This window comes from Zootoca vivipara, chromosome 8 (genome assembly GCF_965207765.1).
Source record: "Zootoca vivipara chromosome 8, rZooViv2.hap1.1, whole genome shotgun sequence".
Taxonomy (NCBI): Eukaryota; Metazoa; Chordata; class Lepidosauria; order Squamata; family Lacertidae; genus Zootoca; species Zootoca vivipara.
In genome coordinates, this window is record NC_142591.1 from 80,730,515 (window position 1) to 80,874,693 (window position 144,179).

At 44.3% G+C, this 144,179-nt stretch overlaps 1 protein-coding gene across 2 annotated transcripts; it reads right to left on the reverse strand.

Moving 5' to 3' along the window:
* Positions 1 to 1,032: 1,032 nt before the first annotated feature.
* Positions 1,033 to 115,463, reverse strand: FAM135B (family with sequence similarity 135 member B). Of its 2 annotated transcripts, none has more exons than XM_035125308.3 (20): positions 115,358 to 115,463; positions 103,859 to 103,954; positions 85,468 to 85,547; positions 70,758 to 70,897; positions 69,787 to 69,857; positions 65,890 to 66,063; positions 61,972 to 62,098; positions 36,903 to 37,056; positions 33,654 to 33,703; positions 26,532 to 26,687; positions 25,401 to 25,474; positions 22,664 to 22,818; positions 18,390 to 20,433; positions 17,624 to 17,790; positions 16,203 to 16,294; positions 14,103 to 14,200; positions 13,775 to 13,926; positions 12,806 to 12,916; positions 11,179 to 11,292; positions 1,033 to 4,658 (listed from the first exon to the last, which is right to left on the reverse strand). In XM_035125308.3, exons 2-20 carry the CDS (start codon positions 103,933 to 103,935, stop codon positions 4,453 to 4,455), a joined length of 4,242 nt encoding a protein of 1,413 aa, XP_034981199.3. In that variant the 5' UTR covers positions 103,936 to 103,954; positions 115,358 to 115,463; the 3' UTR covers positions 1,033 to 4,452. The 2 variants fall into 2 exon arrangements, with proteins under 2 accessions (XP_034981199.3, XP_088532124.1); XM_088675998.1 differs by lacking the exon at positions 115,358 to 115,463 and adding an exon at positions 107,324 to 107,518.
* Between the last annotated feature and the right edge of the window lie 28,716 nt (positions 115,464 to 144,179).

The window sequence follows — 144,179 nt, forward strand, 5'->3', positions numbered from 1 at the left end:
ACAAACAAAAAAGATATATCTGATAGCTGCAGATCTTCAGCAGATCAGATTATTATTGCCCATGATTTTGATACAATTGTGGCAGCATTTATGAAGATGGAACCTACACCAGTTTGTATAAAAAACAACAACCCTATTACGAGTTCAGCAATTGATCTACAGGAGCCTGTGTGTCATGGAATTTTCTTGGTTGGAGAAAAGGAGGAGCCACATTTGATCAAGAGAAATATTTTCACAAGTACTAGATCAGGATGATGGTACTAGACCCACATCTCAGACGGTTCATCTATGATCCACAGGATTCTGGGTGGAAGGAGGAGGATTCCAAAATTTGCATGGGCTTGAGATGGCCACCTGAAATCTCCAGTAAGACACATCAAAAAGTCAATGTAGAGCTTAGCAGTGCCTGTTAGCATCTGCAGAAATTGGGCGCAGCTCACACAAGTTGGTCTCAAGCCCATTTTGTGTCTCTAGAAGTCCCTTCATGGTTTTGTTTTGTTTTGTTTTTTAGATTTCAGGTTGGGCCATTACCAAATATGAATGCTCACACACACAAAACACGCATTCTGCCATTCCACATTGGAGGGAAAAAGATTAATATTGGGATTCGGTAAACAGCACTAGCAAGGAATAGGATCAAGTTACAATGACTAAGATGCTAAATTTATGGGGCTCTGATTCACCCTTGGAGTCCTGGGTGAGCAAGGAAGGTCTCTCCCATTCTCTTCAATGTTTGAGAAAATTCTGGGTGTGTTACATGTGCAGAATTAATTGCTGGGACATGCGCTGCCTATTAATGTCAGGCGAAAGTGCCTTCATTGTACTGTTTTTTTTAATGCCAGTTAAAACTTTTTTTCTTTCTTTCTTTTTGTTTAGGCTAGCCTACCCACTCATGTAATTTGATTATGCATGCTTGTTATTAAACTTGCTGATTTTATCTACATGTTGATACCTTCGATATTTCAACTTGTTTTTAAGATCTGTTTATTCCGTCAGTATTCTAGTCTATTTTACATAAACCGCTTGCAGAGGTTTTTAAAGAAAACATTCTACAATTTTTGTCCAATTAAGAATATATCTTCATAATTAAAAATGTAAATCAATGTTTCTCCAGCAGTTAAAGGGGGCAATCCTATGGCAAAATCCATTGAAACGAGGAGTTCAGGAAGATCAGGATCTCTAGTTGAGATGGCTGATTCCGGGCTCAGCTGGTATTAAGTCCCCAACCCCCATCTTAGCCAAAGTTATCCTGGTGTAACTTGCTGACCCTGGGGCATGGTGTGGTGGGACTTGAAGATGGAGATCTAAGACAATTCAGCACAGTTGTGGAACCTGAAAACCTGACACAGAACTCTATTTAAAAGGTTTGTTTCCCCTCTGCCAGGCTTAGGCAGAGCAGCATCAGCATCAGCAACACTACTGCTGAATAGGTTTTGGATTCAGTCAAGCTTTATGCCATTTTAGTTTACGCTGGTGTGTTTTACATCAGCTTCTAGATTGCTCCCTAAGTCACGGAGATCTTTGTTTCACTGCTTCTGATTTTGCCACATGCTTAAGATGCATTACCTGAAGCTCAGAGTACTCCAAAGATACTATAAGATATTAAGGAAGTGATTTAGGGAGTAATCCTGCAACCAGGCAAGCTGGCATAAAGTCACACCAGATCTAAACCCCTGGCCTGGGGAAAGTCTACTGCTAGCTGGCGAAACTGGCCTGGGGAAAGTCTACTGCTAGCTGGGGAAACAAGCATTTAAAACACAACCTTTTTTTGCCTGGCCACATGACTGAGCTGAACAGAGTTCGGATCCGGATCAAGTCTGCACTACTCAGTCCCACCCTCAGAGGTGCTGAGTTCTGCCTGACATTGGAAGGGCTCATTGCATGTGTGTGATGTTGGGAGGAAGTCACTAGGCCTGCAGGGGGGAGGCAAGGTGAGGCCCACTGCTGCTGTGGCCCAGCCCCCCAAGACTGGGGTGGGGTGGGAGCTCAGCCCTGTCTACACACACATAGAGCTGGCACCTATGCTTAGCCCCATGACCCCAGAACACCACTTTTTGTGGATTTACCCTGGCCTTGACTCCAGACAACTTCAGTTCAGCTGGTTGAGTCCTGACTGAGCCAGGATGAGCAAGCTTTGTTTTTTCTTCATGAACTAACCTAAATCTTCTCTCAAAAGGATAATATATCAAAATCTGTATTCTGATGAACTACAGATTATTTATGTGCACATTGCAAAAACTGACAAGCACAGCTTTTGTAAGTTCACATGCCAGAAATTTAAAAAAGAATTCCAATTTCAACGTGAATCTAAAACAGGCTTCCTCAACCTCGGCCCTTCAGATGTTTTGAGACGGCAATTCCCATCATCCCTGACCACTGGTCCTGCTAGCTAGGGATCATGGGAGTTGTAGGCCAAAACCATCTGGAGGGCCAAGGTTAAGGAAGCCTGATCTAAAATAACATGCAGTCATACCATTCCAAGCTACTCCATCCAGTTCAACGTGCCCCAAAATCTCAGAGAAATATTTGCAAAAGCTCTTACGCCAGGTGCTGCCATACCAGATCAGGTTACTTATCCATCTAATTCAGGTATTGTATACTTTGAATCACTACAGCTCTGAAGACTCTCGGGCATGAGGTGGAGCCCATCACCTGATGATGGTGCCAGAGACTGGACGTGGGATCTCCTGCCTGTAAATCAAGTTCTCTACCACAGAGCTACCATTGCTTATGATGTCAAATAGGCCCGTGGATTGGCCCACAGGAGGCTCATTTCCAGCTGAGAGGTAACATGCCTGGGAGACCAATTCTGACTGACTGACTGACTGGGCTAGAGATGTCTTGAGAGGATTGAAGAAGTGGCCCACATAGCACTTCAACTGGGGGTGGCGACTGCCATAGGCACACCTCTCTTGCCTCGAGGTCAAACCAATAAATGTGCACATTTCCTTTAACCTTTTCTCCCAAACTCAGGGTCTCCTGTCAGTCACCTAATCCCTGGAGTAATTTCGTTGTTCCCGCAAGGGGACAATGACAATAAAGATATCTTATCTTATCTTCTCCTCTACCAATGGCTACTAGCCAGCCATGATGTCCACTGTTGGAGGCAGCATGTCTTTGAAAGCCAGTTTCTGGAAATCGCAAGTGGAGATGAAGCTATTGCACTCATCCTCTCATTGCATATTTCCCTTAGGCATCTGATTGGCCAGGATAGTTTGCTAGCCTCACCCAACAAAGCTCTTCTGTTGTTTTCAATCCTGCTACTATAGGAGGCACAGGAGAAAATTCTAGCTAACTTATCTCCCCACCAAAAAAGAAGAAGAAGCCTGGAACCCAAGGTCACCCTGTTAAGTAGGCACATTCACCATATTTTCTCATGCCAAGTTATAGGCGGGTGTTTTTTCCCCAACCACTGTCCCTGCATCTTTTACCACTGTTAGCATCTTTTAGCAACTCAGGGCAACCTGCGATGAACAAGAGAATAACTCTGTTGCTATTCACGTTGGAGAAAGTTCCTCCTCAAATACTGGAAGGAGTTCAAGGGTCCCTTGCCTGGGTCTTGAAGTGAGTGGATGATCCGTAGACTCTGCATGCTGGAAGAGTGGCCTGGGTCTTGATCAGCAGCGGAAGGAGTCATTTTGGGGTGACATCCTTCAGTCCTTGCTCACTTGACAATACGTCCGCCATTGCCAGCCTGTGTTCTAGTGCCTCCAAAGCTTCTCCAGAGTCCCTTAAATCAGATTGCTTGCTGAAGCAGAGCCCCTGCCCACCAAAATTTGGGACACCACAACAGAATAGCTCCAAGTCAGCGACTAGACATTGCAGAGATAATGTTATTACACTTTGTGGCCTTCAGAACTGGAGTTTTCCACACATTTACGAGTTTTCTTCTTAACTTCCCCTGCCAAACAAATAAAGTGCTGCAATCCACAGATTCCCGTTCCTATTTTCTGATTCACCACAAAGGAGAATTTAACCTGAGTTTACTTCTTTCTTCTTTTGTTGACCACATGAAACATGGAAAATGACAAAAACCAGACAAGTTTCTTCTTAAATAATAATTATTGACTCAGCTAAGGCAGTTTATGCCTAAGTGGATTTCTTAATGGTGGAAGGGAGAGAAAGAGGTCAGTCCGGTGACCATTATAAAGGGGGCAAATCTATAATCACATCCTCAGGATTTTAAAAGCTTTTTCTTAGGAGGTTGGTGGTTAGATGAACAAAAAGAAAAAAAGACGAAATAACATATATATGTTTACATCTTCCAAAAAGCACCAATTTTTGGCCCTTTGAATACATTATAACCAAAGCACTTTGATTCCTCTCTCCAAGCCACTAGGGTGTGCCGTAAGCGTATTCTGTTTGTTCCCAGAAATGAAGCACTCTCTTGGCCCAGAAAGTCTTTGCAATTCAGTATGCAAGGCTCCCTTTGCTCCCCTGAGGCTCACAGTCTTATTTGAAGTAGTTGAGTCCCGCAACCAGGAAAAATTTCTCCAAGAACAGTTCAGAATCCAGCACCGCAATGTGAGCTGCCCGCCCGATCAGGGTGTTGGCTGTGTTTGGCAAGGCGTGGAACACATCGTGGCGGATTAAAGTGCAATCCTTTGTCCCCACCACCGGCTGGAGGAGGTTGTTGATCATCTCGGCATAAACAGGACCTTGGAAAGTTGAAAAACATAATAATTATTATTATTTCTTCATTGTCTACAATATTCATGGTGTATGAAGAACACAAGATGAGCCTGCTGGACCAGGCCAGTGGCCCATCTCATCCAGCATCCTGTTCTCTTTTTATAATATTTTTTTATCAATTTTCCATTTTCTAATGTTTAAACACATCTTCATTACCCACCTTACTTCTTTTGCTCATATGAGCCTGTCGACTTCCCTCCCTCCCACCCCATGGTTTTCAAAATTCATATGTATATCATAGCATTTTTACATTTTACGTTTTACGTTTCACTCATTCAGAATATCACAATTTTTAAATAAATATAAAAGGGTAGTGACAATTATCCTTACAAGTCTTCTTACAACCCTGCTAGTGTTGTTAGTTGCTTACAATGGTCCTTTAAGTAGTGTATAAATTTACTCCAGTCTTTTTGGAAAACTTGATCAAGTTGGGTTTCAGATTTTTCCGGTCAGCTTCACCAATTCCACAAAGTCCATAATCTTCATCTACAATTCATCTTTCATTGGTATTTCTTGTTGTTTTCATTTTGGGGCTAAAATGATTCTTGCTGAAGTTGTTGCATACATAAACAGTTTTTGATCACCCTTTGGTATCTCTTCATCCACTATACCCAATAAAATGCTTCTGGCTTTTTAACAAAGGTGAACTTAATTTTTAAAAGTCATCCTATATAATAATGTCCAAGTTGTCCCTGCGTCCAAGCTGTCCCGTGTGTCCCTGGGTCACTGTGCATGTGCCCCAGGGATAAAGGGATTGGACAGCAGAGACTGCGCGCGCGCACTCTCCCCCCCTGCCTCCTCCAACCGCCGCTCCCGCCGGACACCGCCTCACTGCAGGGCACGTCAGGGAAGCGAGGGTGGAGGCCGGCGAAGGCCTCCTCACAACCCTCCCTGGCCATGAGGAGCGGCGGTTGGAGGAGGCAGGGGGGGGGAGAGTGCGCACGACTTTCCTGTCGGTGGCTGGGGGAGAGGAACGGAGGAGGAGAACGCAGCGCTTTCTCCTCCTCTGTTCCTGTTCCCCTGCCGCCGACAGCAAGGACAGGTCCCAGGGTTCGGAGAAGCGCTGCGCAAGCGCTTCTCCGAACCCTGGGATGTCTTCTTCCTGTCGGCGGCTGCGGGAGAGGAACGGAGGAGGAGAACGCAGCGCTTTCTCCTCCTCTGTTCCTGTCCCCCTGACGCCGACAGCAAGGACAGGTCCCAGGGTTCGGAGAAGCGCTGCACAAGCGCTTCTCCGAACCCCAGGATGTTCTAGCGCCCGTTATTAAACGGGCTGAAATACACTAGTTATATATAATTTCCCAATATGCTTTTACCTCATTACAAGTCCACCACATATGATATAACTTCCCTTCCTTTCCTTTACATTTCCAGCACTCCTTATTTCTTGTCCTATACATTTTAGCAAGTTTAGCTGGTGTTAGATACCACCTCTACATCACTTTCATAACATTTTCCTTTAATGCACTACGCAGCATCCTGTTCTCAAAGTGACTAAACAGATGCCTGGGGGTAAACAACAAGCAGAACACGAACACAAGACCCCTCTCCCCTCCTGTGGTTTCCAGCAAGCTGGCTGCACAATTAAAGCTGATTTGGTGCTCTTGCACAGCAATCCTGCTTATTGGGAAATGATATATAATGAATTGAAAAGGATGTTCAAAATAACTTTTATATTAAAAAAAAACAACCCAGAAGTTTTTCTTTTGGGAATTATAGGGACAGAACGACCTAAATTGTATAGAAATTTATTTATGTATGCTGCTCCAGAAGCAAGAACGTTACTTGCCCCAAAGTGGAAAGAAGCAGAAGTCCCAGAAAAAGAGGAGTGCATACGAAAACTTATGGGATATGCAGAAATGGCAAAACTTACCGGAAGAATAAGAAGTCAAGATAACAAACTTTTTTTAATAAAAGAATGGAAATGGTTTAATGAATATTTACAGGTAAATTGTAAACAGATAAAAAAAACATTAGCAGGATTAATGTAATAACGTGCAGTTTTATAGGAGTATATATTTACAGTAGATAAATAAATGAGCAAGTTAAATGACATTGGATATGCAGAAGATATTTTAAATAATTGTTTAAGGAAATGCAGAAAGGAGAAGGAAGCTTGGTAGAGTCTTGGTAGACCACAAACTTGACATGAGTCAGCAGTGTGATGCAGCAGCTAAAAAAGCCAATGCAATTCTGGGCTGCATCAATAGGAGTATAGCATCTAGATCTAGGGAAGTAATAGTACCACTGTATTCTGCTCTGGTCAGACCTCACCTGGAGTACTGTGTCCAGTTCTGGGCACCACAGTTCAAGAAGGATACTGACAAGCTGGAACGTGTCCAGAAGAGGGCAACCAAAATGGTCAAAGGCCTGGAAACGATGCCTTATGAGGAACGGCTTAGGGAGCTGGGTATGTTTAGCCTGGAGAAGAGAAGGTTAAGGGGTGATATGATAGCCATGTTCAAATATATGAAAGGATGTCATATGGAGGAGGGAGATTGTTTTCTGCTGCTCCAGAGAAGCGGACACGGAGCAATGGATTCAAACTACAAGAAAGAAGATTCCACCAAAACATTAGGAAGAACTTCCTGACAGTAAGAGCTGTTCAGCAGTGGAATTTGCTGCCAAGGAGTGTGGTGGAGTCTCCTTCTTTGATGGTGTTTCCTGCTTGGCAGGGGGTTGGACTGGATGGCCCTTGTGGTCTCTTCCAACTCTATGATTCTATGAAGCTGAAATTTGGAAGTGTTAAATTGATTGTAAAACTAATGAAATGTATAAATTTGAAAAATATAAATAAAAACACATATCTCTCTTTAAAAAAAAACTGACTGCTTCCCCTTCAAAACTAGACTTTTAAGTTAAGTGAAATGATAGGGAAATTAATTGAAAAAAATGTGGGGTTACAATTGCTTGATGCAACATTATTTATCCTCCCCTCAAACAAATAATAAGGACTCCTGAAGGGCTTAACAGCTCAAGGGATTAAATGGGACTGTATTTGATTATGTATGTTTATTAAGGAAATATCTTTCTCCCTATCATTACATTTAAGATAAAATTGTTGAAAAATATCCTATCAATGGTAACTTTCACCACAGAAAATGAATAGAATTGGATAGGCAGGCGGAAGGGAAATGTTGGTATTGTGCAACAGATATAGGAAATTGTGAAAGAAAAAGAAAGTACCAGAATAAAGCTTTAAAGAGTAAAAATGAAATGCACAAATTTAAATTAGCATTAGATCCGAAATGAGGTTTGTTGAAGTATGAAAAATAGGCTAATCCTCCTAAGCTTCAAAGGCCATTTATGTATTTAATAGCTGCAGGCAAGGAAAATTTAATGGGAGACCTGAAAAAGCATATTGAGTTGGGATATAGCATGATTAGCTAACTGTTTATCAAAAGGAAAACTGTAATAATGGACAATTTTGCAAATCATCACAACTGGTAATAAGAGTAGCTATCTCAATATTTCACTAATAAAGATTGTGCCATATTCTAAGTCATTATAGTTAAGAAGGAAGACTAATGAATACATAAATTAAAAGAAGTGGGGGTGATACTTGAACGTGGTTCCACCATCTCATCCTAAGTCCAGCTGAGCTTTTGCTGGCATTGCAGAGGTGAAGGGCAGGTGATCCCCATTGATATCTGTTCCTCGGCTCTGATATAAGGTTACCAGATTTCCACCCCCCAATGAATCCGGGGACACAACTTCCTACTAAATAGATGGATTTTGTCAGGGGACTGATTTGTAATTCCGGGTAAATCCAGGAAACGGGGATGTCTGGTAAACTTACTCTGAGAGGTATTTCCCATCAATATAGGTTTTTCTGTGTAGTTGACTGCATTTGTGTAACTCAAAGATGGAGAGCCTGTGGCCCTTCAGATGCTGTTGGTGTTACTATCTATATATCAATCATCTATCTACCTATCTACCTATCTATCTACCTATCTATCTATCTTCTATCAATCATCTCTCTCTCTCTCTCTCAAGTGGTACCTCGACTTCCAAATGCCTCGACTTCGAAGTCATCAAACCCGGAAGTATTTTCGCCCCTCGCACGTTCTGCGCAGAAGCGGTGCACACGGTCTGCACATGCGCAAAGCGCAAAATTGTTCTCCACACATGCGCAAAATGGACGCTTCGACATACAAAGGTTTCAACTTACGAAGAGCACCGCATAACGGATCGCCTTCGTAAGTCGAGGAACCACTCTATCTATCTATCTATCTATCTATCTATCTATCTATCTATCTATCATCTATCTATCTATCTATCCACCCCCCCCCCCATCGTTCAGCCCGGACATTAAGGTCCAGCTCTGAGGGCCTTCTGGTGGTTCCCTCACAGCAAGAAGCAAGGTTGCAGGAAACCAGGCAGAGGGCCTTCTCGGTGGTGGCGCCCGCCCTGTGGAACGCCCTCCTATCAGATGTCAAAGAGAAAAACAGCTACCAGATTTTTAGAAGACACCTGAAGGCAGCCCTGTTTAGGGAGGTTTTTAATGTTTGATCTTTTATCGTGTTTTTTATATTCTATTGGGAGCTGCCCTGACTGGCTGGGGAAACTCAGCCAGATGGGCAGGGTATATTTATTTATTCATCACCACCATCATCATCTACAGTTGCAATCAAAATTATTCAAAGAAACCCCTACATTGCAAATAAGGTTTATTATCAAAATATACAGACTTTCAGCTATTTGAAATGAACAAATCAAACAAAAGCAATTGAAATAGTTCAACACAGCGGATGCTTCAAGTGGTTTCCCAAAATTCAGCTGACCAAGGTGAAATGAAGCACCTTTCTATTGTGCATTCATTATGTTTTGCACTCATTGTGGCATCTGAGCGGTTATACGTGATCCAAACGGAGGCGCTGCCCCCTCCAACATAAATCCTGCCTACACACATGCTCCTGGAAAGGTCTCAAGGCAGACACACCACTTGATCCAAACGGAGGCGCTGCCCCCTCCAACATAAATCCTGCCTACACACATGCTCCTGGAAAGGTCTCAAGGAAGACACACCACTTGGTTTCCAACCAGTGCATGTCCTGTAGCTCCCTGCTGAAATCCTGTAACTTTTCACATCACAAATATTCCAATGGCGTTTTGTTGTTGTTGTTGTTGTTGTTGTTGTTTTTGTCTGCTTTTGTTGTGCTGCAGTGCAGGAGCACCAGATGGAAATAATGTAATATCATTCAGGAAGTACAGTATAGCAGAGCAACTAATAAAGTGAACTTATGTGCAGGTGTTCCATCATAAATCCACCACTAATAAACTAGTGTATCAATGGCATGTTGCAGAATATATCTGCAAAAAACAACAAAAACAAAAGCAAAAAACACACAAAATGGAAAATCTAGCAGTCGAGAGGAGCCACAGTCATTTCCCTTTAGATAAATGTCTCCTGTTTCCCAACATAATCCATAGGTTCCTGTGCCCCTCCTGTGCTTGTTAAATTGGGAGATTAACAGGCTCTTCTTTTCCCATTCCAATCTGCTCCCTTTTTACCCCTAACACCACTCCTCAGGGGTATTATTTGCCTACATGAATCCATAAGTGCCTGTTTCTGAACATGGTGTGGCTTCAATGCTAAAAAGGAGCTCTAAACGCAGAAGCCAGGATACATGCAAGAATAGCAGACTTGCATACAAACGGGGCACTTCTGAGCATTGAACTCAAAATCCCATCAGCACCGGGGAATAGTCAGGTATGATAGGATTTGCAGTTCCACCACACCGTGAGGGCCTCTAGACCTGGTCTAAGTCACATAGTCTTGCAATACACAATTGTTTGACTCAATTGGGATGAATAGCAATCACCTTCAAGTGATCACCTGTGTAGCAGATGGCCCTGGTTCCTCCTGAGGAACATAGGAAGTTGCCATGTACCATGTATGACCCAGATTTCAGAAGAAGAAGAAGAAGAAGAAGAAGAAGAAGAAGAAGAAGAAGAAGAAGAAGAAGAAGAAGAAGAAGAAGAAGAAGAAGAAGAGAAGGAGGAGGAGGAGGAGTTGTTGTTTGGATTTGATATCCCGCTTTATCACTACCCGAAGGAGTCTCTCAAAGCGGCTAACCATCTCCTTTTCCCTTCCTCCCCCACAACAGACACCCTGTGAGGTGGGTGGGGCTGAGAGACTTCAAAGAAGTGTGACTAGCCCAAGGTCACCCAGCAGCTGCATGTGGAAGAGCGGAGACACAAACCCGGTTCCCCAGATTACAAGTCTACCGCTCTTAACCACTACACCACACTGGCTCCCATAGATAGGAGTCTTAGATCTAACTGCAGATTCCTTCTTTTCTTTTGTCTCCTGATGTCTATTGATTAATGGAGATTATGGGCACCTGAAACAGGGAAGCATCTGTTTTCACACTGTATAAATCTGCTAGGTGTCCTATTAGGATATGCCAATCTAGAAATAAATCTATGCATAGTTTGTTGTTGTTTCAAATACAGCCATTCTCTTAAATCCACAAAGAAGCTCACCTGTCTGCCTGTCTTTCAGGGCAGATTTGCACATTTCTATTCTTGCAGAATGAAATGGGACGTAGCGGTCTTGGGGAGAGGCCACCAGGACAACATTTTTGAAATACTGGAGGCCTGTAAGAAAAGAAAGGGGGGGGACAAACAAGTGTGTGCATTAGAACAGCCTTCCTTGGATTAAGTGCATGCTGGGTGGTGGAGCAAATTCTATCCACTATGAAGAAAGCATCATACCATACAAAGAAATACCATACATCATCATACCATACATTCGTGGTAACCTCTGGCACACACATAAACCCCTTCTCTCTTTTTTAAAGAAAAATAGCACTGAGTAGAGGTGATATTGTTGAGGAGATTGTGTGGAATCTGAAGGGTCAGACAAAGAGGTCTGAAGGGTCTGCATTTGGCCCCTGGACCTGAAGTGCCCCCAAGCCCTTGTGTTGGTGTCAAGGAAGGGCTACAGCATACGGTGGCGCTGTGGTCTAAACCACTGAGCCTCTTGGGCTTGCCGATTAGAAAGTCGGCAGTTTGAATCCCCGCGATGGCTTGAGCTCCCATTGCTCTGTCCCAGCTCCTGCCTACCTAGCAGTTTGAAAGCACACCAGTGCAAGTAGATAAATAGGTACTGCTGTGGCGGGAAGGTAAACGGTGTTTACGTGCACTCTGGTCTCCGTCACAGTGTTCTGTTACGCCAGAAGCGGCTTAGTCCTGCTGGCCACATGACCTGGAAAGCTGTCTGTGGACCAATGCCGGTTCCCTCGGCCTGAAAGTGAAATGAGTGCCGCAACCCCATAGTCGCCTTTGACTGGACTTAACTATCCAGGGGTCCTTTACCTCCTTTTTTACAGCATAGTAGCAGCAAGGGATGCCAACTTGAATAAAACACGGAGCTCCAGCGCATTGTTGTTGTTGTTTAGTCGTTTAGTCGTGTCCGACTCTTCGTGACCCCATGGACCATAGCACGCCAGGCACTCCTGTCTTCCACTGCCTCCCGCAGTTTGGTCAAACTCATGTTCGTAGCTTTGAGAACACTGTCCAACCATCTCGTCCTCTGTCGTCCCCTTCTCCTAGTGCCCTCCATCTTTCCCAACATCAAGGTCTTTTCCAAGGATTCTTCTCTTCTCATGAGGTGGCCAAAGTATTGGAGCCTCAGCTTCACGATCTGTCCTTCCAGTGAGCACTGAGGGCTGATTTCCTTAATAATGGATAGGTTTGATCTTCTTGCAGTCCATGGGACTCTCAAGAGTCTCCTCCAGCACCATTTCCATTCTCATCCTGGGGCAAAGTTCTCAACTCGAGGTAACTCTTCCAGGTGAGCGGAGTTTGTCACCTGAAGCGTTTGTAACCTGAGACATTTGTAATTCATCAAATGCCACAGTGCACACATACCATTTGAATGGCAATGCCCAGCAACTTTGGGGGTCCCAAGCTTCCTCATATATTTTATTTGGGAGGAGGAGCAAAGGGACCTCAACCCCTACGAGTTGGCTCCTGTGGTAGCAGCCAAGCAGGAAACCACTCTCTGTGAGATGACTGTTTCCCCAAGTCAACTGGATTTCAAACAAGCAAATGAAGACACAGCCACTTGCTAGAACAGAGGCTTAGATTTTAACTCAGCACCACCCACCTGTTTTTTGGCTGAGCTGGTAGAGGAAACATTTTCGCAGATCTGCATTGTCCCTGAAGGTTAGCTGCAAAAGTGACCCGGATTTTTTCAGCTTCTGCATGAGCCACAAGCCTAGAAAAAGCAATGGTGATTTGTGGGTTTCCAAGAGCACTTAAGTAGGGTAAAGCCCAGCAAACCAATTGGGGGAGATCAATCCTTCATTAAAACCCCAAAGCAGATATTCCCAAGGGAGTCTGAGAACTACTGGGGGAAGCAGAGTGGTCTGGGTCATTCAAAACTGAAGTAGTGTGCATGCACAAGAAAGCTTATACCCAGAACAAACTTAGTTGGTCTCTAAGGTGCTACTGGACAATTTTTAATTTATTTACTCAAAACCAAAATGTTCATCTGAAAGTAATGTGATGGTAAGGGGCCTGGATAGTTGCTGGTTGGTTGGCTGGCAGGCAAAGGGGTTTTTCAGGGCTAGTGTACTGGGAATTGTAACATGATGGGAGACAAGATCTCTAAAAGTAGGTTAGGCCTATCTCCAGATGTCTTGGACTACAGCTTCCATCATCCTCAACCCAACTGGCCATGCTGCCGGGGATTAATGGGACTTGACCTAATGGGAATTCAACAACATCTGGAGGGCCACAGCTTCCAAGCCTTGGTTAATTGCAATGGACAAGCAAAGTCCGCTTGTTTATAAAACATGTTCTCAATTCATTTTGTGCATTTGGTGAGGTTGTGTGTGTGTGTGTGATCTCCAATAAAAACCCTACTCTGAGTATACCCATTGAAACCATTGAAACCATAGCATGCCCACAGAAACCAATGGTCTTCAGTGAATTGGTTTCCATGGTTTTATTCCATTCCTGGTTGGAGACACTCCTATGGCATTTCATAGCATGGGGCAAGAAACATTAGACAGGATGTTAGAACCCCTCTCATACTTTCAGTGTTTCCCTTCAAACAGCCGGTAGCTCTTACCTGTACTAACCAAAGTACTGTTGTTGTAAAGCGTTCCCAGGTGAGGCCCGGAGAGGGACAGGAAAGTATGCAGCTTATTGAGGTAATAGCGAAATCTGGGCCGGGTTAACACGGATCGGATGATGACATTGCCGAGGGAATGGCCGATGAAACTGTGGGGACACAATTTGTATCCATTTATTTAGAGAACGCCTTCATTGCTCTGCATTCAAAGGAACCTCAAAGTGATGCACAAAAGCAGAAAGGGCCACCATTCAATATATTAACAATCAAACAGCAGCCTATGAAAATGACGCCACACTGCTCCACAGTTGCCACTGCTATTTACCTTATTCGTGATATCGACAAGTTGTACAGCTGAATGTGCTGAATTATTTCATCCAGCAAACGGTCGGTCATTGTATCGAAATCTGCAAATGTGTCCATCTGTTAAATCAAGAGAAGAACAGTTGGTAGTATACCTTCCGAGTTTTCATAGGCAAAGAAGAAGACAGAGACTGTCTGTCTGTCTGTCTAGTTACGAACTTAATTCGTTCCGGAGGTCCGCTCTTAACCTGAAACTCTTCTTAACTAGAGGCGTGCTTTTGCTAATAGGGAATCTTGCTGCTGCTGTGCCGCCGGCACACGATTTCCATTCTCATCCTGGTGCAAAGTTCTCAACTCGAGGTAACTCTTCCAGGTGAGCGGAGTTTGTCACCTGAAGCATTTGTAACCTGAGACATTTGTAACTCGAGGTACCACTGTGTGTGCTGTGTGTGTGTGTATGTAAACCATATATTTGAAATGATTAACAAAATAAGTTTCAGGATATTTAAAAGAAGATTGCACCTGCCCAAGGCATACCATGCACTTCAGAGGTTCACTTCTATTAGCTCTACAACTGGTGTTCGGTGTGTGGTAGGGATGATAAAGAAATTCAATCTGGCTTTCATATGAATGAGAAACTACCTAATTTGCAGTTCCCAAACCAGTATGCAAATCTAAACACAACCTCTCTGAATGTTGCAGTGCAGCTCTCCAACCAAACCATGCATACAGAATTGTAGGGTACACAACTGTTAGCCTGCATTGGCATAATCTTACACATGTCTATTCAAATGTAAGCACCCCTGTGTTGCATGGGAGTTATTCACATGTGACTGTAATAGCAGGGATGGTGAACCTCAAGTATGCAGGTCAAATGTGACTCTCTAGGCGTCTCTGTCTGTGCCTTGGGAATTCCCCCAAACAAACTCACTTTCTCAAGGCTACGTCTCCCATTGGCTTGGCTTCGCAACTTCCATGAAACATTTTGCCCAGCGGGGAATTGTACTTGCATTGTGACAATTCCTCTTACAAGTCTGGATGGAGGATAAAGAAAAGCTGTGCAAAAATTGGCCTACTGCACAAAATAAAAATTTGCATTAATATCTCTGTCCACTTTTGCCTCTCACCTAACCCACCACTAGCATGCGACCTCTGGAAGGGAATGTGGAACTCCAGGTGAAAAAGGGTTAGAGGATCACAGCCTCAGTCAACATTCCAGTCCCATCCTTAATTTCTGGCCTTCACTGCCATGGCTCAGAGCTGAAGGGTTAGTGATGAAGCCCTTACAAAGCTCTGCAAGCTTTACTACCATGTAAAGTCCAGCTGCATTTGGCACCAGCTCTATGAAACCATCAGATGGTTAATGTTGACTGCAAAGCTACCACAAAGTTGCATTGTTGCAACAGAGTTCGGATATTTTGTGGTTGAACAGTTATAATTAGTACCCACTGAGGGCCAGCAATGTGTAGTTGTGCAAATGTTAAGCCAAGCATTCTGTTGTTGCTTGTAATAAACAGAAAGGGAATGATGGAGGAATGAAATTCAGAGGGATGAGGATGGCAAATGGTTCCTTTTCTCTGGAGCTGTGCTGTTTTGTAATCCCATCAGCTCTGCATCAGATTCAAAACTAATGAGATGCCAGGGAAATAATCATCAAATGCTGGGACAAAGATTCAAGGGAAACATTTCCAGTAATTAATGCTTCTTTTTGTGTGAGAGAGAAAATCCATCTTGCTAATTGCCACTCGTTCCAAAGAAAAACACGAGCACATCCAATTTGCAATATTGCCTTCCACTAAACATGCTCGTAAACTTAAATATAGACTCTGGCCTGTTTGTTTTGCCTGCACTGATAATTAATGGTTTTCTCTGAAACTTACTTATCTTCCATTTTATTTAGACATGGGAGGATGTGCTTAATCACAGAGGACATATGAAAAAACACATGGATCTTTCTTGATAAGAAGGAGTCTCCCATTGAGCTCCAATGCATTTGTAATTATTTTCTGCAGCTTTGTGTTCCATTTTTAAAATTGTGGTATCATTAACTGTGTCGAATGCATCATTATGAGATGGAAACGTGAAGTACAAACCTCAAAGAAGTAAGAAATGAGCAAAATACCTGGTTCCTTTCTGACATCAAGAAGTCAAGCTTTCCACCGGGGAGACCCAGTTCGATGAAAGTTTTTACCAGCCGTAGATCTGCACTGTTACCTTGAGGAGGAAAGAAATTGCTTTTCTAAGACATGGGTCCCATGCTGAAGGACATCATCCACCCATCTCTCAACCTGCTTACTGGGGAAGGGGGTTGACAATGACGGCCTGGTACGTCTCTTTCCACAGCAAACATGAGTGGATTCTTCTGATGATGAGCCACTTTGCATGACTTTGCATTCCCGCTCACACTGCGGGCATATCCTGAGGAGGTGGGAAGTGACTTGTGTTCCAGTGATATGGCTGTGATGCTCCCAGTGCGAACACAGTGCCTCGTCTAAAATGGTGATTCATTTTCAGGACAATTTTCATCCTATCAAACTTTGCCCCATTGTGTTGAACCCAAGGTGAAATGTTCTGGAAGGCATTCAAGCGCCATATTGGTGGCCAAGGTAACGCCAAACTAAGTGGAAGTTGTTGCAAGAATGAGCTCATATGTGTATATTTATTTGCTTTGATATATGCTACTTGGTTTACTTTGATGCTGTGCTAATCTGTGGACCTTGGGATACGGAGTCCAAGGCCCAGAGAGGGGAGAAGCTTCGAGTAGCTGCCACCTATTGCCTCACCAGCCAGGTGTGATAGGAGGTTCTGGGTGAAGTGATGCATGCATCTTTGTGCATAAAGGTTGTACGAATGTTTGTTTGTGTGCGGACATCTCATGATGCAGAGAGGGCTCTGTTTTTTTTTATATATAAAAAATTGCTGTTATTTTTTACCTATGTCATTTTAAACTGTGATATTAATGCCGTATTCTTAGTTTTAGATTTTGATATATGTGGAAATTGTTTTCCATTTGGTTGTGTATTTTTTTATTTGGTTTATTGATTGTTTATGACTTTTGTAATTATGTAAATCTTGTCATGTTGTACGCCACCTTGAGCATCGTTTTTAACTGTGGAAAGGCGGCATACAAATAAAATGATGATGATGACGACCTCTCACTGTTGTGGTGTCCATCCTATGTTTTTAAAAGCAGTGAGGCTCTGCACACTGTGCTGTAAGCTTATAAATCACAAGAGCTGGATGTCTGGCCTTTCTGACATCCTTCTTTGGTATCCCTCCATAAAAACCACTCATACATGCCCTCCTTGGGGCCTGTGGTTTAGAACACCCATGACTTTGTGCAAGTTTTGAAGCACTGACTCACTTCCCAGAGGAGGCTGGGATTTATGGTCCAACCCAAGTTTGAAGACCCTCTAACCATGGTCTCTATGACTAGCGTAACTGCAGCTGTCTGCTTTCACATCACACACAATTATGTATCGTGTGAACACTGTGTATATTCAGAATGCCCAGTTATCCCCCACATCGCCTCTTTGGCCTTACCATCCAGCCCATGGACACAGACCACTAGGTGAATCCCATCTTCAAAATTTTCTTCCTCTTCCTCTGGTGGGAAATATGGGATATCAGAAGCGAGTGCAGTTAGGTCACTGTACAGAAATCCTTCAATCTTCAGCTCTTTTTTAAACTTTTCTTTGGCCTGATGAAAACTGGAGAATACACTAATTAATCACTGATTGAGATGGGCATCCAACAACATGTGACTTTTCAACCATTGTCTTCAAAGGGCTGGGGTGAGAGTTGGGTTTTGGCACTGCAGCTGGTAGACCCGTTGTGGAAGGGTAACCAAAATCAGATTTTCAGATCTCAACCCAAATGCCAGCCATACAGTCTCCAATGATGTAGGCCTGGGGTGGGGGACCTTTTTAGCTCACTGGGACAGACCTGTATCTCCCACACCCCAGTAGGACAATTTTGACAGGTGATTGGAACCACCCACCTCTCAGTCATATGACATCATGTTGACATCCAGTGTGCTTCCACCACTGGTTTGGCAAGCAGTGTAAATATGGCATTAGCTACAATCCATAGCTATCCTATATGTCTCTCGTGAAATGTTGCATTTTTATGTGCTTCCCCCAAAACCACCTTCAATCCAAATTGTAAAAATAATGACCTAGCTGAGCTTCTGGGCTTCCTGATCCCCAGCTGCTTGTGTAATCAGAAGTACCAAATCAACCCACCAAGTCCATGAAATTGCAGCCAATAGAAGATTGTGGGGAATTAAAAAGCCCTTGGACCTCCTTACCTCAGCATCCTTTCATTGGCCTCCCCATCCACATCACTGGACTCACAGGAGATGACCCCAAAGGAACCCACTGGTTGGTGAGTAATTGGAGAAGTGACCTGCTTGGAGGAGAAGCCGGCCACTGGCGGGTTCTCTTTGTGGACCGAAGAAAAAGGAAGGCAGGTGGCTGTGCAAGAAACAGATAAGTTGACCACCTCAATAGCCTTTTTGCTCTCAAGAGCCAGTACCCCTGGAACCACTGAATGGAAGCCTGTGCTGTTTGCCACCAGTTTGAACTCTCGGTTTTCTGGTTCTGCACAGGAGGATCCACAGCCGGGTCTGTTATCCAGATCAATTTCTTGTAAGTTGGGTATTTCTCCACCACATATCACTACTTTGCCATTGGCAAGAGAACTGCCATGGGGACCCTTTGCAGAGACAGGTTCAGGTACCACCTCTGGCAAGACTGTGCTAGTATAGCAAACGTCTGGCGTGTGGCCCTCATGGTGTGAAAAAACCTCAACGTTTGTGGAATACGAACCGTGGACTGTGTGCAAATTTACCTCCTTCTCATACACATCAAGAGCAGTGGTGTTGGTGTCCAAATAGTCACCAGCTCTTCCCAAGCAGATCTCCCCTGTTCTCTTTGGCAGCTGGCTTTCAACTGTGTCATCTAGATTTTCATTTTGCATTAGAAACACAGCTTCTCCTGCAGCTTCCAAACCACAGTCCACCTCTGAAAAGCCCTCGGCAGCTTCTGGTAAGCGAGGACTGTCAACATTTTCTTCAAAGGCAGATTTGGGGTGTTCCATGGTAGCAAATGGAAGCGGCAACCCACCATTTTCTCTGGTTTTCCGGCACATGGAAACGTTTTCTGCTAGGGCCATGCTGGTGAACCCAATTTCCACGTATTGTCCCTCTGTAATGTCCAATATAGTTTTGGCATGTTTTGATATATCCATGTCGTCAACAGGCTCCTCAGGGCTACTGATCTGAGGAGCTGAGATAGATTTTGTCAGTTTATTGGGCTCCACCTCCCGCTCTTCCTCCTCATAGGGCAAGGAGCTGATTGAGGTGAGGGAGGCTTGGATGCCACTGGGCAAGCTGGTATTGCTTTCTGTGTGCCCGCCCTCCAGCGAGTTACGGTGAATCGCGTGCCTTCTGACGAGCTGGTGAAGAATCTCCCGGTCACTGGGTAACTCCAAAGCCTTACTCCGTGCATCAGACCAAGCTACTGAACTGGGCTCGCTTTCGATCCCTGAGTCTGAGATCAGTGACGAAGATCTCTTAATGACCCCTGATGTCAAGCTGAACTCCTCACACTCCTGCACTCTTTGCTCCTTAATCTCCTCAGCGTCTCTTATCTGGTTCAGTGAACCCAAATCATCACTTACATCAAATGTCCTCAAGGATGGCAGTGTTGACTCACAACTCTGATCAGCTGGTTTCTCTGGGACATTTCCTTTATCAGACAGGAGTTTGTCTGAAGTGAGAGTAGACTCAGAACCATCCCCTGAAGCTGCTTGGCTCAATTCAATCTCGTTCAAAAGTTTGTGTTGTCCACATGCGCCACCATCATACTGGGCAGTCATGACTAGCATTGGTTCTCCTTGGTGGTCATTATTACACACTGGGCTTATGTCCAAATAGGCAGCCTCCAGTGAAAGTCTATCACTATTATTTTCTGAAAGCTCCATTGGCGTCTTAAGGCTTTCTGTATGATCATTCAGGAGTTCTGATTGCAAACCAGATATCAAATTGCTAGCCAGATCTGACTCATCCCCATGGGATTGCGCATCTCCGTTCATTGTGTGTACCTGAGTTGTCGAGTGATCCTTGAAACTCTCAACCATACATGAATCTTCTTTTGGATAGCTGTGACCATACACCGATTTTCCATTTATCCTATCTGTATGGATGATGAAAGGGACATTGTTCCTGAAATCACCCTTTGCTAAAGCAGAGTCATCATTTGAAGAAGGATCCTCGTTTTTTCCTATTAAGTCCACTTGTGCTTTGCCAGCAGCAGAAACAACATAGTCCGGCAAACTGTCCAAGCTCTGAACTGAAAGAGAGAGAGAGAGAGAGAGAGAGAGAGAGAGAGAGAGAGAGAGAGAGAGAGAGAGAGAGAGATAATACCCCCTGATTATTATAGCAACACTAGAAAATAATTGTTTCAGTAAAAATTACCAGCTTGATTTAAAAAAAAACACACACCTGTTTTATTGAGTTACAATATATAACAATTGGGACGCAGGTGGCGCTGTGGTCTAAACCACTGAGCCTCTTGGGCAGGCATCCCCAAACTGCGGCCCTCCAGATGTTCTGGCCTACAACTCCCATGATCCCTAGCTAACAGGACCAGTGGTCAGGGAAGATGGGAATTATAGTCCAAAACATCTGGAGGGCCAAGTTTGGGGATGCCTGCTCTTGGGCTTGCCTCTTGGGTCGGTGTGGTTCAAATCCCCACAACGGAGTGAGCTCTTGTTGCTCTGTCCCAGCTCCTGCTAACCTAGCAGTTCGAAAGCACACCAGTGCAAGTAGATAAATAGGTACTTCTGTGGCGGGGAGGTAAACGGTGTTTACGTGCGCTCTGGTCTCCATCACGATGTTCTGTTATGCCAGAAGCGGCTTAGTCCTGCTGGCTACATGACCCGGAAAGCTGTCTGTGGACCAACGCCGGATCCCTCGGCCTGAAAGCGAAATGAGCGCCACAACTCCATAGTCGCCTTTGACTGAACTTAACTGTCCAGGGGTCCTTTACCTCCTTATATATAACAATTATAAAAAAGAATAATACAAAAAGGGGGAGAGTTGGAATTCTACAGCGTTCTTGTGGCATCCCCTGCAGTGCATTGCATGGCAAATCAAACGGTTGTGCTACCCTAAAACCGCCTCTGACTGCACATCTTGCACCACATGAAGAAACACAGGTAGAACTATCAAGGCACTTCAAGGATTTCCACTGTAGTACATCACATACCCAATGGGTTTAGTGTCCCATCCTGCACAGCTTGGAAAGCTCCCGAAGAGCTTTCAAATAAACTTTTTGTAAAAAGAAAAACAAACCAGAGGCTTTTTAATTAGGAATTGTGGGTGCTGATATTCCAAGGGAGCAGAAAAGACTTTTTATCTATGTGATGAGAGCCGCTCGGATGCTATTAGCTCAGAGGCGGAAAGACTTTGCCGAAATGGCAAAACTGACCGGGATGCTCAGGAACCAAGAAGACCAAAACTTTAACAAAGAATGGGAAAACTTTATAATTTATCTTGGAGACCACTGTAAGCAAATGAAAACATTAGCAGGATTGCAATAACACTTGTAATGTAGCAAGTACTATGGAGACAATGGAGTCATATAAAATATAGATTATTGGGAAAGATGCAGTAGAAAAGGTTTAATAATCAGACCCATGGAGGGAAGGTGGGAAGTCCAGAGATTCAGAGGAATCTGTAAATGTGTATGTGCATGGTTGTATTGTTATAATTTTATACAGTGGTACCTTGGTTCTCAAACTTAATCCATTCCAGAAGTCCGTTCCAAAGCCAAAGCGTTCCAAAACCAAGGGGCGCTTTCCCATCGAAAGTAATGCAAAAATGGATTAATCCATTCCAGACTTTTAAAAACAACCCACAAACAGATCACTTGCCAGATCACTTACACGGACCCCACTTTCATGCTTGGAAAGAATTTGCTTCTTTACCTCTGCAGTTGTGCTGTTAATGGTTATCTTGCCTTTTCAGCTTATATCAATTTTTTTGCAGTCACACAAACAATCAATAAGTAGCTGAACTGGGTTCCACACAGTCACAGAAACAAGTCACCAAAACGAAGTCACAAGCCACAGTCCCGTAAAATGAAGTCACAAGCCACAGCCACGAAAACAAAAACCGCACAAACAAAAATTATCAAAAATAAAATAAAAACAAAAGCACGAAATATAACCTCCAAATATCACCTCCGTGTTGCGTGGGTGCTCGGGACAACCTCAGAATGGAAGAGGAAGTTTCTCATTAGCAGCAGGGGACTCAATTTACAAATGGAACACACACAGAAAGGAAGAGGAACAGGGTAGGATTCAAAACGGAACATGTTCAGCTTCCGAAAAAAAGTTCAGAAACCGGAACACCCACTTCTGGTTTTGCAGCGTTAGGGTTCTAAGTTGTTCATGAACTAAGCTGTTCGAAAACCGAGGTACCACTGTACTTGTAAAATCAAATAAAAATTATTTCAAGAAGAAAAAAAGAAAGAAAAGCTGTCAAAGAGGAACTCCAAAGCTCTGTTTATTACCCACCTTTGTAGGGGAAATCGACATATCTGTCTTCAAAAATAATCGGCAGCGTGCCCCAGTCTCCATCAATGTCGAGGCACTCTACTGGCAGGGGCGGCATGCTGGTGAGGTACTCGGAGTTCCGGAGTTCTGATGAGATTTGGTTGTGATGCTGGATGCTGTTTAGGAGAAACGGAAGGGTAACTTTTCCAAACTGTAGAGTCTCCCCACTTCCAGTTCCATTGGACTGAGTTCCCGCCCCCTAGAGAGTGTGCCACAATCGCTAGCAATAACCCAATTGAACCAAACGTGAAATGCAGTCTAAATGAGGGGTGGGGGACATTTTTCAGCCCGGGGGCTGCATTCCTTTTCAGGCAACCTCCTGAGGGCCACGTGGATAGGACCAGATCCAAAAGAGGCTGGGGCAATGAATGGAAACATTACATCTGTATGGTAGGCTAGTTTCCATAGAGAGTGATACCCCTGTGCTCCACCCAAGCAAAAAGAAGAAGAAAGGACATATTTCAGCAGGGTAAAACATTCTGGGTGTGAAGCAGAGTCAATGAGGGGTGTGGCCTAAGGAGAGTTCCAAGGGCCAGACTAGAGGGGACCGGAGGTTCTCTTGGCCCCTAGGCTTAGGTTCCCTACCCCTTCTGGCTTTACTTCTGTGTCAGATCCTCTCCTTAGACCAAACACTCATTCTATGCCAGGGGTAGGCAACCGAAGGCCCGTGGGCCGGATGCGGCCCAATCGCCTTCTCAATCTGGCCCGCAGACGGTCCGGGAATCAGTGTGTTTTTACATGAGTAGAATGTGTCCTTTTATTTAAAATGCATCTCTGGGTTATTTGTGGGGCCTGCCTGGTGCTTTTACATGAGTAGAATCTGTGCTTTTATTTAAAATGCATCTCTGGGTTATTTGTGGGGCCTGCCTGGTGTTTTTACATGAGTAGAATGCATGCTTTTATTTAAAATGCATATCTGGGTTATTTGTGGGGCCTGCCTGGTGTTTTTACATGAGTAGAATGTGTGCTTTTATTTAAAATGCATCTCTGGGTTATTTGTGGGGCATAGGAATTCATTTTTTTTCCTTCAAAATATAGTCCAGCCCACCACATGGCTGAAAAAGGTTGCTGACCCCTGTTCTATGCCCTACTTGAGACACAGAGGCGTGCCAGCCCATGTCTTTAGAACTGGGGATAGGGAAGGAGAATATTTCGCCTCTCGGGGTGGGACAGGTTATATGGTGACTTGAGATAGAGCCTTCTTCATGGTGGCCCCCCAATTATACTGGAAGGTACTCACTACACTGGAGGTGCCCACTACACCTCCAACATTTCTCCAATCAAAATAGGGATGTCCTATTCCATAATAACAACAATTTTACTATTTATATCTTGCCCATCTGACTGGGTTGCCACAGCCACTCTGGGACGCTTCAGACATATATAAAAACACAATAAAGCATTCACTATACAGGGCTGCCTTCAGATAACTCCATACCCCTAACTTTTCTCCAGTGTTAATAGGGACGTCCTACCATATACTCCAACATTTCTCTGATGGAAATAGGAACGTCCTAAGGAAAAGTGGGACATTCTGGGATCAAATCAGAAACTGGGATGGCTTCTGTAAATCCAGGACTGTCTGTGGAAAATTAGGACACTTGGAAGGTCTGCAACTTCCATTATCCTTGCTCTCAGCTTTCTGGGGATGATAGGAGTTTGAGTCCTACAATGTGTAGAGAGCAGCACCATGTTGGCAAACCCTGAACAAACACATGCATTTATTATCTGATACTCAGAGGTATGTTGCATCTGAATATGGAAGCCCAGTTTAACTGACATAGCTAGGAGGGTTAGACCGATCCGTCCTCCGTGTAATTGATCTGATCTGGGGGATTTGCCACTTTCACAGTTTATGGCTGCAGAAGAGAACCCCCAAAGAACAGACCACACTGAAGCATCCCCTGGCAAAAGGAGAATAAGCAACTGCTGTCCACAGAACAAAGAGAGATTTATTCTGCCAGTATCTCTCTTTGAAATCTCTGGTTTTTATTGTGCAACACTTTCTAATTCCAAACTAAAAACTAGGCTGACCACCCTACTGGGAAGTGCTTCTGTTAATCTGGGACTGTCCCTGGAAAATTGGGACACTTGGAGGGTCTGCACTGGAGGAAAGTGTATATGTTGTGTTTTCTGTGGGTTGGAAGACACCATTGTGAGAGCTTGACCTCCCAAAATCAGCCTTACAGTATACAGTAGTGCCTCGACTTAACGAATTTAATCCGTTCCAAAGACACCTTCGTAGGTCGAAAAATTCGTAAGTCGAAAAGCATCATTGGAAACACAATTTCCCTTAGGAATGCATTGGAAACAGGAAAATTTGTAAGTCGAAGCAACCCCATCTAAAAAATTGTAAGTCGAAAAAACCCGATCTAAAACCGCCGCGGTTTCCGTTCGGATGTCAATAAATTCGTAAGCGTGCGGCCATTTGCCCCATTTGTAAGTCGAAAAATTCAGTTGTCGAGTCGTTCGTAAGTCGAGGTACCATTGTATTAGGGTGCAATGCTATACCTACCTGTACCTTCCAGGGAATAAGCCCCATTTAGTGTATTGGAGCCTACTACTAAGTAGCTATGCACAGAATTGCATGGCCACACAAGTGTGTCATATTTTTTCTTTTAATAAGGTAGAAAATAAATGTTATTAAAATATATAACACCACAGTCAAATGGTAGAAATGCATCAAAAAATTACATACAGGCTTTCCTGGAAAGTCACAACAGCCGGCTTTTGATGCTCAGCATGAAAGAACGCTTCAGAGAATCTTCTTACCTGGCGAAGAAAAACATGTTAGAAGGTGCATCACCTTCAAAATGTAGTATATAATTTATGTTTATTAGTATATTGTCTGCATAACAGCCTAAGGCATCTGACGTTCCTGGAATCAGAGTCAGCAGTGCATTTAAAAATGCCACAGAAGTTTGGGACGCAAAGAAAATATATCTTGGCTTGTTCAGACAAGTGAGTCCAGAAGTTGTGCTGACTACAAGAAAATAAATATTAGGAACTCCCCGATGTAGGGATCAATCCAGTTAAACATGCATTTTGGCAGGAGGGAGGAAGAAAACGTCTGGAAGTGTGCATTTTGAAGAATTCATGCTTTAAAATATGCATTCAAGTGCACATTTTGGGGTGTGTGGATGTAAACAAGTGTGCAGATTTATGTGGAAATGGGACAGATTTATGGGTGAACCTATGTGAGGGTGACATAAACTGGGAATAACTCGTTCCAGTGATTGAGCCAAACATAAGCAAATTTAGTATGCCACTCTCGGATGCTACACAATCAGATGTCCCAGCTTTCCACACTTTCTAGAAGTATCCTTGGGGAAACTGCCAGAATGCAAAATCATCTCCTTTTCAGGAAACTTGGGGGAGGGGAATTGTAACGTGAAAGAACACAGACATCCACACCCACTGCATAATTTTACAAGATTCAAAGACACCCACATGAATGTCACCAAAATTCTGCATTCCCTTCCATAATTTTTGGGGAGATTTTCTTTCTGACCCTCCTGACAGCAAATGACAAAAAAGGGGGTTTAAGGGCAAGTTTGCACCTAAACGAAAAAATAAGATTGAAACCAGCATTTTATTGAAAACGTGGTAGCACTTCTGCTTATTGTCATTATTACTGGTCACATCGTCCAAAACAACTCAATGCAAACTTGGTTATGCTAAATTTTAGGAAATTCATGAAATTTGGGAACCCCTAAAGATGCACAAAACAATTCTGCAATGCCCTTAAAAATGAGTAGGATTGCCTATAGCCTTCGATTGTATCAGGTTGTTCCTCTGAATATGGTTGAGCACCGTCTTGCAAGGTTACCCTCAGAGTGTGATGTTCCTGGACAAGATAGGCTGTGACATCTGGGTGCAGGGTTACGATCTCCAGAAATTGGGTCCAGAGAGCCAAAAGGTGGGAGCAGAGCCAAGTGAGGTCTTTGCTGATCTGCTCTGCTATCTTTTCGGGATTGTTCAGCATCTGGAAGGGGAAAATGTAGATATTGTCAAGGCAAACTAGTGACAATGGCCTTTGAATTGGTTTTTATTTTATTTTATCTTGCAAAAAGTCAAACACCTGAATAAGCCTGGCTGGAGGAGACCCAAAATGATTCAGAACAGAACAGTATAGCCTCATTGGGTTCCAACTACGAGAAACGAACTTAGGCAAAACAACACAAAAAGAGTTCTGCTAGATTAGGCCACAAACCCATCTAATACACATAGCTGCCAAGTTATCCCTTTTTTAAAGGGATTTTCCCTTATGCTGAATAGGCTTCCTCGCGAGAAAAGGGAAAACTTGGCAGCTATGCTAATACAGCATCCAGTTTTCACAACCATTTGCCTATGGAGCAGCTGACACAAGCAGGACATGGGTTCTAAAAGATCTACATTGGCTCCCAGTGCATTTCCAAATGCAATCAAATTGTTGGTGCTGACCCTTAAAGCCATAAATGGCATTGGCCCTGCTTATCTAAAGGAGTGTCTCCACCTTACTGTGCAGCCCAGACACTGACATTCATCTCAGAAGGCTTTCTGGAAGTTCCCTGGAAGTGAAGTTACAGGGAACCAGGCAAAGGGCCTTCTTGGTAGTGGCACCACCCTGTGGAACGCCCTCCCATCAGATGTCAAGGAGATAAACAATTTTCCATAGACATCTGAAAGCCGTCTTGTATCAAGAGGCTTTTAATACCTGATTTTTTTCTCTCTCTCTTGGAAGCCACCCAGAGTGGCTGGGGCAACCCAGTCATATGGGTGGGGTACAAGTAAATCATCATCATCAACATCATCATCATCATCATCATCATCATCATCTTAACAATGTTGAATAGTACCTTGTCCTCTTGTGACTCCTAGCAGCTGGAGTTCAGAGACATTATGACCCCTAACACCTTTGAATTAGGGGGCAATCTTTTGACAAGATGAACCATGATCATGGCTGCCAAGTCTCCCGTATTCCCCGGGAAACCCCCGTTTTTCCAGCCGTTTCCCGCTGGCAGTCCGGATTTTTTAAACAAACAAACAAACGTAAATCCCCCGGATTCTTACCGGCCCGGGGAGGCTCCTTCTGCACATGTCTGGAGTCTCTGCACATGCACAGAAGTGATTTCTGGCACTGCAGCCATTTTGGAAATGGGCAGAGCATGCGTAGAAATGACTTCCGGTGCTGCTCTGCCCAGTTCCAAAATGGCCACAGCAAGACTTCCGGTGCTACGGCCATTTTGGAAATGGGCAGAGCATGCGTAGAAGCGACTTCCGATGCTGCTCTGCTCAGTTCCATAATGGCCGCAGCAAGACTTCCAGTGCCACGCCACGCCAATCCCGGATTTTTCAATCTGGGAGTTGGCACCTATGACCAAGATAAGGAGTTCAGGATTCCCACATCAGGTAGGCTTAGCCAGCATTGTCCTCATCCCTAGCTCAGCAGAAGACATTAACTTGCTCAGCCAGCTTCTGCTTTGAATCCAGCCCATTGATGGCTAATTCCACATTTTGAGTGCATTGTGCAAATTAAGAAAGCTATGTTGAAATTTTGCAACTTTTATCAAGACTCTTTTCTCACCCTTGTAGAGTTCATCATAAAATTGTAGAGTTGGATGGGACACAAGGGGTCCTCTGTTCCAACCCTCTAATTCATCTCATGTATCTTGAAATGTAACTCAGTGTGAAAATCAACGTTGGCAACACGAGGTACAGAAGCCTATACTGGAAATGTTGCTCAGCACTTTTTCCTCCCTCAGAGTTCCTCAATCGTTTCCTCCTGGAAGGGGCTTCAAATTCTCCTGAAAATTTTGCTTCTTGCAGAGTTCAACTCAATCTTGCTCTGGATTTGATGGCATCTGTGTCCTGCCCCTCTCCTTTCTTATTTCCAGTTTCTTCAAATGAACATTACTCATGACCATCATTCTAGACAAAGCTTCTAACAAGGATAATAGAAGTAGTAAAATATTCAAACTGTTTTTCGAGTCTAGTTCAGAGAATAGATTTCAGCTGACAACGAAAGATTTATGGCAGATATCACTTGCAGTAGCTGAGATCCATAGTCAGTGTGGTGTTGCCAGGATGAGATGCTGCCACCAGTTGAAGGTGGGTGTCAGACCATTTACAACCATTTCCCTTTCTCATTCCAGGTCTTTATGCTCCTCCAAATCTTGCTTGGTGGGGGTTGGGAACCCCTTCAAAGCAACATGAGATGTAATACATGTGGGAATGTTCAGGATGGCAGGAGAGGATATATATTTTTTATTAATATGCTTCCTAACTTGTGCTAACAAGTTCCTTTATGTAGCAGAGTTACATCCCCCCCTTTTATATGCACAGCAGATAGCTGGTTGCAGGCTCGTGTGAGCCTCTCACTATTATACAATTCAGTCTGTTTCAGATTGAATTGTATGTTCCTGGTAAGTTCCCTTGAATCCCTCTTAAAAGAATAAAGACGTGACAATCTTATTCAAAGTCAATAAAAGAAGTTTACTCACATCAGTGCACAGTTGGATTCCTGAAGGCAGACTAAATTGCAAATATGTACATGTGGATCTACCCCATATGGGAGAATAATCCCAGTGCTTCTGCTGGCTGAGAGCTGGCAGAGCAGTCCTAGCTAGAAGCTGGTCAAATGAAGAAGGAAGTCAGAAAGAGGGGAATGTGCTGCGTGATTCGTCCTTTTGTTACCTGGACAGGTGAGGTCACACCCACCTTCTATCACATGCAAAAGGAAGGATGCTTCAGCCAGGAGGAACAGGAAGTTTCGACTGGCTGGATCAAAAAGTTCCCTCACAAGTCTTCTCTAACATTACAAGGAATGTTGTACTTGACTGCCTCTCATGGATCACATCCCACAATACAGAATGAGAGGTGCTATGATGGAGCGTAGGAGAGGGGAATGGGCAAATAATTGCCTCCCATCTTCCACCAGCAGGTTCCTTTGCTGGGACTCAGGGTTGTACCTAAAACTCGCATTCTGCTGAAGCTGCCTGTGGACAACTAAGTGTTCTGGCCTATGGACTGCAAAAATAGAAAGAACAGACATCTCTTGTTGTCAATTATACATTGTCCACTAGATGGTGCTGCTCCATCTGTAATGTTTTATTTTAAAAAGCCCACTAACATGCCAAACTTTTCCTGCTGCATCTGCAATATTTCCCTTTTTGTTCCTCCAAGCACTTCCCAGCAGAGTGGTCAGCCTAGTTTTTAGTTTAGAATTAGAAAATGCCGCACGATTAAAAAGCAGAGATTTCAAACAGAGATACTGACAGAATAAATCTCTCTTTGTTCTGTGGCCAACAGTTCATAGAATCATAGAATCATAGAGTTGGAAGAGAGCACAAGGGCCATCCAGTCCAACCCCCTGCCAAGCAGGAAACACCATCAAAGCATTCCTGACAGATGGCTGTCAAGCCTCTGCTTAAAGACCTCCAAAGAAGGAGACTCCACCACACTCCTTGGCAGCAAATTCCACTGCCGAACAGCTCTTACTGTCAGGAAGTTCTTCCTAATGTTTAGGTGGAATTTTCTTTCTTGTAGTTTGAATCCATTGCTCCGTGTCCGCTTCTCTGGTTATTATCATTTTGCTGGGGGTGGTGGGGATAATTCAGTGTGGTCTTTTCTTTGGGGGTTCTCTTCTGCAGCCATAACATGCAGCTGTGAAAGTGACAAATTCCCCAGATCAGATCAATTACACGGAGGGAGGATCGGTCTAACGTTCTTAGCTATGGCAGCGAAATGGAGCTTCCATATTCTGATGCAACATACCTCTGAGTATCAGATAATACTGTAAAATGCATGTCTTAGTTCAGGGTTTGCCAACATGGTGCTGCTTGTACATTGTAGGGCTCCAACTCCTATCATCCCCAGAAAGCTGAGAGCAAGGATGTTGGTCAAAGAATCTGAAGGGAACCTCAATGGCTTCCTTACTAGAATAATAAACTCCACCATGCTTCAAACACCAGGCATTAGCAAGAGATTTCATCCTTCAACATGCAGCGGACTTTAGCTTTGGCCTCGGAAATTAGCTAGAAGCAAGCAAAGCATCGTTTTGGTCTCCCCTGTAACCCTTTAACCCAGCTTGAATTGGGGAAGAGCATAAACATTCAACAGTTCTGCCATTTTTCAACCTTCTGGCACATAAACGCTGTACTGCAATGGTCAGCAAAAGCTACCATGAGACTGCCAGCGCCCAACTCCCATATCTTGCGACCTTGCCCTGTCTTAAAAATTGTACTGAGCAGCAAAGTAAGCTAGAAAAACCCCAGACATGCTATCACCCCCTTACCCTGGTTAGGTAAAGGTAAAGGACTTGTGGAAGGTTAAGTCCAGTCAAAGGTGCAGGGGGCGCTGTGGTCTAAACCACGGAGCCTCTGGGGCTTGCCGATCGGGAGGTTGGCGGTTCAAATCCCCACAACGGAGTGAGCTCCTGCTGCTCTGTCCCAGCTCCTGCCAACCTAGCAGTTCAAAAGCATGCCAGTGCAAGTAGACAAATAGGTACCGCTGCAGCAGGAAAGTAAACGGAGTTTTGGTGTGCCCTGGTTTCAGTCTTCCGTTGCACCAGAAGTAGTTTAGTCATGCTGATCACATGACCCAGAAAGCTCTCTGTGGACAAACAATCTGTGTGCCGCACCCCATAGTCACCTTTGACTGGACTTAACCGTCCAGAGGTCCTTTACCCTAGAATCATAGAATCATAGAGTTGGAAGAGACCACAAGGGCCATCCAGTCCAACCCCCTGCCAAGCAGGAAAAACCATCAAAGCATTCTTGACATATGCCTGTCAAGCCTCTGCTTAAAGACCTCCAAAGAAGGAGACTCCACCACACTCCTTGGCAGCAAATTCCACTGCCGAACAGCTCTTACTGTCAGGAAGTTCTTCCTAATGTTTAGGTGGAATCTTCTTTCTTGTAGTTTGAATCCATTGCTCCATGTCTGCTTCTCTGGAGCAGCAGAAAACAACCTTTCTCCCTCCTCTATATGGCATCCTTTTATATATTTGAACATGGCTATCATATCACCCCTTAACCTTCTCTTCTCCTTTACCCCTGTTTACCAAGCGCTAACTCTTGGCTCTGCAAAATGAGGTAAGAAAAAGAAGGAAACAGCACATTGTCATAGGGAACACTGATAGCAAACAGGATCATGTCAGAGTCCAACCAATGTATTTGAAATGTATAAATCTCTGAATGTATAGGATTTGGAACTGGGTTCCCCTTAATCTTCCTACTGTACTGTGAATAAATCACCTTTTTCCACCACTGGTGTGAATGCTTTCGCCTGTCATCCCAGCTTTGGGTTTTTTGTCCGTAACATTGGCAGCCCAAGTATTCTTGAATACTCCCTCTGCTGAAATATGGGATATCCCATTGGTATTGCCATTGCACCTGTTTAAGCAAGCATTTCCCCGATCTCCTGAACCAAACTTCCCGTTTCAATGGCTGTTTTGACTCTTTTAATGGTTGAGCTGTTTTAATGGGCTCTTGTATTGAATATTCTAAGTGTGGGCGGTTTATTGTAATCTTTCAAGGGAGTCGTTTTCTTGTGTATTTCAATTAGGTGTGTTAATATTTTTTTGCAATTGCTTTTATACTTGTAAAACCGTTTAGAAGACACCTTGGCAATTAAGTGGCACGTACATGAATAGATAATAATGATAATGCCCCTGCCTTAATCAAGTTGTTCGCTTTGGAACTGAGCATAATACTATCTAGCCATTCTTAGAACACCACAGGGCTCCATAATGCCAGCCACGAGAAACATCACCAGTGATCGCCTCACAATAAGATCCCACATTCAGCAGATATTAGGCCAATTTCGTCCACCCACAGAAAATCCCATGCCTAAGAACAACTCTGCTGGATATCCCTTTTGAGTGACTGTAGCCATCATTGTATCTATCGTGTGGCAGAAAGATTTATAAGCTGAACCACTCTGTGTTGGGTGAAAGTATTTTCTGTTTTGTGCCTACTGCCAATCAACTTCATTCAGTGATTTTGTATTATATTTGAAGAGGAAAAAATAAACCTCATTCCAAGCCTTTCAGAGTTTTTTCTTTTTCTTTAAAGAAGCCTCAATAGCCTTCACTTTTCTTCATAGGGGGTAAGGAAGCTTGAGGTATTTGATTTTTGCAGATTCCCAGACCAAAATCTTTTGGTCTGCATATGGATCAGGGTTTATTTATTTATTCACTTATTTCCTAGTTATTTTTACATTCCCCCCCCCCCAATCTGCACCAAGTGAGGATAAGAGCATCAGCTAGGTAAAACAAGGCATAGCATGATAAAAGTCAGAGTTAGAACCACAGGATCACAATCAAATCGGAAGCAGTGACAAACGATTGGACTACTCCAAGAAATAACAATTGTCATTAAGGTACAAAACCCTGGGCAAAAGAATAGAAATGCCTTTGTTTAAATATATCCACTGTGAAAGCCAACCAGATGTCACTAGGTAGGACATTCTCAAAATGTGGCGTCACCACCAAGAAGGCCCTGCCCCATGTCACTTAGAAGGCATGATCATGTGTCACCTCTCAGCAATTTAAACATAACAAAGTATTTGAATACGTTTCTGACAGAAGATAAATATTATAATGTATAATTTTTTTAGAAAAAAGATGTTTGAGGAGGTTTGTGGGGATTTTTTTAGAAAATAACAAGGACATGTGAATAAGGAAACTGAACAGAATTGAATTATGGGAAAGAACATGCAAAAGGGGAATGGGCTGGAATGAAATGGATTTGCAAATCACTGACAGAAAGTGCTCCAACCCCATGCAGAAATCATTGTGCTGGAATGAAAAATTCACGTAATTTCCGCATTCTAACACAACACTCCCTCCGCCATAGACAAATGCATGCACTTGACAATGGACATGAATCTTTGAAGAGGCAAAATGAAATATTGCTCTTGCAGTTGTTTGGGAAATGCATGCATGGGTGTATGTTATTGTGCTAGCTACCTGTAGCTCTGCAGACAGCTGCAGCAGGGTGCCTTCTACAGAAAGATCCTCTAGAAAAGAAGAAGAAGAAAAAGAAAAAGGTACAATCCATTATTTCAGAAGCATCTGTGTCCAGGGCTGATTTGCATGATAATAGGAACATCACAAGACCTCAGCCAAATGTCTCAATTGAAATGATGGAATGCACTTGGTTGCTCCATCTTTTCTCATATATCTTCCCAGATACAACAAGGTGCCCCCCCAAAAAAAAATCACCACCAACTCAATATAGCATAAATAAAGATCGCAATCTACCCTTTGGCAAAAAGCAAATCAAAGATAAGTTGGATAATACATACAGTTCCCTCTTTAATTCATTACAGGAGTTATTCCTGCCAATTGGAATAAAATGGTGACATCATTCATCCTAAATTAAAATTTCAAAGGCCTGCTAGTCTTCTATGCCCCCCATTTAATCAGGGAATTAAAAAAAAATGACCTATTTAAAGATTCATATCCTATGGATATGATGCTGGAGGAGACTCTTGAGGTCCCATGGACTGCAAGAAGATCAAACCTATCCATTCTGAAGGAAATCAGCCCCGAGTGCTCACTGGAAGGACAAATCGTGAAGCTGAGGCTCCAATACTTTGGCCACCTCATGAGAAGAGAAGACTCCCTGGAAAAGACCCTGATGTTGGGAAAGATTGAGGGCACAAGGAGAAGGGGACAACAGAGGATGAGATGGTTGGACAGTGTTCTCGAAGCTACGAACATGAGTCTCACCAAACTGCGGGAGGCAGTGGAAGACAGGAGTGCCTGGCGTGCTCTGGTTCATGGGGTCACGAAGTCGGACACAACTACCGTAAATGACTAAACAACAACAACATCCTATGGACAATGGGTAGAATCTTAGGGAGAGGTGGGGAACACAAATTGAACTCTATATGCTCTAAACTCCCGCTGCATATCATTTCGGCTAAACTCCAGAAAGCTTCTTTAAAGGTCATTATAAGATGGCACTGAACAGCCCTACACCTTCCAAGAGTTAACCATATTCTCTCACCTTTATGCTGGAGAGAATGTAAGCTGAAAGGCACATTTCTCCACAAATGGTGGGAGTGCCCACAGCTTAAAGATTTCTGGACCCAATTTTTTTCCACTGCCATCTGCCACTATGGGGTACAACATCTTGTACCCGATCTTATGTTAGACCTGCTATCAATGGAAAATGATGTTGATCCAAATGTCAAGCATAAAGAGTTGGTATTCTTTCTGATGACATCAGCGAGTAAAATAATTGCTTCCACTGGGGGGGGGACACCCCCTCCCACCAATGAAATTTGGACCCAATATGTGGAATGTGGCACTTGTGGAATATTTAATTTGACTCCATATGCTCTAGAGTTATATTGTATATTAACAATAGTACAGTAATCTCCTTTCCCATCTCAGTCACAGCAGCTACTATGGAGAAATTATCTTAACACTTTAGACTGAAGTATACCCTGTGGATTGAAGTGTACCCTGTGGGTGTGAGCTTGATTTGTAATGCAAAAGATTTTCCAAGTTTGTTTTGATGCCATGTGGATGACTGTACATGAGACTTGATATCTGTACCTGTATTTGTCTTGGAAGACAACACTTTGTGTTGGGTAATTAAAAAAAAACTGTAAAGTTTGTAAAGAAAAAATAACAATAAAACATGTAGTTTATCCCTTAAGCAGCAACAACAAAAATACATACATCCACCTTTCCCCCTTCACCAAAGGAGCTTGTAAGGGGAAAAGAGTATAGAGAACCTCCCCCTATCATCAGAAGCAGTTCCTCCCCAAGCAGCAATGGCAGCGAGGACGCTGAGGAAAGCAGTCAGAAAGTGGGGAGAGAGGGCCATGGCTCTGGCAGCACGGGAGAGCCCCTACGAGAGGAGGGAGGAAGAGAGAGGGGGGAAAGGGGGGAGAAGGAAAACATGGAGCGTAGACCCTTTTCTCCGGTTCCGGAATTACGCAGGAGAAGGAGGGGAAGGAGGTTTGCTGTCCCAAGACTCCTATGTTGGAGGAAGTCAAGGGGCGGTTCAGTGTCGGATTCTGCATCGGACTGAGCAGACATGTTGTACATACCCAGCTCACTGTAAATAGCCTGCACTAAATAAAAACTGTTGAAAGACAAGCATGCGGAGCGTCGTTACTCTGGAGTAGTCACAAGAACCTCTGACAGAGCTGCTCAAAGGGGCTTAGAAAAAGATATGTGTGCGCGCACACACACACACCACTTATAGTTCCTCTTCTTCTCACTGCACCCCCCCCAAATATTCTCCAATGCATCCCTCAACTCGCCACAGCAGATCTTGGGGCCCTGGGTAGGCTGCAGGTGAGGATGAGAGAAAGAAGACCTGTTCTCTGAACAGCCATTCCTGCTACATTGGCTATATAGTCACTCATTGTATTTCTTTGAGGAGTAAGAAAGCTTGGGATGGTGATAATCAGAATAATGGGATGCAGAATAAGTTCTTTATAGATTGTATTCCAAAGGTTGATCGCTGAAGAATTGATGCTTTTGAATTATGGTGCTGGAGGAGACTCTTGAGAGTCCCATGGACCGCAAGAAGATCAAACCTATCCATTCTGAAGGAAATCAGCCCTGAGTGCTCACTGGAAGGACAGATCCTGAAGCTGAGGCTCCAAGACTTTGGCTACCTCATGAGAAGAGAAGACTCCCTGGAAAAGACCCTGACGCTGGGAAAGATGGAGGGCACAAGCAGGCCCGGCTCTAGGTGCACTCTCAGTGGCACAGGGCGCCAGGGCGCCGGGCCGGCAGGGGGGGGGCACTGCACGGCAAGGGTGGGGCGCCGGAGTGATCTCCGCGCCTCAGCGCCAGGGCGCCCGACCTGCTCGAGACGGCCCTGGGCACAAGGACTAAACAACATTCTAAACGTTTATTGTTCTGTGAACTTGGAGAACAGCCTGTCAGGGAGGCTGGCATTGTTTCCGTTATATTGCAGGTGGTGAGAGGGTTGTGGCTGCAAGAAGTGTGGCCTGCTTTAAGCTGAGGGTAAACTGAAATTTGGGGGTTTGGTGTCCCCTGCAAAAAGTTTCCTTTTTATGGTTGCTTGAAGGTGCTCCAAACAACACAAAAGGGAGAGGAAACTGTGAGCCCATTGCCAAGGCAACTGGACTGATGTGTGTAAGCAGTTTCATTATGAAAGCAAAGAGGGGAGATTGGTTGAACTGGTCCACGTGCTCAGATCTCAGGCCATGGCTGTCCTCTTACCTAACTTCAGCTGCGGCAAATTAGGAATCTCCTTCGTGATGAAGGCATAGTACATGTGGAGTCCTCGATACGCCTTGAGGAGCAGGAGGCAAAGGTCTTTGTGCCACTTGTGCGCATGCTGCATGCAGTTTTCAGAGGGCACATAAAAGCTACCCTGCATGAGAAAGGAAGGAAGGAAGGGACAAGAGGAGCAAATTATTGCAACGCTCAATTTTTTTTAGGAAACAATTTTTCTTAAGTTTTCCATTTTAATAATCCAATAAAAAAACACATTAAAACATTCCAAATTACAATACAATAAAAAAGCCAAATATTAATGCCAAATTATATATCTTAGGGTGACTTCCCATGCTCTGAATTTTAGGGACTGCTGATCATCTAATATCACATTGAATTTCTTAATTAGTCAATAAACCATTCCAATGTTGATCCTTCGCTTGCTTTTCATTTATGTTTGCAACCGCTGGTCTGTTCAACTTTCGCCTTCATAGTTCTGTGTGAAATATTTCCCCCTGTTGTTATCCACATTCCAGCAATTCCATTTTCGATTTCTGCTTACAGGAGCCATAATATGCCACATTCCACACAAAAAGACACCATTAGCTCCAGGCAGCCATCCAGAATTCCCCTCTGTAGTCTCGCTCCATCTCCCAACATGCCTTTCGGGGGAGATTTACTAGGTAAAACTAGGTAAAGGTAATGGGACCCCTGACCGTTGGGTCCAGTCGCGGACGACTCTAGGGTTGCGGCACTCATCTCGCTTTATTGGCCAAGGGAGCCGGCGTACAGCTTCCAGGTCATGTGGCCAGCAGGCCCGTCTTAACCACATAGAGCGGCGTGGCGCAAAGGTCCCTCCGCCGCCGCCCCCCAACTCCGCAGAGGAGGGACATGGCATGGGCGGGCCGGGCGCTGAGGGTGGGCCGGGCTGCCTGGTTGTCCTCCGGGGCGCTTGCGCCGCCTCCTCCTGTGCGGAGGCCTCTGCTGGGGGGGGGTGCCGTGCAGTGCCCAGCCTCTTGTCCTCCTCATGCCCCTGACCTGATCTGCCAGGCTGAGGCTGGGACTCGAACCCGTGTCAGGCGGGAGGGAGGCAAGGAGCAGGGTGAGCGGGAGGGCGGCCGGGCTGTCTGGCGGGCGCAGCGTGGCACCTCCTGGCGGCCCTGCGCCCTGGCGCATTGCGCCACCCAGCCTTGCCTTAGGGCCGGCCCTGGTGGCCAGCATGACTAAGCCGCTTCTGGTGAACCAGAGCAGTGCATGGAAACACCATTTACCTTCCCGCCAGAACGGTACCTATTTATCTACTTGCACTGACGTGCTTTCAAACTGCTAGGTTAGCAGGAGCTGGGACTGAGCAACGGGAGCTCACCCCATTGTGGGGATTCGAACCGCTGACCTTCTGATCGGCAAGCCCTAGGCTCTGTGGTTTAGACCACAGCGCCATGCGGTAAAACTGCAAGAGAATATTGGAAGAGAATAAAAAAAGGCTCACCTCCCCCCGTGGCTATAGAATTAATCCATCAATTAATTCCACCAGTATTGCAATGCTAAATTTACAACAGTTCCAGGCTGAGTTGGCTTTAAAAAACCTTCCCTTGGAGAACAGCACCAAGGTCTAGCTAGACCAATATTCTGCATGCCAGGTGTTTCCAAGACTGAGGGTGACTGTGATGACCTCCCTACCGTCTCCCCAACCCTGTAAGCAACAGCAACCCAATAACCCTACTGCCAGGAAACTAGTATAGGGGATCTACTTCACCAAGAAAGCCACTTCTGATGGCTTCTGGAGCATCGTGTCCCTTATCTGTCCTGAACCGGCTGCTAATCGCCATCATTTTGGTGATCCTGCAATAGGAGTGAAACAATCCCTCTCTTTATATCTCAATCATTCATGATTTAATAAAACACCACTATGCTACAGGTAGGTAGCCGTGTTGGTCTGGATCGAAGTAAAATAAAATAAATTCCTTCAGTAGCACCTTAAAGACCAACTAAGTTTTTATTTTGGTATGAGCTTTCGTGTGCATGCACACTCATGCACACGAAAGCTCATACCAAAATAAAAACTTAGTTGGTCTTTAAGGTGCTACTGAAGGAATTTTTTTTATTTTACCACTATGCTAGTCTAAATTAAGACGTTCCCCTACAGCCCAGAGCTGTGTGCACTTGTGTGTACATGAATGTGTCAGTGTATGTCTTACACTGTGTGTCATCTTATGTAGCAATGCGTAAAGAGAGAATTACAGCAAAGACACAATTCCCACATGGCATTTTTTCCCTTCCCTCTCGCTGTATTTATCACACTGCGAAGAGGTGGTATTCCACCCTCGGATTGTTTAGCAAAGCCACGACAGCAACCAAATGCTGTATTTTGTTTCAAAAGTCATCAATTTACAACACCGCCTAATCTTCAAACTTAATGCAGCATGGTTGCAAAACAAGGCAACGTTTTAAAGGATATGTTTGCAGCCTGTCTCAGATCAAAATGCCGTGAAACAAGATAATAAACAACAGAGGAACAGAATGGGGGATGTGTTATTTTACAGCAGTGAAAACGTTGCTTTTCTGAAATCCATCCTCCAGTTTTTTTGAATGCTTTCTGCACCTGTGAAAGACATTTTCATTGTTCTGACTCATTCTCAGGACCCTTCTAGGATTTTTTTAAAAATGCTTTTTTCCACAGGGGGGGTGGTGGTGGTGGTGTTTGGGGCTTTGGTCTTGCATTATCACTGCAAGGTGGCCGAGGACAGTGTCTGTTTTTCTTTCCACTGAATGGGCTGGATTTAGATAACTGGTCCTGCTAGCACACACACACACACACACACACACACACACACACACACACACACGGATTTCCACTAGTGCCTTAGGAACTTCCCCTTCTCCTCCCCCCCCCCAATGTTGTACCCTCTCACCTGCCAAAATGGGCTCTGGGGGTGTAGGGAGTGGGGAAAGGGGGATATGATTCCATTGGGCAAGTAGAAATTCTCACACTAATGGAACATTTGTAACAGTGCAACATCGAATCTCTCCCAATATTTAACCAGCGCTGGTCAGATTCCCTGATTGCCCGCACTTTCTGATCTGAAAAAGTATTATATGAGGCATTGACTTCTGCCATCTCTCTCTCTCTCTCTCTCTCTCCCCCGCCCCCCGGGATTTCGCTCAAGTGTATGAAGCCAGGAAGGCTGTAGGGCACTGGACCAATGATTTGTAGAATCAGTCACCTCAAGAGTAAGCCGAGCCCAGCAAAAAAACAACACGTATCCCCTTCATGAGACTTTCACTGAGATTCTTCTCCCCTTTGATAATTTTTGAATGGGATTTCAGCATAGCACTAGTTGAAAACCTTTTATTCGTTAGCCAAGCTTTCAAATTTGAATTTTGAATTAAAGTGCCATCAAACGCTTTGATTTCAAAGGGCTTTTAATCTTCAGACATCCAGACACTCTCTTTCGCTCTGGGCCAACAAAATTTCCCAGTGCTCATTTCTCCTAATACACAAAATTTTGAAAGCGGCTCCCCATAATAAAAGACACTTTTGTGTGGCATTTTCACTCATGTATGCAATTCTCTGCACATTTCCTCCTCCTCCTCCAATTTATTATTATTATTATTATTATTATTATTATTATTATTATTATTATTATTATTTCTACATATGCTTGGGGTGGAGAGCTAAATCACAAAATTCAGAGACGTGTGAATTTTGAAGGACAGTTGCCCTTCGGTTCACCTATCGTTTTGGGGAGCATGAAACGGGCAGGCTCACATTTGAATGCGAATAGCACTGAATTCACATGCTACCGCTACAATATATACATAAACCTCCTTGAATATTAGCAAGAAAATGTCAGTGTGACATAAATTATTTCAACCTGACATAGAGTGAGTCACAGTCCAGACTGGAATTTCAGGAATCGGTTCAACCGCAAAAGGAGAGATCTGCCAGGAAAGGAGCAGTAACATTTGTATGAGTTTCCATAAGTACATGCGAAGAGCCTGCTGGATCAGGCCAATGGCCCATCTAGTCTCACAGCAGCTATCCAGATGCCTGTGTGAAACCTGCAAGCAGGATTCAAGCGCAAGAGCTCTCTCCCCCCTCCTGTGTCTTCTAGCAACTGGTATTTTGAGCAATACTGTTGTTCTGGAAAATTGCCCCTAAAATGCACAGCCTTTTAGGAAGGACAGACGCAGGTCGGAAGCTCCAAAATTTGCACTAAGTTCAGCTCCGCCGGGAAATGACAGAGACCACACGATGCTGTCAGGAAAAACAAACCGATCCTTTTATTACAGAAAAGAAAGAACTACAGCTGTAGGGTCCCTGCCTCAAAGAATATAGGAAGGAACCCCGGGAAATGGTGCATCTCCCTTTTATACCTTTCTGTCCCCACATGGAAATCCCTGGACTGGGAGAGACGGGAAAGACAAGGAAAATGGGTGCTGATATAATGGCTCTTACCACTGATAGCTTTTTCCTCCTTGAATTTGCCCAATAATAATAATAATAATAATTTATTATTGGCCAAGTACATTTTCCTACATACTTGGAATTTGTTTCGGCTACATTGCAATGTAAACATACACACACTTTCCCACTCACAATACAAATAAGCAAAGACACCCACCCATAATTGACCTCCCCTTCAGCTACACATCTACAAATTTAACAATTTAATGGCACAAGGGGAAAAAAAAACTTTTCCTGTGCCTGGCCGATTTTGTATATGAAGACCTGTAGCAACATCCAGATGGGAGTAAATCTAGCAGATGATGGCAGGGATGTAAAAGATCTGCTGCAATTCTCTATGCTCTCTTCTTAACTCTGGTAGCATAGATTGCCTCTATTGTAGGCAAGCTAGCACCAATTACCCTTTCTGCAATACTTATAGCTCGGAGCCTTTTCTTGTCTGTCTTGGAGGCTGTACCATACCAAGCAGTAATAGAATTACAGAGACAGGTAGGTAGCCGTGTTGGTCTGAGTCGAAACAAAATAAAAAAAAAAATTCCTTCAGTAGCACCTTAAAGACCAACTAAGTTTTTATTTTGGTATGAGCTTTTGTGTGCATGCACACTTCTTCAGATACACTGAAACAGAAGCAGTCAGACCCTTATGTATATTCAGAGGGTGGGGGGTGGGGGTGATGGGAATGGGTGATGGGCTGATAGGAGTGGTAAACCTGTTGATGACTGTTAACGACTGTTATTGACTGCAATTGGTCTAGCGGGGGGGGGGGGAGCAAGGGCTGAGGTGCTAAGGAAAGCTTGATCAGAATTACAGAGAACAGTTTCAATGATGCTTCTGTAAAATTGGATCAACACTTCCTGGGGCAATTTAAATTTCCTTAGTCGACGCAGAAAATACAACTTCTGATGGACCTTTTTAATAATACTATTGATGTCGCTTGACCAATTTAACTTTTGAGAAATTATAGAGCCCAGGAACTTAAAGGACTCTACTACTACAACCATGTTACCAAGGATGGAAATTGGCGGCAGGACTGAAGAGTGCCTTCTGAAATCAATTACCATTTCAACTTTCTTTTGGGCATTTAGTACCAAATTATTTCGAAACAAGATGGTCTACTTCCCTCCTATACACAGATTCATCCTCCTCCTGGATAAGCCCAATAACTGTTGTGTCACCAGCAAATTTCAAGATCTTAACTGATGGATCAGTTGAGGTACAGTCATTTGTGTATAGAGAGAAAAGCAGCGGGGGAAGGACACACCCCTGGGAAGCACCTGTATTGACGGTATTGCTGCTCGATATAATTTTCCCCAACCTCACCTGCTGCCTCCTGTCCGTTAAAAAGCTGTATATCCATCGGCAAACAGGGGCAGGTACATTAAGATGAAGTAATTTAGAAAACAATTTAGATGGGGCAATAGTATTCAAAGCTGAGTTAAAGTCCACAAACAAAACTCACACATAGGTCCACAAGGAATCCAAGTGTTGCAGGATGTATTGCAATGCCATGTTGACCATATCATCTACTGACCTATTAGCTTGATAAGCAAATTGCAAAGGATCCAGCAAAGGGTCAATAGCGTCTTTCAAATAGGCCAACACTAGTCTCTCAAATACTTTCATTACCACAGATGTTAAAGCAACCAGTCTATAATCATTCATCACACTGATGGAAGGTTTCTTAGGTACAGGAATGATGATAGAATGTATAAGGAAGGGACTCTACACAGCTCCAAAGAACGATTAAATATATGTGTGAGAATCGGAGCCAATTGTGCCGCACACACTTTCAAGCAAAGAAGAGTCACACTGTCTGCACCTGCTCCTTTTCACTGAGCCATTCAGAGCAGAGTTACACCCAGACCTCTCCCCCCTCTGCTATTTACAAATTAAGAAATGTACAGCCCTACAAGGAACATGTACACAATTAATACCTTCCCCAATTGTTTCTCATAAAACATGCACAAAGCACCTTGGAACAGCACCATTATAGAATCACAAATGAACTTCCAATGTGTGCATTGCATCATTTTAATTACCAACCTGTCCTGCGTTTATTGATCTACTACTTTTTCTATAATGTGACAGGTCATTACAAGAACGCTATAAAATGACTAGTAACAGAGGAATAAAGTGGTGGTGTTATGTTCAAATGAGGCAAATTACTTACTTCCAACAGAAGCAATTTTGAAAGAGCTATTAAAAGAAAAAAATTAGGAAGAAGTGTCTATTCACAATACCATATTTCAGAGTGTACCCTTCCTTGCTTTCCTTGGGTGTAATGTCCTGAGGAAGGTCTCTCATCAATGCTGTTGACCTCCTCCTCCGCAGGAACACACCCTGAGGATCACAATGCCTTTTAAGACAGACAATTTGGGCAGGTGGCAAAAATATGCTTTCTGTGGAAGAAATCCCCCCAAAAAAAGCTCAGCAACTCTGGGCAATCTCCCCCCCCCATTTTCTTAATTTGGAGTCCCCCAAAATAGGGGGCATCTTATGCACAGGCGAGTGTTATACACGAAAAAATATAGTACTTTCATGTAACACTGCATCACATACACCCCACATAATTTTCCCACTTGTTCCCTCTGAACATTATGATTGTGGCAGGGACATTTCCCCAGCAGTGTTAGTGCTTTCTGCTTAATTAGGAGTTTGGAACACTTTCTCCAGCTAGTAAACAAAATTGGTCTCTTCTCTATGCAAGTGGGGATCATCGCATCACGGCACAGCTTCATTATTTGACAGCTTCTGAAGCAGCAGATTAAAGAGAAGGAGGGAAGCAGGACTGTAATAATTGGTTCTCGCCGGAGCTCCCAGCACTGTATTGCTTTGCAAAAGGAGGCAAATAATGAGTTTTCAATGGTGCTGAAGCCAAAGTTCTGGATAGGGGTGGGGAAGGAAATTCAGTTTGCATTTAAAAGTGAACTACTTAATTCACACCTCCTGAAACTATAGGGGGGACTGAAACACAGCCATGCTTTGGCATTCACATTTCTCGGCATTTCGCAATGCAGATCTTCAGCCAAAATGCATATACAGCAGTACCTCGCCTAGTGTCCACCTTGTCGAGGACCCATTCCGTCGAACGTCCGCAGCAAACCTGGATGTTCCGGAACGGGTTACTTCCGGGTTTGCTGCTCGCGCATGCACAGCAGCATTAAATAATGCTTCGCGCTAGCGTGGCGGCTTTGTCTAGCGTACTTTTCGGCCAGTGACTGGGGCTCCGGAACGGATCCCAGTCGCAAAACGAGGTACTACTGTACTAGAGTAAGGTAACAACAACAACAACAGCAACAACAATTTTATTATTTATACACACTCTGGGCAGTTTAAAATGTGCATAGGCTAGGGAAAATAATACAATGCATCCCTGCATGCTGTTTTCACTAACATATGCATTTCTAGGCACGCTTTACCCCAGTATACACTGGGTGGAGAACTGCCCTGCAAATTTCAGAGAATTGCGAGTTTTCAAAGGATGGTTGTGTTTTGGTTCAGGTATCATTTCAGAGTGGGCACCAAATTGGTCGGTTTGCCTTTAGGTGGAAACTGGATGGGATGTCTTTCCAAATCCAAGTCCTCGCACAGTGCCGGAACCACAATGGTTAGGGTAGCATTGTTCCAAAGCAGAGTTTCCCAAACTCAGGCCTCCAGCTGTTTTTAGACCAGGCGTTCCCAACAAAATTTTCTCGAGGACCCCTCATCGAGCCGCTATTGTGACAAGGACCCCCATTAATTCCTAATCCTAAAATTAAAAAGTGAGAGCCAAATTAAGAGTCTTTTTATATTTTATATTTATACTTTTTTTACAGTTACAACAGAGTACTCCATCAGTATACAGTTAGTTTTAATTTTCAGTTCTTAATGAGATGAACCACTTTTTAACCAACGGTCCATTTTCAACTACGCGAACTGTAGCTTCCGCGAAAAACAACGCTTTGTTTACAAACACTACTGTTTTGCAAAGAGGCAGCACGCGCCAGGGAGGGGAATGGAGAAGACAGGGTACCTGCGCAGTAGTGCACAAATGAAGCCGACGCGCGCAAAGCATCTTGGGGAGGTGAGCGTTAGTAGAATACGCACGCTGCCTCTTTGCAAAACAGTAGTGTTTGTAAAGCGCCACCTAACGGCATACAGCAGAACTACTGCCTCTATCTAATTCTAGTTTTGCGCTAGACTCTGCTCATGCAGGAAGCGGCCAAAACAAAAAATCTGTTATCATATGAAATATATTTAATATTTTTTTTTATTCTAATAGCATCTTGCGGACCCCTCTGGCATAGCTCGCGGACCCCTGGGGGTCCCCGGACCACCTGTTGGGAACCACTGTTTTAGACTATAGCTCCCATCATCCCTGACCACTGGTCCTGCTGTCTAGGGATGATGAGAGTTGTAGTCCAACAACAGCTGGAGACCCAGGTTTGGGAAACCTTGTCCCAGAGGCATGGCTGGTGGGAAAAGGTCACAACCCAAATGGAGATCGTCAAGAAGATGGACGCATTCCTGAAGATAATTCTGGAACTCATAGTCTCAGTCCCTTCCACTGCAAGAAAGGATGTGCTAATGAAAAGCTAGATCATGTAAATAAATAATAATAATAATAATAATAATAATAATAATAATAATAATAATAATAATGGCTGGTTTCCCCAGCCACTCTGGGCGGCTTTCAACAGAAAAATGAAATAAAATAATCGATTAAACATTAAAAGCCTCCCTAAACAGGGCTGCCTTCAGATGTCTTCTAAAAATCTGGTAGCTGTTTTTCTCTTTGACATCTGATGGGAGGGCGTTCCACAGGGTGGGCGCCACCACTGAGACCGAGAAGGCCCTCTGCCTGGTTCCCTGCAACTTGGCTTCTCGCAACGAGGGAACCGCCAGAAGGCTCTCGGTGCTGGACCGCAGCGTCCGGGCAGAACGATGGGGGTGGAGACGCTCCTTCAGGTATACTGGACCGAGGCCATTTAGGGCTTTAAAGGTCAGCACCAATACTTTGAACTGTGCTCGGAAACGTACTGGGAGCCAATGTAGATCTTTCAAGACTGGTGTTATGTGGTCTCGGCGGCCGCTCCTAGTCACCAGTCTAGCTGCCGCATTCTGGATTAGTTGTAGTTTCCGGGTCACCTTCAAAGGTAGCCCCATGTAGAGCGCATTGCAGTAATCCAAGCGGGAGATAACCAGAGCATGCACCACTCTGGCGAAGCAGTCCGCAGTCAGGTAGGGTCTCAGCCTGCGTACCAGATGGAGCTGATAGACAGCTGCCCTGGACACAGAATTGACCTGCGCCTCCATGGACAGCTGTGAGTCCAAAATGACTCCCAGGATGTGCACCTGGTCCTTCAGGGGCACAGTTACCCCATTCAGGACCAGGGAGTCCTCCACACCTGCCCGCCTCCTGTCCCCCACAAATAGTACTTCTGTCTTGTCAGGATTCAACCTCAATCTGTTAGCCGCCATCCATCCTCCAACCATCTCCAGGCACTCACACAGTGTACCACTGCTTCTCCCATTTGTCCCAGTTAAGCCGGGGGGGGGGGGGGCAGGGCACGGTTGGTGCTGACAAAGGTCACAGCAGGTTCACCGAGTACCCACAAGTATTTTGTACATGTTGTCATGGAGTGTACACATAATATTAATCTTTTATTCACGCTCACTTAGAGTACCCTACAGTGGTACCTTGGTTCTCAAACGCCTTGGTACTCAAACAACTTGGAACCCAAACACTTCAAACCCGGAAGTAAGCATTCCGGTTTGCAAAAGTTTTCGGAAGCTGAACGTGCTCCGTTTTGAGTGTCACACTGAGCTCTGTCTGTTTTTGCTATTTGTTTTGCATTTTTGTTTTTGCAGCTCTTTTTGTTTTGTTTTTGTGACTGTGTGGAACCCAGTTCAGCTACTGATCAATTGTGTGACTGCAGTACGTTGTTTATTGCTTTCATTTAATGGATCAATGGTCTCGTTAGAGAGTAAAGTTCATGTTAAGTTGCTGTTTTAGGGGTTGTTTTTCAAAGTCTGGAATGGATTAATCCATTTTGCATTACTTCCTATGGGAAAGCGTGTCTTGGTTTTGGAACACTTTGGTTTTGGAATGGACTTCCAGAACGGATAAAGTTTGAGAACCAAGGTACCACTGTATTAGGAATAAGAACCGGGATATTTGTGCCTCCCTTAAATGCCAGCATTCAAGAAGGCAAAACAACGAACAGAAATGGAGGCAGATTTGCTCATCCCAAAGGGTGCATCCTGATGCTGTTCGGTCACATAACCTGTGCTGTGAATTCACACTCCGCAGCATCCATTGTTGGGTGAGACAGCGAGGTTGAAGCTACCTCCCTAGAGCCACAGATTCAGCTCAGGTGTCAATTCTTGCAAAGAGCTGCAACTCTCAGAAGACATTTTCACATATCTTCCTGCAAAAGATCCATGAGGGACAGAGCATTCTGTCAGGCTACGAAACAATGTCCACCCACTGTATCCACTCCAGAGACCCTCTTGACATCCGGAGGAGAGCAGCGCTATGCAATCAAGCCAGCTGCGCAACCTTTCACGTCACACTGTTTTGCCTTGGAAAAGGAGGGGAAATGAAAACAATGGCTGCAGAAGATGAGTAAATGTGCAGAGGATGAGAAGAGTAAACTCATACAAAGTGTCAAGCAATCGCCAGAGAGGAAATACCACCCTGTCACCTGATAGTGATCAATGACTCCAACCTTTCCAGCTTTATTTGCTTTACAGTCAATCTGACATTTCTTCACGGACGCCTTTATTGGTTTCTTTCAATCTAGAAGACAGCTGTGGCTTCCAGCCTCAACTCCAATGAATCACAAGCAATTGTGTGGGAAGGGATTGTCTCCGCCAATCTCCTGGTCTCCTGTCAGATGCGCCGTCCCTTAAAATGCCCTGAATGGGATTACTGCACTGGTGATCAACTTCTGATCACGGCAAGGTCAAGGTTCTTGTGCAAATTCACAAAGCCTGGGACAACTTGGGCTGATTCCTTATGCTCCACCTGAGGTCTTCTGGTAGGGCACTGGTGATGGTCCCACAGATGGCCCTGAGGCTGGCCTTTACCAGGGGCCAAGCCTTCAGTGTGGTAGCCCCTGTCCTGTGGAACTCCTTGACACTAGAGGTTATCTCTGCTCATTTTTAAACATGTAAAACAGATGCTCTACCACTGAGTTCTGGTCCTTTGCCTATGCAGCATTCACAGTTACTTCACCCTCCTCCTTTTTAAAGCTGTGATTACAAATATCCAAAGTGCAGCCTGGTGTCAGGGAGCTGACAAGGAAAGCAAGTTGTTCGCAGATCAGAGAAAGACAGAGAAATGCCGGTTAATTTACATTTCATAGAATCATAGAATCACAGAGTTGGAAGAGACCAGAAGGGCCATCCCAGTCCAACCCCCTGCCAAGCAGGAAACACCATCAAACCATTCCTGACATATGGCCGTCAAGCCTCCACTTAAAGACCTCCAAAGAAGGAGACTCCACCACACTCCTTGGCAGCAAATTCCACTGCCGAACAGCTCTTACTGTCAGGAAATTCTTCCTAATGTTGAGGTGGAATCTTCTTTCTTGTAGTTTGAATCCATTGCTCCATGTCCGCTTCTCTGGAGCAGCAGAAAACAACCTTTCCCCCTTCTCTATATGACATCCTTCTATATATTTGAACATGGCTATCATATCACCCCTTAACCTTCTCTTCTCCAGGCTAAACATACCCAGCTCCCTAAGCCGTTCCTCATAAGGCACCGTTTCCAGGCCTTTGACCATTTTGGTTGCCCTCTTCTGGACACGTTCCAGCTTGTCAGTATCCTTCTTGAACTGTGGTGCCCAGAACTGGACACAGGTGAGGTCTGACCAGAGCGGAATACAGTAGTACTATTACTTCCCTTGATCTAAATCAGGCATCCCCAAACTGCGACCCTCCAGATGTTTTGGCCTACAACTCCAATGATCCCTAGCTAACAGGACCAGTGGTCAGGGATGATGGGAATTGTAGTCCAAAACATCTGGAGGGCCGAAGTTTGGAGATGCCTTATCTAGATGTTATACTCCTATTCATGCAGCCCAGAATTGGATTGGCTTTTTTAGCTGCTGCATCACACTGTTAACTCATGTCAGGTTTGTGGTCTACCAAGACTGCTAGATCCTTTTCACATGTACTGCTCTCAAGCCAGGTGTCACCCTTCCTGTATTTGTGCCTTTCGTTTTTATTTTTATTTGCCCAAGTGTAGTACTTTACATTTCATTTAGTTTCTTGATTAAGGAAGCAGAACACAGAACACATGGAGACTTCAAAGGTTGTTCCTTTTTTTTTTAAACATAATTTTTATTAATTTTACAAATTACAAAAAAGAAAAACGGTACATACATAAACACCTTTTCCACCTCCTTCCCACCCCCCTCCATGGATCCTCCCCTGCCACCGAAGTAACCCATGTGGATGAACGGTCAGAGATGGTCCATTTTATGCTTGGATTTCTGTCCTCCTCCCCCTCCCCTGTCCCCAAAGCCCCCCCCCCTGCCACCAGGGAGCTCCAGTAAACCAGGGCAGTACGCAGGAGGTCATCCATCCAACCATCTATTATCATACCAGAGAAAAAACACAAAAAATAAAAAAGAGAAAAAATAGCAAAAAAGAAAAAAGACAAAAAAAATTCATCGTAACTGTTAAATTCATAATTATTGAACCATATTTTGTGGGCTTCCCCGCCCTCCCCCCTTTCCCGGTTTTCATCTCTTTTTTTCATCTTCAACAGTTTCATAGTTTCATAAACTAAATATTATCATTTTTATCATTTTTATCATCTTCAACAATTCCTTATCATCTTATCTTTATCATCTTCAATTTCTTATTTTATAAAAATACACCTTTGTACCTTATACAACTTATAAATTGATTATTATCATTTTCATCTAATATCTAAATCACTGAAAAATCAAACTCCCATTTTATTTTCCCATGCCTAATTTTTAACCCCTCTATACGCCTCCAGATTTTTACATTTTTCCAACATCATTTCACTTTTAAAACTATATCTATTCCCAATTTAACCTTACATCCCCGATTACCGGCTCCACCCCCCCCCCAATCCTGCAAATTCCATAATCTGCAGACCAGTTATAAACCTGTTAATCCGTCCTTATAATCATAACTTGACTTTCCCTTCACCCCACCCCCTGTTTACAATCTTTTGCCATCCAGGCCAACAAACAAGGCCCCTGGGTTTCTTCTCTTCTCAGCATATTTCTTCTCTCTTTCTGAAGTTCCAATAATAACAGTCGTGCCCCCCTCAAAGGAAAGGCACTCCATCCAAGTTTTTGTAGAGTAAAGTCATCATTTTTTCCATGGTGGGCTTCCTTTTGTGTTGATTCATCACAATCCTCATCTTCATCTTTTCCTTCTAAATCACAGTCACCATCATTGTCATTCTCACATTCATCTTCTTCAGTTTCAAAAAGATCATATTCTGCCGTCACCATCTGAAATTGTTGTTGTAACTCTTGCCGCTGTGTTTCCTCTTGACATAGTTCTATTCTTGTTTCCCACATTAAGGTCAAAACAGACCGCTGGAACTCAGGCGAAAACCTGTTTGTTGACATAGTTCAATCCTGCCAAGGCCAGAACTTGTCACATGGGGTGGAATATGACGCAGTTTAATTTCTCGACTCCATTTTAACAAGCTGGCTGCATTCTTCAAGTCTTATTACAAATAAAGTTCGAACTCACATTTCACAAGCATTTAAACCAAGAGAAAATTTCCGCAAAGTCCAAAAATACAAATTGAAATAAAAATTCAACTTATAAATCCTCAGTCTTATTAAAAATAAAGTTCGAACTCACATTTCTCAAGCATTCAAACCAAAAAAAAAAATTCCACAAAGTCCAGAAATACAAATTGCAATAAAAATTTGACTTATAAATCCTGATCAACTCACTGGGTTGTCTGGGCTGCCGGCTCCCGAGGAAAAGAAAGGTTTTTCTTAGTCTTTACCTCTTGCTGCAGGGCACTCACAGCCACAGTCTCTCTCCCCCTTTACCCTGCATTTAGGGGGGATTCTCTTTGATGCCTTTGAGTGATCCTTTTGAATTGAAATCTTCTATTTACGGCTTCGGGTTTCTATTTACTGTCTCTTTTATTGCCGTGGGGGGGGGTGGCTTCCTCTTTTCTCCCCTCTCTCCCAGATCCAAATTGTATTATAATCCAAATCGTGAGGTTACTTACAGTCCAATTCTTTAATTTCTTCTTTGGAAGAATCCAGCGCTCCCCGTCTCCGGCTTGGAGCTTCCCTTCGCTAGAGCAACGATGGCGCTCAAAATGGCCCCCGCGACTTCAACCCTTCTCGCCCCGGTGCACTTACTAGCGCTGCCAGGGGGTCTGGGGAGTCCGGATTTGGGGCTCCGCTGAGCAATTCGCCCCCGGGACGCTCGACCCGAGGTTCTATGGGGCGCAGCGTTGCTCCCGCTGCCCTCCCCCCCTCTAGCGAAGGCGGGCTGTCTCGGAGCGAGACAAAACCCCGCCGATCGACGTTGGCGCTGAACCGGAAGCCGACTTCAAAGGTTGTTCCTGTCTAGAAGAAGCAGTTGCCCAGACTGGCTTGTACCTCCTCCTTCATTCCCTATCCCTCTGTATCAGGACTCTCCCTCTGTCTACAGTGAACCTCAATGACCCTCTCTGTTTCTGCCTGGCTCTCTGTCCAATAATATGCAATGCACACCTTGTTCTGGGAGGTTGTCTTGCAGGTTATCAGTAGAGAAGCTGTCAGAGTGGTTCTGTGGTAGAAAGGCCAAGTCTGATTCCTGTCTCTGCTGGGGCAGCTGCCTCTTTCCTCCTCTTCATCATCCTTCAAGCTCCCAGCCTCCAGTTCTTCCCAACTCTTACCCTCCTCTGCGTGTGTGTGTGTGTGTGTGAGACCGACTTCCCGCCACCAGAATCCAGGATCCAAATCTTCTCCTACTATGCTTTCTCTGGATTGCTCTTGGTCTGGCAACTTCCACGTCTCCTCCTCAGCCATTCCCTGGCATCTGGCAATCCTAGGTGGGTTGAACACATGGTCTGTATTTTGATAGTGGTTGCAATCTACACTTTGCTGCTTGGGAAACACAAGTAGAGGGAAATGTTCTCTTCTCCCTCCATCTGCCTTTTGAACCAGCAATCACAAGTATTCCAAACTTTTGTTCGGCAAGTTGCTTTAAAAAGCAAACAGCTCTCATTTGCTGCAATTCACTGCTGTGCATCAAAGAACGTTTGGGTAACTGGGGGGAGATTAGCATAAATATCCCATTCTCTCCTTGATTTTTGCTTCCTTGCTCCTGTAGGCACCTCCTGTATTATTCATAGTTCACCCTCCAGCCTTGAAGCAATTTACAGGCAAGGACAATGAAATTTTATGAATCGGGGAGCGGTTTGCCATTATTTGGTAGGTCATTATGCTGTGCTAGAGACACTATGCCTCTGGATTCTGGGATTCGCAAATGGGAAGAGTATTGGTGCACTCAAATCCTGTTTGTGGGCTTCCTATAGGCTTGGGAATAGGATACTGAATGAGGCAGACATTTGACCTAATCCAGAAGGACTCTTTTCTCCCTGTGTTTCATTTCTACCTAGACCATATTTCCAGGGTGGTTTGACATTGCAGTCAACATCTGGTAGGGCAAATGGGAATAGAAAATATACTGTTTATGCAACCCCTTCAACAATTCTATTTGGAAACACTTGATTTCTTTCAGTATTTGGCTCTCTCTCTCTTTTTCTTTTTCTTTTTTTTGCTGTTCCCCACTGACATCACGGACCCACTGGCAGTGACCCACCTCTCCTCTAGGGAGCAAGGCCCGAGCCAAGAAGGGGAACAAACTGGACAAGACAACATTCTGGGATTATACAAAAAAATTGGCTACAACTTTATTGATTCCAGGTGTAGGTTGGATGTGGTTTAGGCATTGGGTGTATATCCCACACAGTACTCCCCTTGTGGAGGGCTGTTGCATGACAGGGTCAAGCCCAGGATTAGTGGGTCACCTGCAAGCTGCAGGTCTACCCTTCCAAGTCGCTGAAGGAAGCTCTATGGCCCATCTGCCACACACCTTGGCTTTGGGATAGAAACCTCCTACTAGACCCCTCTAACGAGGTACCCTGTTATTGCACAATTCTATGGTGGGGGGCGATGCACCACTTCAACCACTGCATGTTGTTGGATAAGAAGGATTCCACACAATGCCTTATCTGCCAAAGTTGTGACTATTGCTATGGGGAAAGCGAAACCTCCAAACGGGGCCAATCTGTTTGGAGGAGAAATTCTTTCCTGGCTCTGAAAACGGCAACCATTATTGAACCACAGTAAAGCCGACGAGCACAAAGTGGGGGGGGGGTTGGGGGGGAGGTTACCATACATAAAGCCACAGTGTCATTGAATGGGGGCTGGTGTAGATAGGGTTGTTCTTCGGCCTACAGTGGCCCCTGGGGTCAGCTGCAGCCAGCCTTTAGTGCCTCCTCCAGCCCCTCCCTCCTGGCCCAGCCGGATTGGCCAGGATTCAAATCAACCCGATGGTGGGACTGCTCACCAATCTCCAGTGGCCAGCCTGAGAATTCTCCACAACAGGCCAGCTAGGCCTGATATTGCTCTGGTGGGGGGGGGGGGTGAGCCTGGCATGACAGGCTGCAACCGCCGCCCACCCCGTGACCAATATTTTTCAGTGTTTCATGCTGATATGTAATGAAGTCCCTCTAATGAGATTTTCCTTCTGAGCAGGCATGAGAAGGCTGTGCATTTAGTGGCCCCAGGGAGAATATTGGGCTGTTAGTTTCTGAGCCAGAAATCTTCATCTCTTCTTGGCTGATGGACCTCCCTGGGCATACCTGAGGAGGACTAAAGAACCGACAATCTACAGTACTCTGGAGTTTTGGAGGAACAAAATTGATCAATTCCTACCTGACCTAAAAGTTATTAAAGCTGAACTTTTTGGTTCTGATCAAAGAAAGAGTTAAAAGCATTTCATATCTACACCCACCCACCCCTGGAATTCTAATCATTCTAATTCAGAATGTGGTCTATGTACAATTGCACATATAATGCACGTGCCTAAGCTCTTAACTTAGTAGAGTTAATGGCTGTTAATAACCTTGCTAGACACATTATTTAAAATTCTACCTCACTGTTTGTTTTTGTGGCATTATTGCATTGCTTTCAGAAAGGGGGGAGGTGTTCCTCACTTTCTCTTTTAAAGGTAAAGGGACCCCTGACAGTTAGGTCCAGTCATGGATGACTCTGGGGTTGCAGCGCTCATCTCGCTTTACTGGCCAAGCGAGCCGGCGTTTGTCCGCAGACAGTTTTTTCGGGTCATGTGGCCAGCATGACTAAGCCGCTTCTGGCAAACCAGAGCAACGCACGGAAACGTTTTTACCTTCACGCCGGAGCGGTACCTATTTATCTACTTGCACTTCGTGCTTTCGAACTGCTAGGTTGGTGGGAGCAGGGACCGAGCAATGGGAGCTCACCCCATCGTGGGGAGTCAAACCGCCAATCTTCTGATCGGCAAGCCCTAGGCTCTGTGGTTTAACCCACAGTGCCACCCACATCTTTTAAGCATATATAATTCTTACAGAAAGGATGAGGCCCTTTCATCCCCCATGAAAGCTATATAGTAATGTCACTAAAACAAACAATTCTTGATCATGCCTTGCGTCCAAACTTTGACTTGGGTCATAGGGTGGTGGCTGTTAGCATCTAGCGGTGGTTCCTGTGCTGGCACGAGGTTGGACTAGATGACAATTCTACAATTCTATGATCAGTTTGTGTTCATGCTGATACAGGACAGGTAATTCATGGGGTTAGTATTAGAGGTGTGTGTGTGTGTGTGTGTGTGTGTGTGTGTGTGTGTGTGTAGGAAATAGAGATATCACAATGTCAACTGACTCTTCCTTCTCAGCCATTTGCAGTAATAATTAGGAATGAAAGCTAGACATCAAACTAGACATTAGCCCCTTTCAGTTTGCTGGGATTTTTTGTGCTAGTTTGATCCCTGTCCCAAACAATAGCAATAGTACTTCCTTTTGCAATCATTCAGCCTTACTTCCACTCTCCGACAGTGACAATTCCTCCAAAGTTTTCAAGTGCAGGCCCAATGTATAGGACATTTTAGAAGTCAAGATTAAGCATGAGATTAGGGGCACTGCAGTGTTCTGGTTCCACTTTTCCTGAAAGGGGTGCAAATGAAAAATCAGTAAGGGGGCATTCCTATGCAGAATAAGCTGGTGTAAAGCAGGCCTCTGTATGTTAAGATGGCGCAAATTTACACCAATAGATAAATAGGTACTTCTCCGGTGGGAAGGTAAACGGCGTTTTAGTGCGCTGCTCTGGTTTCGGTGTTCCATTGCACCAGAAGCGGCTTAGTTATGCTGGCCACATGACCCGGAACAACTGTTTGCAGACAAACGCCAGCTCCCTCGGCCTGTAAAGTGAGATGAGTGCCGCAACCCCAGAGTCGTCTGCGACTGGACTTAACTGTCAGGGGTCCTTTACCTTTACCTTTATTTAGTCTCAGCTGGCAGAGCCAGAATGTGCAAATTATGCCAGCATATATTTGGATAAACTGGGGTTGAGGGTTTAATGTCTGCTGAGCTGGACACCAGCCATTTGAGCCAGAGATCTGCTGCATGCTAAGCTACTCTTCCTTACAAATCTTGTCATAGGATTGTCCCCCCAAATAATATTTATTTATTGGTAAATCACCGCCATCATCATCCACCTGTGGAAAGTGACTTGCCAATCTAACCTTTCCTTTTTTTGTTAACCATTCAGAATGGTATGCAAAACAGTCTGACTCACTTTGCCACCCTCAGAAGCTGCAGGGATAAATCAAGCTCACAAATGCAAACTCTGTGGGGCTATTTGACTGAAATTGCAATCCTGCTAAGATAAATGGCCAAGGCAGCTTCATCTCTCTTGAAGTGCAAGTGCCTAGCCTATGCTTTGTGAGGATAAAAATGTTCAAATGCCCCCCCCCCCCCAAGATTCCCCTTTGCCATTTGAAAAGGAGAAAGCCATGTCCTCATTTTTTAAAAAGCCTCCACATAAATTAGACGTATCCTGATGGGCAGTAAGCCAGAAAAGCAGAAAGCACAGACTCAAAATTAAAATAAAATAATAAAACCTGTGTCCGGCACGTCACTTTGCAAGAGCTAGGGAAATTGGACTGGTACAACCTTCTGCTCCTGACATTTAATTATTCTGCACAGCGAGAAGTCAGGAGCGCCGAACAAAGAACCTTTGACGTCTTGTCAAAAACAGCAGCGCGCCAAGCTCCCTTGTGCAGAATCAAAGCAGGGGAAGCAAGGAGGAGGAGGATTGATTGAAACCCGTCTCCATTCGCAAATGAAGACAGCAGCGAGGACTTCCTCCTTCTCAAATATCAAGCTGGTCAAATCACTAGACATTTGTACCAACATCCTGGAATCAGCTGGATGACTGGGAGAGAAAACTTCAGAGGACATTTATCAGTGGCGAAAGAGTGCCACCTGTTTTGTGCAGTGTGAAAGGGCACTTCCTCTCAAATGTGGATAGGATTATGCAGCAAAGACAAGCAAGTTCCACTTGGCGCAAGTCTTTGGGGCTACACAATTATTCCTGCATTGCACGGAGCTGGGCTAAATGACCCTTGGGATCCTTTCCAATGCTATGCGGAAGTGGATGTTTCTATGATTTACAAAGGGCATTTCCTTGATCTCTCAACCCATGTCCCGTCTTACTTTCTGTGTTGTTTGTATAAAAGGTAAAGGTACCCCTGACCATCAGGTCCAGTCATGTATGACTCTGGGATTGTGGCACTCATCTCGCTCTATAGGCCAAGGGAGCCGGCGTTTGTCTGCAGACAGCTTCCGGGTCATGTGGCCAGCATGACTAAGCCGCTTCTGGCAAACCAGAGCAGCGCATGGAAACGCAATTTACCTTCCCGCCGGAGAGGTACCTGTTTATCTACTTGCACTTTGACGTGCTTTCAAACTGCTAGGTTGGCAGGAGCTGGGACCGAGCAACGGGAGCTCACCCCTTTGCAGGGATTCGAACCGCCGACCTTCCAATTAGCAAGCCTTAGGCTCTGTGGTTTAGACCACAGCACCACCCACGTCCCTCATTGTTTGTATGGAATGTTTTTAAATGTATTTTTGTTTGTTTGCTTGCTTATGTAGTTTGTTAAGGATCCTGGGGCTTGTAGGTACCCTTAAAAAAAACCACTGCATTTCCCTAGGATGATTTAGGGGAAGCCATGACTTTAAAAGTGGTATAAGAGGGCTTTAAATGTGGACATGGACGAGATGAGAGTGGGGTGTGAAACACAGAGCAGTCAAATACAACATTCCTAGAGTGGACATGTTTAAACATGAAGAGGGATGTTTGTCCAGCCAGGAGATAAACTTCCTATTTCATTCTGTGCTGGGACAAACTTCCTCTACATGGGACCAGAGGTGGACTTGACTTTACCTGTGCAGATAACAAAAGCACAGGACTGGCCACCACATCTCTCTCTTCACCATTTTGCTTTCATCGAAGAAGCATCACCCTGAGATGCTCTCTTCCAGCCAAGAGAGGACAAAGGAACTATCTCCTTATAGGATAGATTCCAGGTGTATATATTTTTTAATTTAAGTCTGCCCTCAGCGATCCTTTTGCGAACTGAATGAAACTGTGAGTAAATTATTTTATACTTTTATACAAGACTGTGTTGTGTCTATCTTTTTAGGAGGGAATAAAAGGGGAATTACCAGGAAACTTATTTTATAGGCTTAAACAAGCCTGGCAAAAACGTTATCCACTGTTTAAGTTTAAAAAGGGGAATGTTACTCTGCTAAATTGTAGAACTTGTTAAGACAAGTTGGGAAGGAGATAATTAAACAATATATCCTCCTCCTGCCTCCCTGAACATTCCCACAATGAGAAGAATTTGGCACTCAAAATTCCACAAGGAAATTTGGAGATGGAAAATGAAACATTCCAACTGTGTCACTGTTCCCTACCTTGTGGGATGGAACACTGGGGCAGACAAGTCACAACAGTTCCTAGAGTTCTAGTTACAGGTAGGTAGCCGTGTTGGTCTGAGTCGAAGCAAAATATTCCAGTTCCTAGAGTGTCCACTAAGAGGAACTCACCTGGGGAACACGTGACTAAGTTTCTGTTCCTCCAGATATGCAGATGTGATGGATTAGCTAGCAGACAAAAGACCCTAGCCAGCAGCCATTCTCTCTCTTAGCCATTTCTCCTTCCATGGGAACACATCTCCAGAGAATTTACAGTTAGGATGGTTCTCCCTCTCGGCCTGTTGCCAAGAGAGAGACCAGATGGAGCCTCACTTTACTAAGAAGACTCCAGGTGTATATATTTGTAACTTTTCTACGTAAGCCTGCCTTTCTGAGATTATGCTGTTAACTCAGGATGTCATGTGAGTAAACTCTATCTTATTTCAATACTATTGTGTTGTGTATTTCTTTTAAGAGGGAAAAAGGGGATTTGCCAGGAAGTATAATATTGTAGTATAATATTGTTGTAGAGGTTCTAGCAAACCTAACACTCATGTTTTGCTGCGCACAAAAGGGGAATGTCACTCTGCTGATATTGGAAGCTTGCTAACACAAGCTTGGATAGGATCTATCTAATAATATATCATAATCCACATCTCTAACATTCCCACATACCTGGTCAGGGGATGTTCTTCCTCGTGTTAAGCCATAGGATCTTCCCACACAGTATGAGGCCAATGCGCCAGCCTCCATGCTGCCCAGTAATAATGTCAAAAATATGCTCTGATTGGAAATAGATGGCCTAAACAGGCATCTAAGCGTCAGCCAGAGCACATGTCTACGACAAAGTGCCCGCAGAATGTTCTACAGATAAATTGAAGCTTGTCCAAGCACATTACCCTCAAACTGACCTAAAACACAACAGAGGGTGTTAAAATAAACAGCTTTGTGATGCAGAATGAGTAATGGATCTCAGGCTTCCCATACACCATAGAATCAAATCACATTTAAAGTACACCCCTCCAAAGGACATGTAGTTTGTTAGGGGGGCTCTGTGAGGAATAAGGTACATTTCCCATTATTCTTTCTTTTTCTTTTTCTTTTAAAAAAAGAGGATGGCAATGTCCTTCGGAATTTTAGGTGGTCATAATGTATAACATGTTGGAGGCAATCGTATAGTAAGACGAGCAGTTTAGGGTTATTTGTTTTATTACTTGTTTATTAAATTTCTGTACCGACCTTCATCCGAGGATCACCAGGTGACTTACAATATAATGGATGCTGCAGTTCTCTGGCTCAACCAACTGATTCCCAGCTCAGACATGCTCACCTGGCGTTAAGTCTGCAATGGCAATGCAGCTGAATATGCCAGGGTAAATTTCTCATCCCAGCTCAGCTGGGCTCAGCCAAATGTGGCTGTAACTCCCCCAAAAGGAGCGTTCTTGGGAAGTTGCTGGGGAGGGAGCAGAGAGGGGGAACCTAGGCTGGATCCTAATCCCAGTCAGCTTCTTTCTTTCTTTCTTTCTTTCTTTCTTTCTTTCTTCTTTCTTTTTTTTTTTTAAAAAAATATGTATAAAATTTTGTATGCATCACAAAATTCAGAGAAGTGTGCTTTCTGGGGGTGGTGTCCAGTGCTTGTCCTACTCATAGTAGACCCAATGGAATTAATGGATAAGATTAAATTAGGTCCATTAATTTCGTTGGGGTTGTTGCCAACTACTTTCTACTCAAAATAGACCCAAGTGTTCATTGATTTCCAACCCACATATTAAGGCAGAGATCTGAGAATTTGGACAGCTCGCTTTAAATCATGGGCTGATGGACTTCTCTTCCAAGTTGACTCTCTCTGCATTGTTATGTCCAAAGTCAGCAAACTGCATTTAGCACCACTTTCTCCTAAGCTCATAAAATGGGGGACGGAAAAGCAGCAATAAACATTAACCAAGCAAGCTATGTACTGTTGATAAACAAGCTCATTATCTCAATTATCTCTGTAATCGACACTGTCTCAGCAAGCTGAAAAGCAAAACGGATCATCGCTGGAGCGCTCTCAGCCGTGCGCTTGAAAGGAAATCAAATGAATGAGCAATGAAAATTGGGGGGAATCAAAATTGATCTGGCGTAGCCGACCTGTTCTTCAGCTATGTTTGAAGCAACAGGAAGACCAAGCAAGTAGCAGGACTTCTGCATGAAGAAGGCAGAGAAATGCTACGATGAAGACAAGATGGAACCACACAGCACCTACTTTGCCTCTGTTTTCACGCAAAAGGAAAGCAGTGCCCATACTGGTGATAACAGACTAAAGCAGGGGTCGGCAAAGTTTTTGTGGCTGAGCCGGAGTGTCTGCTCACGCACACATGCACAAATGTTATTTCCGGTGCTCCTTCCGGTGTGGAGGAGGCGTGCGCAGCTTCTCATTGGCTGCAGGAGCTTCCTGCAGTCAATGGGAAGCCAGCCAGTGTCGCGGAAGGAGGTCCCCGCTCTGCTCCGTGCCGATTTAGCATGGTGCATGGGAGCCGACCAAGCGGGCGGCGGGGGTCCATGGGCCGGTTAAATGACCCACATGGGCCAATTGTGGCCCATGGGCCTTGGGTTGCCGACTGCTGGACTAAAGGATGCAAGGAGGGAGCTGCAGACAAGACAGGAAAAGAGGCGATAAGGGAACACCTAACTGGGGGTCGAACCTCTGAGTCCCTTTCAATTCTACAATTCTGGGATTCTACATTTGGAATTTGGAATTTTTCCACCCTGGAATGCTGTCACTGTTCAAACCAGCACCACTGTTCTGATGATACAGGAAGAGTATTTTGCTTCATAAAATGTTGCCTTTTCCCTTAGTAGTCAGTACTAAAGGCAAGGTAAGTAAAGCATCTGCATGCTCTGTTTCTTCTGCTAGCCTTTTGGGATTTGAGCAACCGGCATCTCAGATCTGCTCCTCTGTAGAGGGTTTCACTCCTTAAAGGTTAAGGGGTGAGCACTCCGTATAACAGACGGGATCGACAACACCATCCAAACAGAGTAGTAGGAGTTTAAGAAGCATGACTAGGAATATATTAATAGCCCTGTTGTTTCCTCAGGTAGCAATTGGCATCACTTGTCCTTTTTGACAAAAGGGAAGGATTTTGTAAACAGTTTGCTGCCTTAGAAGGCCAGTTTCCTCTTCCATAACCTCAATGTTGCCCTTATAGAATTCGGCAGAGAAGAAGGGGGTGCGGGCAAGCCTAGAAGCAGTTGGCTCTGCCTCCACCTGCAGATATTCTCCTTGCTTTCTGCACTTCCGTTCCCAGTGGGCAAAAGTCACCACAGATTTTATCGGTGGGAGTGGGGATAATATAAACTCACCTCTCTCTTTCAGCCTGGTGATCCTGCCTAAGGAAGGCCCATCTCCATCCCTTAAAATTGTGCATCTAATGTGCAAACAGTGGATTGGACTGTGTTCTCGAAGCTACGAACATGAGTTTGACCAAACTGCGGGAGGCAGTGGAAGACAGGAGTGCCTGGCGTGCTATGGTCCATGGGGTCACGAAGAGTCGGACACGACTAAACGACTAAACAACAACAACAACAATGTGCAAACAAGAACTGTCCCCTACCTCAGAAGCAACAGGTTTGCAGTAGCCGGCTCCAAACACCAGGTTTTCCACCGACATCCCCGTCAGATCTGGTCCTGTTTCCAAGCTGTTTTTACCAAGCCACGAGCCCTTCCCTGGACGGGCAAAGCTAAACGAAGAAGAAAAAATGGAATACCTATATCTATATGGAACAACAATATTGCACATTTCAAAGTTTTCTCACCCATCCTTTCCTCTCTGCACTAAAAATTCATTTCAAAACATATCCCCATGTTGCTATTTTAAAACGACAGTTCTTGAAGAGTTGGGAGACATAGCAAAGGTTCGTCTTGGCCTGTGGTGCTCTAGGAAGCCTTCAAGCTTTTTCGAAGCTTGTTAAAAATTCTCCACTAACAGGATCAGTAGCAGCAAACAAGTTTTCCTGAAATAGGTAAGCTTTTCTTCTCTCTTTGTCATCAACAGCATATGGCAATTGTTAAGCATTTTAAAGGAGTTCAGAGAGAAGCAAAGAGATTACTGTTCTCCCTCTTTGCTCAGGGTAAGACAAAAGACAGTGGTTACAAATTAGGGGGGAGGCTAGATTTAGATAAAATATTAAGAACAACAAGTCTGTGTGTGAGCAAGCAAGAGACAACAAGGAAACATTAGATCAGAGACAGGCAGACTTGAGGCTTGCAGGATCCACTTTAATTTTATTTATTTTTTGTGGGAATGTTTAGGAATATGGATGAGGAGATATTGTTTAATATTTCCTATCCCAGCTTGTGTTAGCAAGCTTCAAACTTAGCAGAGTTTACATTCCATTTTAATGCATAGCAAAAACGGTTGCTCAGGCTTACTGAAGCCTATAGAATGATGTTTCCTCGTATTTTCCCCTTTATCCCTCTTAAAAGAAAATTTATGGCACAGTGCTCATTAAAAGTATGAAAATAGTTTACTTACAGACTTCCTGAGATACAGCACAACTCAAGAGGCAGACTAGCTTAGATAAAGTGAAGTCTACTTATATGAAGTCAGACTCCATTTGCTCTCTCTTTTGGCAGACTCTAACACTAAGATGTTGCTTCTCTGAAGACGAAATTGAAAGAGACTGAAATGGCCGCTGGTCAGTGACTTTACCTGGCCAGGTAACGCCCATCTCAATTACATGTAGAAGAAGCCCATCCCAGATCAGTGGCAGGAAGTTTGCTGCTGACCAGGTCAGGTGTCCCTCCATGTGGTCACTCTAGGAACTGTTGTGAATTGACTGCTCCTGCTTTGCATCCCACATTTTTTACCAGCCCTACCAATAGACAGGGTGAGGCCGCTGCCTCAGGCAGTGTGAGCTGAGGATAGGGACCAGCAGCCAAGAGTGTGTTACATGGCCCCTAAACTAGCCTGCTCCTCTTTGTGAAGGATGATTCTTTCATGATTAGTGTGGAAGTAAGAGTTAGCCCTGTCAAGATTCTGTGCACATATTCTCCTTTGCCTTAGGCTACAAAATGTCTTGAGCTGGACCTCAGAAGACCTTCTCATGACCTGGACCCTGCAGTCATCCTCTAAGGTCCTCCATGAGAGGTCCATAGGGTGGAAAAATGCTTGGTTAAGCCACATCCACCTTCTGGACTTAAATAAGATGGGGTTGCTATCTGGAATTTCCTGGACATGTCCAGGATATAACCAGGGAAAATAGTGTCTGGGAGTTTGAGGTTGATTTCTTTTTTTCTTTTTTTAAAAAAAGCTCAACAACTTGAATTTTACTTCTAGAAATATGGCAACCCTAAAACAGGACAGAGTGCTGTCTATTTCCCAGTCTGGATAGTGCCATCACCACATAGCAGATTATAAAAGGCAAGCCTTGGTTAGCAACTGTGGTTAGATTACTGCAACACATTATACATTATACACAACACATACATGTACGTAGGGTACACAAATTTAAAAAACAGATGATAATAATAATAACTCTGCCAAGTCTCTGTATTTTTAGTTGTTTTGTTGCTGGCATTGTTTTTATTTTATGTATGCATTTAAAAAAAAGCAAATGAAAAGAAGTGATGATTAAATGGGCAAAAGATTTGGGGCATAATATTGAATATGATGTGTGGTTGAAATTATGGAATCAAACTTTAAGATTTACAGCATGTACTGCCTTGAAAGAAAATGTATATAAGATGATGTACAGATGGTATTTAACTCCAGTTAAATTAGCTAAAATGTATAGAATGAGTGACAAAAGTTGCTGGAAATGTAAAGAGAAAGATGGTGAATTTTATCATATGTGGTGGACATGCGAAAAAGTTAAAAGATTTTGGGAAAGTTTATATAACGAATTGAAAAAGATGTTTAGATATACTTTTCCAAAAAAACCAGAAGCATTTTTGTTAGGAATAATGGGAGGAGAGATTAGAAAAGAAGATCAAACACTGTTTATGTATGCAACAACCGCGGCTAGGACTTTGTTAGCCCAAAAATGGAAATTACAGGAATTACCTACAATTGTGGAGTGGCAGATAAAAATGATGGACTATGCTGAACTTGCTAGATTGACATGCAAGATTCGTGACCAGGGGGAGACAAGGTTTCAAAAGGACTGGAGTAAATATGTGGACTATATGGAGAAAAACTGTAGATCATTAAAAACTCTCGCAGGATTAAAATAAACCTTACGAATTGACCAATATGTCAAAAAAGGAACTGCAAAAAAGGGAATTAACAAGAAACCCGCATGAAGGGAGGGGGGGAAGTCATAGCTCGGCGGAGCAAGGTAAAAGATGTGAATATAAGATTTTGTATAAAAGATTGGTTTTGTTAATTTGTTGAATTTGGAAAATTGGAATAAAATGTATTTTAAAAAAAATAAAAAAAAGCAAATGAGATTAAATATACTCAGTTATAATTTTTTGGGTAGAATATTTTGAATTAATTGATATGCATTTGTATAATTTGGAATATTTAATGTGATATGATTGGATGGCTATAGTGGAAAATTCAATAAAACTTATTTTAAAAAATTAATAAATATACTCGGAGTTGAGTGTTGATTTCATGCTCTTTATTTCAGCTCATGGTAAACAGTGAGTGAGTGCTTTCCCCCCAAACCTCTACATTATTTACACAATGGGTCCCGTGTGATTGGCAGATTCAGCTCCCCTCCTGGAGCCTGATTGGACTGTTCCTGCAGGCCAATCAGGTTGCTGATTCACTTCCTCCTGGAGCCGGATTGGGCGGCTCCTGCAGGCCAATCAGGTTACTGCCTTCTAGGATCCTACCTGCCTATTGTTCTAGGATCCAAGCTCAGTACATAACATGAGATATGAACACAGGGCTGGCGCGTCCATTAAGGCGAACTAGTAAGGCGAACTAGGCAGCTGCCTAGGGCACCAAAATGGAGGGGGCACTGGCCAGCCTACCCGCTGCCCGCCGGTGCTGCCTGGGGCCGCCTCCACTGCGCCTGTCACCTGTTGAGCGGCTTCAGGCTGCTATCCTAAGGTGCGAGTGTGCCTCCGGAGAGTGACCTGAAGCTGCTCAACAGCTGACAGGCGCTGTGGAGGCGGCCCCAGGCTCAGGCTCCCCCCGCAAAGCTCCGGAGGCATGCAGGGAGCGTGAGCCTGGGGCCACCGTGCCGCGCCTCTCAGCTGTTTTTTTTAAAATATTTTTTTCTACTTTTTATTTTTTTCTATTTTCTATTTTAATATTTTTTTTCTATTTTCTATTTTAATTTGTCTACTTTTTATTTTTTATTTTTTATTTTATTTTTTTTCTACTTTTTATTTTTTCCTGTTTTCTATTTTTATTCATTTTTTATTTCATTTTTTTATTAAGGGGGGGGGCAGAAGGTGATCTCGCCTAGGGCGCAAAAAACCCTAGCATCGGTCCTGTATGAACAATTGACCTCTCATAGCAAAGATCATGAAATGCACATACAGAAAATGAAAACAAGAATCCTGTTTCTCTCACCTGATCAGGGGCTGGTGCAGAGCCACCAGAGAGGCGTGCAGGGTAACAGAGATGGCCGACAGGTGGAAGTAATCAAACATGACGGGCACATGATGATGCAGCCCTCGGCCCGGGTGGAAGTGGAGCCCCAAAGTGCGGCTGCTGATTACAGGGATTGACGTGACATCTTTCAACCTGGAAGGAGAAGCAATGGCCGTTGTTGTTAATAACAATTTCATTTATGGACGGCTTTGCCTGAAGGATCTCCAATTGCCTTCTCAAGGGAAGAAAAGCGTATAAAACACTGTTGCATATCTATCTATCTATCTATCTATCTATCTATCTATCTATCTATCTATCTATCTATCATCTGCCAGTCTACAAAAAAGTTAAAACAATTGCATATAAAACACCATTCAAACAAATACATATAGGGGAAAAAACCAGTTAAAATAATTTGCATTTGTTTGTTTGTTTGGAGCCCTGGGCAGTAAATGCACAAGCAATAAAACAAAACTTTTAAAAAAAATGCAATACAAATTAACAGAGATGACAGCTTCCTGACATGTACTGGAGAGGGTGCCACCACGATAAAGGCCCTGATCTCACATTGGGAGGAATGGACTTTCTGATGAGATGGTATCTGCAGGAGGCTCTCCCCTACAGAGCACAGTGATTGGTTGGGCCTATAAGAAATGAGCTGGTCTTCAAGGTATCCCGATGCCAAACTGTACAGGGCCTCATACTACCACCTTTAAGTTAGCCTGGTAGCTAATTGAGAAGAGCCTTCTGCTGGCTCAATCTTCTGCATTGTTGCAGCCCCAGAGACAATGGCGTGAGTGGAATTTTTATCACTTGGCAGCAATTCTCTTAGCAACGAGGAGCATTTACAAGGCTGGTGCTTAGCTCTTAATTGTTCTTGTAGCAGCAGTGTCAACATTATGACATTGCTGCGAAAAACCCAAAGTGACTTGCATTGCACCATTCACAGTTCCTTTTTTTTAAAAAAAAAAAAGTCAGTGATTGGACTTGTCATTTTGGGAGAAGCTGCTGACACAAGTCATTAAGACTTACGAGAAGCCTGTGCAAGAGGTAAAGGAAGAGCTAGGACAAAAAAAAAGGACAATCCATTTTATTTCCATGTCCGTGCTGTTAAAGAGAATGTGCGTCTAAACATCCAGTGTCCAGTGCAAAAAAATATTCCCCAGTCACCCATGCATTTGGCCATAGCTGTCAACTTTCCCCTTTTTTAAAGGGAAATCCCCTTATTCCAAATAGGATTCCTTGCGAGAAGAGGGAAAAGTTTGACAGCTATGCATTTGGTACTAGTGATGTCACAGAAGCTCATATTTTCTCATCTTAAAAAAGTAAGAAGATAAGAGTCTTACTGGATCAGGCCAATGGCCCATTTCATTCATGATCCTGTTCTCACTACTGGAATCTTCTTTCTTATTCCTGACTGAATAGAAATGTTAAATTGGGGGTGTGACTTTCAAGGTTAAAAACATGACTTTTGAAAAGTCTGGTGAAGCTTCTAAAGAGGGATTTTATGGAACATCAGGTACAGATATTTCACTGATGGACTTTTTTTAAAAAAAAATCTCTGTGGTCCATTGACAAACATTCGAATTATGGCACCATAATACTGTAAATAATAATAATAATAATAATAATAATAATAATAATAATAATAATAATAATTTATTTATACCCCGCCCATCTGGCTGGGTTCCCCCAGCCACTCTGGGCGGCTTCCAACCGAATATTAAAACAGTACAGCATTAAACATTAAAAACTTCCCTAAACAGGGCCGCCTTCAGTTGTCTTCTAAAAGTAAAATAGTTACTTATTGCCTTGACATCTGCTGGGAGGGCGTTCCACAGGACTGGTGCCACTACCGAGAAGGCCCTCTGTCTGGTTCCTTGTAACCTCACTTCTCACAATGGAAACCTTTGAGGCCAGTCAGTGCTAGGTAGCCCAGATTTGACCCCATAAGGGACTTAACATGAGATGAGTTTGCTGGATCCAACCAAGACCTGTCTAGTCCAGCATCCTGTGTTCACAGTGGCAAAAAATGCCCGCAAGAAGCCTGCAAGCTTAACATGAGTTAACTCTGTCCATCTGTGATTACCAGCAACTGGTATTCGGAGACAGAATGCCTCTGACAGTGGTGGTAGAACATGGGTGGAACATACGTAGAACGTAATGTTAGAAGCAAGGATTATGATCACCATGGTGCAGGGAGCCCTAGTAAATTCTATTTCCCCAAAATAGCCCAGTATAGTAATAGTTGATACATTCAGTAATTCATGTACCAGACATGATTGCTTAGATTAAACCATCATCATCATTACGAGTTAGTTTCTTTATCTTAACCCAGGGCAACACAAAGTGTCTTAAAAAGAGAAATACAAAAACAAAACAAAAAAACATCTCTGCCTCCTAAGGCAGCTTCAAGCAATATTATCTCTTTATTGTATTTATGAGATTCTTCATAAAATAAATTCTCTAGGCATCGGGCAAAAACAAAATAAAAGTATGACAATAAAGCCACAAGAGGTGTTAGAAAAAGCCAGCCCATAAAAACCCAAATACAAAACCAGCACAATAAAATACTATATAAGAGCAATGTGTAAACGGAATACATTTTAAACCAGAAAACACAATAATTAAGAAAGAACAGAAAGAACATCAATAACTGAGGAGCCCAGGAATAGGAGTGGGGTAGAATACCACCCACTTTCAAATCTAGCCTGCCCCATGGGACCCACAGTTTCCAGTGGGGAGGGGGAAGAAATCTACCTTCAATCCAGGGATGCGGAAATGTTTTTGCTCATGCGATTCCATGTCCTAAAATCTATCTGGACAATGGACATAGCAGCACTAAAGGAGGCAGACCCTCTGTAGGGAAGATTAACTTTTGAAAGTCTAGGGATGCAACCCTACTTACTAGGGATGAATTCTAGGGAACTTCTCAGTGAAGAGGCTTAGGCTTGCTCTGTAAAAGAGGGAGGTTTAGATGAATGGTGCAGGAAATGGCTATTGATATCTGCAGCTGCCAAGGTTTTGGAGTGGAGGGTACATTTGCAAACCATAGAAGCTGCCACGCGCATCTCAGAAATGCCACAACACTCTGACTTATTCTATTTGCTTATTCCAAGCCTAATTTCAGAGGACATGTCAGTGCCAAGGAAGACCCCATGGGGCCACGTTGGTGACCCCAATACTAAATGTATCTCAAAACACTTTCTAAAACATATCTTCTTGTTACGTATTCAGTGGTCTGTGTTTGCCTGAGCTTGAGTCTGGACTAAGGATTCTGAGTTCCTGTGTTCTGATTTGATACATGATATCCAATCACAGAACATTTCAGGATTTGGGCCTCTGCCATTGGCCCTTGAACTGAGTCATGATTCGCAGCTTGGAAGTTTAGACAGCCAATCACGTTGGGAGTGGGAATGGCCTAGGCCTTCAGAAATGTATATATGCAGTTGTTTTGCCCCTGTTGCCCAGTTCTGTTAGTTCAATAAAGGTTCTTGCTATTATCACTGTGTCTTGCCTCATGGGAACCCACTTACGCTACACTAGCGATGAAAGTGGGATGCTAGGCTAGGTATGTAGCCCTGGCTAGATTCCACAAGCTGAAATCACTGCTGGGGAACTGTTGCCTCAGCTGAGCTGAAATCACTGACTGCAGCCACAAGGCAGATCACACAGAGCGGATGTCATGGCCACCCAGGGCCATGGTATGCATGTTTTTTGTTAATTGGTTTGTTTTTATCTAATGACAGAGCTGCAACGTTCGGAGCGAATTCAAAGAACAGCTACATTTCTATCCACGGGTTAGTCCTGATTTGGGCTAGTTTGCATCAGAATCCACAATGAACGATTTGCCTTAGGAAAGCAAAAAGTGCTCACTGTTGCTCACTGTCCGTAAAATGCAAGTCCAGCTTGAGTTGAAAGTCTGCTTCTCTTAGTGCCTCTTCCACCTGTAGAGGTTATTGAAAAAGAGAACTGTCATTACAAGCAAGGCCTCACAACACATAGCAAATAGTGTGTGTGTGTGTGTGTTCTGAGAATGTGCTGAAATGCAGCATGAGTGTTAGAGCTCTATCAAGGGGCCCTGCTAAACCAGCATGAATTTACCTCAGACGCATAAGATTCTCAGCTCCCATCAGCAAGTATCTACCAGCATTCCTGCTAAAGTGGGACTCAGGAAACACAAGTAGCTACTGTCAAACCTCAGGTGTCAAACGTAATCTGTTTCAGAAGCCCATTTGACTTCCGAAATGTTCGACAGCCAAGCCGCAGCTTCTGACTGGCTGCAGGAGCGGGGTAGTCACGTCGGATATTTGGCTTCTGAAAAATGTTAAAAAACCAGAACATATACTTCCGGGTTTTCGGCATTCAGGAGTCAAAACATTCCAAAATGGAGGCATTTGGGAACCAAGGTTTGACTGTACCAGAGAGCCAACTGACTGGCAACTTGAAGAACGGCATAGAGCAGGCATCCCCAAACTGCGGCCCTCCAGATGTTTTGGCCTATAACTCCCATGATCCCTAGCTAACGGGACCAATGGTCAGGGATGATGGGAATTGTAGTCCAAAACATCTGGAGGGCCGAAGTTTGGGGATGCCTGGCATAGAGAGACAGAGGTCCCAGAGAGTCACAGAAAAGTTGACAGAAAAGTTGTCAAGAGACCCAGCAGTGGCATAGCATGGGGGGGGGGGTGCAGTTGCTATTTTCATGCTCCCAGTTGCTTCAAATTCTACAATATTAATATCTGCAATATACCTTGCCAGTGGAACCAGATTCACTCTTTGTGTGTATATGCGTGTGTGTAAAAGAGGGAGAAACAAGAGTCCAAATTGAGAGAAACACAACTCACCTTTTCACCATCCACAAGAAGGTGGGCCCTGAAGTTCATGGATTCATTGATGACAATCTCTTCATTCCTGTACAAAATCTGAAACACTCTGCTGTAGACGGTGTTCTCATGGACAGAGGCTGCACAAAGAATTGAATCACCTGCAAAACAAAATCCAAAAACAGAATAACTAGGAGATAGATTTCCACCCTGGGCATCCAGAATTAATCAGGCCCCAATCTTCTATTCATTTGCAATGCATCAAGCACTTGGGGGGAGCAATCTGAACTATGGGAGCCAGTGTAATTTATGCCACCTTGAGATAAACTGGAGTAAAGTTACGCCGGATCCGGAACCTCTTTGGAAGCAAGATGGCAGAGTGAAAACAAGACTTTAAAATAGGTTTTGACTTGTACCCCCTGCCTTTTTCCCCTGGTGTAAGTTCCACAAACACACACACACACACACACACACACACACACACAGGAAACAGTATATGTGGGGGCATCAGAACCTCCATTTCCCCCCATCTAAACACCAAAGTGGAACACCCCAGTGCTTCCTCTCATCTATCTTTGGCTTCCAGTTTGTGGTGGGTCTGGCAAACTAAAACATGTTTTCCTTCGAGAATGTTCCACGAGACACTGAGTCCCTGCCTTGTTCAGCCCCAGCACTTCAGCCAAACATCATAATGGAAGCATGGACAGTGAAACAAAAAACAAAAAAACACACACTTATTTATCTGCTCTACCACAGTGATGACAATAAAAAGCATGAAGCAGATAAGCTCTTCGAAAGGCAGGCAATGCAGCCTGATTTATTTTCATTTAAAACTCATCATTCTAGAGTCATTGGTAAAACTGCATTACTGACCAAATTCATTCCTCTCTTAATCTACCGGGACAAAAAAGAAAGAAAAGCAATTTGATTGTATTATTTGATTTTGTTTTTTTTTTTTTTAAAGTGTATGTGCATTTGTGTGTATTTGATATACTAACTCCCTTCAGAGACACAGAACCTAATGTAATTTTCTCTTCCAAATATACCTTTGCCAGGATCCCCAGTGGTGCATAATTGGTAGCATAGTAGAGACATTATTTATACAGGCCAATATAATGCATGTCCTCCAAGGGTCTCTATTTTCCAGGGACAGTTTAGGAATTATGAAAGCCATCCCAGCTTCTGATTTGATCCCAGAATGTCCCTATTACAAACCCTTTGGTGGTCCCTGCTGATATCAGGGCCTCTCCTGTTTTACTGTCTCTGGTAAATCCTTATCCCTTTATTGTCTTTGGGGAATGTGTGTGTGTGTTGCTAGTGTGATTTGCAAGAGTTCACACACACATGCACACACAGACAGGTTTCAAGCTAATACAGTGGTACCTTGGTTCTCAAACTTTATCCGTTCCGGAAGTCCATTCCAAAACCAAAGCGTTCCAAAACCAAGACACGCTTTCCCATAGAAAGTAATGCAAAATGAATTAATCCGTTCCAGACTTCTTCTTTTTTTTTAAAAAAAAAACTGAAACAGCATCTTAACATGAATTTTGCTATCTAACGAGACCTTTGGTCCATAAAATGAAAGCAATAATCAATGTAAAAGGTAAAGGGACCCCTGACCATTAGGTCCAGTCGTGACCGACTCTGGGGTTGCGCGCTCATCTCGCATTATTGGCCGAGGGAGCCGGCGTATAGCTTCCAGGTCATGTGGCCAGCATGACAAAGCCGCTTCTGGCGAACCAGAGCAGCACACGGAAACACCGTTTACCTTCCCGCTGTAGCGGTTCCTATTTATCTACTTGCATTTTGACGTGCTTTCGAACTGCTAGGTTGGCAGGAGCTGGGACCAAGCAACGGGAGCTCACCCCGTCACAGGGATTCGAACCTCCGACCTTCTGATCAGCAAGCCCTAGGCTCAGTGGTTTAACCACAGCGCCACCTGGGCCCCATAATAATCAATGTACTGTACTATAAAATAAATAAGACAGTATTGTAGATGATAAACATTTTTTTTAAAAAAATAATTCTTACTTGCACTGATGATAGTCATTGTTTGGGTGGGGGGGATTTTATCCATTTCCACAGTCACACAATCAATCAATCAATCAGTTCCACACAGCCCCAAAATCAAATTAATTGAAAAAGCCTCAAAAACATAAAATAAATAGCAAAAACAAAAGCGCCAAACTTAATCAGTTCCGGAAGTCCATTTGACTTCCGAAATGTTCAAAAACCAAGGCACCGCTTCTGATTGGTGCTGGTGCCCCGGAAACAATAGCCAACAGCTGCATCATATGTTCAGCTTCCGAAAAACGTTTGAAAACTGGAACACTTCTGGGGTTTTTGAGTTTGAGAACCAAAGTATTTGAGAACCAAGGTGTTTGAGAACCAAGGTACCACTGTAAATCTTCAAGAGGGGCACTGTACTTTGACCTTCATGTGTATGAATCAAGTGTAGGCGACCTCTTCTGCAGTTCTAGTTACAGGTAGGTAGCCGTGTTGGTCTGAGTCGAAGCAAAATAAAAAAATTCCTTCAGTAGCACCTTAAAGACCAACAACTAAGTTTATATTTTGGTATGAGCTTTCGTGTGCATGCACACTTCTTCAGATACACACAGTTGTTGCAGTTGTACAGTTGTACAGTTGTTGCACACAATCTGCAGTTGTTGGGCTACAGATCCCATTTTCTCTAGCCTTTGGCCATGCTAACTGAGGTTGATAGGATGCAGCAACATCAGGACAGTCGCAGCTTCCACAACCCAAGTGTGGAAACATGTGGCTTTCTTGGACAGCTGCTGGAGAGGGAAGAAAACCTCTCTCATTCTGATGCCTGCCCACCCTTAAATCTCTGGAGAGCAACCGCCACTTTCTTTTGCCTAAAGTGCCCCGCACCTCTTTCTGGAGATGTTGAAGACTGAAGCTATGACATTTGAACCACGGCCCTTCTCTCACAAATTGTTTGGTTGCTGAGAAGCTTTCTCTCACAAGGTTTGCTGCTCTCAAGAGACAACAGAGAGAAAAAAGCCAGCCCCAGAGCATGTTAACCGGCCAAAGGACCTTAAGGATGAGGCAACTACTCAGGTTCGGGACTTACTGTGAGAACTTAGCCACAGACTTTCTCACACCCTGAGCCAGCCATGCACACACCTGAATTGGAGCACTCATTTCTAACCATTCGTGTGACAAAATATTGTAGGACTAGATGAGCTGGTTTCACCACCACTCCGTTTCGATATCTTTGGTACTATTTTGCAGCACAAAAGAGTCTTGTGGCACATTCAAGACCAACACGTTTATAGTTGGTGGACACGTTTATGACACTTTGCACTCAGAAGACAGCCACCAACTTGGATGACTTTGGAATAAGGTTAATTAAATGCATGGCAGACAAGGACATAAATGACTACAGGTCATGAAGTCTATGTTCTTCCTCTGCTGTCTCTGAATACCAGCTGCTAGAAAGCACAGGAGGGGAGAAGCTTGTTGCAGTCAAGTGCTGTCTACAGCTTCCTACGGGCTTTGGTTGGTCACTGTGAGAAGATGCTGAACTAGATGGGCCTTTGACCTGATCCAACAGGATTCTTACGAAGGTGTATGTGCTCATGGACTAAAGTGCATCATCTGCCCCCAGTGCACTTGATGAAGTGGACTGTAGCCCACAAAATATGTCACCATAACTCTGTTGCTCTTTTTACTGCCACAAAACACTTTTTCTTAGTTAAAGCTTCTGGTAGACCTTTATGACAAAGGCTCTCTACTATGCTTTAAATCAGTGTAGGAAGAGACGATTGCAAACCAGAACAGAGCTAGCATACAGTTGTCAGAGAGATGCTTCCAGCCCTGTTTAATGGGAGGGATCCCTGCTATGGTGCATTTACTTCTTTGCCGGTCCCTTTCATCAAGGCTTTTAAAGCAATATACGTCATTGAAGGAAGCTGACCTTGACCCCAGCTTGCTCGGTGAGAAGACTGGCATTGCGTGGGATGCTTTCTCTGCATGCTAATTCCAATGAACCTTCCAAAAGCATGGGCTGCAAGATCAAAGTGGTGCTTGTTGCCAATTAATTAATTGCAGAATTAATTCTCAAGCCTGGACTTCCACAGAGGTCAGACCGAATACCTTGCAGAGCTCTCTGCATGTAAGTTAATTGCTACATTAATTCTAGGCCTGCAACTTTGCGTTGATAAATCAGCTTAATTAATTTTAAAACTTTTGATGGATTAAAACTCTACCCCTGATAAATCTGGGCAGCATTCTTTGTTTAGTTAAAACAATTAGAAATAATCTCCCCGCCCTGCAAAATAATAATAATAATAATAATAATAATAATAATAATACCCCATCCTGTAATAAAAATAATAGACTGCTATTTTAGAACAGACATCTCATCTTCTCTGTTCCAGGAAGGACCACCTCTTCTAAGGCAGCACAGCATTGTAATGGTTCAAGATTATGTTTCTCGATTTTTACTTTTTTTAAAAAAACCATTATAGGTGTGTACAGTGCTAGTTAATTTAGACAAACTTTGCTAAACCTGAGCTGATCAGATGTAAAAAACAAACAAATTTGCATGCAAGTTTTAAGAGCCTTCGTCCTCCTGCTGCAACCTAAGTGGGAAAGTGGATAGATTTCTCGAGGCTTGAACACAACTTCCCCATGGAATGTTCCTTGATCTCATCAATGAGTAAATACTGCTGAGTTTTTTTGGTGGGGAGGAAGGCTTCTAATTTCTGGATCCTTCTAATTTCTGGATCCAACAAGTGTTAAAATCCAAGCAAGATTTCAAATTCCTGGAATAGCCAGGCTAGCTTCCTGGTGAGGTAACGGTCTAAGTATGGTTTATTAAGGTAACAACAAAACATGCCTAGGGCTAGTGAAATATACTTGGAGTCGCGTAGTGATTTCTTTATTGCAGTTTGTAAAACAGTGAGTGAGTCCCCCCCCCCCAAAAAAAACCTCAGGTTTTATATACATTATTTACACAATGGGTCCCATCCGATTGGCTGATTCTGCTTCCCTCCTGGAGCCTGATTGGGCTGCTCCTGAAAGCCTATCAATTGTTGCGTTCTAGGATCCTACTGGCCTAATAGGCTGATTAACTTCCTCCTGGGGCCTGACTGCAGGCCAATCAGGTTGTTGCATTCTAGGATCCTACTTGCCTATTGTCCTAAGATCCAAGCTCAGTACATAACAGCTAGGCGGCTAGGCCCTCAGGTCAATTGAAACCTGCTTTGGCACTGCTCCTGGGCCTGCTCGGACCCCCCATCCACTAGACCCTTCCAGATTCCTCCTGAACCTTCACTGATGCCACATGGTTTCAATTCAAGAAACAGGAATCCTAACAGCAACCCTCTGACATCTCAGCACAACCCATCTTTCCAGAAACCAAGCAGGAAGAGTGGGGTTCCCTCTCTCTTTACACCCCCCCCCAACTTGCTTTTGCTGCACCCATAAGCAGCAGCAACACCCCCCCCCCTTCCCTCCCAAGCTTCGGATGGTCTTTGAATGAAGGAAGTGGCAAGCCATTTACCACTGGTGCAAAAACGCAGTAACGGAAGAAAAACAGCAAACACACACACACACACTTCTGCCCCTGGTTGTTCCCTTTTTTCACAGCAGCGATGGTAATTTGAAAACATGGGGGCCTCCCTGAACCTCCATCCCCCGCCCCAACGATTAAAAACAACCACAAGACAATGCCAGTCGTATGCAAGCAGATTGAGATACTAGACTCTGCAGAGCTTTCCCTTAATTAAAAACCTCCTGCCTGAGAACGCAGGAAGAAAGCAATGCTCAGATTGATAGACGTGGCTAGCATTGCAATGGGGGCCCTGTGAGTGTTGCCTTCACTTTCAGCAGGTGTGTGCTTTTCTGTTTCTAATCCTGCTGTACAAAATGTTACTTGAAGAGAGAGAGAGGGTGCTGGCAGTGGCTTTTGCACAGATGTGACCCGGTGGGATCAGAAATGATGCAGTTAGGCATTTCCATGGAATACCACCCCAGAATTTGACACACATGCCCCCAAAAGGTTGGGCTTTTGTAAACCTCCACTTACTATTAAATAATAATAAAAAGCTGTTGCATTGGTTTTAAAAGATGATTGCAGAAGTTCAAAAGCTACAAGCCATGCTGGCTATTCTCTGCCTCCACAGTCAAGCGCAGGACAGTGGTATCTCAGGTTGCAGACCCAATCCGTTCCGGGGTGCTGTTCGCACCCTGAAAAGTCCGCAACCTGAGCGGTGATAGAGTGCATGCGTGAAAGCGCGATAGTGTGCTTCTGCGCGTGCACAAAGTACACAGAATGCTTCTGCGCATGCACGCGTGGCGGAACCCAGAAGTCCGCCGCATTTGTATCCTGAAAGAACGCAACCCACAGTGGACGCAACCCGAGGTATGACTGTAATGTTTGTTTGTTTTTTAAAAAAATTATTACAGATTTTCTTTGGTTGCAAACGTACATGCATTGTCTCTTTTCCAGGTCACAGAGTCTTTTCTATAGATCAGTTACATTCGATGTGAGGCATTAGTGTTGCCCAGTATGTTTTTGTTCTTTAAAAAAAAATGTTTAGGGGTACTCTCATTTTCCTACTCATATTGAAATACTGCCCCCTCAATGAGGCCAAACATAGATTCACAAAATGTTTAGGGGTATGCGTACCCCTGCGTTCCCCTGGAAAAAAAAGAACACTAGTGTTGCCTACAGATAAAGTTTAGGAAAGGGGGTGGGGTGGTAAAAATTGCATTATTTTGCTTTAGTGTATGTGTGGGGTTTTGGTGTCAGCGTCACTTGGGCGGGTTCTCTACTGCTTTCAAATATGAGTTGTTGGAAACCACAAAAAAGGAGAGTGTTCCTGTGCTTCGGTCCTGTTTGTGGGTTTCCCACAGGCATCTGGGTAGCAACTGTGATTACAAGTCCTTTTTGGAGGAGAACAAGCAGTGGCTCTTCCCTAAGATCATCATCTTCATCATCACAATCATCATCTTATTTATACCCTGCCCATCTGGCTAGGTTTCCCCAGCCACTATGGGCGACCTCCAACACATATAAAAACATAATAAAACATCAAACATTAAAAACTTCCCTATACAGGGCTGCCTTCAGATGTCTTCTAAAAGTTGTGTATTTCTTTATCTCCTGACATCTGAAGGAAAGGGGTTCCACAGGGAGGATGTCACTACCGAGAAGGCCCTGTTATCTCCTGACAGCCTTTGGGGGGGGGGAGAGGATACCCAGAAGTTCTAACATCTAAATCAGGGGTCCCCAGACTACGGCCCCCGGGCCGGATGCGGCCCAATTAGCCTCCCAATCCGGCCCGCGACGCCCCCCGCCGCCCGCTGCCGCCGCCTGCTCTTACGGCGCGCGGCGCGGCGGCGATCTTCAAAAACGTCTAAAAATCGCCGAAAATCCTTTGTGTGCATGCGTATGGGCCTCTCCCGACCCAGAAGAGGTCATTTCCGATGCACTTCCGGGTCGGGGGAGGCCCATACGCATGCGCACAAGCAATTTTTTTCCGACCGTGTGCGTGTGCGCATGCGCACGGGCGCGCACTCCCCTGCTCTCCGGCCCGCCACGCGGTCGGCGCGGCGGGCACCGGCCCGAAGCCCGGTAAGTCTGGGGACCCCTGATCTAAATCTTAAGCTCAGCACTACAGGAGGGCAATTGAACTGTTCCTCCATTGTTTGCTTCCAGGGTAGTGCGAGAAGGGTCAGATTTGCACATACTGAAGGATGCACAAAAAGAATGCTCAATGTTCAGCTTAGCCCTGGGTAAAAGCCCTTACCTAGTCATGCTAGGACTCTGCCACGGCCTGTTATGCATACAAAGAAAGTGATCTGCTTCTGAGCTGCAAGCTTGAGCTCACATTGCAATGTCACCAGTAACTGCCTGCAAAGTGGTGTGTGTGTGTGTGTGTGTTGGTGTGTGTGTGTAAGGCCTGGAAGCGATGCCTTATGAGGAATGGCTTAGGGAGCTGGGTATGTTCAGCCTGGAGAAGAGAAGGTTAAGGGGTGATATGATAGCCATGTTCAAATATATAAAAGGATGTCATATAGAGGAGGGTGAATGGTTGTTTTCTGCTGCTCCAGAGAAGCGGACACGGAGCAATGGATTCAAACTGCAAGAAAGAAGATTCCACCTAAACATTAGGAAGAACTTCCGGACAGTAAGAGCTGTTCGGAAGTGGAATTTGCTGCCAAGGGGTGTGGTGGAGTCTCCTTCTTTGGAGGTCTTTAAGCAGAGGCTTGACAGGCATATGTCAAGAATGCTTTGATGGTGTTTCCTGCTTGGCAGGGGGTTGGACTGGATGGCCCTTGTGGTCTCTTCCAACTCTACGATTCTATGATTCTATGTGTGTGTGTGTGTTGCTGAGGGAGACCAGAGGTCACAAGCAGATGGTGATGTTTACCTAGCTTCTGTACGTCTTTTGCATTTTTCGGGCCAATATGCTTTCCTTAAATAAAACCTAATTAAAGGCAAGTGATGAAATGACAACTTTCTCACCTAAGCTCCTCTTTATAGCAGGAACAGGTAATAACATATGCTACTGTACACACACACACACAAGGAGAGAGAGAGAGAGAGAGAGAGAGAGAGAGAGAGAGAGAGAGAGAGAGAGAGAGAGAGAGAGAGAGGGAGGGAGCCATTGTTCTTTTTCAGTTACTTCTACAGTAATTACATTTCAGTGTAGCCCTGGTGCCTCTTCCCCATGGGATTGAGAATGTAAATGCAGCCAGTCTTTAACATTCATGAAAATGCTTACTCAGAAAGCTAGCTTGTAAAATCTGCCTGTGTGGCACTTAAACCATGTGATGGAGAAGAAGAGGAGGAGGAGGAGTCTGGATTTGATATCCCGCTTTATCTCTACCCAAAGGAGTCTCAAAGCGGCTAACATTCTCCTTTCTCTTCCTCCCCCACAACAAACACTCTGTGAGGTGAGTGGGGCTGAGAGACTTCAAAGAAGTGTGACTATCCCAAGGTCACCCAGCAGCTGCATGTGGAGGAGCGGAGACGTGTCAGGGGACCACCAGGGGTCAGCGGAGAGCCTGGTGAATCAGAGCAAGGGCTCTCGGACACTGCCAAAGCCCCAGAGCCTAGCGCCTGGCAGCTTCCTCCGGAAGGTGGGACTGGGGTTCAGGAGGAGACGCAAACCCTTAGGGATGTTGTGGAGATGGGAGCGCCAGAGGAAGAGTTGCAGAGGGCGGACCAAAGCATTCAAGAGGGGGAGGCTCCAGGAGCTACAGCGCCGGTCCTTCAACTGAGCAGCTCTAGTGGAGAGGGTGCTACACCAGCACCCTCACCCCAACAGAGGAGGGGGGGAAGAGGAGAGACCAACGGAGGAGGTTCAGGGTGCCCCGGGGGTTATGCTGGTGGAAATCATGAAAGGAGGCATTTCCGGATTCTGAATCGGATTAGCACAGTCACGCTTTTTGATGCTCTGTCTTGTACATATGTATATAATAAAACCCTGTAAAAACCAAGCATGGGATTTGGAGATGCTTACTCGTGAGGAAGCTACATACACCAATACAAGATGTGACCCCGGTTCACCAGATTACAAGTCTACCACTCTTAACCATTACACCACACTGGCCTTTTCACACTCAAAATGGGGAGCTTTATCACATTGCATCCTGTGACAACCTTAAAAGCATGACTACACACTCACCCAATGGCAAGTGTTAACACCAAAGGTTTACGCTAAGGCTATTAATGCTCACACACTATCAATGCACATAATTATTTCAGATCATAGCCTAGCGAAGTACATGATTCGCTATGCACATCTGGGCAAAAGCAGGGTTTGATATCTTGCAAAGAAGAAAAACAAACATGAGTGTGCATTCAGATAACTTGACAATATCACCCACTCCAGCAGTGGCAGAGCTTTTGGTCCTGTGTGGTGACACCAAAATTTTGTGTCCCCCGCCACCTGCCTTCCATTCTACAACATAGTTTAGGGTCACCATACAGAATTTAACTGGGGAAAATAGCAAAAATAGTGGCGGGGGGGGGGAGGGATTTTAGAAAATGTCCAGGATTTTGTGGCTGATTGCTTTAACAGCTTTGTTATATATATATATATATATATATATATATATATATATATATATATATATATCAAGCTAAACAACTGTTCTGAATTTTACTTCTAGAAATATGGTAACCATACCATAGAGGCTCTGCAGTCAGTGCAATCAAATCGACCATTGTTGTTTAGTCGTTTTAGTTGTGTTCGACTCTCTGTGACCCCATGAACCAGAGCATGCTTGGAAACTCTCACTTTCTTCTCAAAGCTTCTCCTTTCTTATGTCCATGGAGTTTTCTTGACAAAATACTGGAGTGGTTTCCCAGTTCCTTCTCCAGGTGGCTCACATTTAGTCTAAACTCTCGGCTATGACCTTCCTGTTGTGGGTGGCCCTGCACGGCATATAGCTCATAGCTTCTTGGAGTCACACTCCCCTAAATCCACCTCTGACTCCAGGAAGATTTGTGTTGAGGATTTCATTCATAGCTTTGGCAGACATAGGACATCATTCATTTTCAGTTCCCACTGTTACTCACTGCTTGACAGACACACACACACCCCAGCCCTCTGGGGAAGCTTGCAGCCTCACCATGCCAGCTCTGATACACTCCTAACAACTCTCAGCACCCATAAAAAAGCTATAGCTCCCAGAATTATTTGGGGGAAGCCATGATTGTTTAGCTAGGGGTATCATAGTTCTTTAACTGTGTGATGTGAATATGGCCTAAGTCACGCTGGTCTGCTTCTTTGAAGCTCTGCAAGGATGTAGCAAATGGACCATATAACGAAGGATCATAGCTTGTCTTGTAATTCATGAGCCCTGTCAGTTCCTGACCTTTAAGGAAAGTCTGATCTGTTTGAACTAAAAGCAAACATTCCACGCTACCAGGGCCTGCATCATTTGAAACCATCCTTTCCTCCCAAAGGGCATTCACTCATGAGATGCTACTAATTTAAAGACAGCAATTCCACAGTTACTTTACCTAGGCACACAAACCTCTAACAACGACGACAGCATGGGAGAGCTTGAAGCAAGCAGTTATTCCCCACCCTATTGTCTTCTGCAGTTACCAGGGCTGGGAAATGAACCTAGTCTCCCAATGGGGCTCAACACACAACAGACTCCCCACCCCCCCAAAAAAACCACCCAACAACCATGGAAGTTGAGGAAGTGTCACTTGTAAGAGTACCTGTGTGAATTGACCTATGAAACGGAATGCATATCAGTGGTGTGCATTGCCAGATAGCTGCTGAGAGTTTCTGCAGTCATAAAATCCAGGAGGTTTATTCATCCATCCCCCCACAGTGAGCTACCTGGAGAAGCCCAGGCCAAATATGACTCTCCAGGCTGACTTATATGGCCCATAGGACTTCCCCTACACCTCCTTCCCAGACCACGCCCTCTTTCCCAAGGCCACGCCCCCACTAACCCTGTTCTGCACCCTGCCTAAGTGCCTTGGAATACCTCTTGCTTGTTTGCCTGAATGGTGGGTGAAGGACAATGTCTGCAGTGACCTCCGGTTGTTGCAGGGCTGGGACATGGCCTACTGTACAGAGGTAAAAGTCACTTCTATTGCAACACCCTTTTTTGCCTCTGGTCATGCCAGGGGTGCCAACTTGAATATAATATTTGGGGGGGGGGGTGGCAGAAAGGCCAGCCGCATATTATCGATCACAAGATGCAGCACACACACCATTTGAATGGCAATGCCCATCAGCTTTGGGGACCCCCGGCCCACTCCAATATTTTATTGGGGGAGGCGAAGGGACTTCCGCCCCTAGGAGTTGGCTCCTAATATTGATGCCGATGGACTTCACTCAGTTTCCTGGGCTGTATTTTACTCTAAACTTACTCTGAGCTTTAAGATTGGCATGTTAAGGCATGATCTGCCGCTTCCTGTCATGGTGATCATCTTCATCCCTTTCTTCTCAAAGCATAACTCCTGCCGAAAAGTTCCACGGCTCTATAATCAATCCTTCAACTCAGCCTCGCCTTTTGACATTTCCAATTAGCCCAATGGAAAGAGCGATAGCTAACTGCTTCTCTAACACTATTCCATTACGGACGATGGGAAAGTAAGATATCCCTATTAATTTCCTCACACGGAAGTCAGTAATATAAATGTAGCCACTTATCGCTGTTATTTTCATAAACCCAAGTTCATTTTTCAAGGTTCCAGGAATGGGATGCAGTCAGATATAAATGGCGGGAAGCCCAATCTGCAACTCTATCCAGCACCAGAATAGCAAGCTATGGAGGCTACTCCTCTAAACTAAAGTGGGAAAGAGGAGGTGTGTCAATTCCACCCTCGTGCCTTTTTTGTCTCTGCCCACGGAAGCAGTGGCAGAGCTTCATGCTCCGGCACTGGGGGCAGAGAGCAGGCAGGGCGGGGCTGGTGCGCATCCCGGGAGCGGAGCGCGCCGCCCGCATGGGCATGGTGCACGTTCTGGGGGCATGGCACACATTCTGGGGACAAGGGCCGCCGTCTGTGGGGTCAGGGCGCCCAGCGTGGGCTGGGAGCAGCCACGATGGCACCGTACCAGGATCGCGCTGCAGTGGGCGGCACGCTCCCATCGCCCCCCTCTTCCTATGCCCCTGCTCGGAAGTGCCTTGGCCAAATAAAGAGTTGCTGAATCTCAAAACAAACAAACAAAAAACACCTATGTGAAAACAGTGTGGAAAGTTGTGGTTGTGTGTGCTCTAAGGCAGGAATTACATTAAACAACATGTGCCATTCTAATGCTCATCCATCGAGTCTGAAGAGATCATTTGCTTCCCAAAGGGATGTGCCTGTAGATACATTTCCTCATTCTTAAGCCCCTAGCTAGGTTGCGTTAAAAAAGAGTTTGTACACCCAGCAGCTAATTATTCTTTTCTTGACAGAAAGCGAATTGGAGAGCCCAAATCAGATAGGTCTGTTTGGGATAACTGTTGGCGCCAGCAGAACTACAGCAATCCATTTTCAAAATGGGACCTGCCAGATTCACGTAAGCCTCCCTAACATTGGTATTTGTGCCTTTTAAAACATTAACCTGTAAAATCCTGGATATTATTCAGGCAGGTTCATTACAGCATTAAAAATAATAATCATACGGCATTCAATGGAAAATAAAAAAGGTTTGTCCTCTGTCTTGTACTTCAAAAGGCAGTAAATTCGCTTCCAGTTGATGGAGGCAGGAATTGCTTCCTCGAGCGTTACTGGTACTAATGACAGCAATTTGATACAATCCCGAGTCTTGATTCTTTCGTGCTCCACTGAACAATGAGCAGCACAAACTTGTTGGGACAGCATCAAAGGGCTCATCAAACACATCTTTCGCAGAATGAAGAAAAATTGTGCTCCTTCAGTAAGTCATATTTAAAACAGCAGTGAAACGGAATCAAACAAAACTGAATTTGTCATTCCCATGGTATTTTACTTTTGTGGGTGGGAGCAATCCAGACAAATTTCCCTGACGGTATGCATCAGACTGCCACAATAATTTCACTTTTTGGAAGTAAATGTCATTGAAGTGGTCCCCAACAAACAAGAATGGCAGCTGAAATTGATAGAATAAGTAGAAATGGCAAGTTTTAAGAGATCAGGAAGAGACTGGTTTTAAAGAAGATTGGAAAATATTTTCAGAATACCTAAAAATGTTAAAACGCAAATAGGATTTGAGTAAGAACAGTAGTGGGGTGAACTTTTTGTTTTTCCTGTGAGGTAAGGTGAAGGTGCAGAGTAACTATGATATGCAGCATAAATTGAAATTTTGAGGGAACCAGGGAGGGAGGGAGGGGGAGGGGAATCATAGGTGGAATGACTGACTGCTAAATTTGAAATGTTGTTGAATTGTTTATTTGTTTTTTTAAAAAAACAAAGGGTTCCCTGGGAGGGTGGGTTGTTAAACCACTCTGGGAATTGTAGCTCTGTGAGGGGGATGGGGTCTCTCAACGGCTCTTAGCACCCTTAACAAACTGCAGTTCTCGGGATTCTTTGGGGAAAGCCAAGACTATTTAAAGGAGGTATAATAGTGCAAGAAGATCAAACCTATCAATTCTGAAGGAAATCAGCCCTGAGTGCTCACTGGAAAGACAGATCCTGAAGCTGAGGCTCCAATACTTTGGCCACCTCATGAGAGGAGAAGACTCCCTAGAAAAGACCCTGATGTTGGGAAAGATTGAGGGCACTAGGAGAAGGGGACGACAGAGGGCGAGATGGTTGGACAGTGTTCTCAAAGCTATGAACATGAGTCTGACCAAACTGCGGGAGGCAGTGGAAGACAGGAGTGCCTGGCGTGCTATGGTCCATGGGGTCACGAAGAGTCGGACACGACTAAACGACTAAACAAATAATAGTGTTTTAAATGTATGGTGAAAATGTGATCTAATAGGTCTTGACGGTAGCTGATAGGCACGGCCTTTGATTCTGATCTCAAGATTCAGACAGGTTTCTATAAGTGTGAGCTTGTCCTGAACCATTTAGTTCTTTAAAAGTCATCACCAGGATTTTTAAACGGGCACGGAAATGAATAGGTAACCACACTGCTGTCCCAGCTAAGTCTATACACTTTGAGGTTTTGCAGAACTATTTTAGACTCAACTTCAGCTTTGTCAATTGCAGTATGGCTCTTTCAGTGCACCCTCTTGAGTTTCTGGCTCCAACCCTCAAGCCAGGTTGAACTCCCCTCATTTGAAGCCATTTCTCTCTCCTTTATTTTCTCACCTGTTTGTTCAACGATGGTCGCCAGCAATCGATGTGGGATCCTGGGTGGGACTTTCAGACTTGCGTGCACCAAGTAATACCTAGAGAGAGAGAGAGAGGTTTTTTGGAGGAAAAAAAGAAAACTATTAGACAAAACGAATCCAAGGCAGACCTTTTAACATCACAGTAATCCAAGTTTATGCACCAACTACCGGAGCTGAAGAAAGTGAAATTGACCAATTCTATGAAGACCTACAACACCTTCTAGAAATGACACCAAAGAAGGATGTTCTTCTCATTGCAGGGGATTGGAATGCTAAAGTAGGGAATCAAGAGATAAAAGGAACAACTGGCAAGTTTGGCCTTGGAGTTCAAAATGAAGCAGGGCACAGGCTAATAGAGTTCTGTCAAGAGAACAAGCTGGTCATCACAAACACTCTCTTCCAACAACACAAGAGACGACTCTACACATGGATATCACCAAATGGGCAGCATCGAAATCAGATTGATTATATTCTCTGCAGCCAAAGATGGAGAAGCTCTATACAATCAGCAAAAACAAGACCTGGAGCTGACTGTAACTCAGATCATCAGCTTCTTATAGCAAAATTCCAGCTTAAACTGAAGAAAGTAGGAAAAACCACTGGGCCAGTAAGATACAATCTGAATCAAATCCCTTATGAATACACAGTGGAAGTGAGGAACAGGTTTAAGGATTTAGATTTGGTGGACAGAGTGCCTGAAGAACTATGGATGGAGGCTCGTAACATTATACAGGAGGCAGCAACGAAAACCATCCCAAGGAAAAGGAAATGCAAGAAAGCAAAATGGCTGTCCAACGAGGCCTTACAAATAGCGGAGGAGAGGAGGCAAGCAAAATGCAAGGAAGATAGGGAAAGATACAGGAAACTGAATGCAGATTTCCAAAAAACAGCAAGAAGAGACAAGAGGGTCTTCTTAAATGAGCAATGCAAAGAAATAGAGGAAAACAATAGAATGGGGAAAACCAGAGATCTGTTCAAGAAAATTGGAGATATGAAAGGAACATTTCGTACAAAGATTACCATAATCAAGGACAAAAGTGGTAAGGACCTAACAGAAGCAGAAGACATCAAGAAGAGGTGGCAAGAATACACAGAGGAATTATACCAGAAAGACATGGAGGTTTCATACACCCCAGGTAGTGTGGTTGCTGACCTTGAGCCAGACATCTTGGAGAGTGAAGTCAAATGGGCCTTAGAAAGCACTGCTAATAACAAGGCCAGTGGAAGTGATGATATTCCAGCTGAACTATTTAAAATTTTAAAAGATGATGCTGTTAAGGTGCTACTCCCAATATGCCAGCAAGTTTGGAAAACTCAGCAATGGCCAGAGGATTGGAGAAGATCAGTCTACATCCCAATTCCAAAGAAGGGCAGTGCCAAAGAATGCTCCAACTACCGCACAATTGCGCTCATTTCACACGCTAGCAAGGTTATGCTTAAAATTCTACAAGGCAGGCTTAGGCAGTATGTGGACCGAGAACTCCCAGAAGTGCAAGCTGGATTTCGAAAGGGCAGAGGAACCAGAGACCAAATAGCAAACATGCGCTGGATTATGGAGAAAGCTAGAGAGTTCCAGAAAAACGTCTACTTCTGCTTCATTGACTATGCAAAAGCCTTTGACTGTGTCGACCACAGCAAACTATGGCAAGTTCTTAAAGAAATGGGAGTGCCTGATCACCTCATCTGTTTCCTGAGAAATCTCTATGTGGGACAAGAAGCTACAGTTAGAACTGGATATGGAACAACTGAGTGGTTCAAAATTGGGAAAGGAGTACGACAAGGTTGTATATTGTCTCCCTGCTTATTTAACTTATATGCAGAATTCATCATGCGAAAGGCTGGACTAGATGAATCCCAAGCCGGAATTAAGATTGCCGGAAGAAATATCAACAACCTCAGATATGCAGATGACACAACCTTGATGGCAGAAAGCGAGGAGGAATTAAAGAACCTTTTAATGAGGGTGAAAGAGGAGAGCGCAAAATATGGTCTGAAGCTCAACATCAAAAAAACCAAGATCATGGCCACTGGTCCCATCACCTCCTGGCAAATAGAAGGGGAAGAAATGGAGGCAGTGAGAGATTTTACCTTATTGGGCTCCTTGATCACTGCAGATGGTGACAGCAGTCACGAAATTAAAAGACGCCTGCTTCTTGGGAGAAAAGCAATGACAAACCTAGACAGCATATTAAAAAGCAGAGACATCACCTTGCCGACAAAGGTCCGTATAGTTAAAGCTATGGTTTTCCCAGTAGTGATGTATGGAAGTGAGAGTTGGACCATAAAGAAGGCTGATCGCCGAAGAATTGATGCTTTTGAATTATGGTGCTGGAGGAGACTCTTGAGAGTCCCATGGACTGCAAGAAGATCAAACCTATCCATTCTTAAGGAAATCAGCCCTGAGTGCTCCCTGGAAGGACAGATCGTGAAGCTGAGGCTCCAATACTTTGGCCACCTCATGAGAAGAGAAGAATCCTTGGAAAAGACCCTGATGTTGGGAAAGATTGAGGGCACTAGGAGAAGGGGACGTCAGAGGACGAGATGGTTGGACAGTGTTCTCGAAGCTACCAACATGAGTTTGACCAAACTGCGGGAGGCAGTGCAAGACAGGAGTGCCTGGCGTGCTATGGTCCATGGGGTCACGAAGAGTCGGACACGACTAAACGACTAAACAACAAAATTAGACAAAACAGCAGCCTTCCTTCGAAAGAGCAAATATTTTGCTTTCTTATTAATGTACAGTATTTACAGGTGAAACTCGGGAAATTAGAATATCGTCGAAAGGTGCATTTATTTCAGTAATTCAACTTGAAAGGTGAAACCAATATATGAGATAGATGCATGACATGCAAAGCAAGATATGTCAAGCCTTTATTTGTTGTAATTGTAATTATTTGTCGTTAGGCGGGTCAATTATAAATGGAATGTAATTAATGAAATGTAATAGTGATGATTATTTTTGTATTATTGTAACTATTTGTTTTATTATTGTGGGATTTCCAAAAGAAAGCACTTCTTAAAAATAAAAATAATAAGTTGCATTACTGAAATAAATGCACTTTTTGATGATATTCTAATTTTCCGAGTTTCACCTGTACTTACTGCTATACTGCCCAATATCCAAATTTTACAACAAAGGTGAAAACCATAAAGCAGAACAATAGCTAAAATCTATAATGCGTTATTTGTTTACTGTTGTACATTGGACTTGTTTTTAATATGGCCCACTCATCACCAAATGGTTTCAGGGTGGGTTGAAAAGTAAGTACACCGTAGAATTAAAACCATAAAACAAAACCACAAAAAACCTTTCTAGAATTACAGAACAGCAGAACAGGATAGCTGTGCATGCATGGAAATCCAGGTGAACAAATAATGTCCACTCAATCAACGGCCAGGGGAAAGAGGTGCCTCTGGACCAGTTGTCGAAAAGCATAAAGTGACGATGCAAAGCACAGCTCGTAGGGAATGAACATAGGTAAAAGGTAAAGGTAAAGGACCCCTGGATGGTTAAGTCCAGTCAAAGGTGACAATGGGGTTACGGCGCTCATCTCGCCTTCAGGCCAAGGGAGCTGATGTTTGTCCACAGAGAGCTTTCCAGGTCATGTGGCCAGCATTGACTAAACCACTTCTGGAACAACAGAACACCGTGATGGAAACCAGAGCACATGGAAACGCTGTTTACCTTCCTGCAGGAGTGGTACCTATTTATCTACTTGCACTGGTGTCCTTTCAAACTGCTAGGTTGGCAGGAGCTGGGACAGAGCAAGGGGAGCTCAACCCGTCGCAGGGATTTGAACTGCCAACCTTCTGATCGGCAAGCCCAAGGAGTAAGGACACTGGCCCATCTAGTGCAATGTCACCTACACTGGCTGGCAGTGGCTCTCCCAGCAGGGAACCTCCCCAGCCCTACCTAGAGATGCTGGGCTTTGAACCTGGAACTTCTGCATGCAAAGCAAGTGTTCTCCTACTGAGTTGGGATCCTTCCCTAATATCCAAGGGAAGAGTTTGAATAGGATTAACAAAAAATTTCTCTGGAGTGCTTTTACACAGCCATCATGCTTCTTGGTAATACAGCTGCTGCTGCTTCTAAGCAGCAAGGCTAAGACCGTAATAATATGAAAGAGAACATTTCTGTGAAATAGAATAGACTACATCGTCTGCTCACATTGTCAAGTCAACTATACGTGTTTCATCCAGGAATTTAAAGGTCAGTGAGGATGGCACAACTATTCCGCTCCCAATGATTTCCAATCTTTTTTTTTTTCCATTCCAGGAGGTCAGAAGTCTTCGCTTTATATGGTAGAGGTGTACACACAGAATATCAATACCAGTATCACTGGGTTTATTCACAGCCCTAACAGATTTCTCCAGTACAAACAAGGGATTCATGTTACTGAAAAGATGCAAACAGCAAAGTTCTCTCATGCTTTTGATGACTGTGGAGAACGGGGGTGACTTATATTGCTGGACTCCCATCAGGTCCAGCCCATAGGACCAGTGGTGGAGTATGATGGAAAATGCACTCCAGCATACCTTACACAGGAACCACATTGGCTACCTTTGATGTATCAGAAGGCATTCCATTCTGGTTGGTTAGAAGCCACAGTGCCAACATTCCCTTTTATGCCCAATGTTTAAAGGTACAGCTTTGCATCCAGCAGCCCTGTCAATCCTCTTATTAAAGGGGCTCTTATCTTGATTCTTCCAGTTCATCCATATGAGTCTCTCGGCTACCATTAGAGCGTGTGGAATCCATTTTCATTGTCCCGCTGTTAACTTCCATACAATAGGAATATAGTTCTAAAGAATGTTCCCATCCTATCTTACAGGGTTGCTGAAACGATAAAATAAATACTATATGCCAAGCTCCTCGAGCACTTCAGGAACTCAGCAACCTCCTCATAGTCATTTTGGGGGATCTCACACCCAGAGATCTGTTCCACGTTAAGATCAGACAGCGAATAGGCAAATGGAAGCCAAGCAGCTGGCAGACATCTAAGCAGCTGGCCCACATAGTATTTACTGAATGAAGAGCTAGGACACTCTGAGATGCTGTCATATCTGTGGCTCCCAGTGTTAAATAGTCTGGCATCAGAAAGAGAAAAGCAAAAGCAGCACTTTGCTTTGACACAGAAGAATTTATCATCCAGCGGGACGCCTTGAGAAACACAGTTGTGATCACAGTGTGTCATCACCCGGACAGATTGCTACTCTACTACTGTGACAGCAAGCGTTGCCACTTGCCAGTGACAGATTACTCCAGTGCAGATCTGTGATTCCCAAGTGTACAGGAGAGCAGCTTGCTCAGAGAGGGGCCAAGTGTCAGGGTGATGGGGTACCACGTTTGGAGCTGAGGATACACGCAGATTTTTTTGTGCATTCATTTGTATCACAATGCATACCTCCTTCCTTGTAATGCATAGGTGGTACTCAAGTCAACTAACGACGATTAAAAGCAACCATAAAATGCCACATAATTCTCAAAAACAAACAAAATACAATTTTAAAAAATACAGACAAGTGCATATGGTGATCAGATGGTGTTAATTGAAAATAGGTGTGGGAAATTATTTTTATTTATTATTTGGACTGAGGGCCACATTCTATTCTGGGTAACCTTTTGAGGGCCCCGTGCCACTGATGGGGGCTAGCAGAGATAAATATGGGCAGAACAACAAATGCAATTTTTAGTTAAATGTCAGGGTGAGCGCCATCAGTAAACTACACTGTGCAACTAGGAGCTTAACCCTTTATTAGAGCTTAACCAAGATTTGCACAGATATGGTAGTGTGTCACGCCTGGTGAGCATAGCAGCTCATCCCTGACTGTCTTGCCCAATGGCTCAGTTGCCGAGACTGAAAGTACCCACCTCCCCATGGATTCCCTCCTGTCCAGTGCCCCCCCCCAAGGCATGAATCCTACGTTTAAATGTGATGAAGTCCCATTTAAACTTAAGACCTAGGCCAAATGGCACTCCTAAGCCCTCCCTCTTGTTTGCCCTGGTCAATGTTGGGCTGTTGCCCATTGAGATTGGTAGGGTGGGAGGCCAACAGTAGGTGGCGCCAGAGTCAATGGCAGCCAAGCTAATTCTAGTTTTGCCCCTCCTCTCTCCTACTGAGTTCTTAAAAGGCAACTCTTGGGATTGAAGTGGAGGAAGAAGCTGCCAGGCAGTGATCCCCTGGACTAGTACAAGCAAGAAGGCAGGAAGGTGAGAACTGGCTGGTGGCAGACTAAGGACACCATTTGCCCTAATGACTAGAGAATGCCACTGGCCCTGGCAAATCCAAGCCAGAGTTTGGTACTCTTTGAATAAATGAATGGAATCTTGCGACTCTCAACACACTGGATTTTATTTTCTTTGCAACATTTTAAGTTTGTGGCACAATCTTTGGCCAAATACCCATTTTTACTACAGCAATGATACGTAGTGTGTGCTTCAGAAGCTGCTCTGGGCCTTAGGCGCCTAGCACAGGGCTCCATCCTGCAGCATCAGCCTGTGCCTTCTGGAAAATGCTTTGGGGAATAAAGTGCACAATCCACCAGCTTAACCTCTAAGCCCCTGCCTGGTCTAAATAAGCTTTAAAATAGGAGGCTAAGCTTCTAAAAATTGGATGTGGGTAAACCACAGATTGGATCGTCTCATATACTGTACATGGTTATTTTTAGCTTCGAGATCAAATGGTAGTTTGCTTTTAGGAGCATGCACTCCCAGGCATCAGGGGAGAAGAGGAAGAAAAATGAAAGCCCGAACCCTTTTATACCCCACAGTTCTCTGACAACCACATGAACAGGCTTTCTTGAAAGTGCCTTTCATGCTCACCTCAGGAGCTGGTGCCCTTCTTGGCACAACGCAGTAGCGAGATTTGCCTTTTATTTGCTCCTGCGTTTGGCATTTTTACAGTAACCTGCCCTTTGCTTCCCCTTTGGGATGCTGGACAAAGAGAGAAGAGGCGGATTTGTTTTTTTTTAAAAAAAAAATTAAATACAGTATATTCGGAGACTGAATGGAAACATAATAGGAAAGATTCAATTCCAGCTCAGCAGGGATGTAAAACAAAGAAGAAAGGGCATTGTCACCAGGGAACGGACAAGAGCCAGACATGAATGCCTTGGTCGCAGGGGATGGGGTGAGCAGGGATACAGGCTCCTTTTGTTTTCTCCAAACAAAGCTTTCCTGTGTTCACAAATATCTTCAGGGTCAGCCCTAATAATAGGCAAACGGAGGTGGCTGCCTCGGGTGGCAGATACAGAGGGATGGGAAGAGGCAGCCAGATGCCTCTGAATGCCAGCCGCTGGGAAATCCCAAATGAGGAGAGTGCCATCGCGCTCAGGTCTCGTTGGCCTCTGGGCTCCGTTGGGAAGAAGGGCTGGGTAGGAATTTAATAAATCTGGTTGGTCCCTCTGAGAACAGGATGCTGGACTAAATGGGTCTTTGGCCTGATCCAGTAGTGCTCTCATTAAGTTCTTATGGTGTTGAACTGTATGAACTGACCTGGACCCTGAGACCATCATTTGATGACCTTCTTCATGTGCTCTTTCCACGAGAGGCCCAGAAGGCAGCAATGCGAGGAAAAGTCTTTTCCGCAGGGGCTCCTTGTCAGTGGAATGCTCTCCTTGAGGAGGCTCAGCTAGTGCGTTCATTACCAAACTTTTGGCGCCAGGCAAAAACGTTCTCTATAACCAGGCCTTGAACTGATTAAATAGTCTACGTCCTTTTAAATGTGTTTGTGGAAGGGGGGGGGGGGTTATTGGTTCGTTTTTGTTTGATTGTATATTTTGTCTTCTCAGTTTGTGTTTTTATGTTGTGGGCCACCCTGTGATCTTTGGATGGAGGGCAGTATATAAATTTAATAAATAACAATAAATAACTCTCAAACGAGTTAGAAGCTCAGAGCAGAAGACTCAGTTAGTTTTGGGGAATATAGGGGATTCTGTTCTCAACATAAGAATTCAGCAATATTGGTGAGATCTAGAGCTCCGTTATATTTCTCATTAAAAGCCCAATTGCTGTTTGAAATCTACTTTAGGGGATTGTTGGAATTCACCCAAGTTTACCTGTTGTTCTGACCAGAATGCTGGCAATTGTGCAAGCCTAGGCTATTTTTTTCCCCTTGCACGCAAGCAGAGTAAACACTTCAAAAGTACATTTAGTGCTGACAAGAAATTCCAGACTGACAGCCGAGAGTGACGACGTCTATTGCCCCATGTGATAGATGACTCTCCGAGAGAGGCGTTCCAACATTCCTTTGCCAACATGACTCAGTTGTGATTTACATAAAGCCTTTCTGTGATGGATGAAATAGTATCCAGAAGAGGGCAACCAAAATGGTCAAAGGCCTGGAAATGATGCCTTATGAGGAACGGCTTAGGGAGCTGGGTATGCTTAGCCTGGAGAAGAGAAGGTTAAGGGGTGATATGATAGCCATGTTCAAATATATAAAAGGATGTCATATGGAGGAGGGAGAAAGGTTGTTTTCTGCTGCTCCAGAGAAGCGGACATGGAGCAATGGATTCAAACTACAAGAAAGAAGATTCCACCTAAACATTAGGAAGAACTTCCTGACAGTAAGAGCTGTTCGGCAGTGGAATTTGCTGCCAAGGAGTGTGGTGGAGTCTCCTTCTTTGGAGGTCTTTAAGCAGAGGCTTGACAGGCATATGTCAAGAATGCTTTGATGGTGATTCCTGCTTGGCAGGGGGTTGGACTGGATGGCCCTTGTGGTCTCTTCCAACTCTATGATTCTATGGATGAAGGGAATTGGCCCTCCATGAGGTTTGCTTCAATAATTTTGCTCCTACCCTGTTTCTCATAAAATAAGACGTACCTATAAAATAAGCCATGGCAGGATTTTCATGCGTTGACAAAATATAAGATATACCCCCAAAATAAGCCGTAGTGGTGGGAGCAGGTCTGGATGGCGCCATGGAAGAGGAAGATGCCTGTCAGTGCCCGGAACCAGATCCTGCTGCCCCTCCAAAACACCCAGCAGCGTGCGCCACGTGGAGCCCCGACCGAGCGGGACCCGGCAAGAGCCACAGCACGCGCCGAGCCGAGCCCCAACCCGGTGGGACCCGGCAAGAGGTGCAGCGCACGCCGTGTGGAGCCCCGAGCCAGCGGGACCCAGCAGCGCACCCCGCTGAAGCGCTGACAAAGCACCCAGCAGCGCCACGCGGAGCTCCCCGAGCCAGCAGGACCCAGCAGTGCTCTGTAGCACTTTGAATCCCCCTCCTGCTGTGGCTCGGGGAGCTCTGTGCAGCGCTGCTGGGCACTTTGTTGGTGCTTCAGCTGGGTCCCGTTGGTTCGGGGCTCCACGCAGCAGGAGGAGGATGCCTGCCGGGTTGGCGCCCAGCAGCGGAGCACCCCAAGCCTCCAGGAGCTGGCAGGAGGAGGAGGAGGCCTGCCGGGTCAGCGCCCGGCAGTGCCACGCGCCCCGAGCCAGTGGGACCCAGCAGCAGCAACGCCGGCTGCGGCAGGAGGAGGCAGGCGCCCAGAACCATACGGTACCATACTTACCGGTAATTTAAAAAAAATAAGACACCCCCCGAAAATAAGCCATAGGCTTATTTTCTTGAGTAAAATAAATATAAGACTTATTTTAGGAGAAACATGGTATTCCAAACTGCAAAGCAAACTTCAATGAATGCTCCCTGCACTGGAATGCCCCAAGATGGGTTCTAAATTAGTCCTTGTGGTGCACAGAATAGGGATGGGGGGAGAATGTGATTCATTTTACTTTTAAAGGTGAACTTACCTAATTCACACTTCATGAAACAACAAGCAAATTGAAAAACAAGCCATCCTTCAAAACTGGCATGTGTCTGGATATTGCAATGCAGTTCCCCAGCTAAAAATGCACATACTAAGGTACAGTGTGGATATATATGCAAATATCAGTGAAAATATCACAAAAAAATGATTTTATTAGGAAAACTCTGGGCTTCCTGTTTCCGGCAGTGAGAAATGGCTGACTTCCACACGAATGGACCTCAGCCGTGCTGGTAATTCAGGGTTGATATGGGGGTAATTAGCCCTGGCAGACTCCCCAGGGCAGACCGTCCAAGATTGCCAGCTTGCATCAAGGTGCAAGCGGCAGGACACTGGGTCCCAGAGCACAATATGGCTGGCACTCTCCAAAGTCACTCTCATAGCCGGAAATATCTGTTTGATAAAATAATTAGATTTGGACAATAAACAGACATAGTCTGGACCGAAGAAGACTGAGAAAAAAACCTGCAGGACTGCACAGTCCCTGGTGTTTAAGCTCAGACTTCAAAGAGATTCTCATCATGGTGTTGGGATTACAGAGGTGATTGGTATATTCTTTTTTTCCTTCTCAATACCTGCAATTGTTTTTCTATGCCAAGCCTCATTAAGAAACCTTTTTTTAAAAAAAAAAGTACAGCTGGATTTCTATTTATAATTAAGTATTCAATTGTGCAGCTCTACTTAGACTTCAGAAACTTGATAAAGATAAAGTAAGAAAAAAATGGTGCTTGTTAATATGACGCAGCACGGAAAAATGAGAATTCCTCCCGTTTTCGTGGGAAGTGGAAAATACTTGCTAGCTGATTTTACAATGACGAGACAATAATTTGGGATAACATACAGTGTATCTGTTTGCAGAATTTATTCATTATGAGTGAGAGAGAAGGCATGTAGCAACCCTCCTTCTAGGACCTGGGGGGGGGTTGTGTGGTCTCCGGGAAAGCTGATTGATCGCCAAATGACTTATATCTGTGGAATACAGTTCATTTACATTGCAATATTGCAACAATTTAACGACGGGAAATCAGTAACAACTTAACAACGTGGAAGTTACTGTGTCATTAAATTTCAAATGATAGACTTGGACAACAGCCCAGATTGGAATAATTTAACAACTTGGGAGTTGCTGCGTCATTAAACTTCAAACAATAGACTTGGAGAACAGCCTGGATTGGAAGATTGGAATGAAGTCAGGAAAAGCTGCGCTGGCAAATAGACAGTTGTATATATATATATATATATATATATATATATATATATATATATATATATATATACACACACACACACACACACACACACACACACACACACACACAAATAAAGCTGTACTCGATGGATGAAAAGATATATGATTTCTGACATGATTGAGAATCGCATATCCAGGGACGGAGAACTTTAAAGCGTTAAGATAGGAATGTGGAAACTATGAGAACAATAAGAAGAAGACAAGAATAAAGATACAGTATTGGATATATACTTCAAGAGGTCCAGACTATGGGAAGCCCAGAAAATTTAATAATTAATAATTTGGATTGTAATTTGATTTTTTATTTTAGTTTATTGTTTTTAATTGGATTATGATTATGATTTGATGGATACGTTAATTGGCTGTTTTTATTGGGGGTTTTTTTAAAAAAGGAAAATTGTATTGCAAAAAAATTGTATGATCGTCAAAATTGTGTATAAGAATGTGGATACTAGAAGAAATTTGCAGACAGAAATGCTGACAGATTCTCATGAGAACTTTCTTTATTAATTGCAAACTAATGTGGAGAACTCAACTTAAGACTGGAAAAATGAGGAAATGAGAGAAACCAAAACTGAAAGATTTGCCCATCCCAGCATGGAACAACACCCTTCTTGATGTCAATGCTCAGATGCACTTCCAAAAATCAATTTACCTTTTTTCAAAAGCAGCATAAATTGAAAACAAGACAAGGAGAGATGCTGTAAAGGAGAATTCTGATTGAATGAAACAGGTGAATACCATATAATGCGGCAAACAGCGTCGTTGAGACTGTGTCTCCAGAGACTTTGGTTCTCCCAAGTTGCCAGATTATAGTATCTTTTAGCAATTATTATATAATTGATCCTCTGGAGGGAAGAGCAGAGGATTCCTTGCATTCACGGTGAACTGGTAATAGTTAGATTCTGCTGCACTGTGAAGCAGCAAACGGGAATCTGTCACCCACCAGATGTTGCTGGATTCCAACTCCCATCATCCTTAAGTGCAGATGTTAAGAAGGCATCATTCCCCATTCCACTCTGTAGTCATCACATGGAGCACCGCTTCCGTTCCACTGCAATTCCACCCCCAAAGTAAGTTATTTATCTCCCTGTCTGCTGCTGTGAAATTAAGTGACGTAAATTACACTATCATTATGTTATCCCACCCCATTGATTTAATGGCAAATGAAACACACCACATTTTTTTGGGGGGGGATTATCAATTAAATATTCCTCTTGTCTTTGTCCATGGAGGGATACTGGAGTGGCTTGCCAGTTCCTGCTCCAGGTGGATCATGTTTAGTCAAAACTCTCCACTATGACCTGTCCATCTTGGGTGGCCCTGCACGGCATAGCTCATAGCTTCTCTGAGTTATTCAAGACCTTTCGCCATGAAGAGAAGACTCCCTGGAAAAGACCCTGATGTTGGGAAAGATGGAGGGCACAAGGAAAAGGGGACGACAGAGGACAAGATGGTTGGACAGTGTTCTCGAAGCTACAAACATGAGTCTGACCAAACTGTGGGAGGCAGTGGAAGACAGGAGTGCCTGGTGTGCTCCGGTCCATGGGGTCACGAAGAGTCGGACACGACTAAACGACTCAACAACAACAACAACAACAACAACAGCAACAACAATTACATATCATTTTCAGACTGAAAGAATCAGCAGTGATTATTAGTCATATCTGCTGCATTGATTGCTGTTGCAGTAGGGAGATGACTTTTTTTTCTCAAAAATTATTTCCTGTAGCACAAATGGATGAACGTTTGCCTATTAATGACTAAAATGAGGTATATTCCATTGAAATATTAAAAAAAGGTTACGCACAAACTGTTTTTAATTTTTTTGTATGCCGTTTTACCATTTCATAAAATTGTATTAACAATTCTATATATATTTCATATCAAATTTGGACACAACACCAAATTCCACAATGGGGTGTGTTCTTAGCAACATAGGGTATACAAATGTCACACCTGCTCAAGGTAAAAAACCACTTTTGGGACCTCAAAACTCAGCCAGCAGACCCTGCCGGGCATGCTGGGAAAAGAACCTACAGGAGAGGTAGCAAAACATCGTCCTCTAGTGGTGTCTATACTGTTACTGCAGCTAAAAAAACCTTCATTGTGTGTTTGATGACCCTGTATAATGTTGTATATATGTGACTCTAAGGCTTGGGTTCAATTTTATATCTGCTTACAGTGACTTCAAAAATGGTCAAAAAACTGATAAATAAAATTTTTAAAATCATTTTGTCCGTGAGGTTTTTTTAAATCAAATCTCTTTGAAAGTAAGATTTTATCTAATCTTTAATGAAAGCTCATCAAATTATGATACAGGGAAATGAGGTTGTAAAAAAGTCATCACCCTACTGTTGCAGACATCAATTTTTTGCTTCCATTTCTGTTTCTCTGACATTCCTAGTCGCAGCCACCATGACCAATGGTGAGGGATGATGTCAGGAGTCAATCAAGAGTATCTGGAGGACCACAACTTCCCTAACCATCCTCTACAGAGTAGATAAGCTTTCTTATACAATGTTGACATTATTAGTGCAAGATGCATGATCTCTGTCTGCTATCTCAAATTGCGTCGTCCCCCCCTTAATCCTGCTCAGTTGTTATTCTTGGTTGGGGGTGGGGCTGTGCTTGGCTTGGCGGCTCATCAAGAGTTGTACACCATTTCATAGCAACTCCTTTTGAGGTAAAGAAACCATGCATCATATCATGGAAATATTTTTTGCTGACTAGTAAAATGCTCAGAGGATGATAATCTCATGGGTATACATTTCCTGTCCCCAACGTTATAGCTATTGTTCTTGTTGCCTGACAGCAACTATCTCCTGCTATGGTTACATTTCCAATTCTATTAGAAGCCAACATCCTGCTTTTTTGTGGACATCATCATAAAATACATTATGCACAGAGAGATGATTATGCTACAGTATAACACACGATTCATTTTTGCAAGCTTTCGCTATCAGAGGTAGGGGCTGGGGGTGGAATGCAATTGCTCTGCCAAGGAATAAAGACATATATCTTGCCCGCAGATTAATGGATATATATTGAACACCAAAATTGGATTTAGACTGATGAAAGGATTGACTTCATTTAATCACCTAGTGCCTTAGCAGCGAGCTCTTTAAGTAATTAAGGTGCTTTGTTTCCCTCTCTGAAGTGTTACACATTTCAACTCCAGAACAAAAAGCCATTAAAAAAGACACAAACACACACACACAAAAAAACCTTCAGTGTCAAGGATCTCTTTGAATTTTTTTACTAGTATGATCTTTTTCTCCCTTGTTTCAGCATTTCTTCCATATTTGAGCCAAACAGGCACCTTCAAATCCACTACGGGGGAAAGCCATAAGCATATTGCCTTGCATTCGGAATATCCAAGACTCAATCCTGCATTGCTTCAAATTTACAAGATCCTCTTTAGGGTTCAGGAGAGCCTGGACTGGGACATCGGAATGCCTCTGTAGACAACCAAAGTCCAAAACAACCTTTCTCAATCTGTTGCTTTCCAGTTGTTTTGGACTACATTTCCTATTGTCCATGGCCAATTGTCCGAGCTCTCTTTGGCTGATGGCAGTTGTAGTCTGAAAGATCTGGAGAGCATGGGTTGGCTAGATCAAGGATGGAGAGCCTCGGGCTTTTGGGCCAAATTTAAACCTCTTTATCTGGCCTGCTGGACTCTTCTCATGCCACACAGAATCTCTTTGAGTATTTTTTATTCTGGCAATGGCTTTCGCTAGCCTGGATGAAGGATAGGGAAGGGTGTGAATCTGTATAGAAACTATTCTACCATGCAAAGGTAAGATTTGGATTAGTTGTTCCACCAGCTGCTGAAAGGAAGGTGTCCCTCAAGCTGGAAAAGTTCCCCCAGGCCTGGGCTTGACAGACCAATGATCTAACATGATATAATGCAGTTTCCTTGGTTCGTAAATGCAATGGCAATTCTCTCAGGCCTTTGTGTTTTCTGCATTCTATGGATAGTTTATATGGTCACTCTCCTAGGGCTCTGGAGGACCCAGTTCTGTTCCTGCTTGTGGTCTTCTAATGGGCATCTTATCAGCTGCTATGAGATCAGGATTCTGGACTAGATGGGCCATTTGCCTGATCCAGCCAGCTCATCTTATATTATTATGCTCCGAAGTACAATATTCAAAACAAATTTAAATCAGTTCTATGATTCTATGGTGGCTGGAACCCCATACTCATTCTCTCCGTTGCCTCTGCTTTACTCCCCCCCCCAGTCCATAATAAGCTGTGTCTGCTACCTCTTTTTATGTTTACAAATATACACACCAAATTTGTCAGTAATTTTGAGTGGCATAAGAACAAGTTGGAGGGAATGAAGACCTGGCATAAGCAGGCAAATCAATTAATTGATCTCTGCTGAATCTGGATAACTCTGTTTCCAAGTTTATTAAAGAATGTCAGAAACTTTAAACTAATTTTGGTAGAGACTCAGCTGTCTCCACTGATTAAATCATAGGTGACGGGGTGAATTTCAATGAGGAGAAGAAACCTTCAAATGTGCATTTCTTTCAAAAATTGCATTATATATGCTTGACCTTTGTTGTTGTTGTTTAGTCGTTTAGTCGTGTCCGACTCTTCGTGACCCCATGGACCATAGCACGCCAGGCACTCCTGTCTTGCACTGCCTCCCGCAGTTTGGTCAAACTCATGTTCGTAGCTTCGAGAACACTGTCCAACCATCTTGTCCTCTGTCGTCCCCTTCTCCTTGTGCCCTCAATCTTTCCCAACATCAGGGTCTTTTCCAAGGATTCTTCTCTTCTCATGAGGTGGCCAAAGTATTGGAGCCTCAGCTTCACAATCTGTCCTTCCAGTGAGCACTCAGGGCTGATTTCCTTAAGAATGGATAGGTTTGATCTTCTAGCAGTCCATGGGACTCTCAAGAGTCTCCTCCAGCACCATAATTCAAAAGCATCAATTCTTCAGCGATCAGCCTTCTTTATGGTCCAGCTCTCACTTCCATACGTCACTACTGGGAAAACCATAGCTTTAACTATACGGACCTTTGTCGGCAAGGTGATGTCTCTGCTTTTTAAGATGCTGTCTAGGTTTGTCATTGCTTTTCTCCCAAGAAGCAGGCGTCTTTTAATTTCGTGACTGCTGTCACCATCTGCAGTGATCAAGGAGCCCAAGAAAGTAAAATCTCTCACTGCCTCCATTTCTTCCCCTTCTATTTGCCAGGAGGTGATGGGACCAGTGGCCATGATCTTGGTTTTTTTGATGTTGAGCTTCAGACCATATTTTGCGCTCTCCTCTTTCACCCTCATTAAAAGGTTCTTTAATTCCTCCTCGCTTTCTGCCATCAAGGTTGTGTCATCTGCATATCTGAGGTTGTTGATATTTCTTCCGGCAATCTTAATTCCGGCTTGGGATTCATCTAGTCCAGCCTTTCGCATGATGAATTCTGCATATAAGTTAAATAAGCAGGGAGACAATATACAACCTTGTCGTACTCCTTTCCCAATTTTGAACCAATCAGTTGTTCCATATCCAGTTCTAACTGTAGCTTCTTGTCCCACATAGAGATTTCTCAGGAGACAGATGAGGTGATCAGGCACTCCCATTTCTTTAAGAACTTGCCATAGTTTGCTGTGGTCGACACAGTCAAAGGCTTTTGCATAGTCAATGAAGCAGAAGTAGACGTTTTTCTGGAACTCTCTAGCTTTCTCCATAATCCAGCGCATGTTTGCTATTTGGTCTCTGGTTCCTCTGCCCTTTCGAAATCCAGCTTGCACTTCTGGGAGTTCTCGGTCCACATACTGCCTAAGCCTGCCTTGTAGAATTTTGAGCATAACCTTCCTAGCGTGTGAAATGAGCGCAATTGTGCGGTAGTTGGAGCATTCTTTGGCACTGCCCTTCTTTGGAATTGGGATGTAGACTGATCTTCTCCAATCCTCTGGCCATTGCTGAGTTTTCCAAACTTGCTGGCATATTGGGTGTAGCACCTTAACAGCATCATCTTTTAAAATTTTAAATAGTTCAGCTGGAATATGCCTTGTTATTAGCAGTGCTTTCTAAGGCCCATTTGACTTCACTCTCCAAGATGTCTGGCTCAAGGTCAGCAACCACACTACCTGCTTGACCTTTAGGCCTCAGTATATCTCCATATATATATGGAGATATACTGAGGCTATATATATATATATATATATATATATATATATATATATATATATATACACACTCTCTCTCTCTCTCTCTCTCTCTCTCTCTATCTCTATCTCTATCTCTATCTCTCTCTATCTTCTTTTAAAAAAGACAATATATTTTGAACACGCCACTCCAAATTTCCCAGTGTCTGCTTTTGATTGTTGTAAACACTGATTGAGTATGCAAATCATTTCATGCATTCCCCCCCCCCACCCTGAATGTCCTCCAAACAGGACAGGGTCGTAAACAAGGGGTGATTGCTATTTCAACTTTTGAAATATCATATTGCAGTAATTGCTTTAGGCTGCAATGCTATATACACTAGGGATGAGCTTAAATCTGTCAATTTTAGTTTTTTCCAGTTTCTCATTTTTTCCAGTCTTAAATTCAGTTCTCCACATTTCCACCTCAGTTCGTGATTTCATTTCATTTAACAAATCCTCATGAACATTCAGAAGCATTTTCCTAATACTGTATTCACATATCCAGTGCTTTTTTCTGGGGAGGGGGCAGGGGTACACATACCCCTAAACATTTTGTGAATCTACGTTTAGCCTCATTGAGGGGCAGTATTTCAATATGAGTAGGAAAATGAGAGTACCCCTAAACATTTTCTTTAGGAAAAAAAAGCACTGCACATATCTATTTGCATATAATTGTTTCTGATAGGCACATTTTTGCAAAACAATTTCCTATAATAGAATGCATTTTGTGTGTTATTTTCACTATTATATGCATTTAAAGGCATGCTTTACTCCAGTATATGCATTTGTCTACAGTTACTTTAGCATCACAAAATCCAGACAAGTTTCCTAGGAAGAGGATTCCACAGGTGAGGTGCCACTGCTGAAAAGGTCCACTCATCATGCTGTGCCTTCCAGATGTTCTGGACTACAATTCCCATCATCATCAGCCAGGATGGTCATTGGTCAGAGATGATGGGAGTTGTAGTCCAAAATATCTGGAGGACACCAGGCTGGCAAGGATGATTTAATTCAACTTTTCCCATGGTCAGCCAGAAGTCCACAACTCAGGCATGAGCATGGTGCCCATGGCTTGTTTCTCTGAAGCAACTGGTAAGAAGAGGGACTTTCCCTCATAATGTGGACATCTGATTCACTTCAAAGCACCTGCAACCCTCTGATGCACAAATACATTTACAGAAATCTATTGACTCACCCTCTCTGGAAGAGATCCACATTATGGAATTTGTGCAGCTCCACAGAAAAGTCGACAGTTCCCTGGACCTCCGACATGATGTTTTCAGGTCATCACCTAAAGAGCAGGTGAGAAAGGGAGAAGTTGGTTGAGATGGAGATGCAGAAGCTTATCGAAAACCTATATGGTCCCAGGGGTGATTGTGCTGGTGTTAGATCTGGAAGCCTCTAAACCATTGTTTCCCAAACTTGGGTCTCCAGCTGTTGCTGGACATTGCCTGGTTGTGAGTTGTGAAGGCCCCTCCCTGCAAGGCCCTTTCCACCTGGACTAGGGGGCAGGGCCAGACTTATCCAGCCCTACTGAAGAGGCTCCAGGTGAGACCTGAGGGACATCACTATGCCTGCCAACAAACTCTTACCGGTAACTATTGGATTTTTTTTGCCCCATCTTTTTGTGCCTGCCAAACAGCCGTGTCATGCTTGTGATAATATCTTATTCTCTTGTTAATTGTGCTGTTTTAAATGTGCATTTTATATTTGACTTCACTTTCCAATGGTTTTTTTTAAAAAAAATGTTTAGGGTTTTTTGTTAACTTTGCTTGTGTTAAATATGTATTCTGTAGTTGACCTCCTTAGTAATGTTTTATTTTGAAATCTTTAAGATAATATTTTAGCTTTCTGTTAATTATGTTGCTTTGACTGTATACTCTATATTTGACTTTCTTCAGATTGTTTAATTGATGTTTAATATACAGTGGACGCTCGGGTTGCGAACGTGATTCCGTGCAGGAGGCATCTTCGCAACCCACAGCGTTCGCAACCTGCAGTGCCGTGTCTGCGCATGTGGGGGTAGCAATTCGGCACTTCTGCACATGTGCATAGCGCAATCTAGCGGTTCTGTGCATGCACGAGCACCAAAACCCGGAAGTAACCCGTTCCAGTACTTCCGGGTTCAGCACGGTGCGCAACCCGAAAACGCACAACCTGAAGTGTTTGTAACCTAAGGTATGACTGTACTGTGAACCGCTTTGAGATTTTTCTTAAGAATATAAAGCAGTACAGTGGTACCTCGGTTTATGAACACAATTGGTTCCGGAAGTCTGTTCATAAACTGAAGCGAACTTTCCCATTGAAAGTAATGGAAAGTGGATTAATCTGTTCCAGACGGTCCGCGGGGTACTTAAACTGAAGTGTTCATAAACTGAAGCAAACTTTCCCATTGAAAATAATGGAAAGTGGATTAATCCGTTCCAGATGGGTCCGTGGAGTACTTAAACTGAAGCGTTCATAAACTGAAGCATGGGTGTAATTGGTTCCAGAAGTCTGTTCATAAACTGAAGCGTTCATAAACTGAAGCGAACTTTCCCATTGAAAGTAATGGAAAATGAATTAATCCGTTCCAGATGGGTCCATGGTGTTCATAAACCGAAAATTCATAAACCGAGGTGTTCATAAACCGAGGTTCCACTGTATAGTAATTAAATTATTATTATTATTAATAATAATAATAATAATAATAATAATAATAATAACTCTCACCATCCCTAGCTAGCAGGACCAGTGGTCAGGGATTATAGTCCAAGAACATCTGGAGCCCAAGTTTGGGAAACACTGCTCTAAACTATAAGTTAGACTTGCTTGCCTGACGATGGCAGGGAAACTATATCTCATCCAGCATACGATTTGCTGACAGCAGCCAGACAGCACCTCTGGGAGCTCATCAGCAGAACTTGAAGGTATCCTATGTCTCTTGTTGCTCATCCCAGGCCCTCAAACTTCAAACATTTGATTAGCAGAAAAACCACACATCGGCATAGCATCGGTTGCTGGTGCCCGGGGCAGGCACGTCCACACTGGGGCAGGAGGTGCGTGGAGGGCACAGGGGGCACCAGCCCAGCTCTCACTGTGGAAGCAACCCCACCCCCACTGGAGCAAAGTGGGGATGTGCTGAGCCACCTGTTTGCTTGTGCATGGGGGGGCCCAGCCAGTTGACATGGCCCTTGGTGAGCAGAAAGGAGCACTGGGCCAGGCCATGCTGGGGGTGCCAGGATCAGGGGCCCCTCAAAAATTGTGTGTCCAGGGCCACAGTCCCCCTGGCACCCTCCACGCTGTGCCCTGCACACATCCACCCTTCCTGGGTCCATCCCGGCCCTTTTTCTATTTTCTATGCATGAAATCCTCTACCAGAATGGTTACTCTTGCCTCTCTTCCTTCAAGTCCCTCCTTAAGGCCCCCCTTTCCCAGTGTAGCTTTGAGGTGGGGAACCTTAGGCCTTCGGGCCAAATGTGGTCCTGCAGGGCTCTCCACCTGGTCCTTAAGACTCTCTCCCAAACCACTCTCTCGCTCCTCAGGCCAAACCCCTGGCTTAGTTTCACATCCCTCCTTAAGTGATTTTGCCTGTCTGAAGATGTGTCCTTGAGCTCTGATGGTGCTTCTTGCTTGGATGGATGGAAGATAAAGCCATCAATGCAGACATAAGTTTTCATTCGCCAAAGCCAATACATTCTGTCTAAAAATGGGCTTTACAGCCCAGAAAAGCCTGCTGAAGATGGATCAGATCACCTGTACAAGCAATACTGAATGTGCCCCCTTCACATATTGTGCAGCTTTGCGTTTCATGTATTTAAAGGTGGGCATGGGGTGAGCAAAGGGAAAGCTCACTGGGCTTGTCCAGAGGTTCAGCTGAGTGGTAATCTGATCAACCTAAGATGTAATTTAACATGGTGAATCTGTGACTCACCTGGTGTGGCCTTGTGACCACCTGTGGGTCTGACTTATGCTTGAAGACCCATGCTTTAAAATCATAGCTGCCAAGTCTCCTGTATTCCCCAGGAAACCCCCGTTTTCCCAGCCGTTTCCCACTGGCAGCCCGGATTAACCCCCCTCCCGTAAATCCCCTGGATTCTTACCAGCCCGGGGGGGGGGACCCTTCTGCGCATGTCTGGAGTCTCTGGACATGCACAAAAGCGATTTCTGGCACTGCGGCCATTTTGGAACTGGGCAGAGCATGCGTAGAAGCGACTTCTGGTGCTGCTCTGCCCAGTTCCAAAATGGCCGCAGCGCAACTTCCGGCCGCAGCACGACTTCCGATCCCGGATTTTTCAATCTGGGAGTTGGCACCTGTGCTTTAAAATGCCAATAGAATCATAGAATTGTAGAGTTGGAAGAAGGTACCCCAAGAATCATTTAGTCCAACCCTCTGCCATGCAAGAACCACAGCTCAAGAATCCCTGAACTTTGTCTGAAAGCCTCTAATGATAAGTATTAAACTCCTGAAAACTTCACCGAAAGGGTAAATGCCCTGTGTGTGGTTTGGCCCAGTCACCAAGCATTAGTGAGATCAAATGATGGTATGTACTGTTCAAGCCTTGCAAATCCCACCAACACATGACAAGAACCAGAGAAGAAATCGAGAAATACACAATATTGTTTGCATTAAGAACACCAGATACACTACAAGCGACAAAGAACAAACCTGTTTACCAACCTGACTGCTGATCAATCTTCCCAGTCTTATTCTTCAGCAAAAAAACAAACAAACCAACAACAACCAGCCTCACTATTTTGGTTACACTTGCCTGCTTCTGTTACCAAATCCTTTACCAAATAATCCTCACCATCGGGGCAACGCAGCAAAACAAAACACCCCACGGAAAGAGACCATGGCTCAAAAACAGGAGAGCGAGAAAAAGGATATGCTGTGTTGCTTAGAAAATACGCAGGGCTTCGTAATATATTTGGCAGGCACTGTGTTACATTAGGTTTCCAGCTACGAAGCTGGGGTTTGTTTGCCGGTGGGGGAAAATAATAATAGAACCTTTAGAAAGAAAGAAGAAAAGCCGTCCCCCTCTCCGTTATGCTTATGAAATATTGTCCCACAGAACAGAATATTTCTCACTCTTTCTCCCTCTCTCTCCCGCTAGCACAAAAATCAATGAAGTCAGATTCGGAGAGGACCAAAATAATGATATGCTGCTTCAGAAATAAAGGGCAAGTGTGAGTCATGAGCAAAGACATGCTCGCTTACAATAAAGTGTTTGAAAAAGTGAGCTGAGCAGAGAGATAAGGCATGTTATTTATTTATTTCATTCACACACGCGCAGTTCTCAAGCATGAACTTCCACAGCCCAGCAGCTTGGGCTCCTCCCTTTCTGGAAGTTATTTGTGGCTCATGGGTAAAGGTAAAGGGACCCCTGACAATAAGGTCCAGTCACAAACGACTCTGGGGTTGCGGTGCTCATCTCGCTTTAAAGGCCGAGGAAGCCAACGTTTGTCCGCTTCCGCAGACAGTTTTCCCGGGTCATGTGGCCAGCATGACTAAGCCGCTTCTCGCGAAACCAGAGCAGCACACGGAAACACTGTTTACCTTCCCGCCGGAGCGGTACCTATTTACTTGCACTGCGTGCTTTTGAACTGCTAGGTTGGCAGGAGCTGGGACCGAACAATGGGAGCTCACCACTATCGAGTGGATTCGAACCACCAACCTTTTGATCGGCAGCATAGCTGCCAAGTTATCCCTTTTTAAAGGGATTTTCCCTTATGCTGAATAGGCTTCCTCGCGAGAAAAGGGAAAACTTGGCAGCTATGATCGGCAGTCCCTTTACCTTTAAGGAAAAGCAAGACATTCCAGGATCAATTCAGAAACTGGGACAGCTTCTGTAAGTCCGGGACTGTCCCTGGGAAATGGGGACATGTGGAGGGTCTGGTATCTGCACCCAATGAAGTCCCTGTATTCTGCATAATAGTCGAGCTGGTCCAGACCTGCAGCTCCATGGGAGAGGAAAGGTGGAGCATTAAAGTGTGCAATAAATCCAATAAACAGACATTACATGTTGCCTTTTGCAAGCTAACTGGCCGCTGATTTGGGTCTCACCCTGCCTAGACCAGAATCCAATTTTCCTTGAAAGAAACCCAAAGCCACAGCTGGATGTAAGCAATGTACCACTTTTATTGCTCATAAGGTGCTGTGGAGCCTGGCTGATCCCTGCGCCGGTGGCTTATTTTTAGCCCAAGCAATCACCGAGGTTAGCAAACATTTATTTCACCCTATTGTTGAGCTGCTCATTTTCTGTTCTCTATCGGAAGAAGGCAAGGCCTGCATGACATGAGTAATTTCTTTAACTCCCAACTATGATTAATGTTTTCCCAGTTTCCAGAATATTGCAAGGCTTGCCACAGCTGAGAGATCTTGAATAGGGAGATTAAAAATGCTAAGGGCTTTAGACAATTCCTCTTTCCCCAGTTTGGGCACTGTTGGGGGAGTAGATGGTGAACTGACACCAAAGAAATCCTAGGTTCTTGTGGATAGAGGCAGTGTGCCTGACCAGCCAAAACTATACTGTGCTTCTGTCATGACACCAAGCCACAGAAGACAGAATCCGAATTCAAAATGATCATAACCTATCAAAATGAATTTCAACAGGGACAAATGTAAGGTTCTGTGCTTAGGCATGACAAACCAGATGTACAAATATAGGATGGGGGGCACCCGGCTTACTAGTAGTACATGTGAAAAGGATTCTAGGGGTCTTGGTGGACCACAATCTTAACATGAGTCAACAGTGTGAGGCAGCAGCAAAACAAGCTAATGCTGTTCTAGGCTGCATCAACAGAAGTATAGTGTCCAGATCAATGGATGAAGGTTGTTGTTTAGTTGTTTAGTCGTGTCCGACTCTTCGTGACCCCATGGACCACAGCATGCCAGGCACTCCTGTCTTCCACTGCCTCTCACAGTTTGGTCAGACTCATGTTCATAGCTTCGAGAACACTGTCCAACCATCTCGTCCTCTGTCACCCCCTTCTCCTTGTGCCCTCCATCTTTCCCAACATCAGGGTCTTTTCCAGGGTGTCTTCCCTTCTCATGTGGTGGCCAAAGTTTAATAGTACCAATCTATTCTGCCTTAGGCAGACCACACTTGGAATACTGTGTCCAATTTTGGGCATCTCATTTTAAGAAAGAGGTTGACAAGCTAGAAGTTGTGCAGAAGAGGGCAACCAAGATGATCAAGGGACTGGAAACCAAACTTTAAGAGGAGCGCTTAAAAGAGCTGGGTATGTTTACCCTGGGAAAGTGGAGATTGAGAGGAGATAGGATAGCCATCTTCAAATATCACATGGAAGAGGGAACATGCTTGTTTTCTCTGGCTCTGGAGAGTAGAATTGGAACCAATGGCTTCAAGTTACAAGAACGGAGATTCCGACTAAACATAAGAAAAAAACTTTTTGACAGTAAGAGCTGCTTGACAGTGGAACGGACTCCCTCGGGAGCTTGTGGGGTCTCCATCCTTGGAGGCTTTTAGGCAGAGGTTAGATGACCATCTGCCATGGATGCTTTAGTCGCAATTCCTGCTTTGCAGAGGGTTGGATGAGATGACCCTTGGGGTTCCCTTCCAACTCTATGATTCTAAGATTCTATATCAACACATAAGGGAACTCCTTGTAACATCCTTCTCTAATATTGCTGAAGGTAATCTGTTCAGTACAGTACACTGTAACACTTCTACTGACTAGGATGGCAGTCCCCACTCTTATTTAGTTATTTATTACATTTATATACAGTACCACCTTTTATTTTCCCAAGGAGCTCAAGGTGGTGTAAATGGTTCTACCCCCTCCCCATTTAATGTTTAATGCTGTACTGTTTTAATATTCGGTTGGAAGCCGCCCAGAGTGGCTGGGGAAACCCAGCCAGATGGGCAGGGTATAAATAATAAATTATTATTATTATTATTATTATTATTATTATTATTATTATTATGCTCCAACCATTACACCAAGTGTGGGTAAGGACTGTCTTCTTTTGATTATCTGAAAGTTGCTCTGGGAGACTTTATTGCTGAAGATTGAGGTACAAATGCTCTAAATTACAAACAAACAAGAACAGAGCAGGAAGAGCAATCAATCAGTTGCACCTTGTAGTTTTCCAGGGGGAGATTTACAGAGACCTTTTACAGGTGGCACAGGAAGCAGGGACAGACACACTTTCACCCACTGACAGTAGCTGTGGGCAGCTGTTTCTTTCCATATCATATCCTGTTTCACCTAATGTAGTGCATTTTAAAATGTTATTCTCATGAGTATATGCATTTCTATCTGTACTTTATTTTAATATATGCATTTCTTGGTATGCATTATTTGCCTGCGGAACTGCATCGCAAAATTCATTTCGAAGGATGGTTGCGTTCCTGTTCTCATACCCTTTTGGAAAATGCTAATCAGGTAGGTTCACCTTTATGGGCAAAATGAACCGACTTCTCCTTGATCCCTGGAGCTGGTAATAATAGCTGCATTCCCAACAGTAGTCAACCTCCCTTTCCCCTTCGTTAAATTTTGCAGTTTCCCCTGCTTCACCGAGACAGGTAGCAAAACATTATTTCGGCATGTTTCATTTTATCTGCTGTGCCATCTGTTTGTGGGGGGGAAGGAGTTAGGAATAGTTTCAGGTAAAAGCACACTGGGGATTTGGTTATGGAGAAAATGAAATTGTGTTGGCTGGAACAGGTCCCAGGCTCTAGAGCTGGGATGTGCCGTGGTTAAATACACCAGAGGTCTCTCTTCATTTCCATAGTGCAATGATCAGGAAGCATAGGGCAGGCGAGTTAGCAAGTGCTCTCTAGGGCTGTATTCACATGGCATTTATTCCATTCCACTGACAACCCCCTGTTAATTTCCACATTATATTTGAGCTTTCACACAACATAAACACCACTTCCAAAACTATAGTGGAACATAATGCATATTAAGCACTCATTTTTGTATTATTTGCAAAGATATGTTTTCTGGAAGCAAATAACATGGAAATGAGCACTAAACTTGTGCTATGAAGGTAAACGGTAAAGGACCCCTGAACAGTTAAGTCCAGTCAAAGAAGACTATAGGGTTGCGGCGCTCATCTCGCTTCAGGCCGAGGGAGCTGGTGTTTGTCCACAGACAGCTTTCTGGGTCATGTGACCAGCAGGACTAGACAGCTTTTTGTGCAATGGAACACCGTGGTGGAAATCAGAGCACACGGAAATGCTGCTTACCTTCCCGCCACAGTGGTACCAATTTATCTACTTGCACTGGTGCACTTTCGAACTGCTAGGTTGGCAGGAGCTGGGACAGAGCAACAGGAGCTCACCCTGTCACGGGGGATTCAAACCACCAACCTTCTGATCGGCAAGCAGGTGTAAATATTAAGAGATAACAATATGGAAATTAATGAAATGTAAGATGTAATTTGAAGAAAATCCAGTTTAAGAATGATATGAATATAAGAGCATTTAGCTAAAAGACAAAAAGTAAGATAGAAAAAATAAGGAGAAGTAGCAAATAGTTAAAGAACCAGAAGGGGAAGTTGAGGAAAGTCACAGAGTGGGGGGAGTTTTGTTTTATTTTTTAAAAAATATGATAAATGTGTTGAAGATTAAATTGCAAAATCAAATAAAAATTTTTATAAAGAAAACAGACTAAGCTTCTCCGCGAATGCTAGGTGTTTTGGAACCAGAAGTGAGGACTTGCAAATAGACAGAAGCTTTCCCCGGCATAACAAAAGGACAGGAAGGGAAGGAGAAGCGAACCCAAGTCATTTAGCAAAGCAGGACGGGGGGCTCCAAACTTGAACGTGAATTGACCGCTACAAACAGCAGCACATTCCAACCTCCCAGCTATAAGCACAAATGAAGTGTTTCCCATGTAAGCAATCAATTTGTTTCGTGCTCCACATCGGTAGACTGAAACAAACACGGACACCAGCAACCCTGGGAGGGAAGAGATTTCCACAAGAATATCTATTTGCAGCAAACACAAAACCCATCATGAGGAACATCATCTCTCTTGTGGAGCCAGAAGTAACTCGAGCTTCTAGAGATAACAGCATTTTCTTATAAATGGGCAAGTCAGATTCCTCCCCCCCCCCGCATTGCAGGGGCTTGGAGTAGATGACCCTTGGGTTCCTTCTATGAAAGTATAAAGAATGATCGCCGAAGAATTGATGCTTTTGAATTATGGTGCTGGAGGAAACTCTTGAGAGTCCCATGGACTGCAAGAAGATCAAACCTATCCATTCTTAAGGAAATCAGCCCTGAGTGCTCACTGGAAGGACAGATCGTGAAGCTGAGGCTCCAATACTTTGGCCACCTCATGAGAAGAGAAGACTCCCTGGAAAAGACCCTGATGTTGGGAAAGGTGGAGGGCACAAGGAGAAGGGGACGACAGAGGACGAGATGGTTGGACAGTGTTCTCGAAGCTACGAACATGAGATTGACCAAACTGCGGGAGGCAGTGGAAGACAGGAGTGCCTGGCGTGCTATGGTCCATGGGGTCACAAAGAGTCGGACACAACTAAATGACTAAACCAGTGTTTCCCAACCAGTGTGCCTCCAGATGTTTTGGGACTACAACTCCCATCATTCCTGACCACTGGTCTTGCTAGCTAGGGATGATGGGAGTTGTAGTCCCAAAACATCTGGAGGCACACTGGTTGGGAAGCACTGGACTAAACAACAACAAATAAAGAATGGCATTAGAATTTGTTTCTAATGCACTTTTTGAAAGAAGTGCCAGCACGAGGGGTTGGCATCATTCAACACCTGCTGAGGCTCACATCCCACTGGAGGGCCCAGGACTAATCTCTGTGGAGTCTCCTTACTCTCCAGCTCCTCTTCCTTGTGACTGCTACCTGTGCAGCCACCCTCTCCAAGTGAGCGTCCAGGCAGAGGAGCAAGGAGAAAGAGCAGGAACATGCTCTGCACACCCTCTCTCTCTATGGACATAAGAAGAACTCTTCTGGATCAAGGAGAAGTCCCAATTAGTCCAAAATACTCTTCTCAGAGTGCTCAGCCAGATGCCTCTGGGATTCCTAGCGATGAACATATAGTTGCATCGGATTCTCAGCACCTAAATATAGAAGCCTGTTGCCTCCAGCAGTGAACAGAGATGTCATGGCTAGTCGCTGCTCATTTCGCTGAACATCTGAGCTCTGATTTCAGTGGGGCACTGCCTGCAGAACATCTGGGAGCCTCAGAGAAGGGGCACATTTGGTCAGATCTCCTTCTCTGAATGTGCCACACACCCCCCTCTGTAATGTGAGAGATCTGTGGTCCCTGGAACAACCTCCCAGGCAATGTAGGACCACAGCCTTAGACTTGCACTATCAGAGGCAATGCATAAATTGAAACACGGCCATCTTTCAGAATTCCCACTTCTCCATATGTTGCAATGCACTTCTCCAGCCGAGAATTGCATACAAAAATGCATATCCCAGGTCTAAAAATATGTACGTTCCTGAAAATAGCATATTAGAAGAAATCACTTTGCAAAAGATTTTAGGCATATCAGGCAAATTGAATAAGAAATTAGGAGGAATCCACACTAGAATGGTGGTGAATTTTCTTTTAGAAAATCGCCAAAAATAGATATATCACAAATGGGTGCGTAAATGTGGAGAATATAACTTTGGACGGACAAATGAGAGATTATGAGAAACAGATATTGACAGTTTCACCCATCCTCGCACAGGGAATCATAATTCAGAGGAAGATAAAATGGTATAGGAGGACACATCAAGGAAGAAAACTACTTTCAGCTTCTCATGCCTCATGTCTGACCATCTTGTAGAATAGGCATTGGGAACATGTGGCCCTCTGGCTGTTTCCCATCAGCTCCAGCCAGTATGACCAATAATCAGGAATACTGGGAGTATGCCTGGAGGGCCTGCCAGTTCTGAACTGCCCTGTGATCTTCAGAAGAAGGGCGGTCTACAAATTTAATAAGCAACAACAACAGTGAATGCAACAAATAAATACATTTCCCCAAAACACCACCACTGGGGGGGGGGGCAGATAAGCAGCAGAGTGTGTGCTTGCATGCATAGGGACCTCAGCCCACAACAGTATCCATTGTAATAGTATCTGAAGGAACAGGTCTGAGCATGGGCAAAGCTGTCGCTTGCCAATAGCAGCTAATGTCCTAAGGCAAAGTCACTTTCCAGATACCAGCGTTAGTGCAGCTTACCTGATTGAAGCTGGGGGGGGGGGCGGCATAGTGGCTGTGGTGATGAAGCGGCAAACAGCAAAGTCAGGCTATATCAACACTGATCTTGGACAGGTGGTGGCTGCTGGAGCAGAGAACTCAGCATTGGGCTAGGCAGACCAGAGGGCTGATTTGGGTGGCGCTGTGGTCTAAACCACTGAGCCTCTTGGGCTTGCCGATCAAAAGGTCGGCAGTTCGAATCCATGCAACAGGGTGAGCTCCCGCTGCTCTGTCCCAGCTCCTGAAAACCTAGCAGTTCAAAAGCACGCCAGTGCAAGCAAATAAATAGGGACTGCTGCGGTGGGAAGGTAAACGGCGTTTCTGTGCACTCTGGTTTCCGTCACAGTGTGCCGTTGCGCCAGAAGCAGTTTATTCATGCTGGCCACATGACCCAGAAAGCTGTCTGTGGACAAACACCGGCTCCCTCAGCCTGAAGCAAGATGAGCACCACCACCCCATAGTCACCTTTGACTGGACTTTACCGTCCAGGGATCATTTGCCTTTACTTTACCTTCAGTTTCCAGTACCTTCTCGGAAGAAAAGCGGCAGCGATAGATTTGGATCACTGCTGTTTGCTCTGAGTCACTGGGCGAAGTTCTACGGGAAGCTCCGTAGATGCTTACAGTTTAGCATTTATGAAGCAATTTGCAGTGTTCAAACATGTATGCAGCCTCAAGATGCTTGGAGGAGAGGTGGGGCCCAAATAACAAATGAATATTTATAGGAGAGAGATGCAAGCAAGCATACCCAGCAACATTTGAAGACGATTTTACGATCTCCAACCGTAAATATCTAGGTGGTCCAGCAACACTTCCTTGCGTGTATGCTGGCTCCCTTGCACAGTAGAGGGACTATCGCACAGCCTAAGCATTGAAAGGATGGCATATGGCCGATGGCAATAAAACACTCGTGGAAGCAGTAAAGCTCAATCAAGCATTGTTTACTTGAAAGGCAATACCATTCTTGATGGTAGAAGACTATTTACAACTTAAAGGTAAAGGGACCCCTTAAGTCCAATTGTGAACGACTCTGGGGTTGCAGCGCTCATTTCGCTTTACAGGTCGAGGAAGCCGGTGTTTGTCTGCGTCCACAGACAGTTTTTCCGGGTCATGCGGCCATCATAACTAAGCCACTTCTGGCGAAGCCAGAGCAGCACACAGAAACACCGTTTACCTTCCCACCAGAGTGGTACCTATTTATCTACTTGCACTTTGACATGCTTTCGAACTGCTAGGTAGGCAGGAGGTAGGACCGAACAACGGGAGCTCACCCCTTCGCAGGGATTCGAACCACCGACCTTCCGATTGGCAAGTCCAAGTGGCACAGTGGTTTAGACCACAATGCTACCTGAGTCCCCTTTTACAACTTTACTACCACACAAATAATAAGGCACACTTCCGTTCTACATGCTGCCTGCACTCAGCTCAGTGGTCTCTCCCCTGCAGGAATCGCACAAATCCACATATATGGGCTCCTCAGCTATTTATTGCTGATGTAGGCTAAACAATCTTGCACGAATGGATCTTTCTCACTTACCCTAAAATCATTTACTATAAGAGCTTGCAGAGGAGGAAGGAATGGAAACTTGTGCATCCTTAGCTTTCTTTAAGAAGAAAAAAAGGACTTCATATGTATGAAAAGGAGGATGTGAAAAACTAGGGGCGAGGATGTAGCATGGATGAATGCAAAAAATATAAATTAATAGATGGAGCCATTGAATAGCATAGAGTCTTAGACCTACACATCAAATTCTTATGGCTGTAATCCTGTAGGCTCCGAAGCTGGATAATGGGAGCCGTTTTGACAGATTCTGCCTTTCAGATCTGACAGCTGCTTTGGCATGTTTGCATATGCCTTCTTTCAATACCACACAGTGCTCTTTTGTGGCATTTCCTCAGCCAGGATAGAGCAGACTTCCGTTTTGGAGCAGAACCTCAGATTGCTGAAATGGAGTTATATGTTAGTCACATCTGCAATGTACATTTCAATCACAATTTCAAGCACATGGTGTGTCTCCCGGGAATTGTAGTTCACCCCTCTCACCGGACTACAGTTCACAGCACCCTAGTGTTGTGTGCTTTCAGTGGGTGCTGCTTTAAGTGGATGGCATGGATGTATGTGCCCACAGGAGATCTCAAGAGAGAAAGACTATCTTGAACCCTATTGCCCTTCTTGGGTTTAAAGATCTGCAGAGGAGTGCCTCTTGGTAGTTCCTTCACCCTCAGAAGTGCAGAGAATGGTTGAAGGCGACCTGTTCTTTCTTCTGTCACGGAACCCAATGTCGTTTACATGGGATTCCCAAACAGTCACCCCTCCAGAAACTAACCAGACCCAGATTTCTTAGCTTCAGCAAGATGGTGGCCTCAGGTGCTTCCTAAAGATCATACACTGGAACTAAGTTAGCCCAGCCAGGGAGCAAGAGTTCTGCCAGAAAGAACTTATGGCTCTCCAGAAGTCAGTTAATCCTAGGAACTAGACACTCTATGTTGAGAGTTTCTGAAGGACAGCAGAAAAAATGTTGGCCAATGGCTGGCCAGTACCACATGTCCTTCAAGACAGCTTTTGCTGCCTTTCAATGTTGCAACATCTAAAATGTCATGCTCCCTCCCCACAGGGTTGTGCCTAACATCTTCATCGAACAATTTCCCCAGTATGCACATCTTAACTGGTATTTGTGGGACCCTACCTCTGTAGCTGACTTTATACTGTTCCGTTTCACGTGGAGTGGTTTTACGAGTTCTGCAACTGCATAATTCATAGAATCATAGAACTGCAGAGTTGGAGGGGATCCTAAGGGTCATCTAGTCCAAACCCCTGGAATGCAGGGATCTCATTTGAAGCATCCATGACAGATGGCGATCCAACCTCTGTTTACAGTCTCCAGTGAAAAAGAGCCGACAACCTCCCAAGGAAGTCCATTCCCTGTCGAACAACAGCACTTAATGTCAGAAAGTTCTTCCTGATGTTTAGTCAGAATCTCTCTCTCTCTCTCTCTCTCTCTCTCTCTCTCTCTCTCTCTCTCTCTCTCTCATAACTTGTAGCTATTAGTTTGAGTCCTACCCTACTGGAGAAAACAAGCTTGCCCCATCTTCCACGTGATAGCCCTTCCAGGCTAAACATACACAGTTCCCTCAACTGTTCCTCATAAGGCTTGCTTTTCAGACCTTTGATCACCTTGGTCCTTTGCACACGCTCCAGCTTGCCAATATCTTTCTGAAATTGTGGCACCCAGAACTGGACACAGGACTCCAGGTGTGACCAATTGTTGCAACTTCTTCTTTTTTAAATACTATGCTCTGTTGCTGTATCCCAGTCTTTGGACCTTATGGCAAAGAGCGAGTTAAAAAACAAACAAACACCAACAACAACTTACAAGCAAACAAGTAAATACATGTTGGCCCCAATCCACTTTGAACTTCTTAACACCAGTGCTCTGAATACTGCTGCCATTCTATAGTATAATCCTAGTATAATGTCTTCCGTGTAACTCAGTCCTCTCACCACCCCCTCCCCCAGGACTTTATTTTATTTTATTCTGATCATTTTATTCTTTTTGCCAGCCGACGCTTCCAACCAAACTCCCAAGGTCAGCTTCACATTGCGAAGCATCTTAACATTTCAGGATGCATCGCTTTCTCTCCGAACGTTTCATCCTGCCTACCTCGATCTGTGCAAACGGCACGTGAGACAAAAGGGCAGATAGAACGAAGCACACATTATGCAAAACACACGTGCACACACTTGTCTCCCGGTACCTCGGATGACCTCTATCCCGTGGTAATTAACAGAATTAATGTCTGCTGCAGGAATATAAAACATGCGAAGCGGCAAAGGGCTGGAAGAAAGCCCAGCGGAAGGCTTATACAAAGAGGATGTTCTGATCCTTGCAGTCAACAATTCTCCTCTGACGTGTATGTATATATAAAAAAGGGATTGTGGGTGGGTGGGGAAAGATGCCATAGCTTCAGTGTTGGAGCTGTTTTTGGATTCCCTCTGCAGCCCGATATGGGGAGGGGGGGAGAGACAGAAAATATTTAAGCCACAAATCGGGAACCTCAGGCCTGTGGGCCAAATTTCAACCCTCCAAGCTTCTCTATCTGGCTCTCATGACTCGTACCAGGCCAAAACCTTTGCTGACCCTGCTCTGCACCCTCCTGGATTGTTTTTGTCTGGCTGGAATGTGTCCTTGAACTCTGTCAAGGCCTCTTGCTAGCGTAAATGAAAGAAAAGGGCTGTGTGAGTGTGTACAGACCTGCGTACTCCATTTTTGCCCCCAGCCTTGCCTACCACTAGCCCCTGGAAAGCTGCCTAGATGTGGCCTTCAGGCTGTTAAATGTTCGTCACGCTTGATCTCTCCTATGTGTATGGGAAGTTCCATCATAGAAAGCTCATCCGAGTGCTCCTTACCTCCTGCAAAAAGACCTAGTAGCTAATTTCTCTGCAATTTGGCAGGCTTAATCTACTCTGAAGGGGCTCCTGTGCCAGTAAATTTCATCCACTTTGGCCAAAAGGGGGAAAGTTATAGCCATTTTTAGACTCCCCGTTATAGGGGGGGGGGGAGGCTGTTGAGTGAAGGAGAAGCTGGAAGTGGGTAGATGCCTGCAAAACTTCAGGCTGTAGTAACACCCACCCACACCCCTGACCTGGATTGATTATGGCAACAGTATTAGATTTATAAAGATCAGGACTTTTTTTCCCCAGCCAGAGCTCAGCTCTGGCACTTCTCAAGTGGGGGCCATTGCCATTCTAAGAGAACAAGGGAGACATTCATGGTGAGCTCTTGCACCTCTTTTCTAGAAAAATAGCACTGAAAAAGATCCAAGCTGTAGTAATTCCCCCACCTGGAATGACTATGACAATGACCTCAGATTTTCAAAGCTTTGAGCTGTAGTTGGGCTTGCTGATCAGAACATTGGTGGTTCGAATCCCTGCAACAGGGTGAGCTCCTGTTGCTTAGTCCCAGTTCCTGCCAACCTAGCAGTTCGAAAGCATGTAAAAATGCAAGTAGATAAATAGGGTATCGCTCCGGTGGGAAGGTAAATGGCGTTTCCATGCACTGCTCTGGATCGCCAGAAGCGGATTAGTCATGCTGGCCACATGACCTGTACACCGGCTCCCTTGGCCAATAAAGACAGATGAGTGCCGCAACTCCAGAGTCATCCGCAACTGGACCTAATGGTCAGGGGTCCCTTTACCTTTAGCCGTTTCCCCCCCCCCCAAGTCAGGACTGCTTATGGAAATGGTTTCAGAGTTATAAAGCTTGAAGCTTGTAGTGACTCATAGTTGGGGGTTGTTTATTACAAAGGCCTCAGATTTGTAAAGCTTTGAGCCGTAGTAAACCACCAAGCTGGATTAGTAATTGAGATTTGATGGTGTTTCCTGCTTGGCAGGGGGTTGGACTGGATGGCCCTTGTGGTCTCTTCCAACTCTATGATTCTATGATTCTATGATTTATAAACTTTCAGGGTGTAGTAACTCCCCAGTGCCTCAAATTTGGCTCAACATGAAGGAAATTCTCAGACATTCTAACTGTTACAGAAATTCTCAGCAGTGCTAAAACACATGCCTAAAAAAAAGAAGATAAACTATCTGGGGGAAGAATGAGAAACCTGTCAAATGTGTTTAAACAGCATCAGCATTTACAATTTTAAATGATCGTGCTGTAGGCAAGATGTAGAAACAGGGATATGGCTACAAATGGAAAGACTCCAAGGCTATGGCTGAAGCTTAAAGTGCAATTATCAGAGAGGAAGCCCCAGAGAACATGGCAGGACTTGCTGGTATGACCAGGCTGTCAACTAAACCAGAGATGAGGAATCTGAGGCTTCCCAGACTCCAATTCTCATCAGTCCCAGGCAACAAGGCCAATAGCCAAAGGATGAAGGGAACTGGAATCCAACAACTGCAGGGCCACAGGTTCCATATCCCTGAACTTAACATTGGAAGTTTTTAAGCAGAAGTTGGATCAACACCTATCAGGGATATTGGAATTTCCTTATACTTCCAATCAGCTGATAGCTCCTCCGTATGCCCTGTTCCAAGAGACATTCAGAGTGGGGGGACACATACATACACACACATACATACATACATACATACATACATACATACATACATACTAGGGCTGTGCACTGGAATTGGCTGAAGCCCACATCCAAACAGAGTCGGTGGGATCTGGACCTGGGCTGTGATGGTTCAAGACAGCCCCAGGTTGCCCCAGGTCAGTCTGGGCTATCCGGAGTAATCTTGAATTGGCAGGTGTCAGTGCAGCAAGGCTGCAGGGAAGACACTTCTTGTTGCTGAAGACTTTTTATTTCCTTTTGCATACCAGCACAACTGATCTCCATATCTACTCCATCAAAGGGGGCAGGGAAACACATGGAGATAAGTCACCTGGCTTGAGAGCAGTTCATGTGAAAAGGATCTAGGAGTCTTGGTAGACCACAAACTTGACATGAGTCAACAGTGTGATGCAGCAGCTAAACAAGCCAATGCAATTATCAGCTGCATCAATAGGAGTATAGCATCTAGATCAAGGGAAGTAATAGTGCCACTGTATTCTACTCTGGTCAGACCTCACCTGGAATACTGTGTCCAGTTCTGGGCACCACAGTTCAAGAAGGATACTGACAAGCTGGAACATGTCCAGAAGAGGGCAACTAAAATGGTCAAAGGCCTGGAAACGATGCCTTATAAGGAACGGCTTAGGGAGCTGGGTATGTTTAGCCTGGAGAAGAGAAGGTTGAGGGGTGATATGATAGCCATGTTCAAATATATGAAAGGATGTCATATGGAGAAGGGAGAAAGATTGTTTTCTACTGCTCCAGAGAAGCGGACACAGAGCAATGGATTCAAGCTACAAGAAAGAAGATTCCACCTAAACAGTAGGAAGAACATCCTGATAGTAAGAGCTGTTCGACAGTGGAATTTACTGCCAAGGAGTGTGGTGGAGTCTCCTTCTTTGGAGGTCTTTAAGCGGAGGCTTGACAGCCATCTGTCAGGAATGCTTTGATGGTGTTTCCTGCTTGGCAGGGGGTTGGACTGGATGGCCCTTGTGGTCTCTTCCAGCTCTATGATTCTATGATCCTAAGTCTGCTCCAGATACTAATGATTATCCTTTCCAGGGTTTCAGAGCTGGTTTATCACCTCCAAGTGGGCGTATTGGACAATGAATGTACAGACGATCAGGGAAGGCACTTCTGATGCAGCACCCAGCAGGATTGAACCCTCCTGCTCTCGGACTCAGCAGCTCCTCCCCCCCCCACTCCACTGTATGTTTAATCAGGGTTTTACAACCACCCCAATCAATTCAGAGAGACCCAAGTCCAATGTTCTTTGGGTCAGCCAGGGTTGGGGACAATCTGGGCCTCCAGTTGGTGGTATAGAGAAAGTGTGTACACAGGCAAAGTTTTCATTTTGAATTGAAGGGAAGACGCATGGTGGAATATTGAAGAGGTGGGGTGCTAATCTTGTAACCTTCTAAAAGAGCAGCTAAGGGGGCAATCTCAAAGACAGGGGGCAGCCCTCCATTCAAGCACTGGAGTGGGTTCCTTTGAAGGTGCTTAGATCTGACTTTTACACAATCTAAAGCACACTTTGAGCAGTGTCAGAATAAAAAGATGCTTCCTGCTTTAATTCAAGGTAAAGCTGGTCTGACCATTGCTAGAATTTAGCAGGCAGGCTTCAAGATCCTACCAATCCCACCGGAAGGGGAATATAAATTTGCATCCAAAGCTTTAATTCCCTGAGATGCTGCATTTCCCCCTTCATTTAAGAATGACTCATGCAAGAACCAGACTCGCAGCATAATCAATTTTGGCACAGTATTTCATTTTATTCTGAACCGGGAGCAAATATGTGTTTTCTAAAAAAATGAAACATGTGCCAATGAGACCCTGTTATGCAGAACAATGGGAGCGCCACAGAAGGCTATGGGCCATTTCTGAAGAGAGCAGAAACAGAGACACAAAACAGTTATGCTGTTGGTATGAAACCACTTTATAAGAACAAATCAGTAGGTCTAAGTCCAGATGGGCTTGCTTTTCACATGCATTTTCACCCACTGTAAACACACAACAACAACAACAACAACAACAACAACAGCCTCCAATCAGTATTTATTGGGGGGGGGAGTGCCAGAAATTTGTGAAAAGCTTCCCCAGAGACCCAGGGCAAGTTCTAGGAATACATTACAGGTGGGTAGATTTTGATGGAACATTAAGAGAAATTCCCAGTTTAGGGGTGGTGAGCTCTCTCTCTCTCTCTCTCTCTCTCTCTCTCTCTCTCTCTCTCTCTCTCTCTCTCTCTCTCTCTCTCTTTGCCAGTCTTGGGCAGCCATCCGTTGGGAACACTTGAGCTATGACTGTCCTGCATCAAGCAGGGTGTTTGGCTACATGGTCTACAATGCCTCTGCCAACATCATTACTCTATTATTTTATAGGGGCATCAACTGATGAAGTATTGGAGATGGAGCCACAACACCACCCACTTGGTTGGTGGTCATGGCTGTCCTGCACTCCTTCCCTGCCTTAGAACTCAGCAAGCATGAAGATGGTGACAAAAGTTGAGTTAGTTGCCTCTGCCTGTCATGTGCTCTGGCGCCACCCACTGTTAGTCTCCCTGCACTCCACCCTATTGGTACAAATGACCACCAGCCACCACTGTTGCACAGAGGGAACTGCAGATACAGTACCTATTATGCAAGCATCACCTTGTGGAGGTGATTTTAATTGGGGAAATGGCACCAGAAGAAAAGGTTAAATATCCCATCCTCCAGTTCAATCAAACTGACAGGCCCTCTCCCCACTGTGCATTCGAGTTTAAAATCAGTTCAATCATGGACCCCCCTGCATATTTCGTAGTTTGGTCCTTAAATGGCTTTGGGTTTTCTATCGCTCAGCTTTCTATCCCAGCATATATATATATATATATATATATATATATATATATATATATGGGGAGAACGAGTTCCTATGCCCCACAAATAATCCAGAGATGCATTTTAAATAAAATCGCACCTTCTACTCATGTAAAAACACCAGGCAGGCCCCAGAAATATTCTACTCATGTAAAAACATGCTGATTCCCAGACCATCCGTGGTCCACATTTAGAAGGTGATAGGGCCACGTCTGGCACCCGGGCGTTAGTTTGGGGACCCCTGGATTAAAAGGAACTTGCTAGGAACTATACAATTCAATCTGAGAAAGACTGAATTTTATAAAAGTGAGAGGCTTACACAAGCCTGCAACCAGCTATCTGCTGTGCGTGTAAAAAAGGGAATGTAAACTCTGCTAAGTAAAGGAACTTGCTAATGCAAGGTAGGAAGAATATTAATAAACAATATTTCATCTCCTGCCACCCTTAACATCCCCACAAGAATGGTAAACTAAATGCCCTAAGTAGCTGTGTGAGAGAGAGGGAGAGGGAGAGAGAGAATGAGAAAAAAAGAACAATGCCACACAGTATTATAAAACCCCATTGTGAACACTCTCATTTGTCTTCATTGCCTGCCTCTCTGTCTTTCTCCTCTGAACAAAAACACAGGCACCAAACGATTGTTCACGCTTTGTAGGCAACGGGCTGCAATGGCTGCCAACGTTTCCAGTCAAACCAGGACCTGCCTTCGCAGCCTGCAGCAGACACCTATTTCAGCAAAGCAACAAATTTCAGTCCAAACCTGGCTTCCACATTGCAGGTGCCCACAGGAAAAAATAAAAATAAATGATTTATCAAACTGATGGTGGATGCCGGCCCCTGTTGTCTTATGGCAGCTGCATTCATAGCTTGAGCTATATAGTATTGCAATTAACACATTTTTCTATTTGAAGCTGTAAATTTCACACTTTGAATGCCAGACTTTAAACAGGAAAAGTGACATTTCCCCCCCCTCTTTTAGGCTGGCACAAAAAACAACGGATGTGGAGTGGGGGAGGAAGCCTCAATAGAGCATAAATATAGCTTTCTTCCCCCACCTGGTCCTCCTTTTCGTCAGGGAAGGAGCATAGCTCAGTGGTAGAGCCTTCATGCCTTGTAACAAGAAGCTCCCAGGTTCAATCCCTGGCATCTCCCAAGCGACTGTTGCTTGAAAACCAAGATATCTGCTTCTAGTCAGAATAGAACAATGTGGTGCCCATCAGGGTGTCTTGAGGTAATTCTTCTTCAACCCCTCTCCTCAGGTCCTCTAGCACTAAGTATCTGCATAGATATGTATTCAAGAAAGTTCTGTTGCCCTAAACTCTGTAGCCTGTAGCTTTAAGAGGCTGGTCTTTTTTTAAAAAAACAACAACAACAAAAACACTTCATCCTCATCACAATCATCATGTTGCGTGGATGCCTGATTATCGTCTTCCAAAGCAACTACTCTATTCTGAAATTAAAGACTGCCTCAAGGCAAATCTTTAAAAATGTAGTATAAACACCGACAACTGAGAAACACTGGTCTGCGAGCGCTCCAGTTGGAGAACAGCCTTTACCAAAGGTGTCATGGACTTTGAAGACACTGGAACTCAGAACTCAAGGGAGAAACGTGCTAGGAGGAAGGCATACTTGGCAAATCCACACCGTGATCAACTCCCACCCAATGTCCCCACTGTGGAAGGACGTGTGGATCCAGAATTGGCCTCCACAGTCACTTACGGGCTCATTGTTAAAACCATGTTTATGGAATACAATTTTACTCGGCTACGAGTGATAGAAGAAGAAGAAGAAGAAGAAGAAGAAGAAGAAGAAGAAGAAGAAGAAGAAGAAGAAGAAGAACCATGGTACCATTTAACTGGTGCCTCAGAGTGCTCATCACCCCTACCCACAACCCAAGGCCAACTGGCTGCCTATGGGTAGGGCAACCATATATTCAGATATTCCTGGCCATTACTGGAATTGATGTCTGGGTTCAACAAAGTTGGGTCTTCCTAAAAAAATGTTCAACATCTTTTGGGGTGTCCTGGTCTTTACTTTTTGAAATATGGCAACCCTACCTATGGGATACCCACAAGCAGGTTATGAAGACAGTAGTCCTCTCCCCATCCTTTCCCTACACCAGGGCTGGCCCTACCATTAGACAGTGTAGAGCAAATGCTTTCCAGAGGCAGCGTGTTTCGGAATACGAGTTGGTGGGCACCAGTGGAGGGGAGAATGCTATTGCACTCAGCTTCTGCTTGCGGTCTTCTCAAAGCCCTTTGATGGTTCACTGCGAAAAGAAGGCTTCTTTGAGCTTCACGCACAGAAACAGCTGACCACATCTCTCCAAGGATCTCGCCTACTTTGGTCCCAGTAATGAGGGTGGGGTATGTTTTCATCTTCTTAAGGATGTGTAGGCTACCTCTGAAACTCATGGCTTTCAACGGGGGTTATGTTGGTGCTGGTGGAAAGCAGAATATTAATCCCAGATCGAGATCCCAAGCCAGCAGTTAACTGTACCCATCATAGCTAGACAAGGACAAGCCATACAAAATGTTATCATGCTCTAATTAGGATAAATGATAGAAAATAATGTGTGTGGTTTTTTTCAGTTGATGCTTTCTGTGTTCTGCTGCCTGGTTACCCATTTTGGTGTGACCTTTCCCTGTTTACTGTCTTGAGGAAATGCAGAGTTTTTTGCATAATCTCGCACCTTCTGTAAAAAAATTGCATCACACACACACACACACACACACACACACACACACACACACACCCTGCTGCCCTGGATAATTGGTTGCATTATTAAATGGAGCAAGTGCCATTTCCCACTAAAGACATAACACCACATCTGGTTGTTAATTCTCAATAAGTCTCCTCTTTGGGACAGCTAATACACAAATGTGGATAGGCGTCATTTTAAAAATGAGATTTTCCAGCTCAAAATGACATTTTCATGATGACGCTGGGTTTAGAAGAAGCTAGTAACAGAGGGGAGTGTGAATCTCAGCTGAAACCAGCGAGGGAGTGGAGAGAAAATGAAGCCAATCGAAATGAAGGCAAACCAAAAATAATGGTTCTTAAAAAAAAATTGAAGAATAGAAAGAATATTTTCCAATGCAGCCCTAATTAGAACAGGCTGATTAACCGTTCATTATAGACCCATTCAGACATGTGGATAAGGAGAGCAGGTTGGCATGTGTTGACCCTAGCACCCTCAACTACATGTTCAGCTAAAACTGTGAACACCAACAAAGTGTAGTGGGAATGTCAAAATAGACCTGGGCAGACCTAGGTTCAAAGCCATATAACTTACAGAGTGAATTTGGGTTCTTCCCCAACTCTCAACCTAACCTCAAAGGTAGCCAACATGGTGGGTCAAAAAAATATGTACCAAAATGTGCTTTGTGATAAAATTCATGCAGAACCCCCCTGCATTTTGTGTGTTTGGGGGCACATTCAAAAAATAAAGCAAATTTCAATGCATTTTTCTTTTTTAAGGGAAGTCTGCAGATCGATGCAAAAATAGGTCAGAATTAAGCTTATGGATGAACATGTGTGAAACTGATGTGGAATGGTAATAGTTGGAATCCATTTCCCCTGTTTTCATGTGTGTTCATTCACGAGTTTCATTCTTACAGCAATTTGAGCCATTGTCAGAAGCAGTATTTCCTTGAATATGAGTTGCTGAGAATCACAAGTTGGGAGAGTGTTGCCGCATTCAGATCTTTCATAGGTTCCTATGCATTTCTGCTTGGTCACTGTGAAGTCTGGATGCTGGACTGGGCCTTTGGCCTGATCCTGCAGAGTTTTTCTTGGGTTCTTAAGAGTTGAGGTCATTGTACAATCAAACATTATTACCTCAATTGGCAGAATGCCATCTTCACCAAGTGACCTCATGGACCATGACTTGGAGAATACAGGACTGTATCTGAGTCCAACCACCCATCTTTGAACCAAAGGAAGCATCTTTAGCTCCACACGAGGAAAGGTTATTTCCTCATTTGACTTTGGATGTCAAGGTAAAGCAAAAACAAAAAAACAAAAAACCATGAGGAATAGTGGGTGAAGGCTGTGGATTTTAAGATAGCATTTCATCTCTGTGTTGAGCCTCTGTGATAAATCACTGATATGTCGTAAGTCACAGAAAGAGCATCATTGCAGAAGTGATTTTGCCATCCTAAGAGGGGAGCCAGGGAATGGCTGTGGGCCAGCAATCTAATTGAAGAGAGGAAAAGAGTACAAATGGACCACGGGAGGAGAATCAATTTTAATGTAATTCCATTTACTAATCAAAACGGGAGTAAGGGATTATGTTGGCAAGCAGACGTCGGCACATACTTGTCAGAGCTAATTGATAAAGAGGGCTTTGTATTAATTAAAATACAAAGTGCACAATCTTGGGTCTAATTTTAGCTCAAAATGATCACTCTGTTGATAGGAAATGTGTTAGAAGCTTTAATGTCCCCCATGTATTACTTTGGTTACAGCTTTATTAATCTAAGTAGGCTCGATTTTCAGTTCCACATTGGATTCCCTATAGTGATGGTCGTGAAGCTTCCTACCAAAGGCACAGCTGGTCCATCCAGTTTGGTGCTATAGACAAAAACGCAGACATGCGCTCTCACACACCCCTCTTCAGGAACATCATGCTAGCAGCAATTGTCCCATGATTGTATCATCCTTGGTGGGTTATAATTGCCCGTGTCATGTTAAGACCATTAGGCAAAGTAGGCCAAGGTTCAAATCTTACCTTAGACATAAAGCTTACAGAGTGAACATGAACCAAACATTATCTCCCAGCTGAGCCTAGCTCACAGGGCTCTTGGCTAGTGCCCCTGTCCAGTCTGCTGGTTTTGCTAAAATTCTTAGCAAGATTATAAGTGGATTTTCACCTACCTTCTTGAAAACAGGCTTAATAGCACAAAACTTAGAAGAAAACATTCCCTAGTTCACATTGTTTTAATAACTATTATTATATTGCATTGTTTATTTAAATAATCTTTGCTCGTAATTAAAGCAGGAAGGGGGAATTGTCTTTCTGAATGTTATTCACAGAGCCCATTCTTCATTCTTGATGAAAACCAAGGTCTAATAAAAAACGTTATCCACATATAGGCTCCCCACCCCCATCAAAGCATTCATTAACATTATCCTTCAGTTACATAATACCAGAAGGGTTGTCTCATACAAGAGGGTAAAGTCTTCTTCTCTGGTGCCCCAGAGGACAGGATTATATTTAATGGACTTCAATAACAGGTAGGGATGGGCAAGTAATCTGATTCAGCTGACATTTAAAGGCAAATCTACCTACTTCAAACATTCCAGAACGATACTGAAACAAAAATGCGGCCAACCTGCAAAATTCGCATTTCTCTGAATTTTGCACTGCAGTTTTCCAGCCACGAAGGGTGTGTGTGTGTGAAAAACTAGAAGAAATCAATTCCCATTCACAAACACTCCAGGGCTCAAGAACTACCTGCAAAATTCCTCCTCCCCTTCAGTCTCAGTGTTGCACCTTGTAGAACTCAAGAGGGAAAATGATGGGGGCAAAACTAGAATTACTTGGCTCTGTTTGTTATTGGCTCTGGCTCCAACTACTATTTGGGATCCCCGTCTTCTACCGTACCAGTCACAGTGGGTACCAGCCCCCACTAAGTACAACAGGCCAGAACTAGCCTTGTCTGTTCTGAAACAAAGGCTATGAGTTTGGGAACCCGCCTAGAAACCCAACAGGGGGACAAGATTTCCTGGGATGCTTCCATCTTATGCTAAATGTGTGTGTGACTAAAACTACAGTATACATCACAAAGACATAACAGACTCCAGAAACCTTCATCTCAAGGCAAACAAATTCAAGGTATTTGCTGGCACCCCTGAAATCTCTCACCCTCGAAATCTCTTGGGGTGTGCATAACACCGTACACACTTCCCTAAGTGTAAGCCCCAGTGGGACCTACTTCTACAAAGACACATATAGGATTGTCTCTCTACAGCCACAGTCAGTGCTGTAACTCTCCAATGGTTTGACTTCTCTCTGAAGGCGCTTCCCCTCTTCCATTGTCTCCTGAGATAGATGGATGCCAACCAACCACAGGACTTTCAAGGTGTACTCTTAAGGTGCTTAACTTTGCGTAAACTGCATCCCATGTTTCCCAGTGATTTTATGTATACCGTGTTGCAGGCTGTAATAGCTTCTTGCAATTATTAGCTGGCTGGGGCTTCTTTTGAGCAGGAAGTGGGACACGAAACTGTGTTCTGGTACTATGGTTGCAGTGTTCACCCTTATTACAGATCTTGCACCAATTATGTTCCCAGGCACAAAGTTCAATGCATACACACATTGTAAGAGCTGGGCAGTAGGAGCAAATAACCAGCACACAGTGTTGTAAGTCCATTATCCTTAATCTGGAGCCTCTGAAAGGGGTCAAACGGTTGCTCAAAGTCACACAAAGCGCATCCTGTGATCTTAACACCCCGATGTTCTCTCTCTCTCTCAATGGCGTCATCTAGAAATATTAATCTGGTAAATCCTTTTGGCTGCATTTATCTGCACATGCCTAAACCTTTAAGGCGAGTAAACAATGGGGAAAAGAGATAGGGATATTTTAGGGAGAATGCCTCATATCAGACACAGAGGAGGAAGGAAGGAAGGAAGGAAGGAAGGAAGGAAGGAAGGAAGGAAGGAAGGAAGGAAGGAAGGAAGGAAGGAAGGAAGGAAGGAAGGAAGGAAGGAAACCTAGCAGATTGTATTTGTCTTCTAGATCTTCTAGATTCTCAAATAAGTTATTCATATGCGGCTGCTACTCTCCCATAAATCAGTTATCATTACTGATATTTTACATCCTTATTCCAGGAAACTCAGGACAGCATGCATGGTTCCCCTCTCTCCACAACAACCCTGCGAGGAAGGTTAGGCAGCAGAAGAGAGTAGTCCAAAGTCATCCAGCAAACTCCATGACTAAGCAAAGATTTGAGCCTGTGTCTTCCCAGTAGGACAACCTAGGCATTATACCAAGGCCGGCACAGCAATCCATAGTGTGAAGATGTCACCCATGGAGCAAGTGGCTTAATGCATTACATGTGAGAACTCAGCATGGAGATCTTAGTTTTGGCACCAGCCCCATGTAACATATAATGTGTAGTTCTAGCTTTACTTCTGGTGCAGGAACATAGGAGATGCCCTCCTGAATCACACAGGTGCACCCATCGAGTCCAGCATCCTGCTCTCCACAGAGGCCCATCAGATGCCTCCATGAAGTCCACAAGCAGGACTTGCAAACAATAGCCCTTTCCCAGTACAGTATTGTTCTCCAGCAGCTGGTGTCTATTAGTATACATGACCTCTGAGCATGGAGACACCATTTATATGCCGTGCCTGAAAACCTCCACTGCTCCCTGAATTTGTCCAATTCAAAACCATCCAATCTAGTGATATTTGTATAATTCCTGCAGTGTGCTAGGCGATTGTACAGAGCTTATCGTAGCATCATCCTCATGGGAACGGAGGAACCTGTTTTTTCCTGAGTCCAACCGCTGGTTCTTCTAGCTCAGTACTGTCTACAGCGATTGGCAACGGCTCTGCAGGGTTTGCAGCAGGCGTCCCTCTTAGAATCATAGAATCATAGAGTTGGAAGAGACCACAAGGGCCATCCAGTCCAACCCCCTGCCAAGCAGGAAACACCATCAAAGCATTCTTGACATATGGCTGTCAAGCATCTGCTTAAAGACCCCCAAAGAAGGAGACTCCACCACACTCCTTGGTAGCAAATTCCACTGTCGAACAGCTCTTACTGTCAGGAAGTTCTTCCTAATGTTTAGGTGGAATCTTCTTTCTTGAAGTTTGAATCCATTGCTCCGTGTCCGCTTCTCTGGAGCAGCAGAAAACAATCTTTCTCCCTCCTCCATATGACATCATTTCATATATTTGAACATGGCTATCATATCACCCCTTAACATTCTCTTCTCCAGGCTAAACATACCCAGCTCCCTAAGGCGTTCCTCATAAGGCATTGTTTCCAGGCCTTTGACCATTTTGGCCCTGCCTGGAGATGCTGTCGGGATTCAACCTGGGACCTTCTTCATACAAAGTTACCATTGAATTACAGCTCTCCCCTCCCCTTGATGGCTTCCATTCAAAGAAGCACATTTCAGTCCTGTATTTTTTATACGGACAACTTCAGAACATGTTCACTGCTTTCCTACTGAAATCAATAGAGAGGGTTTAACACTTTGGATTGATCATGCCTTACGAATGGCTTTACGCATTATACTCAAGCATCACCGGCTGCCTACACAGCCTCTCCTACAGTTGCCTGACTGCTACTTCTTTCATTCTTCTGATCTAATTCTAGTCCTCTTCAGGCATCATATTTAAAGGAGAGTGTGTGAGTGGGGTTGCAGCAATAAAAACATCTCCTCCTGTCTTCCGCATGTGCACCACAGACATCTGAAGTAGGGGGGGGGTTCCTTCACATGCACATGTTCTAGGTTCCAGGCCACAGGTTCCAGATCACATTTTCTAGATTCCAGATTGCATGGAAATCCTTCCATGAGAAGGCCATTCTCCAGTCATCTGTTCAGTGTCCGCTAATGGCAGAGTGAGGGTGCTAACTTTGCATGTTCCCACTCCCTCTCCTTAACGCAAAGTGTAATGCCTGGAGAGAGCTTTCTTAGTTGTTTTGTGATGCATCCCCAGTGTTACTCCATTACTGCCATCTGGTAGAGCACTCTTGCTCTAGAGCACAACAAAAGTGGGACAAAAAACCAACACCCCTAGGACATTTGTGGTATAAAAAAAGTTACATCAAGGACAGACAATGTGGTGCCCTCCAGATATTGTTGAACTGAAACTTCTGTCAGTCCTAGCCAGCAAGGTCAATGTTAAGGGATGATGGGAGGTGTAGTCCAACATAACTTGGAGGGCACCATGTTGGCTACCTCTGAGCTACTTGATTTCAGAAGGACGTTACGGGATATGTGCTGGTTGGAAACAAAGCAGTATGACCACCCTGAAACTCAGGCAAGCACAAACAGTATTAAAAGTGGGATTGTGTCTAACTGCCCCAATAGCACCATGAACACAATTCACCATAAATGAACAATAAAAAAGACAAGGAGGGGGCAGACGGTAGGCTGGGACTTTTTCAGTCCATCTGCTGTAAAGCCCTGCTTGCAAATTTCAGATACCAAAGTACTATTCAGCTCTGCTGCTTTCTATGCAGAGAACACCTGCTGGGGATGGCCGGAGTTAATCAGCGAAAGATCTCTCCCTCTTAAGGGACGTACATGTTCCTGCCAGCGCTACTAGTGATTATTCTGAAAATTATGCCTAAAAGAAGTGCTTTGAAATCCGTTCTACAGTTTTTACTTTCACAGCTGCACTTGGAGGGAGCTTTCAAACAGCTTGCCCCTCACTTAAAGAGACTTGTGGGACCTTATCAGATTCAACACAGGAATGCTGAGATTTTTAGAAGTTAACACCAGTCACAGGGAAGGCCCAGTTTGGAGTGGGGCTTTGTGCCACCAAAGGATAAGGTTTTAATCCTTTCCCCCTGTACCACTTTCTCCAGATTAAACTTTAATTTATATACCACCACCACCACCCGGCACAAACAACAACAACAACAACAACAACAACAACAACAACAACAACAACAACAACATACAGTGCAAATAGCTGCTAGGGATGAAGGATTTTAATTCTGGAAACATTCCAAGGAAGAACGCTAAACTCTTCCACTGCTACAGCCTCAATCAGAGTTGGTTGGTGTGTTGGTTGAGGTCCATGGTTCTGCAAATGATCACCCCCAATTTCCATTGAAGAAGCCTTCTAATTCTCTCATGACGACAGTGAGAAACTCCCCCCCCCAGCCCGAGCAACACATTCCTTTCTATGCAGTGGCGGAGAGCAGGGGCGCTGCCCCCAGGGACGTGGTGCACATTCTGGGAGCGGGGCGGGGCACACATTTTGGGGGTGGGACGTGCCGTGCACAGGGGTGGGGTGTGCGTTTTGGGGGCGGGCCGGGCCGCCATGATGGTGCCCCTTGGACCGCGCCACTCGGGGCGGCCCGCCCCCACCGCCCCTATCTTCCTACGCCCCTGTTTCTATGCAAACCTCTGTAGGCCGCATGACAATGGTGGGCCGAGTCAAAGACAAAAATGGGCAGCACAAGGAATGTAAAATTTACCTTTGTCCAATAAACCGGTTTACATATGCAGACACACAGCGCTCTGTCCTGCATCCAGGGAAGCAAAAGTCATTATCAGCGTTGAAAGACACATTCCAGCCATGCAAGAACCCTCAAGGAAGATGCAATGGGGTGTGTGACCTGGGGAGAGAGGAGTACGTCTAGGGAGGAGAACACCCTGGGGAGAGTTCTGAGACAGAGCGGCCCTGAGGTCCCCCCACCCCTGCTGTCAAGGGTCGTCTCAAGCCAAGGAATGCACACAGCAGATAGTTAACTCTTTATTGGCAAAGCTAACACTTACAGTTATTCTACAGCTCCGAATAACCATGCACACCATTCTAGCATCTAGGCAGCTATTCCCAGGGTCTGGGCTCTATGCAGCAGTTGCTGCAAATGGGGTCCACTCCCCCTCCACCATATTATGTACCTTCCCCTGATGGGCTGTATGCATGAAGACAGAGACTACACCTGCATGGAAACTTCCCTTGCTCATTCCTCTTCAGTCCCCTCCTGGTCCTGGGAGACAGTGGTGCAGGAGAGGACAGGGAAGTACCTGGCCCTTCAGTTGCCTGACCTACCTCCCCCCTTCTTTTTCCGACCCATCCTGTGCTCCACCCTCCAGCTCTGAAGCTTTTCCTGCCTGTGACTCTTGCCTCCTGACTGATGCCGGTCCCCACAAATCACAGCCCCCCCCCCTTCCCCAGGTGCACACTCACTCATCAGTGACCTTTCAGACCCTGACAGTCCCTGACACCTGAATTAGTTCATCATGACTAGTGAACGTAGCTTCGCTCATCTCAAATGCCATATTACACAGGAAGAAATGACCCTGAAATATGCAGAATTTGGCATAGCTGTTTCTTGAGCAAACATTGTTTTTTTTCTCAACAGCTACATAAATGAATGCAACATTAATTACTCCCTTGGAAATTCCACTTGGAAAATTGAAGAAGATGGTTCCTCTAGATTTTAAGTAAAGCTTACAAAGCTAATAATTAATTATTAAATGGCAATGCTGTATTTATGGAAAAATCTTCTCTCCCTCCGTATCTCCAAATGGTTTACATATGCAGCAGCCAGTCCTTAATCACTTCAAAAGGAACCTAGCAGGCTCATTTAACCAATTTCTTTCTAAATTCTCTACCGGGTTTTGAAAATCCTGCCCTCATAGACTTGGTTGGTGCCAACAAGTTCGCCCAAGCAATCTGGAGCCCACCATTCCACAAACAGATTGCAATTGCATACAGGTCTGATGCGGAGAGATTCTCAGATAGAGGCAGAAGCTGGTGGAAGAGTTAGATGAAAAGTGGTGAGTCCATGGCCCATGAATTCACTTCTGGCAGCCTGCCAAAGTCAGGCACCTGCTCTTACCTTGGAAAAGTGGCTCTTTTCTCTCTGGTGCAACACCATTGCGAGAAGGTCTTAGATGTTCAGGAAACATCCGCATGTGAAACAGATGCTCTACCTCTGCACTTTGCTGAAACAATTTTGGAGCCCACCTAAATTGATAGCAAGGAGGAAGCTGATCATATCTCCATACCATGGGACCTCTACCAAAAAGACCCTGTTCACACCCACCAGACTAACCTTTCTCCTTAGAGCAGGCATCCCCAAACTGCAGCCCTCCAGATGTTTTGGCCTACAACTCCCATGATCCCTGGCTAACAGGACCAGTGGTCAGGGATGATGGGAATTGTAGTCCAAAACATCTGGAGGGCCGAAGTTTGGGGATGCCTGCCTTAGAGGGCATATGAAGACAGCAGGAGTTGCTAATGTGGAGCTGTCCAGATACTGTTGAGACTACAATTCCCATATTCCCAAACCCTTGGCCATGCTCCTTTGGGATGCTGGGAGTTGGTGTTCATCTATGCCTGGAAACAGCCATGCCGGCTCTGCCTGGAGTGCAGCCTCTGTCACTGATTTCAAATCTGTGGCAAGTTTGCATGGGTGCAGATGTATTCTGTGCTTCACAAAACCTATTTCCAAGCCTTTAATGGCTTTAAAGGTCATGACTCACACCTTAAATTGTTTGGCTTATTTAACTAAATTGTGCTACATAACCTACAAGACATCCCACTTGTATATCCATTGCTATAAATGCCAACCCCTTCCTGTCTTGCACATTATTTGTCGTAGCAAGTGCTAAATAATGCAGCTCCTAGTTTAAGGGAAAATGGAGTGCTGTTGGTTGCTCACATTAATAACATAGCTACCAAATCGAACACTGAAATTTATTTAAGCTGATATTACAAAAAACGAGCCCTGCTTTTCTTTCTCTCTCAATAATCACTGTTAAATTTCCAGAAGCAAAGCTGTCTCCAGGATGTTTTTACTTAGGTTTTCTAGGTATTCATAGATTGATGTTATTGCATTTTACTTGGGGCAAGCCTTTGTGTTATATTTTATGAAAGAACAGATTATAAATGTTCAAATATTAATGATAATTAAATAAAAGAGGTTTCCATTCATCTGCTTCAGTCTCAAGGATTTGAGAGTACCTTTAGGTTGTGAGGAAGCCCAGGATAGCAACTGTGTCCCCCCCGCCCCCCGCATTCCGCAGCCTCCCCAGCTGCCCAAACTTCTGAAAGGGCCCCAAGGCCTTTTGCATTCCCATCATTATGGCAAACTGCATATTACTTTAGACATGGTGGCCATTACTACCGAATATATTACGTATGAGCAGTAGTGTAGCAGGGGTTACCAGTGCCTGGAGCCGTGGCGGGGGGAACGAATGGAGCACGCATGCACATTCAACTGCCTAATGGCATCCACATCACCCAGCAGATTGCAGCCGCAGAGATAAGAAAAGAAGAGTTGTTCTATTTTGAGTAGAGGCCACTTCCTGGTTTGCATGGAGAAGCCGTTTTCAACAGAGCCCAGCGACAGAAGCACACAGCTGTATTGAGGTAGCGCCAAGTGTTGAAATTTTGCACCCTAAGAATTTTGCACTTTGGGCAAGCACCCCCATGCTACAACACTGCATATGAAGAGCTGATGGCAGTACCCACGCTCTGAAGCACTATTGTATTAATACTAGACAGGCACCTTCATTGCACTGTCCCTGCAAAAAACATTTTAGTTTTAGGTAAACCACCCCAGGTATGTAATTAATTTTCTTATGCATATTTGTTTTTACATTGTTGATTTTACTATATTTTGGCCATTTTATTGAAATGACCATTTTAAAAGAAGTTTGTTAATGTTATCAGCATTTCAATATTTTATACAGTTTGATTTAAGCTGCTTATACATGTTGTTAAATAAATAAATATGCTATCACCATGAATTTTAGATTTGTTTTGAGAACTGTAAAAGAGCTATAAAGACATGAAGAGAAAACTGAGCCCTCTTACTTATCAGTGGTGTCAACAGAGAAATAAGGCATCTGAGTTCATCTGCTTTTCACATGAAAACAAAAACACAAACAGTCCTTGGAGCAAATCCTCCCCCCTTTCCTAAATCTCACAATATTGGCCTGCTTTATGAAGAGTAAAGTATTCCAACCCTCCCCAAGTCAAAAATCAATAGAGAGCTCACCAATGTAACACTCTTTAAAATTGCAATTATCACCAGAATTGCCACCACGTTGCAAGACTCACACATCTCGTAACACTCCACTTCAGGTTAAGTTGATCTACTCTGTTGTGGATAAACAAACAAACATGCAAACATCTAGAGAGCCCCAAGGATTGGCACCTGGATGTAATGAATGAGAATTCTAAACAAGTCAATGTTTTGAAAACAACACAAAACGAGATGAATGCAGAAACACATTTCTTCCCACCACCCATGGCCTAAAACCCACTTGGGGAGGGTCATAGCTTAGTGGTAGAACATTTGCTTCATATTCAGAACAACAACAACAACAACTATTATTAATACCCCACCACTCTGGGTGGCTCCCAACAGAATTAATGAAATAAATAAATAAATAAATGTGATAAAGCATCAGATGGGAGGGCATTTCACAGGGCAGGTGCCACTACCAAGAAGGCCCTCTGCCTGGTTCCCTGTAGCCTCACTTCTCACAGGGAGGGAGCCGCCAGAAGGTCCTCGGAGCTGGACCTCGGTGTCCAGGCTGAACGATGGGGGTGGAGAAACTCCTTCAGGTTCAAGGTTCAAGGTTCAATCACCAGCATCTCTAGGTAGAGCTGGAAGAGGCCCCAGTCTGAAATTTTGGAGAGTGACTCCCACTGAGTGCAAATAATACTGAACTGGATGGGCAAACAGTCTGGCTTATATAAGGCAGCTCTCTCTCTCTCTCTCTCTCTCTCTCTCTCTCTCTCTCTCTCTCTCTCTCTCTCTCTCTCCATCTCTCTCTCTGTGTGTATGTAATCATCTGCACCTTAAAAAACCCAGCCATTTCCATTCAGGCCTTTAATGTAATCGCAGGTGGTCCTTATGTATACACCAATGAATGATTGCTGGTTAATAGTTATGCTACACACTATTCAAGCTCTGCCTGCTTTTCTGTTGCTTGGATCGGGAGACAGCCCAGCGTTTCAGATGGGTCCTCCTTGGTAACTTATTGCCAGTTGTTTGCTCTTGAGCATTGCAGACAGCAATAAAATAATAAACAATGCATGGCCTGTGCGCATCAGAAAAGCCATCGCCTTTTGATCAGCCGTGGATGAAATAAGATGGGATGGGTGCCCAGGGCAAAGTAACTATCAAGTGGCTAATCATGTAGTAATTGGTTCATAAGAATGAAAGAGGAGCTCTGCTGAGTCAAACTAAACAGTTCACCCAGCCAGGCAGCTTGCCTTGTGCGGTGAACAAACCTATGGCTCCCCAGAAACCCATAAGCAATAGCTTTGTCCCTCCCGGTCCACCCACAAAATGAGACTATGAGCTATTGCACCTCTGATCCTAGAAGTAGCATATTTTAGGGCTGTGCAGGGCAATTTTCCCTATGCCACCCTGGATGGAAGGAACACAACCACCTCGTTCTGGATGTGTCTCTGAAACAATTCAGAGGCAGGGTCTAATTTATTATTATTAAGAGTTTATAAACCCTGTACCATGCAGGGTAAGATAAATAGTGGCCAGCCCCACACAGGATCGGACAGCTGTTGTAGTACGGTAGGAGGATTCAATCCTGTGTGTTGTTGCTTCAGAAGCAGGAAAGCTGCTTCAGAAGTAGCACCTGCAACCCACAGAACCGATCATAGAATCATAGAGTTGGAAGAGACCACAAGGGTCATCCAGTCCAACCCCCTGCCAAGCAGGAAACACCATCAAAGCATTCTTGACATATGCCTGTCAAGCCTCTGCTTAAAGACCTCCAAAGAAGGAGACTCCACCACACTCCTTGGTAGCAAATTCCACTGCCGAACAGCTCTTACTATCAGGAAGTTCTTCCTAATGTTTAGGTGGAATCTTCTTTCTTGAAGTTTGAATCCATTGCTCCGTGTCCACTTCTCTGGAGCAGCAGAAAACAATCTTTCTCCCTCCTCCATATGACATCCTTTCATATATTTGAACATGGCTATCATATCACCCCTTAACCTTCTCTTCTCCAGGCTAAACATACCCAGCTCCCTAAGCCGTTCCTCATAAGGCATCGTTTCCAGGCCTTTGACCATTTTGGTTGCCCTCTTCCACTCAACAGTTGTTGGTCCTATAGGCATCAGGCAAGAAGAAGGCATTGGGCTTACCTGATTCCAGGTAGACACAGTCACCAGTCAGGTAGATCCTGGCCTTCTTTGCATCCTCCCTCCCTCTCCTTCCAGCATGATTTCTTGCCACCTGACAGCTGCGGACCACTCTGGGCCAACCCAACCCAACTCGCAGTGACCCATGGCTGCGTGTTCCCAACTCATTCAAGGCCCTCTGAATATGCCAGAAATGGCTTCGACCTTGGCTTTACCCACCATGACTACACAATCCCTCTTTAGAGCCCATACGGCGACAACAAATTTTGCTTTGTGGGGGGAAACAGATTTTATTTTCACAGTCCTAAATTCACTTCCATTCAAATTCATTGGATGAGTCAAATTTCTACTGGAGGGTGTGGGGGGGGGGACTCTTTCACTGCACTTTCCCCACATGTTGCATTATAAACAAATGAAACAAATAAATAATTTTATAAACCTGGATGAGATTCTTTTGGGGGTAAACCAATACTACTTACCTAGAAATAACTGCCACTGTCTTGAAACTGAACTACCGGTTCAGGCAAGCAATGTGTGTTGCAATGATTAAGCAAGAGGTTCACTGGTGGCTAAATGAGCTTCAGTATGATGCAACATCAATCTCAACCAGGGGTAGCCATAATGGCTCTCTCCAATTATTGCAGTCTCCAATTAGGAATGGACAAATCTGTCTATTTTGGTTTCTCTCAGTTTCATAAGTCTTAAGGTCAGTCTGCTGCATTTCTGCATTACTTTGAAAATCCTCACAGAAATTTGCCATTTGGGTGTGCATTTATTCTCATGCAAACATTTCTACAAGCACCTTTTCATGCATTTTATTCTCACAAAATGTGCATTTCTAATTTACTTTCCCCCTAATAAATGCATTTTTGTGCACAGGGGTTTGGGGGAGGGCAGCTTGGAGAACTGCATTGCAAAATTCAGAGAAGTGTGGATTTGGAAGGCTAGCTGTGCATTGTTTCGGGAAGCACAAGTGGTGAAGGCAAACCAAATTTCTCCCCCATCCCATACCCCAGTTCCCATCAGCCCCAGCCAGCATGGCCAATTGTCTGTGATGATGGCGATTGTAGCCCATAACATCTGGAAGGAACCACAGTGGCTAGCCCTGCCCTTATAAACCAAGCCACACAGGGCAAAGAAAATGAGTCTCGGCTAAGCAGCTCATACAAAAGCTCCCAGGTTGAAGTGAGATTCAGCTGAATGCCTGATCTACTTCTGCGCATGACATGTGGAAAGCATCATATCGTCCTTTGCTTCATCCATGGTATGGAGAAGTGGATAGGGAGCTTTTATCCCTCTCTCATTATCCTAGAGCTTAAGGGTCATCCAGTTAAGTGTAATAGTGGGAAATTCAGGAGGGATAAAAGGAGATACTTCTTCACTCAACACATTGTTAAACTATGGATTTCTCAAGGGATGGCCACTGAATTGGGTGGCTTTAAAAGAAGAGTAGACAAAAATCAATGGCTACTTGCCACAATGACTATGCTGAACCTCCAGTGCTGGAGGCGGTGTGCCTCTGAATCTTCTTCTTCTTTGGCGATCACTCGTAGCCAAGTAAGATTGTCTTCCATAAACACAGTTTTAACAACGAGCCCGTAAGTGACTGTGGAGGCCAATATTGGATCCACACGTCCTTCCACATTTCCAACTCCTCGAAAGATTCCATCAACAGTGTCTCCTCTGAATATGAGCTGCTAAGAATTGCAAGTGAGGAGACTGATGTTCTTCTAAGGTCCTGCTTGGGGATAAAGGAATCTGGCTGGCCATTGTGAGATCAGGATGTTGGACAAGATGGGAATTTGATAAGATCCAGCTGCAAAACACTTATTACCGGTATGTTCTGTAGCACAACGTAGCTCATCATTTAGCTCTGCCAGTGATGCAATCCATGGGTAGGCAAACTAACGGCCCGGGGGTCAGATCTGGCCCAATCACCTTCTAAATCCGGCCCACGTACGGTCCAGGAATCAGCATGTTTTTACATGAGTATAATGTGTCCTTTTATTTAAAATGCATCTCTGGGTTATTTGTGGGGCATAGGAATTCGTTCTTTCCCCCCAAAAAATATAGTCCGGCCCCCCATAAGGTCTGAGGGACAGTGGACCGGCCCCCTGCTGAAAAAGTTTTCTGACCCCTGGTCTAATCCTACACATTTAGAGCCATACTACTTGATCAACAGGGTCACATGCAAGACTATGCAACACTTGAAAGTTTGTAGAGGGGCTGAGAATTATGGGTTCGAAGATGTGTGTCTCCACCACACTTTTGTTTTGAAAAAGAAGATACATAACATAAGCATGGCAAAAGCACCTTTCTCCTATCTTTCTTCTTCACTTCCTAATTTTGTCCATGAATGGAGAGCTTTCGATTATGTCTCTCTGTCTATATGGTCAGAAAACGGCACCACCCAACAATGGATACATCATTTGGGGCTAAGGATTGCTCATTTCTGCTGTTTGCCAAAACGGCATAAATAGGACTGGAATGCAAAAAGTGGCATCAGCTCCTCAAAAAAGTGCTAATTAAATGGAGACTCCAACTATAAAATTACTTTGTTCCCTTACAGCGGCATAGGAGGGCAACTTCAGCGACATCAGAAATGCAGCTATAGTAGCGACTGTCAAGCATGAAATGAGACTAATGCATTAAACACATAAAATTACAATATTTGCTCAGACAACAAGCTGTCTGATAAGTGGCAGATGGAGAAAAGGTGGTAAAACTAATGGAGGAATCAGCCGTAGTCTAATAAGGAAGAACCCCAGCTAGCTGCTTTCGTTCCATAACTGCACCATAGCCTTGCCAGTTCTATTTATATAGAGATGCAAAGGCACCACATCAATAACCTACTTTAAAATGGCATATTTCACTGATGGCAAGGACCTGATCTTGCTCTAAATATATAAGCACACAAAACATTATAGATATAAAGATTTATATGTCCCTGGGGTTTTGACATCGTTTTAAAGGGAGTTTTCGCAGCCCCATCGTAATCAAGAGACTCTATCTCTGCGTTGCGGCTGCATGCTTTTAGTCAACAGCAAAGTGATGATTTGGAATAATATTTAGGGAGCCCAAAGTAATCTGTAGGCCACTGGTGGCCTTTCATTGTTAGTTTAGGCTGATGAAATGCTCGCAGGCCTCCATCCATCATCACACAGCCACACACACCCTCTTTATTATGTGGTACAGCTCTCTTGGCAATGTGCAGAAAGTGGATTAAAAAAAACACTGCCTTTGATTTATCGTGGTCAGGAATGAGCCATTCTCATGGCATTTCTCCATCACTTTGGCTATATTTCACTGGGGAAACAGGAGGGAGGCTTACCAAAGCAATAATAAAAATCAGTCTTCAAGTTGGAGGGGGGAGAGTAACCCACCACAGGCTGAAAGTGGATTACCACTGCAAGACGTTTCCAAAGGGGCAATAATGCAGTACAGTGGTACCTCGGGTTAAGAACTTAATTCGTTCTGGAGGTCCATTCTTAACCTGAAACTGTTCTTAACCTGAGGTACCACTTTAGCTAATGGGGCCTCCCGCTGCCGCCGCGCCGCTGCCGCGTGATTTCTGTTCTCATCCTGAAACAAAGTTCTTAACCCGAGGTACTATTTCTGGGTTAGCGGAGTCTGTAACCTGAAGCGTCTGTAACCTGAGGCATCTGTAATCCGAGGTACCACTGTATCTCCTATGACAGTAATATAGGAGGGAATGGGGGAAACTGCCTCAATGTTTTGGGGGCTAGCCATACTTCTGATCCTTTGTTTGATTACCCTACTTCACCCCAAGATCCCAGGGCAGGCTACAACAGTATTAAACACAGATTGAAACAATTTACAATCCTAAAAATAAGGTGGGTCCTAAAACTATACACCTCAAGGGTCAGAAGCAAAGGTATCTTCAGCATTATCCATAAGTTGTATAACGAAGGTGACAGACATGCCTCTGAGGGGAGGGAGTTCCACAGCTTAGGAGCTGCCACAGAGAATGCCCTCCCCGAGGGCAGGGGGACAACCAAGAGGGTCCCCCTCTGCTGATCTAAGCACCCCAGAGGGTCTGTAGCAGAAATGAGGCACTGCCCCATCAGCTTCAGTCTTCTGTCAGGTAGTCCACTACCTGTCCACCTGTCCAAGGGTTGGCCCTGCTTGGAAGCTTGCTCCATCTTAGTCTCAGTGTCACCATTGTAGAACTCAACATGGAGGTCCACAAACCCTCTCTCCAGGCCACGCCTTCCATTAACCCTGATTTGCACCCACCTGGAGTATTTTTGTTTTACTTGACTGGAATGTGTCTATGAAGTCTCATATTTTTTTCTTGCTTGGATGGAGGATAGAGGTGTTTGTGTGTAGAATCCATCAAACTCTGCAAATGCAAATTTTACCTTTGTTCTTCCACCCACTTTTGCCTTTAGACACACTCACTGCAAGCACGCGGTCCCAGGAAGGGGTCCGTGAGCTGACAAAGGCTCATGCCCTAAGTTATTAAGGAATGCCCTATTCACACAACATAAAATTCACCATGGCTAATCTGTACTCCGACTGATAAAAAGGTAAAGGTAAAGGGACCCCTGACCATTAGGTCCAGTCGTGACC

Excerpts from the sequence above, each read along its gene's own strand:
- FAM135B (XM_035125308.3), bottom strand. The coding sequence starts at position 103,935 with ATGTCGGAGGTCCAGGGAACTGTCGACTTTTCTGTGGAGCTGCACAAA. Across the intron at positions 33,704-36,902 it reads TTTGCCGCAGCTGAAGTTAG|AGGATCTTTCTGTAGAAGGC; the intron begins GTAAGAGGACAG and ends CTTCTTTTCTAG. Across the intron at positions 20,434-22,663 it reads TGTCGATTTCCCCTACAAAG|TTCAGAGCTTGGACAGTTTG; the intron begins GTGGGTAATAAA and ends TCTCTCTTTCAG.